This window comes from Ranitomeya imitator, chromosome 4 (genome assembly GCF_032444005.1).
Source record: "Ranitomeya imitator isolate aRanImi1 chromosome 4, aRanImi1.pri, whole genome shotgun sequence".
In the NCBI taxonomy this organism is placed as follows: Eukaryota; Metazoa; Chordata; class Amphibia; order Anura; family Dendrobatidae; genus Ranitomeya; species Ranitomeya imitator.
In genome coordinates, this window is record NC_091285.1 from 679,735,517 (window position 1) to 679,870,395 (window position 134,879).

The 134,879-nt window shown below is 46.8% G+C and overlaps 3 protein-coding genes across 6 annotated transcripts; all 3 read right to left on the minus strand.

The window, feature by feature from the left end:
* Nucleotides 1-2,697: 2,697 nt before the first annotated feature.
* LOC138677323 (transmembrane protein 272-like) lies at nucleotides 2,698-18,713 on the minus strand. 3 transcript variants are annotated; one of them, XM_069767372.1, is made up of 5 exons: nucleotides 18,628-18,713; nucleotides 7,192-7,310; nucleotides 6,873-6,923; nucleotides 5,247-5,444; nucleotides 2,698-2,979 (listed from the first exon to the last, which is right to left on the minus strand). In XM_069767372.1, the coding sequence occupies exons 2-5, from the start codon at nucleotides 7,268-7,270 to the stop codon at nucleotides 2,777-2,779; spliced, it is 531 nt and encodes a 176-aa protein (XP_069623473.1). In that variant the 5' UTR covers nucleotides 7,271-7,310; nucleotides 18,628-18,713; the 3' UTR covers nucleotides 2,698-2,776. The 3 variants fall into 3 exon arrangements, with proteins under 3 accessions (XP_069623473.1, XP_069623472.1, XP_069623474.1); XM_069767371.1 differs by lacking the exon at nucleotides 18,628-18,713 and adding an exon at nucleotides 16,719-16,820; XM_069767373.1 differs by lacking the exons at nucleotides 6,873-6,923; nucleotides 18,628-18,713 and adding an exon at nucleotides 16,719-16,820.
* Nucleotides 18,714-30,013: 11,300 nt separating this feature from the next.
* Nucleotides 30,014-35,187, minus strand: LOC138677325 (transmembrane 4 L6 family member 5-like). The gene is made up of 5 exons (XM_069767374.1): nucleotides 35,034-35,187; nucleotides 34,269-34,586; nucleotides 32,387-32,452; nucleotides 30,829-30,992; nucleotides 30,014-30,509 (listed from the first exon to the last, which is right to left on the minus strand). The coding sequence occupies exons 2-5, from the start codon at nucleotides 34,449-34,451 to the stop codon at nucleotides 30,314-30,316; spliced, it is 609 nt and encodes a 202-aa protein (XP_069623475.1). The 5' UTR covers nucleotides 34,452-34,586; nucleotides 35,034-35,187; the 3' UTR covers nucleotides 30,014-30,313.
* Nucleotides 35,188-41,690: 6,503 nt separating this feature from the next.
* LOC138677326 (transmembrane 4 L6 family member 5-like) lies at nucleotides 41,691-95,793 on the minus strand. 2 transcript variants are annotated; one of them, XM_069767375.1, is made up of 6 exons: nucleotides 95,488-95,793; nucleotides 95,103-95,168; nucleotides 93,761-93,954; nucleotides 54,941-55,209; nucleotides 44,176-44,259; nucleotides 41,691-41,890 (listed from the first exon to the last, which is right to left on the minus strand). In XM_069767375.1, the coding sequence occupies exons 1-5, from the start codon at nucleotides 95,668-95,670 to the stop codon at nucleotides 44,201-44,203; spliced, it is 771 nt and encodes a 256-aa protein (XP_069623476.1). In that variant the 5' UTR covers nucleotides 95,671-95,793; the 3' UTR covers nucleotides 41,691-41,890; nucleotides 44,176-44,200. The 2 variants fall into 2 exon arrangements, with proteins under 2 accessions (XP_069623476.1, XP_069623478.1); XM_069767377.1 differs by lacking the exon at nucleotides 44,176-44,259 and having other exon boundaries at nucleotides 95,488-95,790.
* Nucleotides 95,794-134,879: the final 39,086 nt, after the last annotated feature.

A 134,879-nucleotide genomic window follows, 5' to 3' on the forward strand; every position in this document is an offset into this window, starting at 1 on the left:
AGTATATTGCCCAGCCACGTAGTATATTGCCCAGCCACGTAGTATATATATTGCCCAGCCACGTAGTATATTGCCCAGCGACGTAGTATATTGCCCAGCCACGTAGTATATATATTGCCCAGCCACATAGTATAGTGCCCAGCCACGTAGTATAGTGCCCAGCCACGTAGTATAGTGCCCAGCCACGTAGTATAGTGCCCAGCCACGTAGTATATATATTGCCCAGCCACATAGTATAGTGCCCAGCCACGTAGTATATTGCCCAGCCACGTAGTATATTGCCCAGCCACATAGTATAGTGCCCAGCCACGTAGTATATATATTGCCCAGCCACATAGTATAGTGCCCAGCCACGTAGTATATATATTGCCCAGCCACATAGTATAGTGCCCAGCCACGTAGTATATATATTGCCCAGCCACGTAGTATATTGCCCAGCCACGTAGTATATTGCCCAGCGACGTAGTATATATATTGCCCAGCCACGTAGTATAGTGCCCAGCCACGTAGTATAGTGCCCAGCGACGTAGTATATTGCCCAGCCATGTAGTATATTGGCCAGCCACATAGTATAGTGCCCAGCCACGTAGTATATATATTGCCCAGCCACGTAGTATAGTGCCCAGCGACGTAGTATATTGCCCAGCCACGTAGTATATATATTGCCCAGCCACGTAGTATATTGCCCAGTCACGTAGTATATTGCCCAGCCACGTAGTATATTGCCCAGCCACGTAGTATATATATTGCCCAGCCACGTAGTATATTGCCCAGCCACGTAGTATAGTGCCCAGCCACGTATTATATATATTGCCCAGCCACGTAGTATATATATTGCCTAGCCACGTAGTATATTTCCCAGCCACGTAGTATATTGCCCAGCCACGTAGTATATTGCCCAGCCACGTAGTGTATTTCCCAGCCACGTAGTGTATTTCCCAGCCACGTAGTGTATTGCCCAGCCACGTAGTGTATTGCCCAGCCACGTAGTATATTGACCAGCCACGTAGTATATTGCCCAGACACGTGGTATATTGCCCAGACACGTGGTATATTGCCCAGTGACGTGGTATACAGCACAGAGCCACGTTGCATATTGCCTAGTGACGTATTATATTGCCCAGCCAGGTTTGTCACAGGTTAAAAAATAAACATATATTCACCTTTCCGAGGGCCCCTTGTAGTCCACGGCAGCTTCCGGTCCCCGGGTTGTTATGAGCGCAGGAGCTGTGATGACGTTGCGGTCACATGACCGTGACATCATGGCCGGTCCTTCTCCGATACCATCTTTGCTACCGGAACCTGCAATGGAAGATGGCGGCCGGCGCGAGCGACGACGGAGGGTAAGTAAAGCAGGTTTTTTTTTAATTATTATTTTTAACATTACATTTTTTACTATTGATGCCACATAGGCAGCGTCAATAGTAAAAAGTTGGGGACACACAGGGTTAATAGCGGTGGTAATGGAGTGCGTTACCCGCGGCATAACGCGGTCCACTACCGCCGGCATTAACCCTGTGTTAGCGGTGACCAGAGAGGACTAAGGAGCGGCCATTTTCTTCCGGACTGTGCCCGTCGCTGATTGGTTGCGGCAGCCATGACAGGCAGCTGGCGAGACCAATCAGAGAATGAATAACCGTGACAGAAAGACAGAAGGAAGTGACCCTTAGACAATTATATAGTAGATTGTAACCATGGCGGAAATGCAGAACAACTGTTATATGCGCCTCATTCCTGTCCCCAGACACTCACTGTTATTATGAGAAAATATAACAGATATATATATATCTTTCTTGTTATTATGGGGGCACTGTGGATATCACTGTTATTATGGGGCACTGTGGATATCACTGTTATTATGGGGCACTGTGGATATCACTGTTATTATGGGGGCACTGTGGATATCACTGTTATTATGGGACACTGTGGATATCACTGTTATTATGGGGGCACTGTGGATATCACTGTTATTATGGGGGCACTGTGGATATTGCTGTTATTATGGAGACACTGTGGATATCACTGTTATTATGGGGGCACTGTGGATATCACTGTTATTATGGAGACACTGTGGATATCACTGTTATTATGGGGGCACTGTGGGTATCACTGTTATTATGGGGGCACTGTGGATATCACTGTTATTATGGGGGCACTGTGGGTATCACTGTTATTATGGGGACACTGTGGATATCACTGTTATTATGGGGACACTGTGGATATCACTGTTATTATGGGGACACTGTGGATATCACTGTTATTATGGGACACTGTGGATATCACTGTTATTATGGGGGCACTGTGGATATCACTGTTATTATGGGGGCACTGTGGATATCACTGTTATTATGGGGGCACTGTGGATATCACTGTTATTATGGGGGCACTGTGGATATCGCTGTTATTATGGAGGCACTGTGGATATCACTGTTATTATGGGGCACTGTGGATATCACTGTTATTATGGGGCACTGTGGATATCACTGTTATTATGGGGGCACTGTGGATGTCGCTGTTATTATGGGGGCACTGTGGATATCTCTGCTATCCACATTGCCCCCGTAATAACAGTGATATCCACATTATGAAGTTTGGGATTCTGATCACTTGCTATGTGGCCTTTTGTCCCTATGATAACACTGATCGGCTGCCCGTTCACTGTGAGATAAATGGACACTAGAACACTTTTAAGAAAACTGCTTTGCAAAGAAAGGTTTATTAAAATAATTGTCCGAGATATTGAGGCCCTCAGATTTCAGGGAGTCATTAAGGTGTGTTAGCGGCGCCTCCCAACGATGGACCATTTCAGGATATAGAGACCCAGCAGTAAGCAGAGGTAGGAGCAGAGCAGGAGGAAGAGGCCGATGTAGGTCAGGGTGATGGTCCAGAAGGCGTACAGGTACAGCACCCGGTCACAGTACTTCGGGCTCGAGGGATTATCCCAGGATTCTCCTGCTAGAGAATATATCCAGACATTACCTGCATGGGAGAGAAAGGCGACAGTGTGACCCCGATGGCCGTGACTGTACAAAAACTGCCTGCACTACCTGCTGTAACTCCTCCTGCTATCCTCCCATGAACTGCCTGCACCACCTGCTGTAATTCCTCCTGCTATCCTCCCAGGAACCGCCCGCACCACCTGCTGTAACTCCTCCTGCTATCCTCCCAGGAACTGCCTGCACCACCTGCTGTAACTCCTCCTGCTATCTTCCCAGGAACTGCCTGCACCACCTGCTGTAACTCCTGCTATCCTCCCTGGAACTGCCCACACTACCTGCTGTAACTCCTCCTGCTATCCTCCCATGAACTGCCTGCACCACCTGCTGTAATTCCTCCTGCTATCCTCCCAGGAACCGCCCGCACCACCTGCTGTAACTCCTCCTGCTATCCTCCCATGAACTGCCCACACCACCTGCTGTAACTCCTCCTGCTATCCTCCCAGGAACTGCCTGCACCACCTGCTGTAACTCCTCCTGCTATCTTCCCAGGAACTGCCCACACTACCTGCTGTAACTCCTCCTGCTATCCTCCCAGGAACTGCCTGCACCAACTGCTGTAACTCCTGCTATCCTCCCTGGAACTGCCCACACTACCTGCTGTAACTGCCCCTGCTATCCTCCCAGGAACTGCCTGCACTACCTGCTGTAACTCCTCCTGCTATCCTTCCAGGAACTTCTGCACTACCTGCTGTAACTACTGCTATCCTCCCAGGAACTGCCTGCACTACCTGCTGTAACTCCTGCTATCCTCCCAGGAACTTCCTGCACTACCTGCTGTAACTTCTGCTATCCTCCCAGGAACTGCCTGCACTACCTGCTGTAACTACTCCTGCTATCCTCCCAGGAACTGCCTGCACTACCTGCTGTAATTCCTCCTGCTATCCTCCCAGGAACTACCTGCTGTAACTCCTCCTGCTATCCTCCCAGGAACTGCGTGCACTACCTGCTGTAACTCCTGCTATCCTCCCAGGAACTGCCTGTACTACCTGCTGTAACTACTCCTGCTATCCTTCCAGGAACTGCCTGCACTACCTGCTGTAATTCCTCCTGCTGTCCTCCCAGGAACTGCCTGCACTACCTGCTGTAACTCCTCCTGCTATCCTCCCAGGAACTGCCTGCACTACCTGCTGTAACTCCTCATGCTATCCTCTCAGGAACTGCCTGCACTGCCTGCTGTAATTCCTCCGGCTATCCTCCCAGGAACTGCCTGCACTACCTGCTGTAACTCTTGCTATCCTCCCAGGAGCTGCCTGCACTACCTGCTGTAACTCCTCCTGCTATCCTCCCAGGAACTGCCTGCACTACCTGCTGTAACTCCTCCTGCTATCCTCCCAGGAACTGCCTGTACTACCTGCTGTAACTACTCCTGCTATCCTTCCAGGAACTGCCTGCACTACCTGCTGTAATTCCTCCTGCTGTCCTCCCAGGAACTGCCTGCACTACCTGCTGTAACTTCTCCTGCTATCCTTCCAGGAACTTCCTGCACTACCTGCTGTAATTCCTCCTGCTATCCTCCCAGGAACTGCCCGCACTACCTGCTGTAACTCCTCTTGCTATCCTCCCAGGAACTGCCTGCACCACCTGCTGTAACTCCTCCTGCTATCCTCCCAGGAACTGCCCGCACTACCTGCTGTAACTCCTCTTGCTATCCTCCCAGGAACTGCCCGCACTACCTGCTGTAACTCCTCTTGCTATACTCCCAGGAACTGCCTGCACCACCTGCTGTAACTCCTCTTGCTATCCTCCCAGGAACTGCCTGCACTACCTGCTGTAACTCCTCCTGCTATCCTCCCAGGAACTGCCTGCACTACCTGCTGTAATTCCTCCTGCTATCCTCCCAGGAACTACCTGCTGTAATTCCTCCTGCTATCCTCCCAGGAACTACCTGCTGTAATTCCTCCTGCTATCCTCCCAGGAACTGCCTGCACCACCTGCTGTAATTCCCATTGCTATCCTCCCAGGAACTGCCTGCACCACCTGCTGTAATTCCCATTACTATCCTCCCAGGAACTACCTGCGCTTCTTGCTTTGTCTCCCCTTGATATCCTCCCAAGGATTTGGCAGAATATGAATCCCTTATGGATCTGCTCTTTATGGTAAACTAAATAATATCACTCAATGCCAGTCTGCTGCATCAAAAGTTAAGCATTTTCTTGTACTCCAAATGTCACCCTTCAGTTCTCCATCTAGAACCTCCCTCTCTCCTGTAACCGGGGCTTCAATGTCGCCAGGCTCAGGTATATTTACCTACTATGAAGAAGATGAAGAGGAATATCAGCATCACACCCTGAGCAAGAAAACTGGCAAAAGTGACGGATGTGACCTGATCCTCCTCAGCACATGGCAGGCAGGTGAGCGAGAGGTGCAGGAGACTCGCTGCCCCCGAAATGATGAGATAGTACGGGATGAGGTACTGCCCGGGACACTTATTAAAGTAGATCACTCCTGGGAATGAGAAAAGGCATGAGAGCGATGTTAGGGCAGAGTCCAAAATGATATCTCAATTCCAGAGTAAATTATGTTATTTCTACTCTTCTGTTCTTTGAACATGAAAACTTGATCCCTTTTGTTTTCTTTTTACCCTAATTTTTTTTTGTAGAGGGCAGGAGAGACACAATTTTCCCAGGATTCAGATGCCTGAAGTGATTAATGCTTGTGGAAACAGGCAGGGGAGGCATCTGTCCGCCTCAGGCAGGGGAGGCGTCTGTCCACCTCAGGCATGGGAGGCCATTGTCCGCCTCAGGCATGGGAGGCCATTGTCCGCCTCAGGCAGGGGAGGCGTCTGTCCGCCTCAGGCAGGGGAGGCGTCTGTCCGCCTCAGGCATGGGAGGCCATTGTCCGCCTCAGGCATGGGAGGCCATTGTCCGCCTCAGGCATGGGAGGCCATTGTCCGCCTCAGGCATGGGAGGCCATTGTCCGCCTCAGGCATGGGAGGCCATTGTCCGCCTCAGGCAGGGGAGGCGTCTGTCCGCCTCAGGCAGGGGAGGCGTCTGTCCGCCTCAGGCAGGGGAGGCCATTGTCCGCCTCAGGCAGGGGAGGCGTCTGTCCGCCTCAGGCAGGGGAGGCGTCTGTCCGCCTCAGGCATGGGAGGCCATTGTCCGCCTCAGGCAGGGGAGGCCATTGTCCGCCTCAGGCAGGGGAGGCGTCTGTCTGCCTCAGGCAGGGGAGGCCATTGTCTGCCTCAGGCATGGGGAGGTGTCTGTCCGCCTCAGGCATGGGAGGCCATTGTCCGCCTCAGGCATGGGAGGCCATTGTCCGCCTCAGGCATGGGAGGCCATTGTCCGCCTCAGGCATGGGGAGGCGTCTGTCCGCCTCAGGCATGGGGAGGCGTCTGTCCGCCTCAGGCATGGGGAGGCGTCTGTCCGCCTCAGGCATGGGGAGGCCTCTGTCCGCCTCAGGCATGGGGAGGCCTCTGTCCGCCTCAGGCATGGGGAGGCCTCTGTCCGCCTCAGGCATGGGGAGGCCTCTGTCCGCCTCAGGCATGGGGAGGCCTCTGTCCGCCTCAGGCATGGGGAGGCCTCTGTCCACACATACTCTTTACAAAACCAGACCATTCTGGTGGCACTGCAGGAAAATTAGTTACTTATGTGTAGGGTCCCTCACAGATCACAGCCAATCATTGGGGTTAACACCGTGTTGATCGGCACATTTTTTGAAGTACATAACGCAGAAAACCCCTTTAAGTTGTTAATAAACCAATCAGACCCACTGCCCATTCATAACCGTACACTAAACATTACACACGACAAATCTGTCAACATCAGCTTGCTGACTGTTTCCAAATGGTGAAAAAATTATTTTCTGCACCAAGTAAAGGCAAAACTGATCAATAATTGAAAATAGAGGGGGAGATTCTACCCAATGGAGACTCACCGATAGTGATACTAGCAATATTCAGCCCGACAACGATGCATTTCAGGGCAACTGTAGAAGAAGAAATAGGGGGTCACTCGTGAGCCTCCGCTGCGATGGTCCCTAGGGGCTACGACAAAGAGGATCAATAAAGCTACAAAACCATTTTAGGACCCTGGTATGTAGATTCTTTCATGTTGGCACCCACAGCTTCACATGGCTTCCTCTCTAATGCCCTCCTGGAAGGTCACTCTGTGTTTGACCCTAATACCAGGAGGGCTCCTTTTGCGTTCTCAGTGGCTCAACAATTTTACTATCATAAATGGTTATTGGCACTTACTTGAAATGGACTTTGGCAAGAATGACTCCTGAAGGACTGTCAGCAGCGGTCTGCGGGGGTTGTCCTCACCGTCGTCCATGTTACCGGCTGTAGAGGACCTGCTTCTGTAGACCGAGGACCTATGTAAGGATGGCACACGACTGCATGAACTGGGATCATATATGGAGCGTGTTCACACTGCTGTTTCTTGCACTTTTTGTTTTATGACATTGAGTCGTTGGTGTAGGAGATCGGTGGCTTCTGGAGAAGTTGGAGTCTGCAGCAGGTTTTTCCTGTATTTTGCTGCTTACATCTTCCAGGTTATGATGGGACCATGTCTGTGACGAATATCCAAATTTTCCAGTTTATTTCATGACTTTTTAGTAATGTTTGTAGTATATGATGTAACCGGTCTTTATGGTATTATTTCTAGAAGGACGCTGGTTTTTGCCTTCTAGATCTTTTGTAGAGCTGACTTAGTCCAGCGCTTCTCAAGACGTTCCCTTCTCTGAATAGCTGTGACCTTGGAGCCGTAGTGTCTCTTGGAGCACGGCGTATGACGAATTCGGGGAACGTTATGGGAAGCGCTTGACTACGTCGGACCTGGGGAACCTAAGTTCTAATAAATTGATGAACGAGGGACAGTGTTGTCTTGTTCATCTTTTTATGTTGTTCAGGTTTCCGTTTGTGGGCTATGTTGGATTCTCTGGACTACGTCGGACCTGTGTGGGTGGTTTTGTTTTGTTTAAGATGGCCGCCGGACAAGTTCTTGAGGGGGCAAAATGTGTAATCACGGCTGTTAGCTGCGGTGACGTGAGCTCGGAAGTATGCTCCAGCATCTATAGTGCTGAGATAATTATTTGAGCCATTCCAGGGTCGGGATGTGCGAGCGGTCATAAGAGATGGGTGGGAATGACCTTTCACATATCCCAACCCCAGGGGAGTGGTTTGGCAGATAAAATGGAGGCTGAGTCTCTCATTTAGGGTCTGGCTGGAGGTGTGGAGACCTTCAGTGTGTGTGTTGGTAAAGACACTGACCTGAGCCGGTCAGGTTAGGCTATGGGTTGAACTAGATGGACTTATAGTCTTCCTTCAACCTTAATAACTATGTAACTATATGGACTATTTGTTTTCACTTTGTGCCAGGAAAGGATCTGTTTTGTTTTGCCTCCCGACGCGGTTTATGTAGTGCCTGGACTATTTCACGAAAACTGCCTCCTGTGCCTACCTCAAGAGCAGCTGAGTGAGTTCAGATCCCTACATTTGTTTGTTTCTTACAAATGAATTGATGACCCAAGGAAAGAGGCGGGGAGTGTTTTTTTTGTTTGTTTGTTTTTTTAACTTTTGAGCACTGGGTTAGTAATTTACCCCTCTTCATTACTAACACCAAGGCTTGATGGCAGATGTGATTTTTGACAAATCACAGCTGACATCAACTCCAAGCCACCTGATTGCCACGGCAGTCGGGAAGGTCAAAGGCGAAGCACCAGAATTGGAGCATCTAATGTGATGTGCTATTTTTGGGGCAGCTGCCTGCTGGTATTTTGAGGCTAGGAGGGGTCCAATAACCAGGGACCTTCCCAGCCTGACAACACAGCTGTCTGCTTTACCTTTGCTGGTTATCAGATATCATTTTTTTCCATTTAAGGACTCGCTGACACTTTTTGAACACCTAAAGGACGCGCCTGTTTTTGTGCCGCCTCTGTATACTGTCCTGCGTGGTTCCTATAGACTTCCCTCCTGGCCTCCACTAATCCTCCTATTCCACCAGACTCGTCACTTCTTCTGGCAGTGATAACTCTACAACCACGGGCCTGTCCATTGGTGCATTTCAAAAACCTGACCTGCACATCCAAACATAGACTGAGTGTGAACAGGTGCTGAACCCAGAGTCGCCAACTCGTATATAGTTAAATAAATAGGGCAGCACACTGCAGCGCCAAAACATGCAAACTTGAAAAAACGAAATTTGAACTGCATTACTGCACTAGACATATGAAAAATGAGAGCTTTTAGCGCACAAAAATGGCCAATTTTATGTGTACCTCGTAGCCACGTTAAGGCATCTCTCTTATACATTTTTGAAATGTATTCTCTAGCCTTCTGATCGTGCACTCCCCGCCTCCTAGCTTCAGGTGTTTTAATTATAGTAGGTCCAATACCCCTCCACATAGAGAGAGAATTTGAGTCCAAGAAGAGGTTTTTACATGTACCCATTCAGATGGAGACGTTTATTCTCAGTGAGGTAGGTCAAACGTAGGACCTCGTATAAGAGAGATGCCTTAACGTGGCTACGAGGTACACATAAAATTGGCCATTTTTGTGCGCTAAAAGCTCTCATTTTTCATATTTCTAGTGCAGTAATGCAGTTCAAATTTCGTTTTTTCAAGTTTGCATGTTTTGGCGCTGCAGTGTGCTGCCCTATTTATTTAATTATTTGTCCATTGGTGCATGACATGGACCTTTCCGCAACTCGCTCTTCTCATTTGGCTCCCATTTTCAGAGGTTGTCCACCTCTGTGTTATGGAAGTGACACCCCATTATCAGTCAATGCACCCCTCTTTTGTGGCGTCCTCACACTCTTGTCCCCACTTGCATAACCTTGCACCTCACCTTGATCTCCACTCAGTGTACGGTTCCTCTTGAGTTGCCTTTCTCCTGACTTCAGTTGTCAGACATTTGCAACTCTTTCCCATTGACTATGCCTCTCTCTGTTTCCTCTCCTTACAGCTTGCATGACCTCCGCTGGCAGAGACATTTGCAGAGGCAATATTTCCTCTGCAAGTGACCCCGACTGGTAGAAAATCAGTCCCTAAATTATTTGGGATAGTATCCACACACTGTGCAGGTTCCCGTCAGTCAACTGGCCAGCTACAGTGTTGGCAAGACTCAGCATTTTCCACATACAAACAAGTGCACTGAGCATAAGTCCAAATGGTGGCCCTTTTAAAAGGGTGTCAGGAACATGAGATATTTGTGTATTATCGCGCACACTGAGCACTGCTACATCCAAGAACAGAGACCCACGCGCTGTGGGCCATTCCAACCCCCCCTCTTCTCACTATGGCTGCTGCCTGTGTGTGTGTATGCATCCAAAACCCTGCATTTTCCCTCCCACCTCAAGAATGTTTATGGCTTCTAGCTGCAAGCCCATCTCCCTAGACTACTCATTCCCCCCTCCCATCTAATACCAGCCAAAACTGGTGTCTGGACGTCTGCAGCTGATTCAGCAATAGCAAGAGAAGGCAGAGGGCGAGCGGCAAGCGGAATGGCAAGTGGAGTGGGAGCATTGGCTGGAGTTAGCCCGACCTTCGCCAGTGTTTTTTCTGCAAGCGGACTGGTCACATCAGCGCCCACCTTCCTGAGAAGCAGCGGAACCCACCAGCCAAGACCCCAGGGCCTAATGCAGCAGTTCTTTTGGTGGGTGGGAGGGTGTGTGACAACGTGCAGCACGTTACCGTGAGGGGCCATGTCGCTGCAGGCCTCAAGGACACCGGGGCTGTACGAACCCTCATCCGACCCAAACTGGTGGCCCCTGAAGAGATTATTCCGGGGAAAACCCTGACTGTCACCGGAATTGGGGGCATCCGCTGTCCCCTGCCAATGGCCCGAATGCATATAGATTGGGGTGCCGGGAGCGGGGTGAAGGAAGTCAGGCTGTCCCATAACTTGCCCACTGATGTTTTATTGGGGACTGATTTGGGGAGGATGGTTACATACTATGTCCCTGACTCCCCTCCCCGATCAAATGCTGATGATGGCAGTGGGAAATTGCATGTGTTACCTGACAATGCTTTACTGATTAATGATGTACCTGATAATCATTTTTCTGAAAATGCCGAGGGTAATACCGATAATGCTAATGATGAAAATGTGCATGTGTTACCTGCTAACCATTTGTGTCCTAAGGATGATGTGTTCACAGGTGCAGGAGTGGTCAGCCACGTCACTCCGCAGGTGGGATGGCTGAGGAACAGGAGCAAGCGATGGTGCTCAGGGAAATGTGGAGATGCATGGGAACCGTGAGCAAGGTGATAGTGTGCAACTGACCAGTGCCACAGAGGAAGGTAACTGCCTCATAAGTAGCACTGCTCCTGAAATGTTGAGGGTGGATGGGGAGGTAGTGCCCATAGCAGTCCCGGCTGATGGGTCTGTGGAAATCTCTGGGGAGACAGCCTACATAGCTGCTGTCATCCGCAGTCAGAGTGCCCGAAACGCAGATAACGTTCTGCCTTCTGGACCCTCCTCAGTCACAGGCATGACTGAACCACAGATGGACCCAGAGCAGGTCCCAGAGGGTTCCCGTGGGGAAGGGACCCTGACGTCACTTTTGGCTGCCGCTAGCCAGGAGTTCCAGGCCGCTCTGCACTCAGATGCGAGCCTGGAGAATTTAAGACACCGCCGAGACGCCCACCTCCATGACGGATAAGGAGAGGGTGTTCTAAGAATGAGGGAGGTTGTACCGGGAGACAGTACCCGGAAAATTCCAAAAGGAGTGGTTGAGGGAAAGACAGCTGGTCGTCCCACGCAAATTCAGGAGTGAGTTACAGATTGCCCATGAGATCCCGCTCGCTGGACATTTGGGGATCAGCAAAACTAAGGCCCGGCTGTCTCAACACTTCTATTGGCCCAAGATGGGGACAGATGTGATAAACTACTGTTTCTCCTGTATCACCTGTCAAAGAGTGGGGAAGGCGGGGCCTGCTCTCAAGGCTCCCCTGTTCGCTTTGCCAGTGATAGCGGAGCCTTACCAGAGGATCGCGGTTGGCATTGTGGCGCCCCGGCGGTCCCCAGCAGCTCTGGGAAGCAATACGTCCTCACTGTGGTAGACTGCGGTACCCAGAGGCAGTGGCTCTGTCGTCAACTAGGGCAGATAAGGTGGCGGATGCACTGTTGGCTATCTTTTCACAGGTAGGATTTCCCAGGGAGATGCTTACCAAGGGACCCAATTCATGTCTCGCCTAATCGAGGCTCTCTGTAAGAAAATGCAGGTGAAGCATCTGGTATCAACTGCGCATCACCCACAGACCAATGGCTTGTGTGAGCACTTCAGTGGTACCCTCAGACAGATGCTACGCATGCTGGTTGAAACCCAATGGCGTGACTGGGAGCGGTACCTCCCACACCTGCTGTTCGCTTACCGAGAGGTTCCGCAGGCCTCCCCGGGGTTCTCCCCCTTCGAGTTCCTCTATACCAAGTGAGTCCGGGGACCCCTTGGGTTGGTAAGGGAATCCTGGGAAGAGGAGCCAAACCCTTCTGAAGTGTCCATAGTGGAGTATGTCATGCGCTTCCGTGACAAAATGCAGACCTTGACGCAGTTGGTTCATGACAACATGACGCAGGCTCAGGCTGATCAGAAGCACTGGTACGACCAGAACGCCCTGGAGCGGACCTACCACGTGGGTCAAAAGGTGTGGGTGCTGATCCCCGTACCAAAGGATAAGCTTCAGGCAGCCTGGGAAGGCCCGTACGTCGTCCACCAACAGCTCAACCCGGTCACCTACGTGGTCACATTTGACCACGCTCAGGGTAGGCAAAATGCCTTTCACGTCAACATGTTGAAGGGTCTTCACGAACGTGAACCTTACGTCCTACTGGGCTGCAGCCTGCCCGAAGACGGGGAGGAAGAACCCCTCCTGGACATGCTGGCCCAAGCCAAGGCCGGTGGGTATATTGAGGACGTGGGGGTAAGCACCTTGTTAACCGAACCCCAGCGGTCGCAGTTGCGGACCACGCTGGAACCCTTCCGGGTCATGTTCTCCAACCGACCTGGAAGGACTATGTTAGCGGTCCATGAGGTGGACACTGAGAATCATGCCCCACTACAGCGAACACCCCATCAGATCTCCGACGAGGTGCAGCAGGTTATGCGCCAGGAGATCGATGAGATGTTACAGCTGGGGGTGATTCAACAGTCAAAGAGCGCGTGGGCCTCTCCTGTAGTTCTTGTGCCAAAAAAGGATCAGACCACCCGGTTCAGCGTGGACTACAGGGGGCTCAATGACATCACAGCCTTTGACGCGCACCCAATGCCGCACATAGAGGAGCTGCTTGCTGCAGTTAGCTGGCGCAAAATATCTGACCATAATGGATCTGAGTCGAGGATACTGGCAGATTCCCCTGAGACGCAGGAGAAGTCCACCTTTATCACACCCTTCGGACTGTCCGAGTCCACGGTCATGCCCTTCGGCATGAAGAATGCCCCTGTCACTTTCCAGCGGATGGTCAACCTCCTGCTTCAGGGACTGGAGAAGTACGCAGTGGCATACTTGGATGACATTACCATCTTCAGTCCCATCTTCAGGAGGTGCTCAGGCAAATTCATCAAGCCGGTCTGACCCATTCAAGTCGGGAAAGTGCCAGATGGGCACGAGAGAGGTCCACTACCTGGTGCACCGGGTAGGTAGGAAGTCCATAAAGCCAGAGCCTGGAAAAGTGGACGCAATCGTTTTCTGGCCCACCCTCAGGACCAAGAAACAGGTGACGTCCTTCCTGGGCACTGCAGGGTACTATAGGTGCTTTGTACAGAACTATAGTAGCCTGGCAAAACCCTTGACTTGCCTCACCAGGAAGAAACTACCCCACATAGTCGACTAGCCTGACGGCTGTGTGGGGGCCTTCCAGGAGTTGAAAATAGCGCTGTGCAACGCTCCTGTGTTGAAAGCAGTCGACCGTTCCTGGTGCAGACCGATGCCAGCGAATTTGGCCTCGGTGCTGTGCTCAGCCTGGTCGACTCGGGGAACCAAGAGCGCTGTTATGATCTGGTGGCCTTGGAGCAGCATGAGACGTACTCTGGAGAAGGTGGTCCCTGTACTGACTGCAAACCCTGAACCTAGCAGCGCAACTAAAAGCAGCCGTGGGGGGTACCTAACACTCCCTAGACCCCTCGGCACAGCCTAAGATCTAACTACCCCTAAAGACAGAAACAGGAAACCTATCTTGCCTCAGAGAAAATCCCCAAAGGATAGATAGCCCCCCACAAATATTGACTGTGAGAGGAGAGGGAAATAACATACGCAGATATGAAATCAGATTTTAGCATAGGAGGCCATACTAGCTAAAAAGAAAGGATAGAACAGAGTACTATGCGGTCAGTATAAAACACTAGAAAATATCCACCACAGAAAATACAAATCACCACATCTGACTAAAGACATGGGGGGTATATCTGCATCTCCAGAGAAATAGCTAGGCTGCAAAAAATCCTTCACAGACTAAGCTGGACAAGACAAAAACATGAAAATGCACAGACTATAAGGTCCACTGCAGGTGGACAGCAAAAACAAAGCCAGGACTTATCTTTGTAGAAAAACACAGCAAACTGGAAAGACCAGCAGGGAAGTGAATCCTTCAAGAACAATGGACAACTGGCACTGACTAAAGGATCCTGCAAAACTATATACCCCAGTCAGTCCTGCAATTAGTAGATACACATGTCCACTCCTGCAATCCAGGCACAACTGCATTACCCCCTACAACCACCGGAGGGAGCCCAAAAGATGAATTCACAACAGAGCGCCCCATGTTGTACCTGAGCCGGAAGCTTCTGCCGAGGGAAGTGGCCTATTCCACCATCGAGAAGGAGTACCTGGCCATAGTCTGGGCCCTGCAACGTTTGCAGTCCTACCTATACGGTCACACCTTCACTGTGGTGACAAACCACAACCCTCTGTGCTGGCTACAAGCCATGTGTGGAACCAACAGAAGGTTGCTATGCTGGAGCCCTGCCCTCCAGCAGTACGACTTTACAATCAAACACAAAATGGGCAGGGAGCATGGCATTGCAGATGGGTTGTCCTGCCGGGGCGAACCTGCTGAAGTGCACATAGAGATATACTGCCAGGTCCTACCTCCGTAGCGCAGTCAGGAACATGAGATATTTGATTGTGTATTATCACGCACACTGAGCTCTGCTACATCCAAGAACAGAGAACCACATGCTGTGGGCCATTCCGACCCCCCCCCCTCTCTTCTCACTAGCCTGCTGCCTGTGTGTGTGTGTGTGCATCCAAAACCCTGCATTTTCCCTCCCACCTCAAGAATATTTCTGGCTTCTAGCTGCAAACCAATCTCCCAACACTTATTTCCTCTCCCATCTAATACCAGCCAAAACTGGTGTAGAAGCCCGGAGTTTCTTTGTTCCATTAACGTGATATATATGTGCACCGACCTGGGCTAGCGATATTAGAATTATATATTCCGGATGTCCATCAATAGCTCTATCACTCACTGAAAGCGTTAGCAGCTAAACGCAACCAGGGCAAAGTGTGAATTTCTCAGCAAGCGGTTCAGGTAATTACTTTGGGTTTACACTTAAAAGAATCCTCATGATGTGGGGCACATTCTGAACATCGCGTATTTCGTATACAAGATTCCTACTGTGAGCTAGGCATAATAATTTTCATAGTCTAAGTAAAGGGGAGGTGTCAGCCTCTAAGTGATGTCACCACAGGGGGAGTGCCTGGGTTTTGAGCTAAGAATAACTTGATGAGACAGCATTCTTGGAGTGTCTTTTGTTCGGGGTCCTTCTGCTGTACAGAGGGGTGCTATGCATCTGGATATATGCTCCCCTTTTACCCAGCACACGGCTAGCCAAGATGATGATACAGTGACATAACGACCTGTAAGTGTTCTTTTCAATTTTAATCCTATTTTATTTGTAATTTGTATTGTACATATGATTTGTCTTCTTTATAATATCTTTTTAGAATTTGTAAACACTGCCTACCTTTCTATGGAGTAAAATATAAAATTACTAGCTTGTCTCTCGCTGCTCTATAACAAACTGTGCGTCCTCTGAGGTGAATTACGCTACTGATTTGGGTTGGCTCTGGACCCGATAATACTTGTGGAATCGGTGCTGGTGGCAGCAACTTTGTCCTGTGCGTTTGGGAGGCATTGTAGCGACGGCGGTATGGATAATTATTCTTCCTGCCTGAGCGGGAGTGGTTTCATTGCCCTCACTACAGCGCGCACCAAATAGCCACTTCATAGCAGGAAGCCTTTCTGGTGACTAATTACCCTAGGTGCAGTACGCTGACTGACCTGAGGGTAAGGGGGGTGTCAGAGAGCTGCAAGTTACAAACCGGAACTGGGAAGTGGGATATAGATGAATCCCCTTCAGAAGGAACCAAGGGCAACCAAACAACCCCAATTCGTGATAAATTGGTGTGAGTGGTGGGGAATGATAAAGGTTTCTTCCCCGTGAACCGTGACCTACGGTTGGGATTCGTGATATTGTTGGCACAACGGGTGATCTGTGACAGGGTGAATATTTCCAACCCTCTTACCAATAGAAAAGAAGCTTATGTCAAAAATCCATCTCCCCATCTTTTCCTGTTTCTCATCCCTGACTCCTTTTCATCTATGACCTCATAAGTTCTGCCTCACGTTTGACAAATTTTATATATAATCCATGGGACAAATGATGACAAATATTACTGACAACCTAAAATAACCTCACAAACTAGCCCCTTCACAGCTGTTAGATATTTGGATCCAAAACCTGCTAGAGCCCTTAAAATTTCATAAAAAGCATGAAAGCTCACCAGACCCAGAGGAAAAGTGGAGGGTGGAGGACGGACGGACAGTGTAGATCATGCTACCGAAGCAGAAAGTTACAAAAGACACAAGATCACCATCATCTGATCTCTACTTCCTCTATACAGAGAGCGTGACTAGGCAGGAAGGAGCGAGAGACATCGTTTGTGATACCGGCATACCGTACTACAACCCCCGTCATCTCATGCCACTAAGAATTATCATACCGTATCTAAGCACGTTGTGTGTTATACAGTCAGCTGAGCTGTGTATCTAATCCTATCCTGTGTGATACTGACTGCTGAGCCGTGTTTATAATCTTCCCATGTGCGGTCCTCCAGTGGATGGTCTCGGATATCTTCCTTACTTGTGACCACAGGACTCTATGAGTTGGATTATACTAATTCTGTAATTATAGAGATGGAAATATAGCGGCGCTGGTATCGGCACAGAAAAACAGCTGCAGGTAAGAACCTAAACCACATAGGTACAGGGGGCGTTCATTAAAGATTTCCACTGACCCACTTCTATTTATCACAGGAGACTGCACATGTGTAATGATATAAGTCTCTATAGGTTACGTGCCAATTTACAACTCAGAACTGATAACGGTCTTGATTTTACAGGTGCAGAATTGGTGTGCGGTTTGATAATGGACCCAGTGGATACAGAGCAGTCATCAAGTTCCTTTACTTGAAAGGCCGCACACCAAAGGAAACGTTCGATGAGCTGAAAGAGGTTTATGATGATGATTCCCCATCATATGATGTAGTCAAGAACTGGCACCATCAATTCAAATGTGGTCGGACTTCGGTGCAAATAGCTCCAATTCCAGGGCAACACCACTCTGCTATTGATGAACACACCATCCAGTAAGTGGAGGTCGCCATTTTGGAAAATCGCCGGGTAACCATTCGCCACCTAGCCCAAATGTCAAGATTAGTATGGGTTCTGTGGAAAAAAATCATCCAAGACCATCTTCACATGCATAAAGTATCCACTCGCTGGGTTCCCCGGCTGCAGACAACTTTCCAGAAGCAGGAATAAGTTGAATGATCTCAGGCTCTATTGACGATGTGCCATGGAAACCAGGAGGACTTTTTCAACAGACTGACCACACAGCATGAAAGCTGGGTTCATCACTATGATCCTGAGACTAAAGTCCAGTCGATACAATGGAGGCATCATGACTCACCGCCTCCAAAGAAGGCACGTGCCCAACACTCGGCAGTCATGGTCATTTTCACAGTATTTTGGGACCAGCACGGAGTAATATTGATGGATTTCCTAGCAAAGGGTACCATGATCATTGGGGAATACTATGCTTCACTACTGTGGAAATTGTTGGAGGCCATCAAAACCAAGAGACGTGGCATGCGCACAAAAGGTGTCCGCTTTCTGCAGGACAATGCACCAGTTCACAACTCACATGTTGCCCAAATGGAAGCATGCTCCTCAAGCTTTGAAATTCTACCGCATCCCCCTTATTCACCCGACCTCGCACCTTTTGGACTTCCACCTCTTTCCAACAATTAAGTTATTTTTGAAGCATTTTCCAGATGATGAGATTGTGATTTCTGAAGTGCCAACGTGGCTTTTGGAGCAACCTGTCGACTTCTAAAAGTGAGGTGTTTACTGTTGCTTAAAGAGATGGGAGAAGTGTGTGTCCCAAAGGACTAATGACTGTGACAAGTTTCATTGTTCTCAGTCCACAGGAAGTGGGTCAGGGGAAATCTTTAATGCACACCCCTCATATGTAGAACCTTATACATTATGATATTTTACTCGAACTGTGGTTGATGTACAGTCATATCCTAAGTTGCAGAACTATGCAATAGATAAGCGAGGGAGTTTAATTAGTCAATAATTATGCAAGCACTTGAAATCCACAGAGTTAGAAATAGAGCGGTATCTTACCTATGGTGATAGGAAGGCACCCGAGCTTGCAGAAGAACCCCTTGGTATCTCAAGAATAGTTGATTGCAGACACCGGGGTCTTGGTGAGTTGATGAAGAGTAGCTTGCCGATAGCGTCGTGGCAGCTCAAACATATTGACTGCTGCAGCGTTGCCCCAGCCTGTGAGAGACGCTTAGTAGATCAAATCCGGCGGTATGTGTGGGCACATCGAGGTACTTTTAGGACCTGCGTGACGTTTTCGTTCATGTGACTCACGTGGTCATGATACAATCAAGTACGGTGTGAGAAGAGGACCACTAATCTAACGTGTTTCGGAATTCCTATGGATTCCTTCATCGGGGATGGTCCTCAAAGCATCTGTATGGGTTATATATCCGAGGTGGGTTGGTTTTATGCAAATTATTCAAAGGCGAACAGCTCATTCTCGTTGTTTAAGCCTTTGGGTTTCAAAGTGTCCTGCTGGAAAATCCATCGGCTTTCTGCTCTTGACATCTGCTTGATAAAATCGCCATTGCACCAGTGTTTGTGTATTATTTGGATGCCCTTTACATGAACCCCCTGCAGGAATCCTCCATGCGCTGCCGCAAAGTGTTTTGACAGAGGATGGTCATCATACTTTTTCGTTATGTCCCGAAGATGTTCAATTATTCTTTTATTCATGGAGCGTTTGGTGCATCCCACGTATAGTTTGTTACACAGGCATTTTATAGCATAATTCACCCCTTGTGATGTGAAAGAGATGAAGTCTGTGATTTGAAATTCTATATTGTCCTTGAAATTCGCATTTTTTTTTTTTTTGTCACCATCAATGTTTTACACTCTTTACATGGGAAGAGGCCTTTTAGATCTTGTTTAGAATAACTTGCTTGGCTTCCATGTGTGCAGGGGTCTCGCATTGTCAGAGAAATGATATGGCGCATATTCCTAGCCTCTAAGATAAATCTAGGATGATGGGATAGTTTCTCACCAATGATCTTATCGCTTTTAGGATGTCCCAGTGTTTTTTAACAATTTTTTTTTTTTTTTTTAGAATATGAACATTTGAGTTGTACTGAGTAATAGGGACAACTATTGTATAATCTTTAGTTATATCATTCATCGTTTTATTACAGAGAAGTTCAGTCCTAGGGATCTGCCTTACACTGCTTCTTGTTTCTAAAATTTATGATTATAGCCTTCACTAAGAAATGTATTTGTGAGTGCGTTAGCTTCTTTCTCAAATTTTGTGGGACTAGAGCAGTTTCTGTGTACTCTCATATATTGAGTGCGGGGGACGTTGATCAGCCAGCTGGGTAAATGGCAGCTGTCCATAGAAATATAACTGTTCAAGTCTTTTGGTTTGCGATAAGTAACATAGTAACATAGTAACATAGTAAACTTAGTTAGTAAGGCCGAAAAAAGACATTTGTCCATCCAGTTCAGCCTATATTCCATCATAATAAATACCCAGATCTTCGTCCTTCTACAGAACCTAATAATTGTATGATACAATATTGTTCTGCTCCAGGAAGACATCCAGGCCTCTCTTGAACCCCTCGACTGAGTTCGCCATCACCACCTCCTCAGGCAAGCAATTCCAGATTCTCACTGCCCTAACAGTAAAGAATCCTCTTCTATGTTGGTGGAAAAACCTTCTCTCCTCCAGACGCAAAGAATGCCCCCTTGTGCCCGTCACCTTCCTTGGTATAAACAGATCCTCAGCGAGATATTTGTATTGTCCCCTTATATACTTATACATGGTTATTAGATCGCCCCTCAGTCGTCTTTTTTCTAGACTAAATAATCCTAATTTCGCTAATCTATCTGGGTATTGTAGTTCTCCCATCCCCTTTATTAATTTTGTTGCCCTCCTTTGTACTCTCTCTAGTTCTATTATATCCTTCCTGAGCACCGGTGCCCAAAACTGGACACAGTACTCCATGTGCGGTCTAACTAGGGATTTGTACAGAGGCAGTATAATGCTCTCATCATGTGTATCCAGACCTCTTTTAATGCACCCCATGATCCTGTTTGCCTTGGCAGCTGCTGCCTGGCACTGGCTGCTCCAGGTAAGTTTATCATTAACTAGGATCCCCAAGTCCTTCTCCCTGTCAGATTTACCCAGTGGTTTCCCGTTCAGTGTGTAATGGTGATATTGATTCCCTCTTCCCATGTGTATAACCTTACATTTATCATTGTTAAACCTCATCTGCCACCTTTCAGCCCACGTTTCCAACTTATCCAGATCCATCTGTAGCAGAATACTATCTTCTCTTGTATTAACTGCTTTACATAGTTTTGTATCATCTGCAAATATCGATATTTTACTGTGTAAACCTTCTACCAGATCATTAATGAATATGTTGAAGAGAACAGGTCCCAATACTGACCCCTGCGGTACCCCACTGGTCACAGCGACCCAGTTAGAGACTATACCATTTATAACCACCCTCTGCTTTCTATCACTAAGCCAGTTACTAACCCATTTACACACATTTTCCCCCAGACCAAGCATTCTCATTTTGTGTACCAACCTCTTGTGCGGCACGGTATCAAACGCTTTGGAAAAATCGAGATATACCACGTCCAATGACTCACCATGGTCCAGTCTATAGCTTACCTCTTCATAAAAACTGATTAGATTGGTTTGACAGGAGCGATTTCTCATAAACCCATGCTGATATGGAGTTAAACAGTTATTCTCATTGAGATAATCCAGAATAACATCCCTCAGAAACCCTTCAAATATTTTACCAACAATAGAGGTTAGACTTACTGGCCTATAATTTCCAGGTTCACTTTTAGAGCCCTTTTTGAATATTGGCACCACATTTGCTATGCGCCAGTCCTGCGGAACAGACCCTGTCGCTATAGAGTCACTAAAAATAAGAAATAATGGTTTATCTATTACATTACTTAGTTCTCTTAGTACTCGTGGGTGTATGCCATCCGGACCCGGAGATTTATCTATTTTAATCTTATTTAGCCGGTTTCGCACCTCTTCTTGGGTTAGATTGGTGACCCTTAATATAGGGTTTTCATTGTTTCTTGGGATTTCACCTAGCATTTCATTTTCCACCGTGAATACCGTGGAGAAGAAGGTGTTTAATATGTTAGCTTTTTCCTCGTCATCTACAACCATTCTTTCCTCACTATTTTTTAAGGGGCCTACATTTTCAGTTTTTATTCTTTTACTATTGATATAGTTGAAGAACAGTTTGGGATTAGTTTTACTCTCCTTAGCAATGTGCTTCTCTGTTTCCTTTTTGGCAGCTTTAATTAGTTTTTTAGATAAAGTATTTTTCTCCCTATAGTTTTTTAGAGCTTCAATGGTGCCATCCTGCTTTAGTAGTGCAAATGCTTTCTTTTTACTGTTAATTGCCTGTCTTACTTCTTTGTTTAGCCACATTGGGTTTTTCCTATTTCTAGTCCTTTTATTCCCACAAGGTATAAACCGCTTACACTGCCTATTTAGGATGTTCTTAAACATTTCCCATTTATTATCTGTATTCTCATTTCTGAGGATATTGTCCCAGTCTACCAGATTAAGGGCATCTCTAAGCTGGTCAAACTTTGCCTTCCTAAAGTTCAATGTTTTTGTGACTCCCTGACAAGTCCCCCTAGTGAAAGACAGGTGAAACTGCACAATATTGTGGTCGCTATTTCCTAAATGCCCAACCACCTGCAGATTTGTTATTCTGTCAGGTCTATTAGATAGTATTAGGTCTAAAAGTGCTGCTCCTCTGGTTGGATTCTGCACCAATTGTGAAAGATAATTTTTCTTGGTTATTAGCAGAAACCTGTTGCCTTTATGGGTTTCATATTTCAACCCATATGGACTCGACATCCTCATTCCCTTCGCTAATATCCTCCCTTAAAGTGGACTTTAGACAAGACTTTACATAGAGACAAACCCCTCCTCCTCTCCGATTTTTACGATCCTTTCTAAACAGACTGTAACCCTGTAAGTTAACTGCCCAGTCATAGCTTTCATCTAACCATGTCTCGGTTATTCCCACTATGTCAAAGTTACCTGTAGATATTTCTGCTTCTAGTTCTTCCATCTTGTTTGTCAGGCTTCTGGCGTTTGCGAGCATGCAGTTTAGAGGATTTTGTTTTGTTCCAATCTCCTCACTGTGGATTGTTTTAGAAATGTTCTTACCTCCCTTCTGAGTATGTTTTCCTGGGTCGTGTGCGTGTTTTTATTTGGCCCCTTCAATATATATTAAGGTCCAGGAAGTGTATATGTTCAAAGCTAGTAGTAAAGTGCAAGCAAAATTCATTTTTATTAATCTCCAAAAAAATTCAGACAGTGATTCCTAACCCCCTGCCCATATGAAGACAATATCGTCAATAAAACGTTGCCAGAGGATAAGATTTGCACGCAGCGAGCCATCAGGGTGTATGTGGAGACCTTCCCAGCACCCCACATAAAGGTTGGCATAACTAGGCATCAATCTGGACCCCATGGCTGTGCCCTACTGCTGGATGTAGTGATTCGTCTTATAGTTAAAAGAATTATATGTTAAAATAAAAGTATGCAGTCTTTAATGAAATCCACTTTTTCAGTCAAAAATTGGTGTGGTTCATTTAAAAAATAGCTCACTGCTTCACATCCTTTATCATGTTATATTACCGTATATAGTGATGTGATATCTAATGTTCCTAAAATGTAATGGTCCTGCCAAGGTATCTTACTCAATAGATGTAATACATTCTGGCTGTATCTGAGGTAGTCAGGGAGATTACTAATTTTTGTAAGTAGCAATTTTCATAATGGGACAGATTTGAGGTGAGGCATCATTTAATACCCGAAATTATTGGACGGCCTGGTGGGTTTGTAAGTAGAGCTGAGCTAATTTGTTCGGATTCGGTCGCCAAACCTGAATTTGCCATTTTTGTGCAATATTGGTACCCTATTCCTGCCGAATTTATGCTTGATGAGCGGTTCCGAACATATTCGGTAATTTCTACTCCCATTGACTCTAATGACATTCGTTGAATATTGCAAAAACAATATTCGCTGCTGATCGTATTCGGAACCGAATTTTGAAAAATTCGCTCAACTCTATTCGTAAGATATGTTTGACTTTTCGGAAGATGGTAAAAAATTGCTGGTATGGGATATTAATATATCTAAATTCTCATCTACTCAGTAGACTTTAAGACCCTTAGTGATTAGATCCTTCAGCTCATCTATAGAGGTCATTAATGGGTCAACATCCAGGTTTTTTTATGTTTTGATGTCATTTAGTAGACGTAAAGATTCCTTGTCATACTGAGCATAATCCATTACCACAATGCCCCCGCTTTATCAGCAGGCCAAATTATAATGTCATGTCATGCGCAACAAATCCAGTTTTTATTAACTAAATGAATATTCTGAAGCCTTTAACTCCTTCCCAAAAAAATTTTATTCACGATTGTGAAAAAAAGTGCTCTAATATTAGGTAAAACCTCTCTAATAAGGAAAGAAAGGCTATGCAAGATTTGCACAATGATAAAACAATGTTTTTATTCCCCCGTGAGGTCTCTTTACACACAGGTGAGGACTCAGCAGAGGTTTTGTTCTCCGCACTTTCTGTACATATTACATCACATGGTGCAGTGAGGATGATGGAGGTGGTGATATATAACGGCTCTTGCACGTCCGCTTGCTGCGGTAAAAGAGAAGGACAATGTTACAGGTAATTCTGATTATAGGGTGAACCCATTATTTTCTGGATAACCCGATGTCTCCAGATGTTTCCTTACAGTCGGAGCCCTTACTCTGATGATAGCAGTGGATTTTTTTTGCTTTCTCATTACGCCTTCTAGTGGTCGTTATGTAATCAGACCAGTAAATGTTGATATTCCATATCGGGACTAAGTAAAATAATAATAATTTTTATTTATATAGCGCCAACATATTCCGCAGCACTTTACAATTAAGCGGGGACTTGTACAAACAATAAATTCGGTACAAGTTAAGAAAATTTAAACAGTGACATTAGGGGTGAGGTCCCTGCTCGCAAGCTTACAATCTACAAGGAAATGGGGGGACACAATAGGTGAGAAGTGATTGTTATTTCAGGTCTGGCAATTATAATAAATAGGGATTTTCGTATAAAGCTGCATGATCCGGTCATCAGCCCGTGTGTTTAAGTGCAATAGTCAAGTGCAGTTATCGTGTGCATGGAGGGTGTGGAGACAGATGAATAGTAGGGTGCAGATTCACATGCAGATAATATTTGGAAGGAGGGAACAGGATAAAGTTAGTTTACTGAGTAGTTGATGTGGTAGGCTTGTTTGAAGAGATGGGTTTTTAAAGCGCGCTTGAATAGGTCGGGGCCAGGTATCAGTCTGATCGTCTGGGGAAGTGCATTCCAGAGAGCTGGCGCAGCACGAGAGAAGTCTTGGAGACGGAGGTGCGAGGTTCGGATTATGGGGGATGTTAGTCTTAAGGTACCTTCACACTCAGCGACGCTGCAGTGATACCGACAACGATGTCGATCGCTGTTTGGTCGCTGGAGAGCTGTCACACAGACAGCTCTCCAGCGACCAACGACGCCGGTAACCAGGGTAAACATCGGGTTACTAAGCGCAGGTCCGCGCTTAGTAACCCGATGTTTACCCTGGTTACCAGCGTAAAAGTGAAAAAAACAAACACTACATACTTACATTCCGGTGTCTGTCCCCGGCGTTGTGCTTTCCTGCACTGACTGTGAGCACAGCGACCGGAAAGCAGAGCGGTGACGTCACCGCTGTGCTTTCTGGCTGGCCGGTGCTCACAGCCAGTGCAGAGAAGCACAGCGCCGGGGGACAGACACGGAAGGTAAGTATGTAGTGTTTGTTTTTTTTACTTTTACGCTGGTAACCAGGGTAAACATCGGGTTACTAAGCGCGGCCCTGCACTTAGTAATCCGATGTTTACCCTGGTTACCAGTGAAGACATCGCTGAATCGGCGTCACACACGCCGATTCAGCGATGTCTGCACGGAGTCCAGCGACAAAATAAAGTGCTGGACTTTCTGCAGCGACCAACGACATCACAGCAGGATCCTGATCGCTGCTGCGTGTCAAACTGAACGATATCGCTAGCCAGGACGCTGCAACGTCACGGATCGCTAGCGATATCGTTCAGTGTGAAGGTACCTTTAGGTCATTTGTAGAACGGAGGGCACGTGTAGGATGATAGACAAAGATAAGAGAGGAGATATGCAGAACTGTGGAGAGCTTTGTGGGTGAGAGAGAGGAGTTTATACAGGACCCTGTAGCGAATGGGTAGCCAGTGTAATGACTGGCACAAGATGGAGGCATCAGTGAAGGGCTGGACAGAAATATGACCCTGGCTGCTGCATTCAAGATGGATTGGAGAGGAGAAGGTTTGGTCTCCCTCTTACCAATCAGAAGAGAGTTGCAGTAGTCCAGACGGGAATGAATAAGAGCGACAGTAAGAGTCTTAGCAGTTTCAAAGGTGAGAAAAGGTCGGATTCTGGAGATGTTTTAAAGATGCAGATGACAAGAGCGAGTGAGTGTTCGGATATAGGGAGTAAAGGAAAGTTTGGTGTCGAATATGACCCCAATACAGTGGGCATGCTGCTCGGGAGTTATGGTTGAACCCTCCAGGGTAATTTTGATGTTGGGTAGAGTGAGGTTAGTAGAAGGGAGAAACAGAAGTAGTTCAGTTTTGGAGAGATTTAGTTTCAGATAGAGGGAGGACATGATGTTAGAGACAGCAGACAGACAATCCTTGGTATTTTGAATTAGAGTGGGGGTGATGTCGGGGGAAGAAGTGTATAATTGGGTGTCATCAGCATAGAGATGGTACTGGAACCCAAATCTGCTGATTGTCTAATAGGGGCAGTGTATAGAGAGAAAAGGAGGGGGCCTAGGACTGAGCCCTGCAGAACCCCAATAGTAAGGGGACGAGGAGAGGAAGAGGAGCCGGCAAAAGATACAGTGAAGGAGCGGTCAGAGAGGTAGGAGGAGAACCAGGAGAGGGCTGTGTCCTTGAGGCCTATGGAGCGGAGCGTAGTGAGAAGGAGCTGGTGATCCACAGTATCAAATGCGGCAGATCCAGGAGAATCAGCAGAGAGCAATGACTTTAGTGAGGGCAGTTTCAGTGGAGGGTAAAGAGCGGAAACGAGATTGTAAGGGGTCGAGAAGAGAGTTATCCGAGAGATAGCGGATTAGACGGGAGTGGACCAAGCGTTCCAGGAGTTTAGAGATGAAGGAAAGGTTAGAGACAGGTATATAGTTGTAGTTAGCTGTGCAGTTCTGGTCCAGGGATGGCTTTTTAAGTAAAGGGGTTATGATGGCATGTTTAAATGAGGAGGAAAAGATACCTGAAGAAAGAGAGAGGTTAAATATTTTAGTCAGGTGAGTGTTGACCACTGGTGAGAGAGACTGCAGGAGAGGTGAAGGAATGGGGTCACTGTTGCAGGTTGTAGGCCGAGCAGAAGTGAGGAGCTTGGAAACTTCTTCTGAAACAGGCTCAAAGATGTCTAGTGAGCTAGAGGTGCGGTAGGGAAGGGGATCCAGGCACTGAGGAGACTGGGCTGAGATATCCTGATGGATGTGGTTGATTTTTTTCTAGGAAATAAGTGGCCAGATTCTCACCGCTGAGATTGGTGATGGGGGGCCTGTACTTTAGGTTTCAGGAGGGAGTTTAAGGTTTAAAAAAAATAAAAAAGTCAATTAAAACCTAAAACATATTAAAAATATGTTTTGCACGTAAATACTGTAGAAATAAAAGTAAAGATTAAAAAAAAAAAATACATATAATTGGTATCGCCAAGTCTGGAATGACCAGATCTATATAAATATCAGATTATATGACCAAATCAGTGAGCACAGTAAAAAAAAAGCCAAAAATATAGATTTTTTTTTTTCACCATGAATTATACCGCCAACGCAGAAAATAAGCGTAAAATGGCGTAAAGACAAATGTAAAGACCATTTCTGAATTGTTAATTATCTGATAATCCAGTAATATCCACTTTCGAAAAGCCAAATGGCTTCCACTTGTGAACCCCACAGCGTGCCCAAACCACAGCTGAGGTCAACAAGTATGGCACCGCTGCAGACGGGAGAACACATTTCAGGGGTTCTCCGGACCTAATCATCGATGAAGTATGAGATTGACTTAATTTAAAAATTGTGAGGTGCATTTGTATTCAGCCCCCTGTGATTTCATAACCCTGAATAAAATCCTGAGTGACCAATTCCCTCAAAGTCGCATAATTAATACACTGAGTCCACCTTTGTGTGATTTCTTCTCAGTATAACTACATCTGTTCTGAGAAGGCCTCAGAGGTTTGTGTGAGAACATTAAGGATCAAACTGCATCATGAAAACCAAGGAGCCCACCAGACAGGTCAGGGATAAAGTTGTAAAGAAGAGTACAGCAGGGTTAGATTAAAAAAAAAAGCCCAAGTTCTATAAATCTAATGGATCACTGATCAATTCATTATCCAAAAATGGAAGTAGTAAGGCACAACTGCAAACCTACCAAGACATGGCTGTCCACCTAAACTGACATCTCAAGCAAGGAGAGCACCAACTAGAGAAGCAGTCAAGAGGTCCATGGTCACTGGAGGATCTGCAGTAATCCACAACTCAGGTGGAAGAATCTTTCCATGGGACAACGATTAGGGCTCATAAGCCGTCAAGCTGTTCCAGACAAATCTGCACTCCAAAAGTCAAATAGGGATTCCTCCCTTCCAGGTCCCATTGTGCGCGATAAATAGTTGTCTCCAACCACATATTGGGTATTACTGTATTTGGGAGAATCTGTTTTACATATTGCAGCGTCCATTTTCTCCATACAACACCGTGTGAAAGAGAAAGTCTAGGAGCTAAAGCATCATTTTAATGGAAATAAAATAATTTTTGCTTCCCAATGTTGATAACTTTTGAGACGCACGTGAGTCAGAAAAAAGTAACTATATATACCCCTATGTGAATGTATTGAGCTTTAGATTCCAAAATGGGGTCATGTGTGGAAGTTTTCTGTTGTTTTGGCATCTCAGAGGCTTTCAGATGGCGTCCACAACCTATACCATGCTGCCAATTCAGATATCATGCTTTGCGCTAAGAAGGGGAACACCCCCGAAACATGTGTCTGCAAATTGAGCTTTTGCTTTGGCTTTTACCCTGTCCATATAGCAAGGATCGTTAAAGAGTCGATATTGACTTTTAGGATTGCTACTTCAAATAGGTGGAAGTAGAGTGCAAAAGATCTTCCTCTCTGAAGAGGAAATTTGTATAATTTAATGGTGTGGCCGATAAGTCTCCTTACACTGGCATGTCAACAAGGAGAAACGTTACCCCTTAAACTGTCATGCAGCATCTGTGGGTCCAAAAGGGTCACTGCACATCTAGACAAATTCCTTGAGGGTGTAAATGGGGTCTCTTGTGGGGGTTTCTGTTGTTTTTACACCGCCAAGACACTGCAAATGCGACACGGTGTCCACTATCTATCCAAGCCTGAGTTGCTCTCCAAATGGCGCTCCTTTCCATTCCACCCTGCCATGTGCCCAAACAATAGATTCTGAGAAATCATTGCATTCAGTAGAACTTGCTTAACCCCTTTCTCACTGAATTTTCTTTCATTACAGCTTGTGAAAATGAAAAATTTGAGGCTAAACCGTAATTTTAGCTGAAATGTAATTTTTCATTCCACTTCGCATTAATTTCACTTAAGCGCCTCAAGGGTTGATTACTATTGAGGGGTGCAGTTTTTTAAATGGTATCACTTTTGTTTGTTTGTTTTTTTACACATAGACTGAATGGGGCTGTACAAATACAGATGTAGTAAATTTCGTTGAAAAATTGCTGTCAAACATTTAACCCTTCTAATATCCTAACAAAATTAAATGGCGTTTCAAAAATGACGCTGATGTAAACTAGACATGTAGGAAATATAATTTATTCCATATTTTTGTGGTATGACTGTCTGTTGTAAGAACATACGAATTCAGAGTTTGAAAGTTGCAAATTTTACACAATTTTGGCAAAATGTCTGTTATTTTCATATATAAAAGCAAATTTTATCAACTCAAATTCACCACTAACATAAATTACAATGAGTCACAAAGCCATTTTCAGAATCACTGGAATTGGAAAAAGCATAACAAAGTTTTTGCTATAAAGTGACACGTCAGATGTGAAAAATGGGGCTCTGTCAACAAGGTGAAAACAGGTTTCGAGAGTAAGGGGTTAAACCATACGTTGAAATAATAAAAAAAGATAAAAAAAATATGACATACAGTAGGTGCACTGACTTTTTTACATAATTCAGATTTTTTTTTTATCACAAAAATATTCAAATTTGATATTCATCTAATCGTACTGAACTGGAAAAATTGTGTATCCAGGCAATTTGTACCGTACAGACAACGCCGAACAACAAATGTCGAAAAAATTTTCACAATTTCACCACATAGGGGACTTTTTTTAAAATTTTCCAGGACATTATATGGTAAAATGAATGGTGTCATTCAGAACTACGACTCGTCCTAAAAAAAAAAACAAGCCCTCATATGGCCACGTCGATGGCAGAATAAAAATGGTATGGCGCTTGGAAGAAGGGGAGGGAAAAAAACAAAATGCGAAAAATGAAAAGAAAAAAAAAATCACCTCGGACATGAAATGGTTAATGATAAATAATATTCGATGTATAATATTCGGTGGCGAGTTATAACAAATCTGCTCCTGTCACCTTCTAGTATAGCCTCCGTTGGCAGGTCCCGCAAAGGACGCCAAACAAGCCGTTAATCATCTGAATGGTGCAGAGGATGACTTGAATGGCGCTGGCCACCATGATGGTGGAGAAGAAGATGACGTTGAACTCAACCACTCTGATCGGTATGGTACATCGGGACCAGGATTGTCTGTGGAAGAGGTAGCTGCTCTCCAGGCTGTGAGGAGACAACGGAGAGTTATGAAAAGTGACTGAAACAACATCTCTATATATTGCCCATGGCAACCAATCATAGTACAGCTTTCATTTTACCAGAGCAACCAGTCCAGTCACAGCGGAGCTTTCATTTTACAAGAGGTACGGAAGTGATGAAAGCGGAGTTCTGATTGGTTGCTATGGGAAATAATGGGATTCTTACTAGTAGACTGTTTCCCACAAGGCCTAAAGTCTATTATTAATAATCCACATATTTCACCGATTTTAGAGGACATCTTAGAAAAATGAATAATTTCTTCCTTCCACCACTGGACACTTACTCTATATATTCCCTGTCTAGTTTGAAGGGGGATGTCCAGCGCTGCTGTCCATCGATGAACGTGTAATAACACTGAGGGCCGTGGATGAGACCAAGCAACGAGGTGACAAATCCATAGAGGGATCCACAAACAGCAATGGCCGCCAAGGCGATGGAGACCAGCATCTAGGGAAAGAGGAGTCAATGAGCTTCATTCGTGTTCATAGGCGTAATACAGACGGGGCGTAATACAGACAGGGCGTATAAGCATGGCGGTTTTTTTGAAAGTCCGTGGAAGACCTCTGTCATGGACAAGCCAGTTTCCATGGCGGTTTTCAGGGTCAAGTGACTGACGCTCAATTGCTGCCAAAAGACTTAGACTCTGGACAGATGTGGGTGACACTAAGCAGTCAGGGTGCAGATATCGGTCACCGACTTGCTTAAAGGGAGCCTTTCACCATAAATAAGTATTACCTGGTGTAAATGCCGCTGTTCTCCTGAATCCGGCAATGTTTTTCTTTTCTTCCTGCGCTCCTCCATTCCTGAGATTTGGCCTCCTCTTCCCTGTATATACATCCGATCTTGTTATTCAAGTGGGCGTGGTCCACATTTCTCTGTGGACGTCTTGAGGACCCCACCCAGTTGACTTAAAAAAACAGATTTATATCTAAGAAAAAGGAGGCCATATCTCAGGAACGCAGAGGAGCAGGGAGAAACAAAACACTTCGTCGGATTCAGGAGAACAGCGGCATTTACACCAGGGAAACCAATAACATATTTATGGAAAGTGACAGATCTGTCAGAAGGAAGATTTCTAGCCATCTATACAGCAGTATTCATCTATATTGATCATGTGAGTGACCCCCAGCAGCACACGGACTGCTTCATATAGGGTGGTCTTCTGCATTTTTGTGGCAAGGCCATGAATCTAGTCAGAACCTGGTTCTCTTATGGCGCTATCAAGCCCAGCTTTGATCAACTCTTGGTTAATATCATTGAGTTCTGTAGAACTCCAGTGTTCCATGGCGGGTTAATATCAGCGAGTTCTGTAGAACCCCAGGGTTCCGTGGAGGGTTAATATCAGCGAGTTCCGTAGAACTCCAGGGTTCCGTGGTGGGTTAATATCAGCGAGTTCCGTAGAACCCCAGGGTTCCGTGGCGGGTTAATATCAGCGAGTTCCGTAGAACCCCAGGGTTCCGTGGTGGGTTAATATCAGCAAGTTCCATAGAACCTCAGGGTTCAGTGGCGGGTTAATAGCGAGTTCCGTAGAACCCCAGGGTTCCGTGGCGGGTTAATATCAGCAAGTTCCATAGAACCTCAGGGTTCAGTGGCGGGTTAATAGCGAGTTCCGTAGAACCCCTGGGTTCCGTGGCGGGTTAATATCAGCGAGTTTTGTAGAACCCAAGGGTTCCGTTGCGGGTTACTTGGGGTCCTGTAAGCTGATACGTGGACTTGTTCAGACATGTCGCCTGAAAACAGCGCCCGACTGGCCGGTAGTGGTGGCATCACGACTCACTAATTATCCACAATGGGGTCTTCAGCATTTTTTTGGTGGTTCCTTGCTACTATCGGGATCTTACCCCACATCGATTGTTACATTTTCCTCGTCGACCGGTGAACTGTATGCAAATGGCAGGAATTAGAACCTTAGAGAAGAAAGAACAGTCAGTGAGGTCGGAGTACCGGGAGTTTATGTGACTCACATCTCACCCATTGATTTGGCCTCTAGGGGCATTTGTCCCCCTTAGGCAGAGAATAGAACCATTATGAATCATGTGCCCCCTCAGGCACTAGGACCCAGCTGCTAACCCTGCCCCTGACTCCACCCCTATGTACACATTTCATTGCTGTACGCCCAATCATCTATCCAGGCTTAAAATACGTCCTTCTTTATGGTTGTTTATCAACTGTCCAGGATCTCCCATGACGTCTGGGCTGAAATGGTCAGGGATTATGTAACCCTCGCCCAGATGTGGGTGTTCCAGTGCTCAGCGGGGGCGGGGCTTGTTGGTAACTATGTGTATGTTCAGGGCCAATCTAAACATTCCCAGATCCAGTAGACTCCCTGATATGCAATCACATAGAGATGCACTGTAGCCAGGTGCAGTCCACCTTGTAATGGCTGATAACAGAGAATACTGATAACAGAGAGGCGCTGATAACGTAAGATACAGCGAAGGTGTAAACAGGGTGAGAAATGGAAAGTTCTAAGGGTCAATGGAGGTGTAGCAGCGATCTGTGCATCCTGGCCATCAGCTTCTATGCTCTTACAGTAAAGAATCCACATAAAACTCCATATAATGCCCAAATGATAGACAATATCACATCCAAATAATACTCTCTTAATGTATCCCCGTAATACCGCCATATAGCTTATAATATTATCGTAAAGCACCCACATAAGAATCTCAATTATATATATATATATATATATATATATATATATATATATATATATATATATATATATAAACCTGCCATATTGTGCCCAAATGACATACAGTATAATAATTTCTAAATAAATTTATGCCCACATAATACTGCCATACACTGCCAAAATAATATTCAGCATCCAAATAATATTTTTCATGAACCTAGATAATACTGCTATATTGTGTGCACATTATATACTGGACAGCATAAAAATAATACTCTCTTAAAGAACCCACATAATACTGTCATATAGTGCCCAAATGTTATGCAGCATCCAAGAAATATTCTCTTAAAGAACCTACATAATGCTGCCATATAGTGCCCACATTATATACAGCGACTAAGTAACACTCAATAAATCTTCAAAATACTGACATATGATGCAGAAAGGATATAGAGCATCCAATTAATACCTTCTTAAAATACCTACATAATACTGCCATATAGCGCCAAATGATATCCAGCATCCAAATAAAATTACATAATGCCGCCATATTAAATGTTCTACAACATTGAAAAAATACATTTATTGGATCCCCATTACACTGCCATATAGGGCTCAATTGAAATACAACAATTAAATAATTATTAACGAGCTCATATAATACTGTCATATAGATCCCACAAGAAATTCTCATATTAAACCTACATTATGGTGCCCAAATTGTACTGTAACCAAATAACAATTTCTTAAAGGAGCCTCATAATACCGCCATATAGTGCCCAAATGATTTACAGCACCTAGATAATACTCTCTTAAAAGAACCAACATAATACTGTGCCTAAATAATATACTGCACCCTTCCCTTAAAGCACCCGCATAGTCACATAATACCGCCATATAGTGGCCACAATATACTGCAATTTCATCCAATAGTAATGCTGCCATATGCTGCTAAATAATCCAGGCCAGGTTTGTTTCGCTCCTGGGGTCTCTGGGGTGTAGTGATGATGCTGAGGATACCTACAAGCATTGACATCCCTGCAGCAAACCAACCTGTCCCCCATACTTTATCCTCCATCACTTACCAGAAATCCACTTCCAAAAAACCCTCCGAGATACAGCACCTCAGGCGTGAGCTTCTGCTGGGGGTCTCTCACAGCCTCGGTGGTCCATCCAGGGAAGAGCAGCAATATGTTACAGAGGATGCACAGGGCGCAGAACGGGTACAGGGAGACCCCGATAAACTTAGAACAGTCTCCTGTGCACATGGCTATGGAGGGAGACCCCAGAGACAGGAGAGCGGGGACCTCGGGAGGGTTGTGAGCTCCTCCGCCGACGGCCGCTCCTTTATTGCTTCTTGAGTCACAACCACATAAAACCGTGAAGTTTGGACCCGACGTTTCCTAGAAAGAGATAATACAGAGAATCTGGAGGAGGTGGAACTACAAATCACAGCATGCCATATTGTTGTGCCCCCTCCACATCCTACCCCTACAGACATTAATATGGAGTCTCCCCTCAGCAGATATAAGGGCTCACACTCTTCTGGGTAATCAGTAGTCAGAAGTAATCAGGCTCCTTGCATCTTCTCGCCCGACCACTTGCACCAGTGACCCCATTCCGTCACATCTCCTCCAGTCCCTTTCCCGGGCTGTCACCTCTCACCTAACAAAAATATTCAACCTTTCCCTCACTTCCGGTATTTTTCCCTCCTCATTTAAGCATGCCATCATACATCCATTACTTAAAAAACCATCCCTCGACCAAAACTGTGCCGCTAATTATAGACCTGTCTCTAATCGTCCCTTCATCTCTAAACTTCTCGAGCGCCTGGTCCACTCCCGTCTTACCCGCTATCTCTCAGATAACTCTCTTCTCGACCCTCTTCAATCTGGCTTCTGCTCTTTACACTCTACTGAAACTGCCCTCATTAAAGTCTCTAATGACCTACTAACAGCTAAATCTAATGGTCACTACTCCATGCTAATTCTCTTGGATCTATCTGCAGCATTCAACACTGTAGATCATCAGCTCCTCCTCACTATGCTCCGCTCCATCGGCCTCAAGGACACCGTTCTCTCCTGGTTCTCCTCCTATCTCTCTGACCGATCCTTCACTGTATGTTTTGCTGGTTCCTCCTCTCACCTTCCCCTTACTGTTGGGGTTCCTCAAGGATCAGTCCTAGGCCCCCTCCTCTTCTCGTTGTATACTGCCCCTATTGGACAAACAATCAGTAGATTTGGTTTCCAGTACCATCTCTATGCTGACGACACCCAATTATACACTTCTTCTCCTGATATCACACCGACCTTTTTAGAAAACACCAGTGATTGTCTTACCGCTGTCTCTAACATCATGTCCTCCCTCTATCTGAAACTGAACCTGTCAAAAACTGAGCTCCTCGTGTTCTCTCCCTCTACTAACCTACCTTTGCCTGACATTGCCATCTCCGTGTGCGGTTCCACCATTACTCCAGAGCAACATGCCCGCTGCCTTGGGGTCATCCTTGATTCTGACCTTTCATTCACCCCCCACATCCGATCACTGGCTCGCTCTTCTTATCTGCATCTCAAAAACATTTCTAGAATTCGCCCTTTTCTTACTTTCGACTCTGCAAAAACTCTTACTGTTTCACTTATTCATTCTCGTCTGGACTATTGTAACTCTCTACTAATCGCCCTCCCTCTTACCAAACTCTCCCCACTCCAATCTGTCCTGAATTCTGCAGCCAGGATCATATTCCTCACCAACCGTTACACCGATGCCTCTACCCTGTGCCAGTCATTACACTGGTTACCCATCCACTCCAGAATCCAGTACAAAACTACTACCCTTATCCACAAAGCACTCCATGGCTCAGCACCACCCTACATCTCCTCTCTGGTCTCAGTCTACCACCCTACCCGTGCCCTCCGCTCCGCTGATGACCTCAGGTTAGCATCCTCAATAATCAGAACCTCCCACTCGCGTCTCCAAGACTTTACACGTGCTGCGCCGATTCTTTGGAATGCACTACCTAGGTTAATACGATTAATCCCCACAGTTTTAAGTGTGCCCTAAATACGCATTTGTTCAGACTGTAATACCACCTCAATGCATTAACCTAACGATCCCTGTGTGGCCCATTCAAAAAAAAAAAACCATATTCAGGTTCCTCGCATCATGTTCTCATTCACTTTATGCAGTATTAGCCCTCTGTGTCGTTACTGCTACATACTTAGGCAGTTAACTGGTTCATGCAGCTTTACATGAACACCCGAGCCTTACACTATGGCCGGTCCGAATAACTAAAGCAATTGTTATCATCCACCTCTCGTGTCTCCCCTTTTCCTCATAGATTGTAAGCTTGCGAGCAGGGCCCTCATTCCTCTTATTATCTATTTTGAACTGTGATTTCTGTTATGCTGTAATGTCTATTGACTGTACAAGTCCCCTCTATAATTTGTAAAGCGCTGCGGAATATGTTGGCGCTATATACATAAAATTATTATTATTTCTGGGAAGGATTTCTATAAGATCTTGGAGGAGTCTGTGGGAATTTTTGCCCCTTCATCCAGAAGAGCGTTTGTGAGGTCAGACCCTGATGTTGGGGGAGGCCGGACTCACAAGGGCCCAATGCCGACCCCCGATAACAGCCCATAGCATTATCCCCCTCCACCATGTATACAGGGGGCACAATGCAGTCAGGAGGGAACGTTCTCCTGGAATCACCAAACCCAGACTCCTCCGTCTGACACAGATACAGAAGTGTGACCCATCACTGCACAGAACACGTCTCCTCCAGAGTCCAATATTGACGGCTTTACACCACTCCAGCCGACGCTCGGCATTGTGTTTGGTGATGTACGGCGGCATGCAGCTGCTCGGCCATGAAGCTCTCGGCGGGGGCGTAGTGCTTGTGCTTGAGGAAGAAATGTCATTGATGGACTTGTTACCTCAGTGGCCCCTATTACAGGACCGCGTTGGTATCAGTGATCTCTGCACCACCGGCCGATTTGTCATATAATAGTAAAGGCAGAAGGTCTAGAGGGGGCTGAAGGTTATGCACCTGGGGCCAGGGGATGAATTTTATACATCAGGGGGTAGGGGCCAGATATTGTACCTCAGGGGTGAGGGCTAGATGTTATACCCTGGGGTGAGGGATCGGATGTCAGATGTTATACCCTGGGGGTGAGGGGTCAGATGTTATACCCCGGGGTGAGGGATCGGATGTTATACCCTGGGGGTGAGGGGTCAGATGTTATACCCCGGGGTGAGGGATCGGATGTTATACCCTGGGGGTGAGGGGCCAGATGTTATACCTCAGGGGTAAGGGGCCAGATATTATACCCCGGGGTGAGGGATCAGATGTTATACCCCAGGTGTGAGGGATCAGTTGTTATACCAAAGGGGTGAAGGGCCGGATGTTATACCCTGGGGAGAGGGGCCGGGTGTTATTCACTGGGGGTCAATGGATACGAATGTGAGACAATAGGGCGGGGATGAGTGCTGAGTGTTATACATCGGGGGAAAATGGGGCTGGAAGTTACACTGGGGGCTCCAGTGTTATACATCATCTGATACTACTGTAATGATAAACTGGTGTATTATCGCACTTCAGCATCATGTAGGATACTCGTCTGCTGAACTTCTGTAGCTAAGCATTATTGTGTGGTACTGCCTGCTCAGCTGGTATCTAACCCAATGAAGCATAAACTATAATAATGTATGGTGATGTGATCAATATACCTATGTGACGGGCGATATTTTCTGTAAAATTAATATATCTAATCCTCTCCTGTGTGATACTGACTGCTGAGCTGTGTATCTAATCCTATCCTGTGTGATACTGACTGCTGAGCTGTGTATCTAATCCTATCCTGTGTAATACTGTCTGCTGAGCTGTGTATCTAATCCTATCCTGTGTAATTCTGACTGCTGATCCGTGTATCTAATCCTATCCTGTGTGATACTGACTGCTGATCCATGTATCTAATCCTATCCTGTGTGATACTGACTGCTGATCCGTGTATCTAATCCTATCCTGTGTGATACTGACTGCTGAGCTGTGTATCTATCACGTGTGATACAGTCTGCTGTGTATATAATCTTATCCTTTATGATACTATCTGCTGGGCTGTTGTATCTAAGCCTCTTATGTGTGATTCCGACTAATGAGCTGATGTATCTAATCCCACTAAGTGTAATACTCTCTGCTGAGCTGCTCTATCTAATCCTCTTTTGTGTGATACTAACTGTTGAGCCGGTGAGTCCAAGTCGTCAGTATTTAATATATCTTTTGTGCTTGGTATCTAAGCCTCTTATGTGTCATACTATCTGCTGAGCCGGTGTATCCAAGCCTTATATGTGTGACTATAAGATGCATTGTCCCACAGTTTGGTTACTCATGAGGAAGCCGACATTACCCCTGGGGAAGCTGGCTTTAGTTCTGAGGCAGCTGTCTGTACTCCTGAAGAAGCCTTGTGTTCGGCGAAACGTCCTCTCCACACAGTGTCATTTCACCACACACTTAAACCTGGGGCTTGGTAACATTCTGGGTGCACTTAGATCAACACTTTGACACATGTGATGCTGCACTTTTACACTTTGCGTAGTTATTGAATATTTTCTATCCCAGTGTGTTACTGTGGCTTTATTGCCTGGTTTTGATTTGATGTATATGTGTCATAGGTTGCCGACCACACATATGGGACACAATGTGAGGAAGGTCTTGTCTGCCGTACCAAGGGCAGAGCTCTTCAGGTTCTTGATTTGTCCTTTGTTGATTTTCTGTGTGTACTTGTTCCTGTGATTTTGTTGTTTTGTTCCCTTGGTTTTGTAATGATTAATGAAGCATAACCTGTCTTTTGAAGCGCTGCCCACGATGTGTTTGTCATCCTTTTTCTTTTTTTATGGTCTCAGGCCGCCCTTCGGTCTTCCTCCTTAGTCCGGGCCCCTTGTCTAGCTCTATAACTACAGTATGATAGATAAGTGTCTGACGTCGTCGGTTCTAGGTGTGTCTCACGTGTTATCGCACATTCCAGAACTTCTCCTCACGCTCTACTGACAGAGGTGCAGCAATAACGGTCACCCACAACAGGATCCTTAAAACCCAGTAGACGGTAGTATTATAAATGGCACGTGGTGAGTGCTGGCCCTGGTGAGGATTTCGCATTGCGGTACAAGTTATAGTCCACTTCTCAGGTACTAGTCTTCTAAAGGGGTTGTTGGCTTCTCCAAGACATGATCCCTTTTACTGATAGGTCTCTACCTATGCATGCACACAGGGAGTGACCTCTTAGTAAGCGGGGCGCAGAAAAGCAACCGAGGACTAGCCCCTTGGACTGGTGTACCGAGTGTGTCACATCCTCCTGGTAGATCTAGGGCTAGAAGACCACTACGTAATGTAAATCCTAGATTTTCCATTTAACCTGTGTATTTGTGTCCCATATTAAATTAATTTTGTTTCCTTTGGCGCTGAAGAGGTTAACAACCCTTTCTATGCTGGTCAGAATCTTTCAGCTCCATTTCAGCTGCTTCTGATCTGGTCATTACCTCTTCCTATAAAACCTGGCCAGACCTTCTCTGCCTTGCCAGTGAAAGCTTTACTTCCTAGCTCCTTAGAGGAGACGCTATGCTGAATAAGAATTCATTGTAGGTTCTGGAGATTCCTCTTCCTGTCCTGAGAGCTAAAGCTGAGTGGTTGGAGTAGGGTTGTTGTAGTAGTGTTCTGTGGTTTGCTGTAGTACTTGTGAGTTTATCTCCTGGTCCCTGGTCCCATTTAGTTTATTCCTCCCAGTCCCTATTGCTGGCTAGTGCTTTTGTATGATAGAGGTTTTCTTTCATCTTTGTTTTGTCTTTGTGTCTGGTTTATCTAACATTTCAGTCCCAGGCCTCAACTGGGCCAGAGAGGTAGATCTGAGTGTCATCACCTTACAGAACATAGTGGAAGCCTTAGAACTTATTGAGGTGTCCCAGGGAGAGGGTATAGATAGAGAAGAGTAGGGGTCCTAGGACAGAGCCTTGGGGGCCTCCAACAGAGAGAGAGTGGGATGAGGAGATATGAAATCAGGGCTTGAACATCTTTTAGGGGCACTTCCCCTTTATGTATTTGACACCATTATTGTTGTCTTGACTTGGCGTTAGCCTCCAGTTGGCCCTTTACAGACGATAGCTCGGCAATGGCGCCGTTGACCCATGTGGACACTTCCTACGTGAGTCTACACAAGTGATCCTACTAGGTCTTGTCTAACCTATGACTTTTTGTGCCAGCACATATTGGTTCATTATATTTAGCCAGATATTCTGTTTTATTTTTGCTCTGTTTGTTTTGTAGTACAAAGTCTTGTTATTTGCTTACTTTTCCTTATTATGGGGAGTGCGCTCCTTATCTCCTTCACCTTTATTTCCCAGTGCAATCCCGTTTCCCTTAATCCTTCTCAATATGGGGTTTTCTTTCCTCGTTGTCTCATTGAGGAAGTTCATGGTGTTCCTTGAGGTAATGAGTAACCCATATCCATAATCTTCTTCATCATTACGTAAGAATCTGAATAGCTGTCACAGACAAGGAAGGGCCTCAATAAAAAATGGTAAAGCCTGAGGTTCTCCCAACTGTCACAGCAAAAATCTGATGACAGATTCTCCATCTTGCCTCCAATGTTTTACCATGTAATCCAACAGCAGCCTGATGTAGGGGCAGAAACCCTGATTCCAGTGATGTATCACTCAGTTTACTGGGTGCAGCAGTTATGAGACAATCCCTGTTTTCTCTGCTGCAGATCTATCAGAGCTCGGAATGCTGAGCTATGTATAACCCCGCCCACACCACTGATTGGCTACTTTCTGCCAAAGTAGACAAAAGGCAGCCAATCAGTGATGGGGGCGTGTTTGGACCAAAAGGCACCAGACACCTGGGGATAATCTCCTGCTGATAAAACACTGATTTTATTTAAACAGAAAAGCACAATCTAATAATTGTCACATCTCTGGAAATGGGGTATATATCCCTACATCATGCTTTTCTAAATATTTTCTTACATTTTTATTTTAAAACTTTTTTTTTTCTTTTTGTCCCACTGGAAATCAAGAAGCTGGGAGACAGAGGAGCAGTGTGCTCCTGAAGACCCACCATGAAAAAAAGCCTTGAAATAATATTGCCATATAGTGTCGACATAGTGCTGCCATATAGAGAAATTCTGAGCGAAAGACAAAGACGACTGCGAAGCTCTCGCTCTAAATGAGCAGTCTTCTCTAAGAGGGTCCTGATCTTCTGACCATGAATGGAGACAGACCATATTGGTTTTTACCTGTCTTTCTCATATGTAGTTATACTGCAAAAATCACCACTCACAGAATGAAGAAGCCAGAAGGTAAAGAAATATAATATTTAAAAAAAAGTTTAAAAACAGCTGATTTATATAACAGTTGGAAAAAAAAACATTTCTTTTAATTATAAATTAATACAAAAAAATAATATACATAATACATGCAATATAGACATTAATAAAAACTCCCAGAATGCATTCTGCTAAAGTCAGCAAATATTTATTGGTCTGTCAGGATGGACTGGGATGGAAGAGACAACACCGTCCTACCGCGTAGCATGCCCACCTATCCGTCCTGATGGCACAGAATAGCTGGTGGGCTGCTGAGACAAGCTGCCTTTCTCATGGGGAATTATCGATGTGAGACTCTGTCTTTTCACCGCAGAAAATGTTGATGCATCAACCTGAACAAAGGGCAGTAAAAGGTCAAATTATTATGGTGAAAAAGGTCCAAATCCAAAACTATAGTATTATCAAATGGGGTAAACACTAACACGAACCATATGTCAGTATGTGTCCTCTTCTATGTTCTGTGTATGCCTGCTTATCTAGTCTCCAGCATAATACAGTCCAACTGTCCTTACCTCATTAATCATATGTCAGTATATGCCCTCTTCTATGTTCTGTGTATGCCTGCTTATCTAGTCTCCAGCATAATACAGTACAACTGTCCTTACCACATTAATCATATGTCAGTATATGTCGTCTTCTGTTGTGTTGTGTGTGCCTGCTTATCTAGTCTCCAGCATAATACAGTACAACTGTCCTTACCACATTAATCATATGTCAGTATATGCCCTCTTCTATGTTCTGTGTATGCCTGCTTATCTAGTCTCCAGCATAATACAGTACAACTGTCCTTACCACATTAATCATATGTCAGTATATGTCGTCTTCTGTTGTGTTGTGTATGCCTGCTTATCTAGTCTCCAGCATAATACAGTACAACTGTCCTTACCACATTAATCATATGTCAGTATATGTCGTCTTCTGTTGTGTTGTGTGTGCCTGCTTATCTAGTCTCCAGCATAATACAGTACAACTGTCCTTACCACATGAACCATATGGCTGCCGTCACACTAGCTGTATTTGGTCAGTATTTTACATCAGTATTTGTAAGCCAAAACCAGGAGTGGAACAATTAGAGGAAAATCATAATAGAAACATATGCACCACTTCTGCATTTATCACCCACTCCTGGTTTTGGCTTACAAATACTGATGTAAAGTACTGACCAAATACTGCTAGTGTGACGGCAGCCTATGTCAGTATATGTCGTCTTCTGTTGTGTTGTGTGTGCCTGCTTATCTAGTCTGCAGCATAATACAGTACAACTGTCCTTACCACATGAACCATATGTCAGTATCTGCCCTCTTCTATGTTCTGTGTATACCTGCTTATCTAGTCTGCAGCATAATACAATACAACTGTCCTTACCACATTAATCATATGTCAGTATATGTCGTCTTCTATTGTATTGTATGTGCCTGCTTATCTAGTCTGCAACATAATACAGTACAACTGTCCTTACCACATGAACCATATGTCAGTAATGTCGTCTTCTATTGTATTGTATGTGCCTGCTTATCTAGTCTGCAACATAATACAGTACAACTGTCCTTACCACATGAACCATATGTCAGTAAATACCCTCCTCTATTGTATATGCCTGCTAAGGCTACTTTCACACTTGCGTTGGTACGGGTCCGTCGCAATGCGTCGGGCCGACGTACCTACACACGTGAAATTTTTGCACGATGTGAGCAGCGGATGCAGTTTTTTGACGCATCTGCTGCCCATTTTGCAGTCCGGGGAGGAGGGAACGGAGTTTCGGCCGCGCATGCGCAGGCGAAAATGGTGGACACGACGGACAAAAAAACGTTACATTGAACTTTTTTTGTGACAACGGTCCACCAAAACACGACGGATCCGTCGCATGACGGACGCAACGTGTGGCAATCCGTCGCGATCCGTCGCTAATACAAGTTTATGGGCAAAAAACGCATCCTGCGAGCACATTTGCAGGATCTGTTTTTTGCCCAAAATGACAGATTGCGACGGATGCCAAATGACGGAAGTGTGAAAGAGGCCTTATCTAGTCTGCAGCATAATACAGTACAACTATCCTTACCACATGAATCATATGTCAGTATATGCCCTCTTCTATGTTCTGTGTTTGCTTGCTTATCTAGTCTGCAGCATAATACAGTACAACTATCCTTACCACATGAATCATATGTCAGTATATGCCCTCTTCTATGTTCTGTGTTTGCTTGCTTATCTAGTCTGCAGCATAATACAGTACAACTATCCTTACCACATGAATCATATGTCAGTATATGCCCTCTTCTATGTTCTGTGTTTGCTTGCTTATCAAGTCTGCAGCATAATACAGTACAACTATCCTTACCACATGAATCATATGTCAGTATATGTCATCTTCTATGTTCTGTGTTTGCTTGCTTATCTAGTCTGCAGCATAATACAGTACAACTGTCCTTACCACATGAATCATATGTCAGTATATGCCCTCTTCTATGTTCTGTGTTTGCTTGCTTATCTAGTCTGCAGCATAATACAGTACAACTGTCCTTACCACATGAACCATGTCAGTATATTTAAATCTTCTGTTGTGTTGTGTGTGCCTGCTTATCTAGTCTGCAGCATAGTACAGTACAACTGTCCTTACCACATGAATCATATGTCAGTATATATCATCTTCTGTTGTGTTGTCCGTTTTTACCACATGAATCATGTATCACAAAACACCCCACTGAATGTAAAAATACAGTAGAGGTGAAAGAGTATATTTAGTCAAACATATAAAGTTTATCACTATAATCACATATAAAAAAAAACCTATCAATTCAGAGTGGCACTACCAAAGCAGGGAGAGTAGGGAATAATAAACCTGAGTATAGCCAGCGTATCACAATGCAATCTAATGGCAAATGAGCAGAGAGAAAACTAGTGATGAAAAGTAATCATAGTATAAACAATGATACATGTGGCACCATAGGGAATTATATATATAATCCATAAGAAGATCCCATTTGCATACACATTCCAATTGTCATATGTTTAGTATCATACTCAAATGAGATGGAATTTAACTGCAATGAACTAACTCACCAAAAAGTATAACGAAGACACGGCGAAACTCGCGTAGGGGCGTCAGGCTGCGATCTACTCCTCCATTACCATGTGAGTTAATGCCAGGCACAGGCACTTTATTACTCTTTTACTGCTGATTGCATATTTGCACAAATCACACCGTTATACTTTTGGAGATACTTTTTTATATGTGATTATACAGTCATGGCCAAAATTTTTGAGAATGACACCAAAATTATATTTTCACATGATCTGCTGCCCTCTGGTTTTTATTAGTGTTTGTCTGATGTTTATATCACATACAGAAATAAAATTGCAATCATATTATGAGTACCAATAGGTTATATTGACAGTTAGAATGAGTTAATGCAGCAAGTCAATATTTGCAGTGTTGACCCTTCTTCTTCAGGACCTCTGCAATTCTCCCTGGCATGCTCTCAATCAATTTCTGGACCAAATCCTGACTGATAGCAGTCCATTCTTGCATAATCAATGCTTGCATTTTGCCAGAATTTGTTGGTTTTTGTTTGTCCACCCGTCTCTTGATGATTGACCACAAGTTCTCAATGGGATTAAGATCTGGGGAGTTTCCAGGCCATGGACCCAAAATCTCTATGTTTTGTTCCATAATAATAATAATAATAATAATCTTTATTTTTATATAGCGCTAACATATTCCGCAGCGCTTTACAGTTTGCACACATTATCATCGCTGTCCCAGATGGGGCTCACAATCTAAATTCCCTATCAGTATGTCTTTGGAATGTGGGAGGAAACCGGAGTGCCCGGAGGAAACCCACGCAAACACGGAGAGAACATACAAACTCTTTGCAGATGTTGTCCAAGGTGGGATTAGAACCCAGGACTCCAGCGCTGCAAGGCTGCTGTGCTAACCACTGCGCCACCGTGCTGCCCAGCTTCCATGAGCCATTTAGGTATCACCTTTGCTTTATGGCAAGGTGCTCCATCATGCTGGAAAAGGCATTGTTGGGCACCAAACTGCTCTTAGACGGTTGGGAGAAGTTGCTCTTGGAGGACATTCTGGTACCATTCTTTATTCATGGCTGTGTTTTTAGGCAAGACTGTGAGTGAGCCGATTCCCTTGGCTGAGAAGCAACCCCACACATGAATGGTTTCAGGATGCTTTACAGTTGGCATGAGACAAGACTGGTGGTAGCGCTCACCTCTTCTTCTCCGAATAAGCTGTTTTCCAGATGTCCCAAACAATCGAAAAGGGGATTCATCAGAGAAAATGACTTTGCCCCAGTCCTCAGCAGTCCACTCCCTGTACCTTCTGCAGAATATCAGTCGGTCCCTGATGTTTTTTCTGGAGAGAAGTGGCTTCTTTGCTGCCCTCCTTGAAACCAGGCCTTGCTCCAAGAGTCTCCACCTGACAGTGCGTGCAGAAGCACTCACACCAGCCTGCTGCCATTCCTGAGCAAGCTCGGCACTGCTGGTAGTCCGATCCCGCAGCTGAAACAGTTTTAAGATACGGTCCTGGCGCTTGCTGGTCTTTGTTGGGCGCCCTGGAGCCTTTTTGACAACAATGGAAGCTCTCTCCTTGAAGTTCTTGATGATGCGATAGATTGTTGACTGAGGTGCAATCTTTGTAGCTGCGATACTCTTCCCTGTTAGGCCATTTTTGTGCAGTGCAATGATGGCTGCACGTGTTTCTTTAGAGATAACCATGGTTAACTGAAGAGAAACAATGATGCCTCCTTTTAAAATGTCCAGTGATGTCATTCTTACTTAATCATGACTGATTGATCGCCAGCCCTGTCCTCATCAACACCCACACCTGTGTTAATGGATCAATCACTAAAACGATGTTAGCTGCTCCTTTTAAGGCAGGACTGCAATGATGTTGAAATGTGTTTTGGGGGTTAAAGTTCATTTTCTGGGCAAATATTGACTTTGCAAGTACAGTAATTGCTGTTAAGCTGATCACTCTGACATTCAGGAGTATATGCAAATTGCCATTAGAAAAAATGAAGCAGTAGACTTTGGAAAAATTAATATTTGTCTCATTCTCAAAATTTTTGTCCATGACTGTACTAATAAAGTTATTAAATATACTCTTTGACCTCTTCTGTATTTTTACATTCAGTGAGGTGTTTTGTGATATTCGATTTTTTTTTGAGTTTTTTTTATTTTTGATGTGATTGACTCCTATTTTGGGGAACGTTTGTGCTCACATGAATCATATGTCAGAAAGTGAACTCTTCTATTGTGTTGTGACACAGACATGCTCATTCATAAACACGTGAAAGTCACACGACGCTTCGGTCCTTGCCACCATGTCTTTCTTGTACTGATCATAGATTTTAGTTCAGTTTTTCCTAGACACCTGCCCGGCAGAAGAGCAGCGAGCCGCCATGGGTCACTGGCATCACTGGGAAGGAAGGAAACCGAGGCTGGCACTGTTATGGCGTCTGTCTAGCACTAATTGGGGACATATAGTGGCTGACACTACGGGAGCATTGAGTGGCCTGCTTTTCTATTGGTGGCACTGTGTGACTGGCAGGGCGGCGTTAGTTGCAGGCATACTAGGCAGCTGCCTAGGGCCCCTGCTCCCCCAGCCAGTGGCATTTCGCTAATAGCGACACACCACACAGCCGCTATGGGGCCCGTGAGTCAGGAGAGTCAGGGGAGCCCGCCCGGCGCAGCGATGATTCCCCCCGTGCGCCGCATACAATGATGGAGGAGAGAGCGTCAGATGATTCTCCCTCTCCCATCATTCCCCTCTGCCTCTGACACTGTGGGTGCGCGATGACGTAACTTCATCGCGCACCCACTGTGTGCCGTGCAGCTACTGAGACCAGAGCCAAGCCAGGAGTAGCTCGGGGAATGTGGAGGAGAGGTGAGGATTGTGTTTTTTTTTTTTTTTATATTAATATATCAGTGAGTGAGTACTGGACTGTGGGGCTGAACCATATTCTCTAGGGGGTAAATCTACATTATATTCTATGGGGGGGGCTTTATTCTGAGGGGGGTTGCATCATACTCTATGAGAGGGCTACATTATATTTTATGGGGAGTTAGGCATAGTTACATTATATTCTATGGTGGAGCTGTATTATATTCTATGAGGGGGGTTGCATGATACTCTATGAGGGGGCTACATTGTCTTCTATAGAGGGCTGCATTATATTCTAGTGGGGGGGCTACATTATAATTTAAGAGGTGGCTTCATTACACTCTATGAGGGGGCTACATTGTATTCTATGGGGGGCTGCATTATACTATATGAGGGGGGCTACATTATATTCTATGAGGGGCTGCATTATACTATATGAGGGGGCTGCATTATACTATATAAGGGGGCTGCATTATTTTCTATGGGGGAACTGCATTATAATTTAAGAGGCGGCCTCATTATACTCTATGAGGGGGCTACATTATATCCTATGGAGGGGCGGCAGTATACTATATGATTGGGTCTGCATCATGTTATATGGGGGGACTACATTATATTGTATGGCGCGGCTGCATTATACTCTGGGGTGTCTGCATTATTCTCTGTGGGGTGGCTGCATTATACTACATGGGGACCTCATTATATTGTATCGAGGACTATGGGGAATACATTATACACTGTGTGCAGAATTATTAGACAAGTTTTTTGGATCACATGATACTTTTTATACATGTTGTCCTACTCCAAGCTGTTCAGGCTTGAGAGCCAACTACCAATTAAGTAAATCAGGTGATGTGCATCTCTGTAATGAGGAGGGGTGTTGTCTAATGACATCAAAACCCTATATAAGGCGTGCTTAATTATTAGGCAACTTCCTTTCCTTTGGCAAAATGGGTCAGAAGAGAGATTTAACGGGCTCTGAAAAGTCCACAATTGTGAGATGTCTTGCAGAGGGATGCCGCAGTCTTGAAATTGCCGAACTTTTGAAGTGTGATCACCGAACAATCAAGCTTTTCATGGCAAATAGCCAACAGGGTCGCAAGAAGCGTGTTGGTCAAAAAAGGCGCAAAATAACTGCCCATGAATTGAGGAATATCAAGCGTGAAGCTGCCAAGATGCCATTTGCCACCAGTTTTGCCATATGAAGCTGCAACGTTACTGGAGTAACAAAAAGCACAAGGTGTGCGATACTCATGGACATGGCCAAGGTAAGGAAGGCTGAAAAACGACCACCTTTGAATAAGAAACATAAGATAAGATATTTCTTGGATCAGTCTTGACATTTTAAGACTGACTTTTCAAAGGTTTTATGGACTGATGAAATGAGGGTGACTCTTGATGGACCAGATGGATGGGCCAGAGGCTGGATCAGTAAAGGGCAGAGAGCTCCACTCCGACTCAGACCCCAGCAAGGTGGAGGTGGGGTACTGGTATGGGCTGGTATCATCAAAGATGAACTTGTGGGACCTTTTTGGGTTGAGGATGGAGTGAAGCTCAACTCCCAGACCTACTGCCTGGTTCTGGAAGACAACTTCTTCAAGCAGTGGTACAGGAAGAAGTCGGTATCGTTCAAGAAAAACATGATTTTCATGCAGGACAATGATCCATCACATGCCTCCAACTACTCCACAGTGTGGCTGGCCAGTAAAGGTCTCAAAGAAGAAAAAATAATGACATGGCCCCCTTGTTCACCTGATCTGAACCCCATAGAGAACCTGTGGTCCCTCATAAAATGTGAGATCTACAGGGAGGGAAAATAGTCCACCTCTCGGAACAGTGTCTGGAGGCTGTGGTGGCTGGATGCAATGTTGGTTGTAAACAGATCAAGCAACTGACAGAATCTATGGATGGAGGCTGCTGAGTGTCATCATAAAGAAAGGGGGCTATATTGGTCACTAATTGTTTTGGGGTTTTGTTTTTGCATGTCAGAAATGTTTATTTCTAAATTTTGTGCAGTTATATTGATTTAACTGGTGAAAATTAGATGGGAATATATTTGGTTTTTATTAAGTTGCCTAATAATTCTGCACAGTAATAGTTACCTGCACAAACAGAGATCCTCCTAAGAAAGCCAAATCTAAAAATATCCCACTCCAACTTCCAAAAATATTAAGCTTTGATATTTGAGTCTTTTGGGTTGATGGAGAACATAGTTGTTGATCAATAATAAAAATAATCCTCTGAAATACAACTTGCCTAATAATTCTGCACACAGTGTACTATATGAAGAAATATGGGGTACATTATTACTATAAGGAGGACTATAGGTAGTGTATTATACTATATGGAGGACTGAGGAGTGTATTATACTATATGGAGGACTGAGGAGTGTATTATACTATATGGAGGACTGAGGAGTGTATTATACTATGTGGAGGACTTTAGGGAGTGTATTATACTGTGTGGATGACTATGGGGAGTGTATTATACTATGTGGAGGACTATGGGGAGTGTATTATACTATGTGGAGGACTATGGGGAGTGTATAATACTATATTGAGGACTAAGACGAGTGTATTATACTATATGGAGGATTATGGTGCACATTATACTATATGGAGGACTATGGGGTGTATTATAGTAAACAAGCTAAATGCCTCATATTCATCGAGTGATTGGATTGTTTATGCCGGAACAGAAATCCTTGTTCTCAGCAGCACATCGCCGGTGTAAACTGTAGATGTGCTGCTGTTAGCATGATACTGTATGGCAGGGGTGGGGGATCTTTTTTTCTGCCAAGGGCCAATTGGATATTTATACCATCCTTCGGGGGCCGTACAAACTCTGCCCACAAAGTGCATCCTGACTCTGGCACGGATCTTTCATTGCATGCCCTTCAGTGTTCAGTCGTGAGCACTGCATGTGTGTGGTAACCGAGCAAGAAGAAATTAATGATCTTGCGGCAATCAAAATACAGCTCCCTGCCCAAGAATGCGGTCCCTGAGAATCTGCTCGGGGTTCTGATAAAAGGTCATCGAGGGCCGTAAATGGCCCTGGGGCCTGACGTTCCCCACCCCTGCTGTATGGGGCCAGATTGATCTAATAGTGATTGTTCGGTCCCCATCATTCTTCCTCAGTTGGTGTAAAGAAGCCGGGAAACAAGCGTCGAACAACTTCAGTATTGTCGATCACACTCGTTTAGCGGCCTGAACTCAGCGCATGTAAACACAACAGAAATGCATTTGTGTGATGTGCAATATGTTAGCATTTGGGGCCCCATTTTAAACTTTTGCCTAAGGCCCCACTTTGCTGGTACTGGCACTATTATGGGAGGGCTATGGGGGCTTTATCAGTTCTGTTGTGGGAGTGCATAGTGTGAGTGCATGGCTGATTTTCTCTCTTCTGTGCCTATGAAACCCAGTGCCATACACAGCCCCATCAGACTTAGTAGCGTTAGGCAGGGAAGGGTTACTCGGAGGGCTTCTTCAACCCCCTAAAGACGCAGCCAATTGTCACTTTTGTGCCTTAATTTTTCCTCCCTTCTTCCAAGAGCCAGAACTTTTTACTTTATCAGTATGTATTGGGAAAGAAGGCTTGTTTTGTTTTGCTATAGTTTTGATTGACACCATTTATTTTACCATATGATGCGCTGAAAATGGGAAAAATGGTGAGAACTCCACAAATGGTTCTTGGGTTTCATTCTTTTGACTCTCATTGTGCGGTAAAAATGACCCGGTGATACAATTCTATAGTTCGGTACAATTATGGCAATTTTTTTTATTTTAGCAGCTTAAGAAAAATTTCTGAACCTTGTCGAAAACATTTTTTTTTGCTTTCTTTTCCTAACCATTTCCTGAGATCCCGATATCGTTTATTTTTCCTTCATCGGAGCTGTGTCAGGGCTTGTTTTTTGAATGCCAAACTAATTTTTACTAATGACATTTTTACGCACATTTTGACTATTTTTTATTGCATTTTTATTAAGGTTTGTTGACCAAAAAACAGCAATTCGGAAGTTTAGATTTTTTTTATTACCTATGTTAAATAACGTTATACTTTGATAGCTTGGACTTCTATGGATGCGGCAATTTTAATTATCTTTTATTTATTTTTTATTTTTTCATTTGGAATATATGCAAGGGATGATTTAAAACTTTTTTGATTCTTGTACATTTTTTTTTATATTTTTGAAAACTTTTTTTTTTTACTTTCCATTTTTCAGTCAATCATGTGATCACATGTACTATATACATGTTTGGTATCTGCAAACTCGTAATGACCTGGACAATCCTCATGGCAGGTCAGTTTTAGCATTTAGTGAACATGGTAAAAAACAAAAACAAAAAGCAATTGTGGAATTGTACTTTTTTTTGCAATTTCACCGCACTTGAATTTTCACCCTGTTTTCCAGTACACTACGTGGTAAAATCAATGGTGTCGTTCAAAAGTACAACTTGTCCCTCAAAAAAACAAGCTCTCACATGCCCATACTGATGGAAAGATGAAAAAGTTATGGCACTGGGAAGAATTGGAGCGAAAAACAAAAATGGAAAATTCCAAGGTTGTGAAGGGGTTAATATTGCCCATAATTTGTATAAATCCTTTGAGAAGCAAACTGAAGTCATTTCGATGTGCAAATAAAAATAACAAAACTAAAATAATGTGGTTGCATAAGTGTGAACACCCTCTTATTATTGTGGAAGTGGTTGCTTTCAGAATTAGCCAATCACATTTACCCTCATGTTACATAGTCAGTGCAGAGCTGCCATTAATTACAGTGATTCTCATTAACCCCATAGAAAGTCTCGCTGTTATAAGATTTTCCTGACATTTCTTGGTTGCATTTTACAGTAAAAGTCTTAAACAGCTGGCAACACACCAAAGGGATCTCACTGTGGAAAGTTATTAGTCAGGAGAAGGGTACAAGAAAAATTTACATGGAATTAGATCTGTTGTGAATTCCGCTCTTGGGCTCCCTCCGGTGGTTTTAAGTGGAATGGCTGCTCCTTGGATTTAGCAGTCAGCAGCTGCTTCCACTGATTGTCTATTCTGCTCGGCTATTTAGCCTGGCTCTTTCCTTCAGCTTGTGCCACTTGTCAATGGTTCCTGGTTGGATTCACATCTCTTTGGATTTCCCTGTTATCCTGACCAGTTCAGCAAAGCTAAGTCCTTGCTTGCTCTTTTCTGTCCACAGGTTGTGGACTAATCCGTTCTGTGCATTCTATGTTTGTCCAGCTTGTCAGTATGAATTAATTCTGTGTAGCTGGAAGCTCTGGGAAGCAGATTTACCCTCCACACCTTTAGTCAGGTGTGGAGATTTTTTTAAACTCTGTGTGGATTTTTGTAGTGTTTTATACTGACCGCACAGTATTCCATCCTGTCCTATCTATCTAGCTAGACTGGCCTCCTGTGCTCATCCTGGTTTCATTCTGTGTATGTCTTTTCCCTCTCCACTCACAGTCATTACTTGTGGGGGGCTATCTATCCTTTGGGGATTTTCTCTGAGGCAAGATAGTTTTCCTGTTTCTATCTTTAGGGGTAGTTAGTTCTCAGGCTGTGACGAGGTGCCTAGGGAGTGTCAGGAGCATCCCACGGCTACTTCTAGTGTTGTGTTGAGCTTAGGGACTGCGGTCAGTACAGGTACCACTTCCTTCAGAGCTCGTCCCATGTTGCTCCTAAACCACCAGATCATAACATAGATCTACCACAGAGCACTGCAAAGATGTCATCAAGAAGTGGCCGAAACTTCGTATAACCGTTACATTACCTAGAACTGGATGCCCTCAAAAATGTATGAGAAGACAGAAAGATAATTGGTCTAGGAGGCTTTCAAGAAGTCGACAGCAACATTAAAGGAGCTGCAGGATTTTTTGGCTAGTAGTGGTTGTGCACTGTATGTGAATAGAAATCTGTTGTATTCTTCCTATATCTGGCCTGTGGGTTAGGGTGGCAAGATGGAAGCCTTTATTTACAATTAAAAAACATCCAAGCCTGGCTATGTTTTGTCAAAACATTTATCATGTCTGCCTATAGCATGTGGGCAAACATGTTATGACTGATGAGACCAAAAGGGAACTTTTTGCCCATAATTCCAAAGCCAACACTGTGCATTACCAAAAGAACATCATACTCACAGTGAAGCATGGTGGAGGCAGCATTGTACTTTAGGGCTGTTTTTTTGCAGCTGGATCTGGGGCTTTATTTGAGGTGGAGGGAATTATTAACAGTTCCAAATGTTGGTCAATATTACATCAAAACCTTCAAGTCTCTGCTAAAAAGCTGAAGATGAATTTCACCTTGTAGCACAATAACGACCCTAAGTGACCTTCAAATCAACATAACCAAAATGGATTTGCCACAAGATCAATGTTCTGGAATAGCCCAAATCAATCCCAGACCTGAACCCAAGACCTGGTATGTTTTGCCAAAACCTACATCAAATCTGCCAAAAGCATGTAAGTAAATGTGTTATGGTATGTTGAGAACAAGGAGGAACTTTTAATCATAATTTCAAAAGGTGCAAAGCAAACACTGCACATCACCAAAAAACACCATACACACAGTCAGGCATGGTAAAGGCAGCATTATGTTTTGAGGTTTTTTTTTGCAGATGTAACTAGAATTGTAGTCGAGGTGCAGGGAATTATGAATAATTCCAAATATCAGTCAATTGTTTTCCAACAAAAACTGTAGCAATTAAAAACTGAAGATGAATTTTGCTTTCAGCATGACAAGGACCCTAATCAACGAGAATGGTTTCACCTGAAGAAGATCAGAGATTTGGAAAGGCCCAGCCACAACCCATACCTGAATCTAATGGAAAATCTGTGGGTGATCTGCAGAGGGCGCTGTACCCAGGAGATGCCCTGTAGTCTCACAGATGTGGAGTTAATGCAAGGAAGAGTGGACAAAGATCGTCAATTATGGATGTGCCATGATGATAGAGTTGGACCCAAATAGACTGAATTCTGTCAGAAACTCCCAGGGGAGAATTAGTATTAGTGTAAGGCTGTGCACATTTATGCAACCACATTATTTCAGTTCTTTGTTTTTCTTTTTCCAATTAAATTCAATTAAATTGTGCAGATTATTGGCGACAATAAAGGAAGAAAAAGTTTAAATTTTTTTTGTTTCATGACAGGAACCTAGCATTTTAAAAGAGGTGTGTAGACTTTTTATTTCCACTCTAAATATGTCTTAGATGAGATTTCCTTTTTGAGTCAATCCTATTGCAGGCCTTGGCAATGTGGCTGTGCACCGCTCCCTTAAATGCACTTAACCCTCCGTTTGTTATTTTTTTTATGACGAAAACAAAATAATAAACGGCCTTTACAGCAGCTGTAAATTGTGACGCTCCTGGTTTTGCTGTTGTACTGACATCTAGTGGCCAGTAAGGAAACTGCATTGTCTCACAATTAATAGAACTACAAATACAATATTTGACAGTATATTAACAATATTGAGAGTATCTGTGCCCACTCACATTTGATTTCTTTCTTCTCAGGAATAGAGTCGGCGTCCTTCTCGCTGTGTCTAGGTTCCTTCTTCATGTCCCTATACTCATTGTCGTCCTTATTACAAGTGCCGCAGATGACTCCAAACAAACCATTGAAAAACTGAATGGCGCACAGGATGACCTCAAAGGAGCTGGCGGCCATCAAGATGGAGAACAGGATTATGTTGAACTCCACCACATTTGGGGGTCTCACACATTTACCCCATACATCTCTATGGTAGAGATAGCTTTCATTGCTGTAGGATAACAAAAGATACAAATGTGAATGCAACGTCCATAAGTATCACAGTGAGGATCTCACATTCTATTCACATTGATTATGTAATCAATTATTTTTAATGCAAAATGAAATGCACGGGTTTAATTATTTATTTTTTATTAAAGGGGTTGTCCGCTACTAGGACAGCTCCTTCCTGATCTAAATATTTGGCCCCCGATAAAATTAAGAAGCCTACACTCCCCTCCCGTGCCGGCGCCGTTCCAGCATTGTCAGCACTCTCGGTCCTTGAGCTCATGCGGTTGTACTGACATGTGACAACCAATCAGCGTTGGCATAACTGGCCCCGCCTTCAAACGAATTGAACATGAAGAGGAAGTCAGAGATCGGCGGCAGCCCGGACTTCCTCTTCATATTTGATTCACATAAAGGCGGGGACAGTGACCCCAGCTCCGATTGAGCGCTCGTGTCACAACAACCGCACGAGAGCCACCGGGGAGAACAAGTGGCGACACAGCAGGCACAGCACCGGTACGGGAGGTGAGTATAGGCTTTATTATTTTATCGGGGCCGAACATGAGGTATCAGATGGCGTTGTCCTAGTAATGGACAACTTTTTTTTAATGTTTTCAGCAACCCCTAGGCAAAGGAGTGCATCTCCTACATTTCCTCCATCTCATATATCTCCATCTACTATATCTCCGGCATCTCCAACACCTCATACATCGACTGCATCTCCAACATTTCCTGCACCTCATACATCTCCATCTACTATATCTCCTCTATGTCCGGCATCTCCAACACCTCCTACATCTATTACATCTCCTCCATATACAACATTTTCTACATCTCCTGCATCTCCAACATCTCCTGCATCTCCTACATTTCCTCCATCTCATACATCTCTATCTACTATATCTCCGGCATCTCCAACACCTCATACATCGACTGCATCTCCAACATTTCCTACATCTCCATCTACGATATCTCCTCTATGTCCAGCATCTCCAACACCTCCTACATCTATTACATCTCCATTTACAACATTTTCTACATCTCCTGCATCTCCTCTATCTCCTGCATCTCCAACATCTCATACATCTCCTGCATTTCCAACATCTATTTCATCTATTACACAGCCTACATCTCCAACATTTCCTACATCGACTGCATCTCCAACATCTCCTGCATCTCATACATCTCCTCCATCTACTATATCTCCTCTATGTCCGGCATCTCCAATATACAACATTTTCTACATCTACTACATCTCCTGCATCTCATACATCTCCTGCATTTCCAACATCTATTTCATCTCTTACATAGCCTACATCTACAACATTTCCTACATCTTCTGCATCTCCTACATATCTGTGGCACCCCAGGTTCCTGGTCGTCACAGTGGAATTGCTTTCCGCTTGGGGACAGGGATGTCACCCTTGGAAGCGATGAAGGATATCTTTCACCATGTAAATCTCACATACAACACATTCACACTCCAGGCCAGAAGGGAGAGCTCTGAACCTGGTTTAGGGTGAACTCCCCTATAACTACATTCTGGTTGGAGGGAAAGTAGTCAGTTCCAGTCAGTTCCTATCAGAGAGACAGAGGAGAGGGCAGACGGCAGTGAGTGCCAGAAAGTCTGAAGGGGCCCTGTAGTCTGAGGTACTACAGCCCCTGGAGAGAGAGATTGCCAGAAGGGAGCTTGTCATGGAATGTCAGCCAAGGCGGAGCTGGTACAATAGGAGAGTAGCTGAGCAGACATGGGGGTCTGCAGCTCCTGGAGGACAGAGGAAACTGAGAAGGAAAGAACAGCTTGTGGAACGAGAGCAGGAGGGAGAAAGCACAGGAGAGAAACACCAGTGGAGCAGAGCTGAGAAGAGGCTACCTCCCTGGCTAGTGCAGATTCTTGTAGCCAGAAAACCGTGGCCGTGCTGAACTCTATAGTGGCATAGCAGAAACCGGCAGGACAGCTGGATTGTACATCACCTGTCCGCATTTAGACCCAGGAGACACATTGATAATTATAGGGCCCGGGTCATCCAAGAGACCCTGTAAAAAGGCCCAGTTCACCTGTCATACAGGTTGTGTCCTAATCTTCATGGGGGACAGAGAGGAACTGTGAGGACCTTATGTGAAGCCTTAAGCAGTGAGGGACCACATCACCACCACACTTGGAGGAAGGCTTTGATCTCCACCTAGTGAAGGGAACTCTGGATTCGCTTCCAGGCTGGCAGGACCCTGTCTGTCCTGTGATCTGGTGCCCTGGACTGCAGTTGCCTGAAGCTACAGTAAATCAGGTAAAGACTGCAAACCTGTGTCCTCGTTATTCGCCATACCATCCACCACAGCATCGTTGCCCTACACCTGGGAAGCCCTGGGGACCCTGCTTCACCTGTGGGAAGCATTACCATCTTGCTGCATACCATCGCCCCAGAGGACCCCTTTAAGCAGCGTCGGTCCCTACTCACCGAACACCACAGGTGGTGTCACGAACAATAGACTTTATCCACAATTTCCCTTAAAAGACCTTTCCCCTTTTATTGGGCGCCCAGGGCCACGGACCGGGTCGCAGCCACGTGACATCCACTTTAAGATTCGACCCTGTACCGAGTACCCCACGGCCCTGGTGGGCGACTCAACTTTGGCGTCATGAACAGGATGGACCGACCCTGAGAATAGGATCATGTGCGCCTAAGAGACTGTGCCTGAACTGTGCTTTACTGAGAGACTGTATAGTGAAATACCGCCAAAACTGCCGCCATAACAACAACATGTGGCGTGCAGGAGGAGTCGGGCGTGTTATCGCAGGCAGAGCTTGTAAAAATGGCGCGGAAATAATGGCCACCCCTCACAGATACTATTATGTACGAGAAATTTGACCATCAACGAAAGAGGTCCGCCTCCTAGTCTGGGATGGCAGGAGGAAGAGGAGAAGAACCCGCCCAAAGAGGGAGGTGGAACAGAAAGAGCAGGAAGACGCCAACGAGAACCTGGTTGGCAAGATGGCGAGTGGAGGTCACCCGGGGGACGGGGAAAAAGCCCGCAGCTGTCCCAGCCAATGGGAGGAAGAAGGGGGCAGGCTGTCACCAATTAACCCAGAGGTTCTCCATGCGGAAGCGGAGGAGCTGTGCTGCCAGCTTTGGCAGTCCTAGTTCCGCGCAGCCGCAAGCATCTGGGAGCAGCAGCACAGCCAGCCTACAGGACCTTAGCCTGCAGCAGAGGAATCCGGCACCGGAGACAACGCGGCAGAAGGGGAGAAAACTGACCCTGCCCCGGAAGCTGATGACACCCTGATAGGGCCCGTAGACGCTCCACCACCCCTACTACCTGGCCGGGTGTGCAGACTGATCGAGTGGGAGCGGCCCTGGGAGATAGTACATACCACCGAAACCCCGCTGCAGCCGACGAGGGGAGCCCAGGATACGTACGGGGAATGGGTGACCTTCCGGTGGAGGCACTCCGGCACGACCTGATTGGGTTCCCCGGGGAGAACCAGGCTGAGGGAGAACACCTAGAAATCGTCAGCCAGAGGGAGTATTGCCAGGAGCAGGCACGCAATCAGGAGCAGGAGGACAGAGAGCGGGATCTCCAGCGCAGAGCTGCAAAAGAGAAAGACCTCCAGGCTAAAGCGCAGAATAGGAGAGCTAGCCATGAAGACAGGGGCCCATGGAGGATTTGGACTGTGGTAGCCTTCCGCATTAACCACTGCTGGGTGTTCATCAAAGAACAAGGTGTGCAGCAGGAGATCTTTGTCACCAGGTGTGATGTGGAACCCCACCTACAAGAGAGACACCCGGACAGGGACCTCTACAACTGTGACCGCGTGACTACACCAGGCACTGGGGAGACAAAGGGTGGTATACCCTGCATGTGCTTAAATGTGATCTCAAAGTAACCAGGTCACCTGCATGTCACCCTTACCCACTGTGCGCAGCCCCACTTCGCTCACCAGTATCCTTGCCTGGCAAGGTGACATCTACTCCTGTCCCCAGCAGAGCACCAGTCACGATGTGCTCAAAGGTCACACAAACTGAAATTGCACAAAATTCAAGGAGTACCCAGACTCCTATCCAGAGTATTGACAAACTCTATGTGGTACTTGGCATACGTTCAGCGCAGGTACTACCTTGTAAGAAAAAGCCTTAAACTCTGCATAATGTGACTGTGGACTGTTATGGAAGTTCAAAAGTTTTTGTTTAACCTGGAAAAGTTTCCGTTTGCAAGTTAAAATGACTGTTCCTTAAAGTTAAAAAAATTTAAAGAGACAGTGAGCTCATGGACAGTGAATGATCCAAAAACTTTCTTGTAAATAGTTGGCACTCCTTAAGGTGCTTTCTACTGGTTTTACATAAAATTCTTAAAGGGACTGTGTATTCACGTTTGCCTTAAAGTTCATATTTCGTTACAGAGACCTGAAGAAAAACCCGTTGGCACGGCACATCATCGGGTCTGGATACACGCCTTGTAGCCCACCCAAACCTACATTGGGGGTTGATAACGGGTCCCTCGCATCGTTGCTGCTGTTGAAAAGTTATTGACTTGAATATTAATTAGAATGATACAATTGCACTACCTGAGTACTGAGTAAAGTTAGAGAGAATTGAATTTGATGAGCCAGAGAATTTTGTAAATGTAACTTTGCACTTTTGAATTAAGTAAATTTGATGTAGCATACCTGTAAAGGTAGTCGGCGTTAATGAGAAATGTTATGCACTTTTATCGTGAAGGTAGTATACCCTTAGAGGGTAATGGTATTTCAAAATGCTGTGATATTGCGAGAAGAGTTAGAATAATAGCTTAATGTCAAATAGTTAACATAAGACTGCAGAAAATATGCACTTTGAAGTCTTAAAGATAGTATACCCGTAAGGGTAGTCACTGTTTTGAGAAGTTATTTACAGTAGTATAAATATGTTTGGTAACGTTAAAATAAATTAATTCCTCCCATAAATGGAAGCCAATGTTAAAATTAATATGTTATACTTGTTATTATGCATACCAAAAATTTGCATGTCTTATTACTACCTGTCAATTGTTGTTTTTCTTTTTTCCGAGTCCAGGAGTACTGGATTTAACGGGGGGTGGCACCCCAGGGTCCTGGTCGTCACAGTGGCATTGCTTTCCCCTTGGGTCGAGGGATGTCACGCTTGGAAGTGATGAAGGATATCTTTCACCAGGTAAATCTCACATACAACACATTCACACTCCAGGCCAGAAGGGGGAGCTCTGAACCTGGTTTAGGGTTAACTCCCCTATAAATACATTCTGGTTGGAGGGAAAGTAGTTAGTTCCTGTCAGAGAGACAGAGGAGAGGGCAGACGGCAGTGAGAGCCAGAAAGTCTGAAGGGGCCTGTAGTCTGAGGTACTACAGCCCCTGGAGAGAGAGATTGCCAGAAAGGAGCTTGTCATGGAACATCAGCCAAGGCGGAGCTGGTACAATAGGAGAATAGCTGAGCAGACGTGGGGGTCTGCAGCTCCTAGCGGAAAGAGGAAGCTGAGAAGGAAAGAACAGCTTGTAGAACGAGAGCAAGAGGGATAAAGCACAGGAGAGAAACACCAGTGGAGCAGAGCTGAGAAGAGGCTACCTCCCTGGCTAGTGCAGATTTCGGTAGCCAGAAAACCTTGGCCGTGCTGAACTCTATAGTCGCATAGAAGAAAACGGCAGGACAGCTGGATTGTACATCACCTGTCCGCATTTAGACCCAGGAGACACTGATAATTATAGGGCTCTGGTCATCCAAGAGATCCTGTAAAAAGGCCCAGTTCACCTGTTATACGGGTTGTGTCCTAACCTTCATGAGGGATAGAGAGGAACTGTGAGGACCTTATGTGAAGCCTTAGGCAGTACGGGACTACATCACAACCGCACTTGGATGAAGGCTTTGATCACCTGGTGAAGGAAACTCTGGATTCGCTTCCAAGCCGGCTGGACCCTGCCTGTCCTGTGCTCTGGTGCCCTGGACTGTGGTTGCCTGAAGCTACAGTAAATCATGTAGACTGCAAACCTGTGACCTCGTTATTCACCATACCATACACCACACCATCGGTGCCCTACATCTCGGAAGCGTTACCATCTTGCTGCATACCATCGCCCCAGAGGACCCCTTTAAGCCCCTACTGACAGAACACCACAGGTGGCGTCACGAACAATAAACTATATCCACAATTTCCCCTAAAAGACCTTTCATCTTTTATTGGGCGCCCAGGGCCATGGATCGGGTCGCAGCCACATTGACATTCCCTTTAAGACCGGACCCGGCACCGAGTACCCCACAGCCCTGGTGGGTGACTCATATCCTCCATCTACAACATTTCCTACATCTCCTGCATCTCTTACTTATCCTGAATGTCCTACATCTCTCTCATCTCCTTCATCTCATACATCTCCTATATCTCCTTTATCTCATTGCACCTCCAACATCTCATATATCTCCTGCATCTCCTCCATCTCCTGCATATCCTAAATCTACATTTCCTACATCTCCTGCATCTCTTACATCTCCTGCATTGCTTACATCTCCTGCATCTCTTACATCTCATACATCTCCTCCACTGCATACATCTACTACATCTCCTACATTTCCTGTATCTCCTGAATTTCCAACATGTCCTACATATCCTACATCTACACTGTACAAAAAAACCCTATTTGGGAGAGAAGAACAGACAAATCGCGGCGCCCTAAGTGCGTAAACACAATATTATAGTCTTTAAAGGGTGCACAATTTTATGCACTCATCTGATAAAAGACTAAAATGGCTTTAGATCGTGTATCCTCCAAATTCCCTCTGAGATACTTTTCAATATACAGGGCTTGCAGCTTGCCTCGCGTGGATCCAAGTGAGAGAGCCAGAGTAAGGCTCACACAGGATGAGTAGTTCAAGAAAAGCACATCCAGCCCATGAATGGCAGCGCTTCCCAGGGCTCACATTCAAAGATGATATTTCATATTTTTTTATTTCATAACTTAAAATAGAAGAGATACAACAGTCTAAAATTTAAAAAAGAAAATTTAAAGAAAAAAGATACCCGAAAAATTTGATAAATGGTGCATATAGGGACAACAAAATAAAAACACAGGAAGAATGTTTAAAAGGAAAAACCAGGAAGGGGGACACTTTGACTACTGGTAAGGAAAAAAGTGATGATCGCTGGAAATTGAATTTTGTGACAACATTCAATAGGGGCAATAAAATCATAAGAACTGTGCTTTCTAAATATTGGTACATCTTGAAGCGTGACCCTGTCTTGGGAAAACATCTCCCTGATAAACCAGGGATTACATATAGAAGGGGGAAAACTTTGAAAAATTTGGTGGCCCCCAGTAAATTAAAAAAACAGTTGGATCCAAAAAGAAAAAACATTTATAAAAATAAGAATCAAACTTTATGTGGAGTTCTTCAAGGCACCGGAGTTTTTAAATGTAACTCCAAAAAATGTTGCACCTGTGGGATCCTAGATCATGGGGCTAAAACTATTAACCCCTTCCCGACCCATGACGCCACGTAGGCGTCATGAAAGTCGGTGCCATTCCGACCCATGACGCCTATGCGGCGTCATGGAAAGATCGCGTCCCTGCAGATCGGGTGAAAGGGTTAACTCCCATTTCACCCGATCTGCAGGGACAGGGGGAGTGGTAGTTTAGCCCAGGGGGGGTGGCTTCACCCCCTCGTGGCTACGATCGCTCTGATTGGCTGTTGAAAGTGAAACTGCCAATCAGAGCGATTTGTAATATTTCACCCATTATAACGGGTGAAATATTACAATCCAGCCATGGCCGATGCTGAAATATCATCGGCCATGGCTGGAAATACTAGTGTGCCCCCACCCCACCCCTCCGATCGCCCCCCCAGCCCTCCGATCTGGCCGGTACACTGCTCCGGCTCCCCTCCGTCCAGTGCTCCGCTCCCCCCCGTGCTCGTGTCCGCTCCCCCCGTGCTCCAATCACCCCCCCGTGCTCCAATCACCCCCCCTGCACTCCGATCCACCCCCCCGTGCTCCGTTCCACCCCCCCGTGCTCCATTCCAGCCCCCCCGTGCTCCGTTCCACGCCCCCCGCGCTCCGTTCCACCCCTCCCGCGCTCCGATTCCCCCCCCCGTGCTCCGATCCCCTCCCCCGTGGTCCCCCCCCACCCTATCATACTTACCGATCCAGCCGTGGTCCCGTCCGTCTTCTCCCGGGCGCCGCCATCTTCCAAAATGGCGGGCGCATGCGCAGTGCGCCCGCCGAATCTGCCGGCCGGCAGATTCGTTCCAAAGTGCATTTTGATCACTGAGATATAATCTATCTCAGTGATCAAAATAAAAAAAATAATAAATGACCCCCCCCCCCTTTGTCACCCCCATAGGTAGGGACAATAAAAAAATAAAGAAATTTTTTTTTTTCCACTAATGTTAGAATAGGGTTAGGGTTAGGGGTAGGGCTAGGGTTAGGGGTAGGGTTAGGGTTAGGGGTAGGGTTAGGGTTAGGGGTAGGGTTAGGGCTAGGGTTAGGGGTAGGGTTAGGGTTAGGGGTAGGGGTAGGGTTAGGGTTAGGGGTAGGGTTAGGGTTAGGGTTTCGGTATGTGCACACGTATTCTGGTCCTCTGCGGATTTTTCCGCTGCGGATTTGATAAATCCGCAGTGCTAAACCGCTGCGGATTTATGGCGGATTTACCGCGTTTTTTTCTGCGCATTTCACTGCGGTTTTACAATTGCGATTTTCTATTGGAGCAGTTGTAAAACCGCTGCGGAATCCGCACAAAGAAGTGACATGCTGCGGAATGTAAACCGCTGCGTTTCCGTGCAGTTTTTCTGCAGCATGTGTACAGCGATTTTTGTTTCCCATAGGTTTACATTGAACTGTACACTCATGGGAAACTGCTGCGGATCCGCAGCGTTTTCCGCAGCGTGTGCACATACCTTTAGAATTAGGCTATGTGCACACGGTGCGGATTTGGCTGCGGATTCGCAGCAGTGTTCCATCAGGTTTACAGTACCATGTAAACATATGGAAAGCCAAATCCGCTGTGCCCATGGTGCGGAAAATACCGCGCGGGAACGCTGCGTTGTATTTTCCGCAGCATGTCAATTCTTTGTGCGGATTCCGCAGCGTTTTACACCTGTTCCTCAATAGGAATCCGCAGGTGAAATCCGCACAAAAAACACTGGAAATCCGCGGAAAATCCGCAGGTAAAACGCAGTGCCTTTTACCCGCAGATTTTTCAAAAATGGTGTGGAAATATCTCACACGAATCCGCAACGTGGGCACATAGCCTTAGGGTTAGGGTTGGAATTAGGGTTGTGGTTAGGGGTGTGTTGGGGTTAGTGTTGGGGTTAGGGGTGTGTTGGGGTTAGGGTTGTGATTAGGATTATGGCTACAGTTGGGATTAGGGTTAGGGGTGTGTTGGGGTTAGTGTTGGAGGTAGAATTGAGGGGTTACCACTGTTTAGGCACATCAGGGGTCTCCAAACGCAACATGGCGCCACCATTGATTCCAGCCAATCTCGTATTCAAAAAGTCAAATGGTGCTCCCTCACTTCCGAGCCCTGACGTGTGCCCAAACAGTGGTTTACCCCCACATATGGGGTACCAGCATACTCAGGACAAACTGCGCAACAATTACTGGGGTCCAATTTCTCCTGTTACCCTTGTGAATCTAAAAAAATGCTTGCTAAAACATAATTTTTGAGGATAGAAAAATGATTTTTTATTTTCACGGCTCTGCGTTGTAAACGTCTGTGAAGCACTTGGGGGTTCAAAGTGCTCACCACATATCTAGATAAGTTCCTTGGGGGGTCTAGTTTCTAAAATGGGGTCACTTGTGGGGGGTTTCTACTGTTTAGGCACACCAGGGGCTCTGCAAACGCAACGTGACACCCGCAGACCATTCCATCAAAGTCTGCATTTCAAAAGTCACTACTTCCCTTCTGAGCCCCGACGTGTGCCCAAACAGTGGTTTACCCCCACATATGGGGTATCAGCGTACTCAGGAGAAACTGGACAACAACTTTTGGGGTCCAATTTCTCCTGTAACCCTTGGGAAAATAAAAAATTCTGGGCTAAATAATTATTTTTGAGGAAAGAAAACGTATTTATTATTTTCACGGCTCTGCATTATAAACTTCTATGAAGCACTTGGGGGTTCAAAGTGCTCACCACACATCTAGATAAGTTCCTTTCAGGGTCTAGTTTCCAAAATGGGGTCACTTGTGGGGGGTTTCTACTGTTTAGGCACATCAGGGGCTCTGCAAACGCAACGTGACGCCCGCAGAGCATTCCATCAAAGTCTGCATTTCAAAACGTCACTACTTCAATTCCAAGCCCCGGCATGTGCCCAAACAGTAGTTTACCCCCACATATGGGGTATCACCGTACTCAGGAGAAACTGGACAACAAATATTGGGGTCAAATTTCTCCTGTTACCCTTGGGAAAATTAAAAAATTCTGGGCTAAATAATTATTTTTGAGGAAAGAAAACGTATTTATTATTTTCACGGCTCTGCATTATAAACTTCTATGAAGCACTTGGGGGTTCAAAGTGCTCACCACACATCTAGATAAGTTCCTTTGGGGGTCTAGTTTCCAAAATGGGGTCACTTGTGGGGGGTTTCTACTGTTAAGCCACATCAGGGGCTCTGCAAACGCAACGTGACGCCCACAGAGCATTCCATCAAAGTCTGCATTTCAAAACGTCACTACTTCACTTCCGAGCCCCGGCATGTGCCCAAACAGTGATTTACCCCCACATATGGGGTATCAGCGTACTCAGGAGAAACTGGACAACAACTTTTGGGGTCAAATTTCTCCTGTTACCCTTGGGAAAATAAAAAATTGCAGGCTAAAAGATCATTTTTGAGAAAATAATTTTTTTTTTTATTTTCATGGCTCTGCGTTATAAACTTCTGTGAAGCACTTGGGGGTTCAAAGTCCTCACCACACATCTAGATTAGTTCCTTTGGGGGTCTAGTTTCTAAAATGGTGTCATTTCTGGGGGATCTCCAATGTTTAGGCACACAGGGGCTCTCCAAACGTGACATGGTGTCCGCTAATGATTGGAGCTAATTTTCCATTTAAAAAGCCAAATGGCGTGCCATCCCTTCCGAGCCCTGCCGTGCGCCCAAACAGTGGTTTACCCCCACATATGGGGTATCAGCGTACTCAGGACAAACTGGACAACAATATTTGGGGTCCAATTTCTCCTATTATCCTTGGCAAAATAGGAAATTCCAGGCTAAAAAATCATTTTTGAGGAAAGAAAAATTATTTTTTATTTTCATGGCTCTGCGTTATAAACTTCTGTGAAGCACCTGGGGGTTTAAAGTGCTCAATATGCATCTAGATAAGTTCCTTGGGGGGTCTAGTTTCCAAAATGGGGTCACTTGTGCGGGAGCTCCAATGTTTAGGCACACAGGGGCTCTCCAAACGCGACATGGTGTCCGCTAACAATTGGAGCTAATTTTCCATTCAAAAAGTCAAATGGCGCGCCTTCTCTTCCGAGCCCTGCCGAGTGCCCAAACAGTGGTTTACCCCCACATATGAGGTATCGGCGTACTCGGGAGAAATTGCCCAACAAATTTTATGATCCATTTTATCCTACTGCCCATGTGAAAATGAAAAAACTGAGGCGAAAAGAATTTTTTTGTGAAAAAAAATTACTTTTTCATTTTTACAGATCAATTTGTGAAGCACCTGAGGGTTTAAAGTGCTCACTAGGCATCTAAATTAGTTCCTTGGGGGGTCTAGTTTCCAAAATGGGGTCACTTGTGGGGAGCGCCAATGTTTAGGCACACAGGAGCTATCCAAACGCGACATGGTGTCCGCTAACGATGGAAATAATTTTTCATTCAAAAAGTCAAATGGCGCTCCTTCCCTTCCGAGCCTTACCATGTGCCCAAACAGTGGTTTACCTCCACATGTGAGGTATTGGTGTACTCAGGAGAAATTGCCCAACACATTTTAGGATCCATTTTATCCTGTTGCCCATGTGAAAATGAAAAAATTGAGGCTAAAAGAATTTTTTTGTGAAAAAAAAGTACTTTTTCTTTTTTACGGATCAATTTGTGAAGCACCTGGGGGTTCAAAGTGCTCACTATGCATCTAGATAAGTTCCTTGGGGCGTCTAGTTTCCAAAATGGGGTCACTTGTGGGGGAGCTCCAATTTTTAGGCACACGGGGGCTCTCCAAACGTGACATGGTGTCCGCTAAAGAGTGGAGCCAATTTTTGATTCAAAAAGTCAAATGGCGCTCCTTCCCTTCCAAGCCCTGCCGTGCGCCAAAACAGTGGTTTACCCCCACATATGAGGTATCAGCGTACTCAGGAAAAATTGGACAACAACTTTCGTGGTTCAGTTTCTCCTTTTACCATTGGGAAAATAAAAAAATTGTTGCTAAAAGATAATTTTTGTGACTAAAAAGTTAAATGTTCATTTTTTCCTTCCATGTTGCTTCTGCTGCTGTGAAGCACCTGAAGGGTTAATAAACTTCTTGAATGTGGTTTTGAGTACCTTGAGGGGTGCAGTTTTTAGAATGGTGTCACTTTTGGGTATTTTCAGCCATATAGACCCCTCAAACTGACTTCAAATGTGAGGTGGTCCCTAAAAAAAATGGTTTTGTAAATTTCGTTGTAAAAATGACAAATCGCTGGTCGAATTTTAACCCTTATAACTTCCTAACAAAAAAAAATTTTGTTTCCAAAATTGTGCTGATGTAAAGTAAACATGTGGGAAATGTTATTTATTAACTATTTTGTGTCACATATCTCTCTGGTTTAACAGAATAAAAATTCAAAATGTGAAAATTGCGAAATTTTCAAAATTTTCGCCAAATTTCCGTGTTTATCACAAATAAATGCAGAATTTATTGACCTAAATTTACCACTAACATGAAGCCCAATATGTCACGAAAAAACAATCTCAGAACCGCTAGGATCCGTTGAAGCGTTCCTGAGTTATTACCTCATAAAGGGACACTGGTCAGAATTGCAAAAAACGGCAAGGTCTTTAAGGTCAAAATAGGCTGGGTCTTGAAGGGGTTAAATGCAATAATACTGGTGATGTCTTTGAAATCTCACAAAGACTCACCTGTAGTAGTGATCATGTTGTATATGTCATCACATGCAGTTGTGGTTTGCAGTATGTGGGACGCACTGTACAGACACTGCGGTCCCGCATTAATGGCCACAGAAATAGAGCAAAAAATGGCTTCTTAAAACATAGTCTCTCAAGGCATCTACTACTTAAACATAATAAAATTTTTAACATAAAAGTAACTCCAGTGGAGCAGATACCCTCTGGAGTTGCAAACAGGAATGCTCTTTTAAACAGGAAAGAAACGTTTTGGATATATCGTTTGGGAACATTATTTCCAAATGGATTGAATGATATCATAGAGAGAGTTCAAAGGATTTTTTTTTTAATTTCTTTATTTTTTTTATTTCTTTATTTTTTCTTGTGATTTTTTTTTTTTTTTCCCTTTGATATATTTTTTTATTTATTTTTTTTTTATTTTTTTTTTCCTCTCTTTCTTGCATCAATGTTAACAAGGCTGTATCAATCAGTGGGTGTTTTCCTGAACTTGGTCCACACCCCAAATCAAGTTTCTGAGACTGGGATAAAAGGTGTGATACTATATATAAGTGTAATTGAATTTTATACTAGTAGGATTTGTACTGTGTTTTTATGATACCTGGAGAAGGATATATACTGTATCCGAAACACGTTGTATCTCTTCTATTTTAAGTTATAAAATAAAAAAATATGAAATATCATCTTTGAATGTGAGTCCTGGGAAGCGCTGCCATTCATGGGCTGGATGTGCTTTTCTTGAACTACATCTACACTGTGGCTGCCTCCGGATGTGAACTGGGCACTTCTCTGTCAAGGTCACATATGTGGGGAGAGCCATGCGCCATTTTCTTATAGGCCAGAGTGGTGCTGTGAGAATAATGTATAATATAAGTGTGAGGATAATGTATGTCACGATAATGTAAAAACCATAGCTGAGGGATTTTTGCACTTCTGACCATGGTTCTGAAAGCACATGGCAGCTGAAAACCCCCTCTCTTCACACCCCCCCCCCATTCAGTCACTATGTGGTGGTAATATGTGGTCTGGAAATGGTGTTGTGGTATTTGTCCCTTGTATGTGCTATTTGGTCACCAAGTGGTGGTAATATGTGATCTCTTCATGGTGTGGCGATATTTGTCCCTTGTATGTAGTATTATTCGGTCACTATGTGGTCTGGTCATGGTGTGGTGGTGTTTCTTCCTGTATGTGATATTATTGGTCTTGGTATAGTGGACTGTGTTGTGTATGGCGGTCATTTGTTCTCTCTGATATTAATTAGGAGAAGATTCTTTATTTCCAATAGTTTTAATGCTTTGTACACAGGGGCGGAGATGCACTTACAGGGGGTTTCCTGTGGAAAAAAGTAATCACCTCTCCACAGGATAAGTGATAACGTATTGATTGGTGGGGGTCTGACTGCTTGGACCCATTCAGCAAAATGTGGAACTTTTCATCCCCATTAGACTGGAGTGCCATGTCCGACTAGATCACTGATCCATTCATTCCCTCAATGGCTGCACTTGTTTTTTTCTGGAAGCCCCAAAGAGAATGAATGGAGTTGCGGTCAGAAATCCCACCTGCCGCTGCATTTTAAAATAGTGATAAAAGTGTCCTGTCAGGGATAAAACTTCCCCATTCTTCCGATCGGTGCAATTTCTAATGGTCGGATCTAAGCGATCACCTATCCTGTGGAGCTCATGGATCGGTGATAACTTGTTTTAACCAAGAACCCCATTAATGTAAACTACCGTAATTATACATCCCAGTTATTGGGGCACATGATAGATGTGCAGCAGCCGCCGGTGTTTTACAGCCGATGCTCCACTATAATGACAGATATTTGCATATAGCTGTAGGGTGGGCCCCTAGAGTCCATTCCTCTGGTGGGCCCCAGACACCCCAGTCCGACCCTGGCTGCAGCTGTTTAATGCTATTGACGTGCGGGGGGGGGGCAAACTCGGGAACAGCCCCGGCGGCAAAAGTTCTAGCTACGCCTCTGCTCTGACCTCAGTGAAAATAATTAACCAGCCCTTTAGTGATGTCATGAGGCTGGAGTTTATAAGTCTCTACACTTAACCCAGCCTTCAGAGTTTTTTGCCTGAGGAGCTGTACTATGCACTTAGACATCTGGGCTCTGCCTGCCAGCATGGTTTTGCCTGACATGATCTGAGAACATGTGAGTTTTACCTTTCTTCTTTAATCCATGTTATTTTTATAATTGCTTTGTACATATTTTCAATTGTCTCTTTTGTAACATCCTTGTAATATTTTTGTATAAACACTGCCTTATCTTTCAGAGTAAAATATCTAAATTACTAGTTTTGTTCTTCCTGCTCTAAAACGTACCCTAAGTCTCTGGAAGGGAATTAAGCTACTGTATTGGGTTAGCTTCGGACCCGTTAATCGAAAAACTATAAATGACATCGCCTGCAGGAAGCAGTAGCAATAAATAGCCATCCTGAACCCAGACAGAGGCTGAGAAAGGTTAACTCTTCACATGACCAGACCAGGAAAAAGGGAAAACAGGACTCAAAACCCGGTCTGGATCGTGACAACTAATATCATCATAAGTGCCATTATACATAGGAGATCAGTACTTAGCATACAGTATCTGTGTACAGGTAATACAGTGAACACCAGTGACATTATACACAGGAGCTCTGTATATAGTGTCAGGGTACAGATAATACAGTGATCATGGTGACATTATACACAGGACCTCTGTATATAGTGTCAGTGTACAGATTATAATACAGTGATCACCAGTGACATTATACACAGGACCGCTGTATATAGTGTCAGTATACAGGTAATACAGTAATCACTGGTGACATTACACGCAGGGTGTTATGATGCGGTGGTCTAGGAGCAACATGGAACGAGCTCTGAAGGAAGTGGTAACTGTACTAACCTCAGTCCCTAAGCTCAACACAACACTAGAAGTAGCCGTGGAATGCTCCTAACTCTCCCTAGGCATCTCGTCACAGCCTAAGAGCTAACTACCCCTAAAGACAGAAGCAGGAAATCTATCTTGCCTCAGAGAAAATCCCCAAAGGATAGATTAGCCCCCCACAAATAATGACTGTGAGTGGAGAGGAAAAAGACATACACAGAATGAAACCAGGATGAGCACAGGAGGCCAGTCTAGCTTGATAGATAGGACAGGATGGAATACTGTGCGGTCAGTATAAAACACTACAAAAATCCACGCAGAGTTTACAAAAAAATCTCCACACCTGACTAAAGGTGTGGAGGGTAAATCTGCTTCCCAGAGCTTCCAGCAAGACAGAATTAATTCATACTGATAACGCTGGACAAACATAGAAAGCACTAAATGGATAAGTCCACAATCTGTGAACAGAAAAGCGCAAGCAAAAACTTAGCTTTGCAGAACTGGTCAGGATAACAGGGAACTCCAAAGAGATGTGAATCCAACCAGGAACCATTTACAAGTGGCACTGGCTGAAGGAACAGCCAGGCCTAAATAGCCGAGCAGAAGAGACGATAAGTGGAGGCAGCTGATGACAGCTAACTCCAAGGAGCAGCCATACCACTTGAAACCACAAGAGGGAGCCCAAGAGCAGAACTCACAAAAGTGCCACTTACAACCACCGGAGGGAGCCCAAGAGCGGAATTCACAACAGTACCCCCCCCTTTGAGGAGGGGTCACCAAACCCTCACTAGAGCCCCCAGTCCGATCAGGACGAGCCAAATGAAAAGCACGAACCAAATCGGTGGCATGGACATCGGAGGCAACAACCCAAGAATTATCCTCCTGGCCATAACCCTTCCACTTGACAAGATACTGAAGCCTCCTCCTCGAAAAACGAGAATCCAAAATCTTCTCAACCTCATATTCCAACTCTCCCTCAACCAACACCGGGGCAGGAGGGTCAACCGAGGGAACAACGGGCACCACATATCTCCGCAACAAAGATCTATGGAAAACATTATGAATGGCAAAAGAGGCTGGAAGAGCCAAACGAAAAGACACCGGATTAATAATTTCAGAAATTTTATAAGGACCAATAAACCGAGGCTTAAACTTAGGGGAAGAAACCTTCATAGGCACATGATGAGAAGACAACCAAACCAAATCCCCCACACGAAGCCGGGGACCAACACACCGACGGCGGTTAGCAAAACATTGAGCCCTCTCCTGAGACAACGTCAAATTGTCCACCACATGAGTCCAAATCTGCTGCAGCCTGTCCACCACAGAATCAACACCAGGACAATCAGAAGGCTCAACCTGCCCAGAAGAAAAACGAGGATGAAAACCAAAATTACAAAAGAAAGGTGAAACCAAAGTAGCCGAACTAGCCCGATTATTAAGGGCAAACTCGGCCAACGGCAAGAAAGACACCCAATCATCCTGATCAGCAGACACAAAGCATCTCAAATAGGTCTTCAAGGTCTGATTAGTTCGCTCAGTTTGGCCATTAGTCTGAGGATGAAACGCCGAAGAAAAAGACAAATCAATGCCCATCCTAGCACAAAAGGCCCGTCAAAATCTAGAGACAAACTGAGAACCTCTGTCAGAGACAATATTCTCCGGAATACCATGCAAACGAACCACATGCTGAAAAAATAATGGAACCAGATCTGAGGAGGAACGCAACTTAGGCAAAGGTACCAGATGGACCATTTTAGAGAACCGGACACAAACAACCCAGATAACAGACATCTTCTGGGAAACAGGAAGATCCGAAATAAAATCCATGGAAATATGCATCCAGGGCCTCTCAGGGACCGGCAAAGGCAAAAGCAACCCACTAGCGCGGGAAAAGCAAGGCTGGGCCCGGGCGCAAGTCCCACAGGACTGCACAAAAGTATGCAGATCGCGCGACAAGGAAGGCCACCAAAAGGACCTAGCAACCAAATCTCTGGTACCAAAAATCCCAGGATGACCAGCCAACACTGAACAATGAACCTCAGAAATAACCTTACTTGTCCAACTATCAGGAACAAACAGCTTCCCCACTGGACAGCGGTAAGGCCTATCAGCCTGAAATTCCTGAAGCACCCGCCACAAATCAGGGGAGTTAGCAGAAAGAATCACCCCCTCCTTAAGAATGCCAACCGGCTCAAAGACTCCAGGAGAATCAGGCGAAAAACTCCCAGAGAGGGCATCAGCCTTAACATTCTTAGATCCCGGAAGATACGAGACCACAAAATCAAAACGGGAGAAAAACAGGGACCATCGAGCCTGTCTAGGATTCAGCCGCTTGGCCGACTCGAGGTAAATCAGATTCTTATGATCGGTCAGGACCACAACGCGGTGTTTAGCTCCTTCAAGCCAATGTCGCCACTCCTCAAACGCCCACTTCATAGCCAACAACTCCCGATTGCCGACATCATAATTGCGTTCCGCAGGCGAAAACTTTCTGGAAAAAAAAGCACACGGTTTCATCAAAGAACCATCAGACTCCCTCTGAGACAAAACGGCCCCTGCCCCAATCTCAGAAGCGTCGACCTCAACCTGAAAAGGAAGAGAAACATCCGGCTGACGCAACACAGGGGCAGAAGTAAATCGGCGTTTAAGCTCCTGAAAGGCCTCAACAGCCTCAGAGGACCAATTCGTCACATCAGCGCCTTTCTTCGTCAAATCAGTAAGGGGCTTAACCACACTGGAAAAGTTGGCAATGAAACGGCGATAGAAATTAGCAAAGCCCAAAAATTTTTGAAGGCCCTTCAGATGTGGGTTGGATCCAGTCATGAATAGCTTGGACCGTAACAGGATCCATTTCTATAGACGAGGGAGAAAAAATAAAACCCAAAAAAGAGACCTTCTGAACTCCGAATAGGCACTTAGACCCCTTCACAAACAAAGCATTATCACGAAGGATCTGGAACACCATCCTGACCTGCTTCACATGAGACTCCCAATCATTGGAAAAAATCAAAATATCATCCAAATATACGACCATGAATTTATCAAGATAATTGCGGAAAATATCATGCATGAAAGACTGGAACACAGATGGAGCATTAGAGAGCCCAAATGGCATCACAAGATATTCAAAATGGCCTTCGGGCGTATTAAATGCAGTTTTCCATTCGTCACCCTGTTTAATACGAACAAGATTATATGCCCCTCGGAGGTCAATCTTAGTAAACCAACTAGCCCTTTTAATCTGAGCAAACAAATCAGTAAGCAAAGGCAAGGGGTATTGGAATTTGACCGTGATCTTATTAAGAAGATGATAATCAATACAGGGTCTCAAGGAGCCATCCTTCTTAGCAACAAAAAAGAAACCCGCTCCCAATGGTGACGAAGAGGGCCGAATATGCCCCTTCTCCAAAGACTCCTTAACATAACTCCGCATGGCGGCATGCTCTGGCACAGACAGATTGAAAAGTCGGCCCTTTGGGAACTTGCAACCAGGAATCAAGTTAATAGCACAATCACAGTCCCTGTGTGGAGGAAGGGAACTGGACTTGGGCTCATCAAATACATCCTGGAAATCCGACAAAAACTCAGGGACCTCAGAAGAGGGGGAAGAGGAAATTGACATCAAAGGAACGTCACTATGTACCCCTTAACAACCCCAACTAGTCACCAACATAGTTTTCCAATCCAGCACCGGATAATGTTCCTGTAACCATGGAAAACCCAGTACAACAACATCATGCAGGTTATGCAACACCAGAAAACGGCAATCTTCCTGATGTGCTGGAGCCATGTACATAGTCATCTGTGTCCAGTACTGAGATTTATCCTTGGCCAAGGGTGTAGCATCAATACCCCTCAAAGGAATAGGGCTCTGCAAAGGCTGCAAGGAAAAACCACAGCGCCTGGCGAATTCTAAGTCCATTAAATTCAGGGCAGCGCCTGAATCCACAAATGCCATGACAGAAAAGGACGACAATGAGCAAATCAGGGTCACAGATAAGAGAAATTTAGGCTGTATAGTACTAATGGTAACAGACCTAGCGACTCTCTTAGTACGCTTAGGGCAATCAGAGATAACATGAGCAGAATCACCACAGTAAAAACACAGCCTATTCTGACGTCTGAATTCCTGCCGTTCTGTTCTAGTCAAAATCCTATCACATTGCATAGGTTCTGGACTCTGCTCAGAGGATACTGCCATATGGTGCACAGCTTTGCGCTCGCGCAGACGCCGATCGATTTGAATGGCTAGAGACATAGATTCGCTCAAACCAGCAGGTGTAGGAAAGCCCACCATAACATCTTTAAGGGCTTCAGAAAGACCTTTTCTGAAAATAGCAGCCAGAGCCTCTTCATTCCATTTAGTGAGCACAGAACATTTTCTAAATTTCTGGCAGTATAACTCTGCCGCTTCCTGACCTTGACACAGGGCCAACAGTGTTTTCTCAGCATGCTCTACAGAGTTAGGTTTGTCATACAATAATCCGAGCGCTTGAAAAAATGCGTCTACATTCAATAATGCCGGATTTCCTGTTTCAAAAGAAAAAGCCCTGTCTTGCGGATCACCACGCAGCAAGGATATGATGATTTTCACCTGCTGAATGGGATCACCTGAAGAACGGGGTTTCAAAGCAAAAAACAATTTGCAGTTATTTTTACAGTTCAAAAACTTGGATCTGTCCCCAAAGAACAAATCCGGAGTAGGAATTCTGGGCTCTAAAGCCGGAGTCTGGACAACAAAGTCCTGGATACTCTGTACTCTGCCGCTTCCTGACCTTGACACAAGGCCAACAGGGTTTTTTCTGCATGATCCACAGAATTAGGTTCGTCATACAATAATCCGAGCGCTTGAAAAAATGCATCAACATTCAATAATGCCGGATCCCCTGTTTCAAGAGAAAAAGCCCAGTCTTGAGGGTCACCACGCAGCAAGGATATGATGATTTTTACTTGCTGAATGGGATCACCAGAAGAATGGGGCTTCAATGCAAAAAACAATCTGCAGTTATTTTTAAAGTTCAAAAACTTGGATCTGTCCCCAAAAAACAAATCAGGAGTAGGAATTCTAGGCTCTAAAGCCGGAGTCTGGACAACATAGTCCTGGATACTCTGTACTCTTGCAGCAAGTTGATCCACACGAGAAAACAAACCCTGAACATCCATGCCAAAGCATATATCCTGAACCACCCAGATATCAAGAGGAAAAAAAAGACAAACCAGAGCACAGAAAAAAAAAATGGTTCAGAACTTTCTTTTCCTTCTTTTGAGATGCATTTAATTCATTTTTGGCCACTTGTACTGTTATGATGCGGTGGTCTAGGAGCAACATGGAACGAGATCTGAAGGAGGTGGTAACTGTACTGACCGCAGTCCCTAAGCTCAACACAACACTAGAAGTAGCCGTGGAATGCTCCTAACTCTCCCTAGGCATCTCGTCACAGCCTAAGAGCTAACTACCCCTAAAGACAGAAGCAGGAAAACTATCTTGCCTCAGAGAAAATCCCCAAAGGATAGATTAGCCCCCCACAAATAATGACTGTGAGTGGAGAGGAAAAAGACATACACAGAATGAAACCAGGATGAGCACAGGAGGCCAGTCGAGCTTGATAGATAGGACAGGATGGAATACTGTGCGGTCAGTATAAAACACTACAAAAATCCACGCAGAGTTTACAAAAAAATCTCCACACCTGACTAAAGGTGTGGAGGGTAAATCTGCTTCCCAGAGCTTCCAGCAAGACAGAATTAATTCATACTGATAACTCTGGACAAACATAGAAAGCACTAAACGGATAAGTCCACAATCTGTGAACAGAAAAGCGCAAGCAAAAACTTAGCTTTGCAGAACTGGTCAGGATAACAGGGAACTCCAAAGAGATGTGAATCCAACCAGGAACCATTTACAAGTGGCACTGGCTGAAGGAACAGCCAGGCCTAAATAGCCGAGCAGAAGAGACGATAAGTGGAGGCAGCTGATGACAGTTAACTCCAAGGAGCAGCCATACCACTTGAAACCACAAGAGGGAGCCCAAGAGCAGAACTCACAAAAGTGCCACTTACAACCACCGGAGGGAGCCCAAGAGCAGAATTCACAACAGCAGGAGCTCTGTATACAGTGTCAGTGTACAGGTAATACAGTGATCACCAGTGACATTATACACAGGAGCTCTCTATATAGTGTCAATGTACAGGTAATACAGTGATCACCAGTGACATTATACACAGGACCCCTGTATATAGTGTCAGTGTACAGGTAATACAGCGATCACCAGTGACATTATACACAGGAGCTCTGTATATAGTGTATAGTGTACAGGTAATACAGTGATTACCATTGACATTATACACAAAAGCTCTGTATATAGTGTATAGTGTACAGGTAATACAGTGATCACCAGTGACATTATACAAAGGAGCTCTGTAGTTTGTGTCAACATACAGGTAACACACTGACTCACCAGCGATGTCTCTAGTTGAAGTCCTTCACTTTTCATCTTCATCCAGTGCACACTGCCATGACTTCTTCCAGCCAGGACACATCTCTGCAGGAAATAATATAAATATTGTGATGGTGTGATATGCTATGCTATGTGAGTATCATTTTTGTGTATATTTCTATTTTACTTATTTACATGGTGTTCTCTTGTAGAAGGAGTTATTTGCTAATTGATGAATGGCTGTTGCTGCCATATGATATCAGCCCCCACAGTACTGTACTGTTTGCTAATATGCTAATGACATGTTGATCTAGCTTGTTGAAACAATGAGCCCCTGAGATCCTCCCCATCCTGACAGGTGAATGAGGAGGGGGACTTTTAAAATATCAGGGAGGTGAGACACAGATCAGTCCTGTATGGAATGATGATGTGTTCACAGCATCTCAGAGAGAAAGAAGAGTATATGGACTATGCTATCCTCTGCTGGATTGTTGGACTTTTATCCTCTTACTGAACTGTATTCGTGTTCTGGACTATTTTATCCTTTGTGTGGTGGATTGTATATGGACCTTTCGTATTTTTGCCTAAATAAAGGTCATGGGATTGTTCACTCTTCGCTGGCTCTGTTGATTGTGTGCTACCGGAGAAGGACCCTGTGATAGTTATCTAGAGCTCCGCTTGCAGAGCATAATTTTTTTCCAACTTCTACACTACACCGGATGAAGAGAAAAAGGCGACATAGTGTCGCTCAGCAAAGTAACAGGACCTCCCCCTATTAATAACAGTATCCTCAAAAAATAAAATACATCACTGCAGTAATAATATTCCTTAATTAGCCCCTACAGCAATAAAGTCCCCCATCCTGGCCCCCATGTGTTTTATTCCTGGCTCCAGCCATATGTTTCCATCCTGCCATCATGAGTATCCATTCTGGCCCCATGTGATGTCCCCTCCTGCCCCATATGATCTCCCCATTCTGCCCTATCTGTCCCATGATCCTGCCCCATCTGTCTATCCTGCCCCATGTTCCTGCTCCATCTGTCTCCATCCCTCCCCATTTGTCTCCATTCTGCCCCATGATCCTGCACCATGTGTCTCCATCCTGCCCCATCTGTCTCCATCCTGACCCATCTGTCTCCATCCTGCCCTATCTGTCTCAATCCTGCCCCATCTGTCTCCATCCTATCCCATCTGTCTCCAGCCTGCACCCTGATCCTGCCCCCTCTGTCTCCATCCTGCACCATGATCTTGCACCATGTGTCTCCATCCTGCCCCACGTGTATGCGTCCTGCCCCATCTGTCTCCATCCTGCCCCATGTTCCTGCCTCATCTGTCTCCATCCTGCCCCATGTTCCTGCCTCATCTGTCTCCATCCTGCCCTATGTTCCTGCCTCATCTGTCTCCATCCTGCCCCATGTTCCTGCCTCATCTGTCTCCATCCTGCCCCATGTTCCTGCCTCATCTGTCTCCATCCTGCCTCATGTTCTTGCCCCATCTGTCCCCATCCCTCCCCATTTGTCTCCATTCTGCCCCATGACCCTGCACCATGTGTCTCCATCCTGTCCCATCTGTCTCCATCCTGCCCCATCTGTCTCCATCCTGCCCCATCTGTCTTCATCCTATCCCATCTGTTTCCAGCCTGCAGCATGATCCTGCCCATCTGTCTCCATCCTGCCCCATGTGTATGCATCCTGCCCCATCTGTCTCCATCCTACTCCATGATCCTGCCCCATCTGTCTCCATCCTATCCCATCTGTCTCCAGCCTGCACCCTGATCCTGCCTCATCTGTCTCCATCCTATCCCATTTGTCTCCATCCTGCCCCATGTTCCTGCCTCATCTGTCTCCATCCTGCCCCATGTTCCTGCCTCATCTGTCTCCATCCTGCCCCATGTTCCTGCCTCATCTGTCTCCATCCCTCCCCATTTGTCTCCATTCTGCCCCATTATCCTGCACCATGTGTCTCCATCCTGCCCCATCTGTCTCCATCCTGCCCCATCTGTCTCCATCCTGACCCATCTGTCTCCATCCTGCCCCATCTGTTTCCAGCCTGCAGCATGATCCTGCCCATCTGTCTCCATCCTGCCCAACGTGTATGCATCCTGCCCCATTTGTCTTCATCCTGCTCCATGATCCTGCCCCAAGTGTTTCCATCCTGCTCCATGATCCTGCCCCCTCTGTCTCCATCCTATCCCATCTGTCTCCAGCCTGCAGCCTGATCCTGCCCCCTCTGTCTCCATCCTGCTCCATGATCCTGCCCCATCTGTCTCCATCCTATCCCATCTGTCTCCAGCCTGCACCCTAATCCTGCCCCCTGTCTCCATCCTATCCCATCTGTCTCCAGCCTGTACCCTGATCCTGCCCCATCTGTCTCCATCCTATCCCATGTTCCTGCCTCATCTGTCTCCATCTCTCCCCATTTGTCTCCATTCTGCCCCATGACCCTGCACCATGTGTCTCCATCCTGTCCCATCTGTCTCCATCCTGCCCCATCTGTCTCCATCCTGCCCCATCTATCTTCATCCTATCCCATCTGTTTCCAGCCTGCAGCATGATCCTGCCCATCTGTCTCCATCCTGCCCCATGTGTATGCATCCTGCCCCATCTGTCTCCATCCTACTCCATGATCCTGCCCCATCTGTCTCCATCCTATCCCATCTGTCTCCAGCCTGCACCCTGATCCTGCCTCATCTGTCTCCATCCTATCCCATTTGTCTCCATCCTGCCCCATGTTCCAGCCTCATCTGTCTCCATCCTGCCCCATGTTCCTGCCTCATCTGTCTCCATCCTGCCCCATGTTCCTGCCTCATCTGTCTCCATCCCTCCCCATTTGTCTCCATTCTGCCCCATTATCCTGCACCATGTGTCTCCATCCTGCCCCATCTGTCTCCATCCTGCCCCATCTGTCTCCATCCCGACCCATCTGTCTCCATCCTGCCCCATCTGTTTCCAGCCTGCAGCATGATCCTGCCCATCTGTCTCCATCCTGCCCAACGTGTATGCATCCTGCCCCATTTGTCTTCATCCTGCTCCATGATCCTGCCCCAAGTGTTTCCATCCTGCTCCATGATCCTGCCCCCTCTGTCTCCATCCTATCCCATCTGTCTCCAGCCTGCAGCCTGATCCTGCCCCCTCTGTCTCCATCCTGCTCCATGATCCTGCCCCATCTGTCTCCATCCTATCCCATCTGTCTCCAGCCTGCACCCTAATCCTGCCCCCTGTCTCCATCCTATCCCATCTGTCTCCAGCCTGTACCCTGATCCTGCCCCATCTGTCTCCATCCTATCCCATGTTCCTGCCTCATCTGTCTCCATCTCTCCCCATTTGTCTCCATTCTGCCCCATGATCCTGCACCATGTGTCTTCATCCTGCCCCATCTGTCTCCATCCTATCCCATCTGTCTCCATCCTATCCCATCTGTCTCCAGCCTGTACCCTGATCCTGCCCCATCTGTCTCCATCCTATCCCATGTTCCTGCCTCATCTGTCTCCATCCTGCCCCATGTTCCTGCCTCATCTGTCTCCATCTCTCCCCATTTGTCTCCATTCTGCCCCATGATCCTGCACCATGTGTCTCCATCCTGCCTCATCTGTCTCCATCCTATCCCATCTGTCTCCATCCTATCCCATCTGTCTCCATCCTGCCCCATGTTCCTGCCTCATCTGTCTCCATCCTGCCCCATCTGTTTCCAGCCTGCAGCATGATCCTGCCCATCTGTCTCCATCCTGCCCAACGTGTATGCATCCTGCCCCATCTGTTAACATCCTGCTCCATGATCCTGCCCCAAGTGTTTCCATCCTGCTCCATGATCCTGCCCCCTCTGTCTCCATCCTATCCCATCTGTCTCCAGCCTGCAGCCTGATCCTGCCCCCTCTGTCTCCATCCTGCTCCATGATCCTGCCCCATCTGTCTCCATCCTATCCCATCGGTCTCCAGCCTGCACCCTAATCCTGCCCCCTGTCTCCATCCTATCCCATCTGTCTCCAGCCTGTACCCTGATCCTGCCCCATCTGTCTCCATCCTATCCCATGTTCCTGCCTCATCTGTCTCCATCCTGCCCCATGTTCCTGCCTCATCTGTCTCCATCTCTCCCCATTTGTCTCCATTCTGCCCCATGATCCTGCACCATGTGTCTCCATCCTGCCCCATCTGTCTCCATCCTATCCCATCTGTCTCCATCCTATCCCATCTGTCTCCAGCCTGTACCCTGATCCTGCCCCATCTGTCTCCATCCTATCCCATGTTCCTGCCTCATCTGTCTCCATCCTGCCCCATGTTCCTGCCTCATCTGTCTCCATCTCTCCCCATTTGTCTCCATTCTGCCCCATGATCCTGCACCATGTGTCTCCATCCTATCCCATCTGTCTCCATCCTGCCCCATGTTCCTGCCTCATATGTCTCCATCCTGCCCCATGTTCCTGCCTCATCTGTCTCCATCCCTCCCCATTTGTCTCCATTCTGCCCCATTATCCTGCACCATGTGTCTCCATCCTGGCCCATCTGTCTCCATCATGCCCCATCTGTCTCCATCCTGCCCCATCTGTCTCCATCCTGCCCCATCTGTTTCCAGCCTGCCCCACGTGTATGCATCCTGCCTCATCTGTCTTCATCCTGCTCCATGATTCTGCCCCAAGTGTCTCCATCCTGCCCCATGTGTCTCCATCCTGCCCCATCTGTCTTCATCCTATCCCATCTGTCTCCATCCTGCCCCATGTTCCTGCCTCATCTGTCTCCATCCTGCCCCATGTTCCTGCCTCATCTGTCTCCATCCCTCCCCATTTGTCTCCATTCTGCCCCATTATCCTGCCCCATCTGTCTCCATCCTGCCCCATCTGTCTCCATCCTATCCCATCTGTCTCCATCCTATCCCATCTGTCTCCAGCCTGTACCCTGATCCTGCCCCATCTGTCTCCATCCTATCCCATGTTCCTGCCTCATCTGTCTCCATCCTGCCCCATGTTCCTGCCTCATCTGTCTCCATCTCTCCCCATTTGTCTCCATTCTGCCCCATGATCCTGCACCATGTGTCTCCATCCTGCCCCATCTGTCTCCATCCTATCCCATCTGTCTCCATCCTATCCCATCTGTCTCCATCCTGCCCCATGTTCCTGCCTCATCTGTCTCCATCCTGCCCCATGTTCCTGCCTCATCTGTCTCCATCCCTCCCCATTTGTCTCCATTCTGCCCCATTATCCTGCACCATGTGTCTCCATCCTGCCCCATCTGTCTCCATCCTGCCCCATCTGTCTCCATCCTGCCCCATCTGTCTCCATCCTGCCCCATCTGTTTCCAGCCTGCCCCACGTGTATGCATCCTGCCTCATCTGTCTTCATCCTGCTCCATGATTCTGCCCCAAGTGTCTCCATCCTGCCCCATGTGTCTCCATCCTGCCCCATCTGTCTTCATCCTATCCCATCTGTCTCCATCCTGCCCCATGTTCCTGCCTCATCTGTCTCCATCCTGCCCCATGTTCCTGCCTCATCTGTCTCCATCCCTCCCCATTTGTCTCCATTCTGCCCCATTATCCTGCACCATGTGTCTCCATCCTGCCCCATCTGTCTCCATCCTGCCCCATCTGTCTCCATCCTGCCCCATCTGTCTCCATCCTGCCCCATCTGTTTCCAGCCTGCCCCACGTGTATGCATCCTGCCTCATCTGTCTTCATCCTGCTCCATGATTCTGCCCCAAGTGTCTCCATCCTGCCCCATGTGTCTCCATCCTGCCCCATCTGTCTTCATCCTATCCCATCTGTCTCCATCCTGCCCCATGTTCCTGCCTCATCTGTCTCCATCCTGCCCCATGTTCCTGCCTCATCTGTCTCCATCCCTCCCCATTTGTCTCCATTCTGCCCCATTATCCTGCCCCATCTGTCTCCATCCTGCCCCATGTTCCTGCCTCATCTGTCTCCATCCTGCCCCATCTGTTTCCAGCCTGCAGCATGATCCTGCCCATCTGTCTCCATCCTGCCCAACGTGTATGCATCCTGCCCCATCTGTTAACATCCTGCTCCATGATCCTGCCCCAAGTGTTTCCATCCTGCTCCATGATCCTGCCCCCTCTGTCTCCATCCTATCCCATCTGTCTCCAGCCTGCAGCCTGATCCTGCCCCCTCTGTCTCCATCCTGCTCCATGATCCTGCCCCATCTGTCTCCATCCTATCCCATCTGTCTCCAGCCTGCACCCTAATCCTGCCCCCTGTCTCCATCCTATCCCATCTGTCTCCAGCCTGTACCCTGATCCTGCCCCATCTGTCTCCATCCTATCCCATGTTCCTGCCTCATCTGTCTCCATCCTGCCCCATGTTCCTGCCTCATCTGTCTCCATCTCTCCCCATTTGTCTCCATTCTGCCCCATGATCCTGCACCATGTGTCTCCATCCTGCCCCATCTGTCTCCATCCTATCCCATCTGTCTCCATCCTATCCCATCTGTCTCCAGCCTGTACCCTGATCCTGCCCCATCTGTCTCCATCCTATCCCATGTTCCTGCCTCATCTGTCTCCATCCTGCCCCATGTTCCTGCCTCATCTGTCTCCATCTCTCCCCATTTGTCTCCATTCTGCCCCATGATCCTGCACCATGTGTCTCCATCCTGCCCCATCTGTTTCCATCCTATCCCATCTGTCTCCATCCTATCCCATCTGTCTCCATCCTGCCCCATGTTCCTGCCTCATATGTCTCCATCCTGCCCCATGTTCCTGCCTCATCTGTCTCCATCCTGCCCCATGTTCCTGCCTCATCTGTCTCCATTCCTCCCCATTTGTCTCCATTCTGCCCCATTATCCTGCACCATGTGTCTCCATCCTGCCCCATCTGTCTCCATCCTGCCCCATCTGTCTCCATCCTGCCCCATCTGTCTCCATCCTGCACCATGTGTCTCCATCCTGCCCCATCTGTCTCCATCCTGACCCATCTGTCTCCATCCTGCCCTATCTGTCTCAATCCTGCCCCATCTGTCTCCATCCTATCCCATCTGTCTCCAGCCTGCACCCTGATCCTGCCCCCTCTGTCTCCATCCTGCACCATGATCTTGCACCATGTGTCTCCATCCTGCCCCACGTGTATGCGTCCTGCCCCATCTGTCTCCATCCTGCCCCATGTTCCTGCCTCATCTGTCTCCATCCTGCCCCATGTTCCTGCCTCATCTGTCTCCATCCTGCCCTATGTTCCTGCCTCATCTGTCTCCATCCTGCCCCATGTTCCTGCCTCATCTGTCTCCATCCTGCCCCATGTTCCTGCCTCATCTGTCTCCATCCTGCCCCATGTTCTTGCCCCATCTGTCCCCATCCCTCCCCATTTGTCTCCATTCTGCCCCATGACCCTGCACCATGTGTCTCCATCCTGCCCCATCTGTCTCCATCCTGCCCCATCTGTCTCCATCCTGCCCCATCTGTCTTCATCCTATCCCATCTGTTTCCAGCCTGCAGCATGATCCTGCCCATCTGTCTCCATCCTGCCCCATGTGTATGCATCCTGCCCCATCTGTCTCCATCCTACTCCATGATCCTGCCCCATCTGTCTCCATCCTATCCCATCTGTCTCCAGCCTGCACCCTGATCCTGCCTCATCTGTCTCCATCCTATCCCATTTGTCTCCATCCTGCCCCATGTTCCTGCCTCATCTGTCTCCATCCTGCCCCATGTTCCTGCCTCATCTGTCTCCATCCTGCCCCATGTTCCTGCCTCATCTGTCTCCATCCCTCCCCATTTGTCTCCATTCTGCCCCATTATCCTGCACCATGTGTCTCCATCCTGCCCCGTCTGTCTCCATCCTGCCCCATCTGTCTCCATCCTGACCCATCTGTCTCCATCCTGCCCCATCTGTTTCCAGCCTGCAGCATGATCCTGCCCATCTGTCTCCATCCTGCCCAACGTGTATGCATCCTGCCCCATTTGTCTTCATCCTGCTCCATGATCCTGCCCCAAGTGTTTCCATCCTGCTCCATGATCCTGCCCCCTCTGTCTCCATCCTATCCCATCTGTCTCCAGCCTGCAGCCTGATCCTGCCCCCTCTGTCTCCATCCTGCTCCATGATCCTGCCCCATCTGTCTCCATCCTATCTCATCTGTCTCCAGCCTGCACCCTAATCCTGCCCCCTGTCTCCATCCTATCCCATCTGTCTCCAGCCTGTACCCTGATCCTGCCCCATCTGTCTCCATCCTATCCCATGTTCCTGCCTCATCTGTCTCCATCTCTCCCCATTTGTCTCCATTCTGCCCCATGATCCTGCACCATGTGTCTTCATCCTGCCCCATCTGTCTCCATCCTATCCCATCTGTCTCCATCCTATCCCATCTGTCTCCAGCCTGTACCCTGATCCTGCCCCATCTGTCTCCATCCTATCCCATGTTCCTGCCTCATCTGTCTCCATCCCGCCCCATGTTCCTGCCTCATCTGTCTCCATCTCTCCCCATTTGTCTCCATTCTGCCCCATGATCCTGCACCATGTGTCTCCATCCTGCCCCATCTGTCTCCATCCTATCCCATCTGTCTCCATCCTATCCCATCTGTCTCCATCCTGCCCCATGTTCCTGCCTCATATGTCTCCATCCTGCCCCATGTTCCTGCCTCATCTGTCTCCATCCTGCCCCATGTTCCTGCCCCATCTGTCTCCATCCTGACCCATCTGTCTCCATCCTGCCCCATCTGTTTCCAGCCTGCAGCATGATCCTGCCCATCTGTCTCCATCCTGCCCAACGTGTATGCATCCTGCCCCATTTGTCTTCATCCTGCTCCATGATCCTGCCCCAAGTGTTTCCATCCTGCTCCATGATCCTGCCCCCTCTGTCTCCATCCTATCCCATCTGTCTCCAGCCTGCAGCCTGATCCTGCCCCCTCTGTCTCCATCCTGCTCCATGATCCTGCCCCATCTGTCTCCATCCTATCTCATCTGTCTCCAGCCTGCACCCTAATCCTGCCCCCTGTCTCCATCCTATCCCATCTGTCTCCAGCCTGTACCCTGATCCTGCCCCATCTGTCTCCATCCTATCCCATGTTCCTGCCTCATCTGTCTCCATCTCTCCCCATTTGTCTCCATTCTGCCCCATGATCCTGCACCATGTGTCTTCATCCTGCCCCATCTGTCTCCATCCTATCCCATCTGTCTCCATCCTATCCCATCTGTCTCCAGCCTGTACCCTGATCCTGCCCCATCTGTCTCCATCCTATCCCATGTTCCTGCCTCATCTGTCTCCATCCCGCCCCATGTTCCTGCCTCATCTGTCTCCATCTCTCCCCATTTGTCTCCATTCTGCCCCATGATCCTGCACCATGTGTCTCCATCCTGCCCCATCTGTCTCCATCCTATCCCATCTGTCTCCATCCTATCCCATCTGTCTCCATCCTGCCCCATGTTCCTGCCTCATATGTCTCCATCCTGCCCCATGTTCCTGCCTCATCTGTCTCCATCCTGCCCCATGTTCCTGCCTCATCTGTCTCCATCCCTCCCCATTTGTCTCCATTCTGCCCCATTATCCTGCACCATGTGTCTCCATCCTGCCCCATCTGTCTCCATCATGCCCCATCTGTCTCCATCCTGCCCCATCTGTCTCCATCCTGCCCCATCTGTTTCCAGCCTGCCCCACGTGTATGCATCCTGCCTCATCTGTCTTCATCCTGCTCCATGATTCTGCCCCAAGTGTCTCCATCCTGCCCCATCTGTCTTCATCCTATCCCATCTGTCTCCATCCTGCCCCATGTTCCTGCCTCATCTGTCTCCATCCTGCCCCATGTTCCTGCCTCATCTGTCTCCATCCCTCCCCATTTGTCTCCATTCTGCCCCATTATCCTGCCCCATCTGTCTCCATCCTGCCCCATCTGTCTCCATCCTATCCCATCTGTCTCCATCCTATCCCATCTGTCTCCAGCCTGTACCCTGATCCTGCCCCATCTGTCTCCATCCTATCCCATGTTCCTGCCTCATCTGTCTCCATCCTGCCCCATGTTCCTGCCTCATCTGTCTCCATCTCTCCCCATTTGTCTCCATTCTGCCCCATGATCCTGCACCATGTGTCTCCATCCTGCCCCATCTGTCTCCATCCTATCCCATCTGTCTCCATCCTATCCCATCTGTCTCCATCCTGCCCCATGTTCCTGCCTCATCTGTCTCCATCCTGCCCCATGTTCCTGCCTCATCTGTCTCCATCCCTCCCCATTTGTCTCCATTCTGCCCCATTATCCTGCACCATGTGTCTCCATCCTGCCCCATCTGTCTCCATCCTGCCCCATCTGTCTCCATCCTGCCCCATCTGTCTCCATCCTGCCCCATCTGTTTCCAGCCTGCCCCACGTGTATGCATCCTGCCTCATCTGTCTTCATCCTGCTCCATGTTCCTGCCTCATCTGTCTCCATCCTGCCCCATGTTCCTGCCTCATCTGTCTCCATCCCTCCCCATTTGTCTCCATTCTGCCCCATTATCCTGCCCCATCTGTCTCCATCCTGCCCCAACTGTCTCCATCCTATCCCATCTGTCTCCATCCTATCCCATCTGTCTCCATCCTGCCCCATGTTCCTGCCTCATCTGTCTCCATCCTGCCCCATCTGTTTCCAGCCTGCAGCATGATCCTGCCCATCTGTCTCCATCCTGCCCAACGTGTATGCATCCTGCCCCATCTGTTAACATCCTGCTCCATGATCCTGCCCCAAGTGTTTCCATCCTGCTCCATGATCCTGCCCCCTCTGTCTCCATCCTATCCCATCTGTCTCCAGCCTGCAGCCTGATCCTGCCCCCTCTGTCTCCATCCTGCTCCATGATCCTGCCCCATCTGTCTCCATCCTATCCCATCTGTCTCCAGCCTGCACCCTAATCCTGCCCCCTGTCTCCATCCTATCCCATCTGTCTCCAGCCTGTACCCTGATCCTGCCCCATCTGTCTCCATCCTATCCCATGTTCCTGCCTCATCTGTCTCCATCCTGCCCCATGTTCCTGCCTCGTCTGTCTCCATCTCTCCCCATTTGTCTCCATTCTGCCCCATGATCCTGCACCATGTGTCTCCATCCTGCCCCATCTGTCTCCATCCTATCCCATCTGTCTCCATCCTATCCCATCTGTCTCCAGCCTGTACCCTGATCCTGCCCCATCTGTCTCCATCCTATCCCATGTTCCTGCCTCATCTGTCTCCATCCTGCCCCATGTTCCTGCCTCATCTGTCTCCATCTCTCCCCATTTGTCTCCATTCTGCCCCATGATCCTGCACCATGTGTCTCCATCCTGCCCCATCTGTCTCCATCCTATCCCATCTGTCTCCATCCTATCCCATCTGTCTCCATCCTGCCCCATGTTCCTGCCTCATATGTCTCCATCCTGCCCCATGTTCCTGCCTCATCTGTCTCCATCCTGCCCCATGTTCCTGCCTCATCTGTCTCCATCCCTCCCCATTTGTCTCCATTCTGCCCCATTATCCTGCACCATGTGTCTCCATCCTGCCCCATCTGTCTCCATCCTGCCCCATCTGTCTCCATCCTGCCCCATCTGTCTCCATCCCATCCTGCCCCATCTGTTTGCAGCCTGCCCCACGTGTATGCATCCTGCCTCATCTGTCTTCATCCTGCTCCATGATTCTGCCCCAAGTGTCTCCATCCTGCCCCATGTGTCTCCATCCTGCCCCATCTGTCTTCATCCTATCCCATCTGTCTCCATCCTGCCCCATGTTCCTGCCTCATCTGTCTCCATCCTGCCCCATGTTCCTGCCTCATCTGTCTCCATCCCTCCCCATTTGTCTCCATTCTGCCCCATTATCCTGCCCCATCTGTCTCCATACTGCCCCATCTGTGTCCATCCTGACCCATCTGTCTCCATCCTGCCCCATCTGTCTCCATCCTATCCCATCTATCTCCAGCCTGCACCCTGATCCTGCCCCATCTGTCTCCATCCTATCCCATCTATCTCCAGCCTGCACCCTGATCCTGCCCCATCTGTATCCATCCTATCCCATCTATCTCCAGCCTGCACCATGATCCTGCCCCCCCTGTGTCCATCCTATCCATCTATCTCCAGCCTGCACCCTGATCCTGCCCCCTCTGTCTCCATCCTGCACCATGATCCTGCCCCCTCTGTCTCCATCCTGCACCATGATCCTGCCCCATCTGTCTCCATCCTGCACCATGATCCTGCCCCCTCTGTCTCCATCCTGCACCATGATCCTGCTCCATCTGTCTCCATCCTATCCCATCTGTCTCCAGCCTGCACCCTGATCCTGCCCCCTCTGTCTCCACCCTATCCCATCTGTCTCCAGCCTGCACCCTGATCCTGCCCCCTCTGTCTCCATCCTGCACCATGATCTTGTACCATGTGTCTCCATCCTGCCCCACGTGTATGCATCCTGTCCCATCAGTCTCCATCCTGCCCCATGATCCTGCCCCCTCTGTCTCCATCCTATCCCATCTGTCTCCAGCCTGCACCCTGATCCTGCCCCATCTGTCTCCATCCTATCCCATCTGTCTCCAGCCTGCACCCTGATCCTGCCCCCTCTGTCTCCATCCTGCACCATGATCTTGTACCATGTGTCTCCATCCTGCCCCACGTGTATGCATCCTGTCCCATCAGTCTCCATCCTTCCCCATCAGTCTCCATTTTGCCCCATGATCCTGCACCATGTGACATGGTGCAGGATCTGGAGGCAGGATGGAGACAGATGGGGCAGGATGGAGACTCAGGTTCCATGTGTCTCCATCCTGCTGTCCAAACATATTGCCGCTTACCACTTTCAATAAAAATAAAAAAACAAACTTTCTCCTAACCTGGCTGCAGTCGATCGGCGACGTCCATCCCATTCAATTCTAGTGCGTACTCGCTGGTGAATGACAAAGACATCATACGCTGGCGATGTGCCCGCTGACGTTAGCTGCCAGCCTCTGATTGGCTGGCAGCTTTTAACTATTGCCGTGCGGGCCCCTATGGCAATAGATAACTGAACCTGCGTCTTTGACCCCTGCCACTGGGACCCGGTTGATTCACATAATATATATGACCCTTTTTGGGGCCTCCCCTCTCTCCCTTTTTGATAAATGATATGCCTGTTTTGTTGCCCGTCTCTTTTTATAAAATGTGATTTGCTATATGGATCTGCTCACACTGTTATCTGTCTTGTTTATGTGACATTTTGAACAATTAATATCTGTACTTTTTGTTAAGCAAGACCTGGGTTTTTACTCAAGGATATCTATAATATAACGCTGGGAGCGTCACTCTGTCCGAAGCCTCTATAGACTGCGCAAGCGCCGGCGCAGTCTGGGCCTCACAGAGCGACGCTCCCGGGAGATCGCGGTATGCGTAAGCACTGAACGCATACCGCGATCTCCACCGGAGAGTCAGGGACCGCCAGGAGGGAGGGTAAGTATACTCACCTTTCCCGGTTCCAGCGCTGCTTGCGGCTCCGTCTCCCGGCTCCTCTGCTCCCGGCTCCGGAGGGCGCGGACTGCGCAGGCGCCGATTCCTGCTGCCGGAATCAGCGCCTGCGCAGTCCGCGCTTTCCGGCGCCATTTTCTTGAAGACACACTCCGGCTCCACTGCAGGTGTGTCTTCAAGAAAATGGCGCCGGAAAGCGCGGACTGCGCAGGCGCCGATTCCTGCTGCCGGAATCGGCGCCTGCGCAGTCCCCGCTTTTTGGCGCCATTTTCTTGAAGACATACCTGCAGTGGAGCCGGACGATAGGTGAGTATGGTATTTTTTTTTTTTTTATATGGCAGCAGCATTCGGGGGCATACACACTGGAGCGGGGGGCATATAATACAATGGTGGCGCAGGATGGGAGCAGCACATGACAGAACGGGCGCAGGATGGCCGCAGCACATGACAGAACGGGCGCAGGATGGCCGCAGCACATGACAGAACGGGCGCAGGATGGCAGCAGCACATGACAGAACGGGCGCAGGATGGCAGCAGCACATGACAGAACGGGCGCAGGATGGCCGCAGCACATGACAGAACGGGCGCAAGATGGCAGCAGCACATGACAGAACGGGCGCAGGATGGCAGCAGCACATGACAGAACGGGCTCAGGATGGCCGCAGCACATGACAGAACGGCCGCAGGATGGCCGCAGCACATGACAGAACGGGCGCAGGATGGCCGCAGCACATGACAGAACGGGCGCAGGATGGCCGCAGCACAAGACAGAACGGGCGCAGGATGGCCGCAGCACATGACAGAACGGGCGCAGGATGGCAGCAGCACATGACAGAACGGGCGCAGGATGGCAGCAGCACATGACAGAACGGGCGCAGGATGGCAGCAGCACATGACAGAACGGGCTCAGGATGGCCGCAGCACATGACAGAATGGCCGCAGGATGGCCGCAGCACATGACAGAACGGGCGCAGGATGGCCGCAGCACATGACAGAACGGGCGCAGGATGGCCGCAGCAGCAGCACATGACAGAACGGGCGCAGGATGGCCGCAGCAGCAGCACATGACAGAACGGGCGCAGGATGGCAGCAGCACATGACAGAACGGGCGCAGGATGGCAGCAGCACATGACAGAACGGGCGCAGGATGGCCGCAGCACATGACAGAACGGGCGCAGGATGGCCGCAGCACATGACAGAACGGGCGCAGGATGGCCGCAGCAGCAGCACATGACAGAACGGGCGCAGGATGGCAGCAGCACATGACAGAACGGGCGCAGGATGGCAGCAGCACATGATAGAACGGGCGCAGGATGGCCGCAGCACATGACAGAACGGGCGCAGGATGGCCGCAGCACATGACAGAACGGGCGCAGGATGGCAGCAGCACATGTCAGAACGGGCGCAGGATGGCCGCAGCACATGACAGAACGGGCGCAGGATGGCCGCAGCACATGACAGAACGGGCGCAGGATGGCAGCAGCACATGACAGAACGGGCGCAGGATGGCAGCAGCACATGTCAGAACGGGCGCAGAATGGCCGCAGCACATGACAGAACGGGCGCAGGATGGCCGCAACACATGACAGAACGGGCGCAGGATGGCAGCAGCACATGTCAGAACGGGCGCAGGATGGCCGCAGCACATGACAGAACGGGCGCAGGATGGCAGCAGCACATGACAGAACGGGCGCAGGATGGCCGCAGCACATGACAGAACGGGCGCAGGATGGCAGCAGCACATGACAGAACGGGCGAAGGATGGCAGCAGCACATGACAGAACGGGCGAAGGATGGCAGCAGCACATGACAGAACGGGCGCAGGATGGCAGCAGCACATGACAGAACGGGCGCAGGATGGCAGCAGCACATGACAGAACGGGCGCAGGATGGGAGCAGCACATGACAGAACGGGCGCAGGATGGCAGCAGCACATGACAGAACGGGCGCAGGATGGCAGCAGCACATGACAGAACGGGCGCAGGATGGCAGCAGCACATGACAGAACGGGCGCAGGATGGCAGCAGCACATGACAGAACGGGCGCAGGATGGCAGCAGCACATGACAGAACGGGCGCAGGATGGCAGCAGCACATGACAGAACGGGCGCAGGATGGCAGCAGCACATGACAGAACGGGCGCAGGATGGCAGCAGCAAATGACAGAACGGGGACGCAGGATGGGAGCAGCAAATGACAGAACGGGCGCAGGATGGGAGCAGCAAATGACAGGATGGGAGCAGCAAATGACAGAATGGAGGCGCAGGATGGGAGCAGCACATGACAGAACGGGGGCGCAGGATGGGAGCAGCACATGACAGAACGGGGGCGCAGGATGGGAGCAGCACATGACAGGATGGGGGCGCAGGATGGAGCAGCACATGACAGAACGGGGGCGCAGGATGGGAGCGGCACATGACAGGATAGGGGCGCAGGATGGAGCAGCACATGACAGAACGGGGGCGCAGGATGGGAGCAGCACATGACAGAACGGGGGCGCAGGATGGGAGCAGCACATGACAGGATGGGGGCGCAGGATGGAGCAGCACATACCAGGATGGAGACCATATACCAATATAAATGCTCGCCACCCGGGCGTAGAACGGGTTCAATAGCTAGTATCCGTATATCTCGCTAAGGATATTTAAGCTCCCAATGTTCTTCATTTATTCCCCACTTTTTTTTTTAGAAGGATTTGGAGAGTTTCTGCTCAGTTTTTGCTCCAAAAATCTCTCCCTGAATCCTCCCTGAAAAAGCGTGGCGAAACCGTCTAAAAAAAATGGACACGGTGCACATGGAGAGTAAATCGCTGTAACTTGGCACAGAGGGATAGAACGATGACTTCTTACTTGTATTTCTCTAATGGCTTTTCGAATGGACGCCCCCAGATCAGGGATTCGTTCCCGGTGGTAGAAGGGGTGGTGGCATTAATCTGGTCGTAATAAGCGCAGACGGGTCCTCGGGTTATTCCGACCACCGACATAACAAGGCAGAACAGCGATCCCGTGAGTCCGATAGCAGCGCACAGGACGGAGAGGAGCATCTGGGGGTAGAGATACAGGGGTGATGAGAAAACCTCCCAGGTGGGTGATCGGGGGTCTTATTCCCAGCTTGGAGACCCCATTCCTTACTCAGTTCTTTGCAAATGACAAAATGACAAAATGAGACAATTTTGTACAAATTTCTACGTGCACTACGTTGCATGCTTTTACGTACGGTTGGTTAGGGACCACCGATATTAGTCCTTACAATATCTACAGGGGGGGTCTAAAGTTGTCAGTGGTAGTCTATGGTGGAAAAGGGGGGTAACAAGCATATTCACAGCACTCTAGCACGGGTTATGCTCATGTAGTGTGCTCTTTGCTGGTCAGGGCAGTAAAGGGTTAAAGTATACATATAATTATATATATATTTATATATACTGTCTATCTGTATTTCTAGAGATGGTATTATAAGTTCTGGCAGCCACCACTAGAGGGAGCTCAATGCAGACAGAATCTCACTCCGAGCTATTGTTATACATCCATTGTGAGGAGCTCCCCCTGGTGGTGACTACAGGATACATTACATTATTTATTTCTAGAGATGCTATTATAAGTTCTGGCAGCCACCACTAGAGGGAGCTCATTGCAGACAGAATCTCACTCCGTGCTATTGTTATACATCCATTGTTAGGAGCTCCCTCTGGTGGTGACTACAGGATACATTACATTATTTATCTCTAGAGATGCTATTATAAGTTCTGGCAGCCACCACTAGAGGGAGCTCAATGCAGACAGAATCTCACTCTGAGCTATTGTTATACATCCATTGTGAGGAGCTCCCCCTGGTGGTGGCTGCAGGATATATTACATTATTTATTTCTAGAGATGGTATTATAATTTCTGGCAGCCACCACTAGAGGGAGCTCATTGCAGACAGAATCTCACTCCGAGCTATTGTTATACATCCATTGTGAGGAGCTCCCCCTGGTGGTGACTACAGAATATATTACATTATTGATCTCTAGAGATGGTATTATAAGTTCTGGCAGCCACCACTAGAGGGAGCTCAATGCAGACAGAATCTCACTCTGAGCTATTGTTATACATCCATTGTGAGGAGCTCCCCCTGGTGGTGGCTGCAGGATTTATTACATTATTAATCTCTAGAGATGGCGGCAGGGACATCCTATACAGTAAATGTTCTCACCCCACATCTGTTACCGCAGCAGCCCTTCCTTCCGGTCGCCTGGATCTGAACAGCAGGAATGAGGATCTTTTATTAGAGAAAATGAAAAAAAAAAACTATAACATTTTGAAGTGATCGGTTTGCGGTAAATACATTTTGACAAAATATCAGGCACTTGTGGTTTTTCCGAAAAAAAATTCAATGGGGCCCATCTATTGCTTAAAAGGTCATCAATAGACCATCACCACCACCACCACCACCCTTGACCATCATGTCCTTGGAGGTGATGCCAGTAGAACATCTAAAAAATGAAACATTCTGATCATTTCCCACAAGGGACAGTGGACGTCTTCCAATCTGTTCCCAGATGATACAAAACATTTCCGAAAGTCCTATAAGTTCTCACCATTATGCCACCTCCCACGATGCCCAACAGAGTGGACACCTCAGAGGTCAGTTTGAGTCCTGCGTCCTCCGCGGCCTCCAAGCTCCATCCCGGGAAGTAGAGGAGAGTATTGGACACGATGCAGATGATGGCGAAGGGGTACAGGGCGCCCCCGATAAATTTGGCGCACTTGCCGGTGCACATGGTGGGATCTCAGCCGTGGCAGTGCGAGTGATAACAGGCGTAAGGTGGAGAAGGTTTTATGTCTCGGACCGGCCTCTGGAATTGCAGTCACGAGTTGAGCCCCGGCCTCGGAGATTGCAGTCAGCAGGGTGAGAGCATGGAGTTTGGACCACATATAGCTAATAAATAGAGAATGGGAGGCGGACAGATCCGGGCACTGATAGCGAGTCACGAGAGGAGGTTATGTCACAGACACAATGCAGAAAGAAATATATATAACAGGTGCAAATAGGCAGGAAATAACATGGGCGGAGAAGGGAAAATCAGAGAAATGCAAAAAAAATGCTCAAAACATGTTAATATTGTTTCTATCACTAGCCCTACTAGCCAAAATAATGCACAGACACTGAGCAGACACCTTAGGGTTAGAGCTTTCCTGTATGAAAATCAGACCTGAGACTACAAAGGGCAGCAGAAAATATGCAAAAAACACATTTAACATAACAATTTAAACAATAAGTAACTTTCTGATGGCACATCCCCTTTAAACGGCTGCTTATTGAAGGCTCTGGCTTGATGTCTGGCTTTTACTGCAGGTTGCCATTGTCACCATCTAACTGTTAAAGAGGACCTGTAACCAGGTCAGAAGTGGACAGTTTTTGTTCTTTTTTTATTTCTTCATATTGGGCTGTCATACAGTGTTGGGCTATTGTGAAGCCATTGTATAGTGTGGGGGCCATCATACAGTATGGGTGCAACTAAGTGGTCATTGGACAGTGTGGGGGCTACTAAGGGGTATTATACTGTGTATTGAGGAGCTGTGGAGGCATCATACTGTGTAGAGGGAAGCTGCAGGCCCATCATACTGGGTAAAGGGAAGCTATGAGAACATCAAACTGTGTATAGGGGGGCTGTGGGGACATCATACTATATAGAAGGGAGCTGTGGGGATATCATACTGTGTATTGGGGCGGTTGGACACATCATACTGTGTAGAGTGGAGCTGTGGGGCCATCATATTGTGTAGAGGAAGGCTGTGAAGACATCATACTTTATATAGGGGAGCTATGGAGTAATAATACTGTGCAAAGGGGAGCTGTGGGGACATCATTCTGTGTAGAGGAGAAATGAGTAGGTATATCATACTGTGTATAAGGGAGCTGTGGGGCCATCATACTGTGTAGAGGAAAGCTGTGGATACATCATACTTTATATAGGGGAGCTATGGGGTAATAACACTGTCTAGAGGGGAGCTGTGGGGTAATCATTCTGTGTAGAGGAGAACTGTGTAGGCATATCATACTGTGTATAGGAGAGCTGTGGGGCATCATTCTGTGTAGAGGGGAGCTATGGGTCCATCATACTGTGTATATGGGAGCTGTGGAGCCATCATACTGTGTAGAGGGGAGCTGTGGGGCATCATTCTGTGTAGAGGGGAGCTGTGGGTCCATCATACTGTGTATAGGGGAGCTGTGGAGCCATCATACTGTGTATAGGGGAGCTGTGGAGCCATCATACTGTGTAGAGGGGAGCTGTGGAGCCATCATTCTGTGTATAGGGGAGCTGTGGGGCCATCATACTGTGTAGAGGGGAGCTGTGGAGCCATCATACTGTGTAGAGGGGAGCTGTGGAGCCATCATACTGTGTAGAGGGGAGCTGTGGAGCCATCATACTGTGTAGAGGGGAGCTGTGGGGCCATCATACTGTGTAGAGGGGAGCTCTGCCATCATTCTGTGTAGAGGAGAACTGTGTAGGCATATCATACTGTGTATAGGGGAGTTGTGAGGCATCATTCTGTGTAGAGGAAAGCTGTGGAGACATCATACTTTATATAGGGGTGCTATGGGGTAATCATACTGTATAGAGGGGAGGTGTGGGGCCATTATACTGTGTAGAGGGGAGCAGTGGGGTCATCATTCTGTGTAGCAGAGAGCTGTGGGTCCATCATACTGTGTATAGGGAGCTGTGGCGTCATCATTGTGTGTAGCAGAGAGCTGTGGAGGCATCATACTTTATATATGCAGCGCCGCAGAGACCTGGTAGTTGCAGTAACGTCGCTCTGCCACTAAGGGGAGTGATGGTACGTCTGATGGCACTAAAGGAGTTCTTCTGACCAGGTATCACCAGCACACATTACACTTCACACTCCAGCCACTAGGGGGAGCAAAAGGTTTTATTTATTAGGTTACTCCTCACACTGGTAAAACTAGGGGTTGGATAGGAAGTTAGTCAGAGCTGACTGGGTTGGATTCAGGCAGCATCCCGTGGCAGGGGGTGTTGCAGGGGGAAGATTCAGGGGGGTCCCTGTCAGGCGTGGGAACCTGGCAGGTACCTAGCGACAAGAACAGAAAGTTACGGAACCGCGCCTGCACTACCCGCGGCGGTATCCCAAGAAAGAGACACAAAGCGAAGGATATTGTGGACAGTGAGAAACGAGATCAAGCACAAAGGAGAGCCAGTAGGAGTCGTGCCCGGAGAACGGCAACATCCTACTGAGGCGCGTAGCCGGTGCCCGGAACACCGAGGAAGTAACTGACTTCATGCCTTACTTCAAATACCGCAGGACAGTTAATTATAGGTTGGCTGTCTACCTTACATCACCAACGCAGACATAGGGGGCAACCGTGGAGAGGGGCATCTCTAGGGTCCAGGAAGAGCTCCGAGCCTTCCCGTCAAACGGGTGCGTCCTAGCCATAACAAACCTGGGGGACGGAGAATAGAAAGATCTGGAACGAATTAAAACGAACGAGAACAGAAGTTGTGAGGACTATCCCGAATGCTCAGCAGGGAAGCACTACAACACACAGGCGCTAGTGGTAGGCAACGATTTCCACCTGGAAAGGGAACTCTGGATGTGCCTTCGGACCGGCCGGTCTCCGACAGCCCTGTTAACCGTGCTCTGGATTGTGGATCCTGAAGTCTTCAGTAAAGAGGTAAAGAGACTGCAACCCTGTGTCCTCGTTATTGTCTGCACCCCACACCATCACCATCCATCATACTGGAAAGCCCTGGGGACACACTTCACCTGTGGGAAGGTATACCATCCAGCTGCCATCACATCACCCCAGTGGACCCCACGCAGCGTCGATCACCCTGACAGAATACCACAGGTGGCGTCACGAAACCTTGACAGACTCGTATCACTTTACATTGGACGCCCCTTAGCAGGGTCACGGACCGGGTCCAGCCACCGTGACATCCCCAGAAATGAGCCAGCAGAGGACCGTTACCGAGTAACCCGCGGCCCTGTGTCTGGGGCGCTCCATATACATGAACAACGAGGAAATTATACTGTATAGGGAGCAGATATGGAACCAACATAATGTGTATAAGGGATCTGTGGCAACATCATATTGTGTATAATGAAGCTAAACACAGAGTTGTGTGGGCATTATACTGTGTATAGGTGAGCTAATTGGACATCATAATGTGTAGTGTGGAGCTGTGGGAACATCATGCTGTGTATAGAGGAGCTGTAGGCCCATTATAATGTGTAGAGGAGCTATGTGCCCATCATACTGTATTGGAGGAGCTGGGGGCCCACTATGCTGTGTAAAGTGGAGCTGTACATTAGGGGCCTCAGGGAACATTATTAAATGTAAAGTGGGAACTCATTGTTATAGGGGCACTCAGGGGAGCTGTGGGGCCATCATACTGTGTAGAGGAGAACTGTGTAGGCATATCATACTGTGCCTCTCACCTAGCCAAATTAGTTCTCATGCTTTGCACTGATGAGGGCCAACAGCCCGAAACACCATGTCTGCAAATTGAGATACTAATTTGGCTTTTATCCGAAAACATATTACACGACTTGTTAAAGTGTTGATTGTGACTTGTAGGATCGCTACTTCCAACAGGTGGCACTGTAGAGTTTAAGTCTTCTTTTTCTTAGAAGAGGCAATTTGCATATTTAATTTCCCAGAGGAGCATTGCACGGCGAATAAGCCTCTTTACCTTGACAAGCCAGCTGGTATGTCACTCACCACAAGGAGAAACCTTACCCCTTAGGCCGGCTTCACACTCAGCGTATGAAAATACGGTCCGTATATTACGGCCGTAATACGCTGAAAAGTCCCGAAAATAGTGGTCCGTAGCTCCTCCGTAGGCAGGGTGTGTCACCGTTTTTTGCGCATGGCATCCTCCGTATGTAATCCATATGTCATCCGTACTGCATGTTTTTATCGCAGGCTTGCAAAACCGACATACGGCTATACAAGGGATCCATGTGTAAAAAAAAAAACAAACATATATACTGTCTATATACGGTATATATATATATATATATATATATATATATATATATATATATGTCAATAGACACATATATGTATATATATTAATATTTCATCCAGCGCGAGATAGCTTTAAAGCCAGTAATTCAATTACCGGCTTTTGCTTTCTCCTTCCTAAACCCGACATGATATGAGACCTGGTTTACATACAATAAACCATCTCATATCACCTTTTTTTTTGCATATTCCACACTACTAATGTTAGTAGTGTGTATATGCAATATTTGGCCGTTCTAGCTAGTAAATTAAGGGGTTAAATGGCGGAAAAAATTGGCGTGGGCTCCCGCACAATTTTCTCCGCCAGAGTAGTAAAGCCAGTGACTGAGGGCAGATATTAATAGCCTGGAGAGGGTCCACGGTTATTGGCCCCCCCCCCTGGCTAAAAACACCTGCCCCCAGCCACCCCAGAAAAGGCACATCTGGAAGATGCGCCTATTCTGGCACTTGGCCACTTTCTTCCCATTCCCGTGTAGCGGTGGGATATGGGGTAATTAAGGGTTAATGTCACCTTCTGCGCTCTTACGTCCGTAAAACTCGCAAGTGTGAAGCCGGCCTTAGACCCCGGTCTTTCTTTAGTGATTTCTTGTCAGTTACAGTCCGGCCGTCTGCTGAGGTTCTCCTGTACCCACTTAGAGGTTTTATCCCCCCTGAGCTGAATGCCCAACTATACCTCTAGGGAGACCCATACGTGTGCATTGGAGCTGCAGACATAAAATTTGATATATTTTTCATATGGAATCACTGGAGCAGTAGAACACATTTTGCAACTGACTACACCCTTTAATAAATGCACAAATACTATTAATGGGATTGTCGATAATGGGGCTGGCTTTTTATTTATTTACCAAAACCAACACTCTTCTCCATAGCATAGGTCTAGGTCTGGTAGTTACATGAACCGACCTCGGCTGCAATGCCAGTCAGAACCTATTGGTAAGAGTGGCAATGTTGTCTGGAAAAAAAAGCAGACCCTTTTTATAAGACCACACAATCACTATATAGTGCTATACAGTATATAATGTCTTGAAACAGTATTCACACCCCATGAACGTTTCCATATTTTTTTCACATTACATCTACAAATTGAAATGTATTTTATTAGGATTTGTGATACCAACACAAAGTCGCAAGTATATGTGAAGGAAATGATGCATTGTTTGCATTGATATTCATCCCCCTGTAGTCTGATACCCCTTATTTTAAATTCTGAGTGACCAATCGCCTCAAGAAGTCACATAATTAGTACACTGAGTCCACCCTTGTGTGATTTCTTCTCAGTGTAACTACAGCTGTTGTGTGAAGGCCTCAGAGGTTTGTGTGAGAACATTAAGGATCAAACAGCATCATGAAAAGCAAGGAGCCCACCAGACAGGTCAGGGATAAAGTTATGGAGAAGAGTAAAGCAGGGTTAGGTTATAAAAAGCAGCCCAAGTTCTGAGCATCTCATGGAGCACTGTTCAATCCATCATCCAAAAATGAAATAAGAATGGCACAACTGCAAACCTTCTAAGATGTGGCTGTCCGCCTAGATTGACATCCCAATCAAGGAGATCACTAACTAGAGAAGCAGCCAAGAGGTCCTATGGAGAAGCTGCAGAGATCCACAGCTCAGGTGGGAGAATCTACCTACAGGATGAATATTAGTCATAAAACTCCATAAATCTTGTCTTTATGGAAGAGTGTCAAGAAGAAAGATATTTTTGAAAGTCATAAGAAGTCCTGTTTGCAGCTTGCAAAAAGCCATTTGGGGGACACAGCGAGCATGTGGAAAAAGTGGCTCAGATCAGATGAGGCCTAAAGAGAACTTTTTGGACTAAATTAAAAATGCTACGTGTGACTGAAAGCTAACATTGAACATGACCTTAAAACCACCATCCCCACCATCACACATGGTGGTGGCAGCATCCTGCTGTGGGGAGGCTTTTCTTCAGCAGGGGCAGGAATGCTGGTCAGAGTTGATGGGAAGATGGATGGAGCTAAATTCAGGGCAATTCTGTAGTAAAAACCTGTTAGAGGCTGCAAAAGACTTGAGACTGGGGCGTAGCTTCACCTTCCAGCAGGACAATAACCCTAAAATATTTCCAGAGCTACAATGGAGGGTTTATATCAAAACATATTCATGTGTGTGAATGGCGCCGTCATAGTCCAGACAGAAATCCCATTGAGAATCTGTGACAAGGCGTGAAAATTGCTGCTCACAGACATCTCCATCCGATCTCACTGAGTGCAAGCAAGTGTGCAAAAGAAGAAGGGGCAGAAATGTCGCCTGTAGATGTGCAAAGATGGAGAGACAGACCCCAAAAGACTGCAGCAAGAATTGCAGCGAAAGGTAGTGCAACAAAGTACTGACTCAGGGGGCTGAATACTAATGCACGTCACAATTTTCAGATTTATATTTTCAAAATATTTAGAAAGCCCTGTATGATTTCCTTTACACTTCACAAATAATTGTTACCTTGTGTTGGTATCACCAGAAATCCCAATCAACTACATTTAAGATTATGGGTGTTACGCGAAAATATGTGAAAACGTTCACGGGGTATGAATACTTTTTAGAGGCACTGTACTTGAATTAATTGTATTAATATAACGTCAGCAGTATAAATCATCGCTGATATGTCGTCCTTCGGGTCGGACTTTGCCACATATAAGACATGTGACGCTCTGATATTGGGAACGTGACTCGTGACGGCTTCTTATCATCGCATTTCAGAGCTTTTCTTTACGCATGACCGAGGACATCAAGCGTCACTCCACCCAAACATCAGATCCCAACTTCATGATCTCATGTAGTAGGTGGCTCAGATTACCGGCACTGTGACAATTGCTAAATTAGACCCCTACCCCAAATATACTGCTCTCCTGAATGAACACCTAGAAGGATGCAGCTGTGAAGGTCATCAGATTACTGTCCTACAAGATGGGATCATGGAAGGAGGGTCTCCAACCTTTGAGTCGGAGCAGCTCAGCTTCTCTTCATGGCGGCAAAGTAGTTCATTTATTGTCTTAGCCCAGTATATGAATTCTCTGACCAGGCCATTGTGACATATTGCACCCAATGGGGTCCCTCTGTGCCCCTGATTTGGCGGCATCGGGAGGTACGCTGCCTGCAGCGCTGACTAGACTTTGGGCAACCCATGCTGTGACATCGTGGTAGTGTAAGGAGATGGCGGGGAACCTCACGTGCCTCCTTTCTTCTGGACACTGTTCGCTCGTTCACATACGGCACCTCACTTTTTAGTAATGTTTTTATGCTGTAATGTCCTGAATTGTAATGCAAAATGTACTATGTGTTGCTGTATTGTGTATGTAATGTGCACTGCATACAATTAGGGTTAAGATAGGATCCTAGTTAGCATAGAGCCATAGGGGTTAGAGTAGAGGGGGGCATCAAAGAGTTAAGGGAATAGAATAGTATAGAGTTCAGGCAGCACAGGGGTTAACTAAATGGAAGGGACAGCACAGAGCAGGGATACTTCCTGACTTGAGCATGAGCCCAGAAAGCAGATCACATGCAGTGTACGAGACAGCTACAGGCCGTGGGGATAGAGCTGCCATGGCAGAAAGAGGCCCCAGGCTGGAAAACAATACAGACGGACATCAGCTCAGCGGAACCATCCCCAAGACAGATCCGGGGTCTATGACTGGGGCGGGAGCAAATGTGATAGTGTTCCCAGCACCTCTTCTCACAGGAGCCGGATGAGAGGACAACAGGGAGCTGGTGACGCAGGAAGTACATATGAGACAAGGATTGTCCACAGAGACGGCAGGAATTGCCGGAGGAACAGAAGAAGAGAATAGAGTGGAAATGGAATCTGCCCGGAAGGCAGGGAAAGTGCGGGACATTTGGCTCTGTGTGAATTGTGCTGGCAAAGTGATGAGTCCCCATGTTATCAGTAAAGTTGAACTGTTAGAAAAGGACTGTGACTCTGCAGCGTTTTATGTAACCTGGAAACCTGAAGCTGGAGTGAAAGAGACTGAGGGGACTCCAGCAATCGAAGTGAGAACTCTGCTGCACGCATCACACACACCAAAGACTTTGTATTTCATCTGTGGAGCGCCAGGGTGTGCGAACAGAACGGTCCGTTGCCACGACTACCACCCTGGCCGCCTTACAGAGTCACAATGTGTGCTGTGACCTTAGGCATCTACTCAGTCCCAGAGGTCTCAGGGCAGCCTGAAGATGCCTGAAGAGAAAGTGGTGCTAGAGGGAGGAGAAAACAAGAGGCTGGATTAACAAATGCTAGGCTGCGTTGGCCAGGTGATCATTATTGGGAGTTTTTGCACCCTACTTTTTCTTTGCTTTTCTTACACCCAATCTGCACCAAAAAACTTCAGTGCCAATCATTTCCCTCCTAAACACGAGAAATCTGCCAAATTCGATCCTCTCATCTCAAATTATAAGGAGGAGTGTTACGAACGCTGCGCATACTTACCCGGCTTCTCCCATCCCTCGGCGCACTCGCGATCCTGTCCAGCGCCGCTCTGCTTCCTCCTTTGCCGGCTCACGGCGTCCGGTCCCTCTGCGCATGCGCGGTCGCGTCTCTTCCATCGCAGAGCCTTCTGGGAGGTCACGACCCGGTGGCTCCGCCCCAACATGGCGGCGCCCATCGGGTATTTCTTCCCGGCGTCTCCCTAGGTAAGACGCCTTTGCTTTGTAGGTGCACTGTCTGCCGTCAGTGTCCCTATGCCCTAGGCTCCCCTGTACCAGTGTCTTCTCTCAGCCCAGTCTTTACTTTGTCTCAGTGTCCTGCCAGCCCGTGTTCCTGCTGTGTCTTGCCTGTCCGTGTTCCTGCTGTGTCCTGCCTGTCCGTGTTCCTGCTGTATCCTGCCAGTCCGTGTTCCTGCTGTATCCTGCCAGTCCGTGTTCCTGTTGTATCCTGCCAGTCCGTGTTCCTGCTGTATCCTGCCAGTCCGTGTTCCTGCTGTATCCTGCCAGTCCGTGTTCCTGCTGTATCCTGCCAGTCCGTGTTCCTGTTGTATCCTGCCAGTCCATGTTCCTGCTGTGTTCTGCCAGCCCGTCTTCCTGCTGTGTCCTGCCTGTCCGTGTTCCTGCTGAGTCCTTCCGGTCCGTGTACCTGCTGAGTCCTGCCAGTCCGTGTTCCTGCTGTGTTCTGCCGTTCCGTGTTCCAGTCATTTTCAGTTAAGTCTTGTTTTCCTATTATTCCCTGCCATCCTTATAGCCTGTGGTTCCCTTCTTTATCTTGGGTCGCCCCTTTGGCTCTAGCTGTTGTGTCTCCATTCCCCCGAGGTCCTGCTCCTAACACTCCCTGTATAGGGGGTGATTCCATCTGGTCCGCTCGACCCCGGGGGCTCTAGAGTCACGACCCAGAGGGTCCACTCTCAGATTTCTGCCCGAGTTCTTACAGTAAGCAAAGGCCATGGACCCCGCTGGGGCCTCTGCTGCGCAGAAAGAGCTACTCTTTTTGCGAGAGAATCAGTCCCGCATGATGTCTTTTATGAAAGCTATGGATTCTCGCTTGTCCACGCTCCAGTCCTCCGATCCTGGCAACGCCGCTCTACTCGTTGGCTTACAGCAAGAGTTAGCTCAGCAGCGTGACACCCAGGCCCATATACTTAGTTATATGTCTTCTATTGACGATCGGCTGCTTTCCATCCAGACAGCCGCTTCTACGTCTGCTCCTGCGTCCCACCCTCCACCCCGCTTGGCTAAACCGCCTCGGTACAATGGGGATCCTAAGTCCTGCCGAGGATTTCTAAACCAATGCCGTCTTCACTTTGAGCTTCTGCCCCAGCATTACCCGACGGATCGGTCCAAAGTTGCGTTTTTGATTTCCCATCTGGAGGGTGACGCCTTGGCGTGGGTTAATCCACTCTGGGAGCGAGACGATCCCCTAGTCTCCCGGTTGTCTGAATTTTTGGAGACTTTCCGTCTTGTCTTTGACGAACCTGGACGTCTGGCCTCTAAAACTGAAGCTCTATTTTCTCTCCATCAGGGATCGTTATCCGTAGGCCAGTACGCTATTCAGTTCCGCACACTCTCCTCTGACTTGGGCTGGAACAATGAGGCGTTGGTGGGTGCTTTCTGGCGGGGTCTCTCTGGGCGCATAAAAGATGAGTTAGCCGGTCGGGACACCCCTACTGTTTTGGAGGAATTAATTTCCTTAGCTACCCGTATTGACCTTCGGTTCCAAGAACGCGCCTGCAAGCGGAGGTCTCTTCGTCCTTCTTCTGCCACCCGTAAGCCACTCAGTCCTCAGCCTAGAACCTCCTCTCAGGCGTCCGCACCGGAACCGATGCAAGTGGACCGTCTTAAGATGTCCGAACAACGTCGTAAAGAGAGGCGCACTCAGGGGTTATGTTTTTACTGCGGGAGTGCTGCTCATTTATTGCGCTCTTGCCCTGAACGTCCGGAAAACTCCTCCGCCTAGGTCAGGTAAGAGAGGCCTCCCTAGGTGTATGTGATCCCTCTCAACCCCTTACTTTGTCCGTTCTTTTGCATATTGCGGGCAAAGGCATTTCTCTGGATGCGTATGTGGATTCGGGCGCAGCAGGGAATTTTATTAGGTTGGAGGAGGTTTTGAAATTCTCCGTTCCAGTCAAAACCTTAGAGGCTCCTGTGATTCTTGCATCTGTGGATGGTAAACCGTTACAGAAGACCATTACTCAAGTAACACTTGAGGTGGAACTTCAGGTTGGGGCTCTGCACAAGGAGAGAATTGCATTTTATGTTTTAGCGGGTCTGTCTCATCCTATGCTCTTAGGTCTTCCTTGGTTACGGAACCACGAGCCCATTTTAGATTGGCGCAATGGTAATATCTTGCGCTGGGGTGAGCTTTGTCGGGAACGTTGTCTGCTGCCGGTGCGTCCTGTGGCATCTTCCTCTAATTCTTCTTCTTCCTCTTCTTTTCCCGCCTTACCCTGTGTCTACAGCGCCTATTCTGATGTCTTCGACAAGAAGGAGGCTGAGGGTCTTCCGCCTCACCGGCTCTATGATTGTCCCATAGACCTCGTGCCTGGAACTAACCCGCCCAGGGGCAGGATCTATCCTCTCTCTCCTGCTGAGACTCAAGCTATGTCTGAGTACATTCAAGAAAATCTTGCTAAAGGATTCATTCGCAAGTCTTCTTCTCCGGCCGGAGCAGGGTTTTTTTTCGTGAAGAAGAAAGACGGTTCTCTCCGTCCCTGCATTGATTATCGAGGCCTGAACAACATCACGGTGAAGAACAAATATCCTCTGCCACTCATTCCGGAACTCTTCGACCGTCTTCGGGGTGCGCAAATTTTTACCAAATTAGATCTACGTGGCGCATATAATTTGGTTCGTATTCGTGCAGGCGATGAGTGGAAGACTGCCTTCAATACTCGTGACGGTCACTACGAGTACTTAGTTATGCCGTTTGGTCTCTGTAACGCCCCCGCGGTTTTCCAGGAATTTGTGAACGATGTATTTCGGGATCTTCTCTACTCCTCGGTCGTGGTTTACCTTGACGACATTCTCGTCTTTTCTCCGGATCTCTCCACTCACAGGCGAGATGTCCGTCGTGTTCTGCAAAGGCTAAGAGAGAATCATCTGTTCGCTAGGATTGAGAAGTGCGTCTTTGAACAATCTTCTCTTCCCTTCCTTGGATATATTGTCTCAAGATCTGGCTTAGAGATGGATCCAGAGAAGGTTTCTGCTGTCCTGAATTGGCCTCGTCCTCTTGGAACAAAAGCAATCCAACGTTTTCTTGGCTTTGCCAACTACTATAGACAATTTATTCCTCATTTTTCTTCCATGACCAAGCCTATCTCTGCTCTCGTTCGCAAGGGAGTCAACTCCAGTCTTTGGACCCCTGAGGCTGAAGAGTCCTTTCTGTCTCTTAAACAAAGCTTCGCTACGGCCCCTGTGCTTCATCGTCCTGATGCTAATAGACCGTTTGTCCTTGAGGTCGACGCATCCTCTATTGGAGCTGGTGCTGTACTTTTGCAAAGATCCTCGTCCGGACGTTTGGTGACCTGTGGTTTTTTTTCTAAAACCTTTTCCGCTCCTGAGCGTAACTACTCTATTGGAGATAAAGAACTTTTGGCTATCAAGCTAGCCTTGGAGGAATGGCGTTATCTCCTTGAGGGGGCTCTTCATCCATTCACCATTTACACAGACCACAAGAATCTTGCCTATATTCAGACTGCCCAAAGACTAAATCCACGACAAGCCAGATGGTCTTTATTCTTCGGACGATTTGAATTTGAACTTCATTTCCGACCCGGAAATAAGAATGTCAAAGCAGATGCTCTTTCAAGATCCTTTCAGCCTCTGGACATTGAGGATTCTCCGGCTCACATCATTGATCCTGCGAAGATCGTCACTCTTGCTCCTCTTAGAGTGATTTCAACTCCTCCTGGCAAGACTCTTGTGGCTAACCAAGACAAGGAGAGAGTTTTACGTTGGGGTCATTCCTCCAAAATTGCAGGACATGTAGGAGTCAAGAAGACACTTTCTCTTATCTCTCGGCATTACTGGTGGCCATCTCTCCGACAAGACGTCACCAAATTCATCGCTTCTTGTCCTTCTTGTGCAAAAAATAAAGTCCCTAGGCAGCTTCCTTCCGGTCTCCTGCATCCTCTGCCTGTGCCTTCTGTTCCTTGGAGTCATATAGCTATGGACTTCATCACTGATCTACCTTGTTCCTCGAATTGCTCTGTCATCTTGGTTGTTGTAGATCGGTTCTCTAAGATGGCTCACTTCATCGCATTGCCTGGTCTGCCTTCCGCTCCTGAGTTGGCAAAGATCTGTTTACACCAAGTCTTCCGTCTTAATGGTTTTCCTCATCATATCGTCTCAGACCGTGGAGTACAATTTACCTCACGTTTTTGGAGAGCTCTCTGCAGTCTATTAAAGGTTAACTTGGACTTCTCTTCCGCCTATCACCCTCAGTCCAACGGACAAGTGGAGCGAGTTAATCAAGTCCTGACTACATATCTGCGACATTTCTCCAATGCACACCAAGATGACTGGGTCTCTCTTCTCCCCTGGGCCGAATTCTCATATAACAATCTTCCCAGCGAGTCTTCCTCCAAAACTCCCTTTTTTGTAGTCTATGGTCAACATCCGAACATTCCTCTTCCTGTTTCTCTTTCCTCGGGGGTACCGGCAGCGGATTTCTTGTCCCGGGAATTCTCTACGATCTGGAGTGAGACCAAAGTGGCTCTTGAGAGAGCTAGCCTTAATATGAAAAAGTTTGCTGACAAAAGGCGTTTGGATGCTCCGCCATATTCTCCGGGTGATAAAGTTTGGCTTTCCTCTCGCTATATCAAGCTTAAAATTCCCTCTTGCAAACTGGGTCCCCGCTATATTGGTCCTTTTCCTATCTTGAGTCGCATTAATGATGTTTCTTATAAGTTGAAGTTGCCTGCCTCTTTGCGCATTCCCAATGCCTTCCATGTGTCTCTTCTCAAGCCTGCAGTCTTTAATCGTTTTCACTCCGCTACCTCTTCCTCTCCTCAGCTCTGTACTTCTGATGGAATCTTTAATGTTAAAGACATTCTTGCCAAAAAGGTAGTTAGGGGTAAAACTTATTTTTTGATTGATTGGGAGGGATTTGGCCCTGAGGAGAGGTCCTGGGAGCCCCGAGAGAACATCAATGCTCCTCTTATCATGAAAAGATTCCTTTCTAGCCTTAAAAAGAGGGGGACTAAGGAGGGGGGTACTGTTACGAACGCTGCGCATACTTACCCGGCTTCTCCCATCCCTCAGCGCACTCGCGATCCTGTCCAGCGCCGCTCTGCTTCCTCCTTCGCCGGCTCACGGCGTCCGGTCCCTCTGCGCATGCGCGGTCGCGTCTCTTCCATCGCAGAGCCTTCTGGGAGGTCGCGACCCGGTGGCTCCGCCCCAACATGGCGGCGCCCATCGGGTATTTCTTCCCGGCGTCTCCCTAGGTAAGACGCCTTTGCTTTGTAGGTGCACTGTCTGCCGTCAGTGTCCCTATGCCCTAGGCTCCCCTGTACCAGTGTCTTCTCTCAGCCCAGTCTTTACTTTGTCTCAGTGTCCTGCCAGCCCGTGTTCCTGCTGTGTCTTGCCTGTCCGTGTTCCTGCTGTATCCTGCCAGTCCGTGTTCCTGCTGTATCCTGCCAGTCCGTATTCCTGCTGTATCCTGCCAGTCCGTGTTCCTGCTGTATCCTGCCAGTCCATGTTCCTGTTGTATCCTGCCAGTCCGTGTTCCTGCTGTGTTCTGCCAGCCCGTCTTCCTGCTGTGTCCTGCCTGTCCGTGTTCCTGCTGAGTCCTTCCGGTCCGTGTTCCAGTCATTTTCAGTTAAGTCTTGTTTTCCTATTATTCCCTGCCATCCTTATAGCCTGTGGTTCCCTTCTTTATCTTGGGTCGCCCCTTTGGCTCTAGCTGTTGTGTCTCCATTCCCCCGAGGTCCTGCTCCTAACACTCCCTGTATAGGGGGTGATTCCATCTGGTCCGCTCCACCCCGGGGGCTCTAGAGTCACGACCCAGAGGGTCCACTCTCAGATTTCTGCCCGAGTTCTTACAAGGAGGAACACACAAAGGATTGAAAAGTGGCAAAAATCTTGTCTTTGGTTTCAATGAAAGGTGGCAGAAGGGCTGTGTACACTCAGAGTCTTTTTGCGGAATTTTTGGAGAGGACACCGAGAACAAAGTCAAAGCTTTTGAGGGGTTTTGCACTTTTGAGGAGGATTTGAAGAGTTTCCACTCAGTTTTGACTCCAAAAACTCCTAAAAAGCGCTGTTTGCAGAATGTGAGGAGAGCTTTCCATGTTCCCGGGGTTTTGTGCTTTCATAGCTTTGTGCGTACGACTAGAGTTTACATTCGCATTATCACTGAAAGGATTAGTGGTGAGAGATTTCCATTTTTGAGCTATGGTGATAACGGTTGCAGTAAATACGTGACCAGAACATTTACATTTTTCAGCACGTGTGAGAGATAATATTTATTCCCCGACGTAGCGGAGCTAACTCATGCGATACAGGGAGGGGATTCTGAAAAAAAATTAGAAAAAGGGTCTGTACAAAGTCCCCGACCCTCACTGCTGCTTCTCCTTGGAGCGGTGCAGCGGAGCAGTGAGTGCTCGCCCGGCAGTCAGCAAGCTGCTGCTTTCACCCGTTTTTTTCCGTTTTCGCTTTTTTCCTCCTGTTTTTACCAAAAGTCATGACTTTTTATTTTTCCATCCACATAATCATATAAGGGCTTGATTTTTGTGGGGCGAGTTGTACTTTTGAATGATATTATACATTTCATCATGTTATGCACTGGAAAGTGGTAAAAAATTCCAAGTGCGTTGAAAATGCAAAAATGTGCAATTTAACAATGGTTTTTGGAATTTTTTGTTTACCGTGTTCAATATATAGTAAAACTGGCCTGGTAATATCATTCCCCAGGTCAGTATGAGTGCACAGATACCAAATCTGAGCTGGTGCTCAACAATTGGCCAAGGGTGGAGAAAGCCCTGCCACTGCAATGATATCTCTGCAAGGTGTGTGCAATGGAGCAGGAATAATGGACATTTATCATGGGAGCGGGAAGACGTCAGTCTGATCATATATAATTTTTGTAACTTTCATAAGCATCAGAGAGGGGGACATTCTACTATATGGGGGCTATAGAGGGGGACATTATACTACATGGGGGCCATAGAGGGGTCACATTATACTACATGTGAGCCATGGAGGAGGACATTGTACTACATAGGGTTCAGAGAGGGGGATATTATACTACATGTGGGCCATAGAGGGGAGACATTATACTACATGGGGCCATAGCAGAGGGACATTATGCTATATATGAGCAATAGAAGGGGACATTATACTAAATGGGGTTCATAGAGGGGGACATTATACTACATGAGGACCATAGAGGGGTCACATTATACTACATATGAGCCATAGAGGAGGACATTGTACTACATAGGGTTCAGAGAGGGGGACATTATACTATATGGGGGCTATAGAGGGGGACATTATACTACATACGAGCCATAGAGGAGGACATTATACTACATAGGGTTCAGAGAGGGGGATATTATACTACACGGGGGCCATAGAGGGGAAACATTATACATTATTTTACATGGGGACAAGGGAGGGGACTTTATACAACATGGGGGCCATAGAGGGGGACATTATATTACATAGAATAAATGGGGACGTTATATTACATGGAGGCCATAGGGGGAGACATTTCGTATTCTTCCATCTGTCATGGCCAGGTACAAACTGGGGCTGAAATCCAGTCCTGGCATTTGAAGTCACACAGGCCCACGTTGTCCCCTTCTCCGTGAACCAGATGGGATATATTACCAATATTACCCTGCATGTAGGAAAGGAAGACTTTCTACAAGACCAATATGTCTAATGATACCCGTGGGCTACTGGGGTAAGTGACGGAGTCAGCGAGTTTGTGCTCCATCACAACTCTTAACAGTATGAGTATCTTGAGAACACCGATTCTGTTAACAACGTAGCAGACAAGGCAGCCCACAACCAGACAGGCCCTTCTGGCATTTGCCAGAATTGCCAGGTGGCCAGTCTGGCCCTGGTCATGGTGCTCACATGATGCAGTTTGGCAATTTTCTTGATTTCTTTTGAAATCTTCTTCATGGCTGCTCCTCGATTCGAACCAGTGACCTTTCACTTGGGAATCAACCTAATGGCACACTGAGCTAATAGGGAATATTAGAACTGGTTGTATTTTGTAGTAATCAGGAAGAAAAATATTTTTCCACCAACATGAGCAAAACAGTAACAATGTAGCAACGAAACAAGAATCTGCATAACTAATCATATGCTAATTAGCTGCAAATCAAATTTATGGATGAGATGACAAAGATGATTGTCTATAAACTGATGGTAGTCTCACATTAGAAGCAGTAGAGGATGGTGAGATATGGAGCCTGAAAGTCAAAAGTTCAAAACATCGTTACCCTTTTGCTCTTCACTGAATGAGCCCATTATATTACATGGAATTCAGAGATGAGGACATCAAACTGTATGGGAGCCATTATACTACAAAGGGTTCAGAGAGGGGGACTTTATACTACATGGTGACCATAGACAGGGACATTATACTACATGGTGGCCATAGAGGGGGACATTATACTACATGGTGGCCATAGAGGGGGACATTATACTACACTAGATTGTGGCCCGATTCTAACGCATCGGGTATTCTAGAATATGCATGTCCCCGTAGTATATGGACAATGATGATTCCAGAATTCGCGGCAGACTGTGCCCGTCGCTGATTGGTCGAGGCAACCTTTATGACATCATCGTCGCCATGGCAACCATTATAACATCTACGTCGATACTGTGCCCATTGCTGATTGGTTGAGGCCTAGCGGCCTCGACCAATCAGAGACGCAGGATTTACGTCCTTTATGACATCATCGTCGCTGTGCCCGTCGCTGAATCAGAGACGCGGGATTTCCAGGACAGACAGACAGACAGACGGAAAAACCCTTAGGCAATTATATGGTTGCCATGTCGATAAAGTTATAATGGTTGCCATGGCGATGATGTTATAATGGTTGCCATGGTGATGATGTCATAAATGTTGCCATGGTGATGATGATGGCATAATGGTTGCCATGGTGATAATGATGTCATAATGGTTGCCATAGTGATGATGATGTCATAATGGTTGCGATGGCGATGATGTCATGATGGTTGCCATGGCGATTATGTCATTATGGTTGCAATTGTGATGATGTCATAATGGTTGCCATGGCGATGATGATGTCATAATGGTTGCCATGGTGATGATGTCATAATGGTTGCCATGGTGATGATGATGTCATAATGGTTGCCATGGTGATGATGATGCCATAATGGTTGCCATGGTGATGATGATGTCATAATGGTTGCCATGGTGATGATGATGTCATATTGGTTGCCTCAGTGATGAAGTCATAATGGTTGCCATGGCGATGGTGTCATAATAGGTTGCCATGGCGACGATGTCATAATGGTTGCATTTGATGATTGTGTCATAATGGTTGCCATGGCGATGATGATGTCATAATGGTTGTCATGGCGATGATGATCTCACAATGGTTGCCATGGTGCTGATGATGTAATAATGGTTGCCATGGCGATGATGATGTCATAACGGTTGCCATGGTGATGATGATGTCATAATGGTTGCCATGGTGACGATGGCCTCGACCAATCAGAGACGCGGGATTTCCAGGACAGACAGACAGACAGACAGACAGACAGACGGAAAAACCCTTAGGCAATTATATGGTGGCCATAGAGGGGGACATTATACTACATGGTGGCCATAGAGGGGGACATTATACTACATGAGATTCAGAGAGGGGGGACATTATGCGACATGGAGACGATAGAAGGATCATTATATTACATAGCGGTCATAGAGGGGGACATTATGCTATATATGAGCCAGAGAGGGGGACATTATACTACATGGGGACTATAGAAGGGGACATCATACTATATATGAGCTGGAGAGAGGGGACATTATACTACATGGGGACTATAGAAGGGGACATCATACTACACATATGGGCTGGAGAGGGGGACATTACATTACATAATTCAGAGTTCAGAGAGGGGGGACATTATACCACATGGAGATCACAGAGGGGGACATTATAGTACATGGGGTTCAGAGAGGGGGACATTATAGTACATAGAGACCATAGATGGGTACATTATATTACTTGGGGGTCATAGAAGGGGAAATTATACTACATACTAGAATGTGGCCCGATTCTAACGCATCGGGTATTCTAGAATATGCATATCCCCGTAATATATGGACAATGATGATTGCAGAATTCGTGGCAAACTGTGCCCGTCACTGATTGGTCGAGGCAACCTTTATGACATATTCTAGAATACCCGATGCGTTAGAATCGGGCCACAATCTGTGCCCGTCGCTGAAACAGAAACGTGAGATGTCTACGTCCTTTATGACATCATCGTCGCTGTGCCCGTTGCTGATTGGTCGAGGCCTGGCGGCCTCGACCAATCAGACGCGGGATGTCTACGTCCTTTATGACATCATCGTTGCTGTGCCCGTTGCTGATTGGTCGAGGCCTGGCGGCCTCGACCAATCAGAGAGGCGGGATTTCTACGTCGATGCTGTGCCGCTCCATATGAGCTAGAGGGGGGAACATTATACTACATGGGGACTACAGGGGGGACAATATACTATATATGAGCCAGAGAGGAGGACATTATACTACATGTGGACCATAGAAGGGGACATTATATTATGTGGGGGCCATAGAGGGGGACATTATACTGCATCGTGTCCAGAGAGGAGGACATTATGCTATATGAGAGCCATAAAGATGAACATTATGCTACATGGGGTTCAGAGAGGGACATTATAGTACATGCGGCCATAGGGGGGCATTACATTACAAGAGGGCCATAGAAGGAGATATTATACTACATTGTGGCCAAAGAGGGGGAAATTACATTACATGGGGCCATAGAGGGGGACATTATACTACATGTTGGCCAGAGAAAGGGATATTATACCATACGGGGGAAATATAAAGAGACATTATACTGCATGAGAGCCAGAGAGTGGGACATTATGCTGTATGGGAGCCAGAGAGGGAGATATTTATGGCATGGAAGCTAGAGAGGGGGATATTATACTACATGTTGCCCAAGAAGGAGATATTGTACTACATATGGGCCAGAGAGGGGAATTTTATACTATATGGGGGCTGAGAAGGGGACATTATTTTACATGGGGACAAGGGAGGGGACTTTATACAACATGGGGGCCATAGAGGGGGACATTGTATTACATAGAATATAGGGGGACGTTATATTACATGGAGGCCATAGGGGGAGACATTATATTACATAGAATATAGGGGGACATTATATTACATGAAGGTCATAGAGACAATGAAAACCAGATGGGGCCCAAAAAGGAGACTTTATTTTACATGGGGGCCAGAGTAGAGGACATTATGATTCATGAGGGCAAGATGGAAGGTCATTATACTACATATGAGCCAGAGATGGGGAAGGGGATGTGATAACATAATTAGTGGGAAGAACACTCTCACTTAAATAGTCTGATTTGCATACCCTTGGGCAAATGAAATAAACAATTTTATGGAAATGTATTAAACAGAAAACAAGAGAAAGGGGCTTGTTGGAAGCAGTAGAAAGAGTGGGATAACGACATGGGGCTGGCCTGTGGAATGTGAGGAAGCTGTCAGGTTACCTTTAAATACTTGGAAGTTTACCCCTCCCCCTCCCCTGTCCTGTGACATATTATTACACAGTGGCAGAGATGCACTTAAAGGGATTCTCCGGTGAAAAAAAGTTAAAATGGAGCATCATGTTCAACCCCTGCACCATGTAATCCTTATGTGGGAGCCGAGGACTGCACTTGGCTTTTTCTGGTAGGAATAGATGGAGAGGACCCCAAGAGCAATAATATAGATATGGTGATAACTGTGGCTAGGTGATCATTTCTATTCACCAATATCTGAATTATCAGTATTATAAATATTGTAATTACTGTGAGAAGTAGTAGAACATGGCTGTAGTGCACTGGATTCTGCCCATTGATGTAGCTACAGTTGTAGTCCTGCAGTTTGGCCTCTAGATGTTGCAGGATAAATGCAGATCTCTCCCTGCGGCCGATAGATGGAGCAAATGCAGTTTGTGCACCCAGTACATTCCTATTCGGTACATATTATATACGAGTCCTGGGACGTAATCCATTGGTCGAATACATATGGGATCCGCTGTACCGGGATGAGTCAGGTGTTTTGTTTTTTTTTCATATTTGACTTGTGTTTATTCAATCTACATTTGCATTCAGTGAGATAAATGACATATTTCGCTTTCCATGTCATCTTATGCGTTATTATAAATTCTTCCTTGTTGTGGTAGGATAAATATCTGAACTATACGGAATTGTTCCTTCTCGGCTTCTGTGTCTACAGGGACACTATTTACCGTTCGATGACTTCATAATTTGAGAGCAAACCTCAACCAAAATCGATCTAAGAATCTATCAGCTGCACAGGATGCATATAAGAGACAGTGGTCATAAATATAAATCATTCTCTAGGAAATTATTGCATTACTGCTATTTATTACACTAATTATTATAATATTCACATGCTCAAAATGCATAAAATAAAAATTATATATATGTATATGTAAATAAAAACAAACTTCCTTCTCACTCCCCATGGTAGTGGTCTTTGTTGTCCTTCCTCATTCTCGGGTCCTCTACCAGAGACCTGGGAGTTTGAGGGTTCTGTGCAGGATCTTAGCTGTTCCCAGCATTGCGCTTTTCTGGATGGAGAGGTCAGATGTTGCTTCTGGGATCTGTTGTAGCCATTTTCCCAAGTTAGGGGTCACTGCTCCTCTCACCACTGGAACCACTGTTGCCTTCACATCTTCTCCAGTTCTCCTTCGAGGCCCTGGTATTTCTCCAGCTTCTCATATTCCTTCTTTCTGAGGTTGCTGTCACTTGGCACTGCCGCATCTATTATCATTGCTGTCTTCTGATCCTTGTCCACTATCACAATGTCTGGTTGGTTAGCCAAAACCTGCTTATCAGACTGGATCTTGATGTCCCACAGGATTTTAGCCCTTTCATTCTCCACCACTTTTTCTGGGGTCTCCCACCTGGACTTAGGGGGACTTATCCCATATGCTGTGCAGATGTTCCCATATACAATCCCCGCTACTTGGTTGTGGCATTCGGTATACGCTGTTCTTGCCTTTTGCATCCTGTTGGACGGTTTCTGAGGTTTCTTTGCATAGTCTGCACCTTGGATCTTGTCTTGTGTGGTAGATTCCTGCTTCTATGGATCTGGTACTTAGTGCTTGCTCTTGTGCGGCTATGATTAGGGCCTCTGTGCTGTCTCAGAGTCCTGCTTTCTCCAGCCGTTGGTAGGATTTCTCCATGTTAGCCACCTCCATTATCTGTAGATGGTACGTCCCATGTAGCAGCTTGTCTTGACATGGCGCTTCATGTTCCTGTCCTTCCTTCCAGATCTGTTGTTGATGCCTTAGGCTTTCTCTCAGCATCTCATCTTTTGGTGCTATTTTTCTGATGTATTCCTGGATACTCCTTGTTTCATGCGTGATGGTGGCTTGGATGCCTCGACCACCCTCCTTTCTGGTGGTATACAATCTTTGTGTGTTAGACTTAGGGTGGAGACCTCCATGCATTGTGAGGAGCTTTCGTGTCTTCACATCTGCAGCTTCCATCTCTTCTTTGGGCCAGCACACTATGCCAGCAGGGTATGTGACAACTGGCAGGGCATATGTATTGATGGCGTGGATTTTGGTTCTGTAGCTTGGTGGCTATGATGCCTGACAGGAGTTTCCATGTTGTTGTAAGGCAGGTTATTGGGCGGTAGTTGGATGGAACTGTTCCTTTGTGAAGATCCTTCATGATCAGCACTGTTCTTCTTTGTGTTAGCCAAGCTGGTTGATGGCCTGCTTCTAGCAGTTGGTTCATCTGCTTTGCCATGCATTCATGTACCGCTGATAATTTCTTTAGCCATTAGTTGTGGATCATGTCTGGGCCAGGTGCTGTCCAGCTCTTCATGTTCTTGACGCACTGCTGGATGTCTGCTTCTGTAATGGTGACTGGTTCTTGCTCTAGGTGGTTGCTGTGTTTCATTCTCAGATCTTGCAGCCACATTGCACTGGTGTTGTGTGTTTTTTCCTTCTCCCATATGGTCCTCCAGTATTGTTCAGTCTCTGCTATTGGAGGAGTTGCTGCCTTTGTGCTGTTACTCTGTAGTTGGGAATACACCTTGGATGGTTCTTTGGAGAACAGGGCATTTATCCTCTTGGCCTCAGCTTCTCTAGTGTATCTCCCTAGTCTTGCAGCGAGTGCTGTGAGCCTTTGTTTAGCAGTCTCCAGGGCTTCAGTTGGGGTCAGGCCTTTGTACTTGTGCAGCTTGGATTTATTCTTGATCTTTACACCCTTCTGTATTCCTGTTAGCTGACTTCCCTTCTTGACACCTTGACCTTGGTCTCCAGTCTTCTTTTCCAAGGGGGTACGCACTTCTGTTGTTCTTGCTGGTTGTATAGCCAAGCATTTCCATGATTGCTGAGGCGGTAGCATAGATCAGGTTATTAGTTTGAGTTATGGTGGTGGTAGGTATTGATGCAAGAGCTCTAGTGGCATCTTCTAGCATTCTGTCTGGTGGTGTTCCTTTGATGAACCTTGGCTGTCAATCTATGGTATTGATGGTACTTAGTTTATCTAAGATCTTCTGTTTCAGCTCAGCTGCAGTGCTCTCTATTTGCAGGATTGGATCAGGATCTTCAGGGACCATACATGGACAAGGCAAGAGAATCTGGATCTGATGAAATGCTACTATAACAGCAAACCAAATGAGAGAGGATACATGAAGCGTATGAGGAAACTCTGGATGGATAGATACAAGACCAGCAGGTCCACTGACTGAGAAACAACCAGTCACCCAACATTTCAATATCATAAAGAGAGAGGTATTATTACAACTTGAGATGGATCAACTGAATTGCAGATCCACCAAACATGAAGACCTGGAAGAACAACACATATATACATATATATATATATATATATATATATATATATATATAGTGGGGCAAAAAAGTATTTAGTCAGTCAGCAATAGTGCAAGTTCCACCACTTAAAAAGATGAGAGGCGTCTGTAATTTACATTATAGGTAGACCTCAACTATGAGAGTCAAACTGAGAAAAAAAATCCAGAAAATCACATTGTCTGTTTTTTTAACAATTTATTTGCATAAAATGGTGGAAAATAAGTATTTGGTCAGAAACAAACAATCAAGATTTCTGGCTCTCACAGACCTGTAACTTCTTCTTTAAGAGTCTCCTCTTTCCTCCACTCATTACCTGTAGTAATGGCACCTGTTTAAACTTGTTATCAGTATAAAAAGACACCTGTGCACACCCTCAAACAGTCTGACTCCAAACTCCACTATGGTGAAGACCAAAGAGCTGTCAAAGGACACCAGAAACAAAATTGTAGCCCTGCACCAGGCTGGGAAGACTGAATCTACAATAGCCAACCAGCTTGGAGTGAAGAAATCAACAGTGGGAGCAATAATTAGAAAATGGAAGACATACAAGACCACTGATAATCTCCCTCGATCTGGGGCTCCACGCAAAATCCCACCCCGTGGGGTCAGAATGATCACAAGAACGGTGAGCAAAAATCCCAGAACCACACGGGGGGACCTAGTGAATGAACTGCAGAGAGCTGGGACCAATGTAACAAGGCCTACCATAAGTAACACACTACGCCACCATGGACTCAGATCCTGCAGTGCCAGTCGTGTCCCACTGCTTAAGCCAGTACATGTCCGGGCCCGTCTGAAGTTTGCGAGAGAGCATTTGGATGATCCAGAGGAGTTTTGGGAGAATGTCCTATGGTCTGATGAAACCAAACTGGAACTGTTTGGTAGAAACACAACTTGTCGTGTTTGGAGGAAAAAGAATACTGAGTTGCATCCATCAAACACCATACCTACTGTAAAGCATGGTGGTGGAAACATCATGCTTTGGGGCTGTTTCTCTGCAAAGGGGCCAGGACGACTGATCCGGGTACATGAAAGAATGAATGGGGCCATGTATCGTGAGATTTTGAGTGCAAACCTCCTTCCATCAGCAAGAGCATTGAAGATGAAACGTGGCTGGGTCTTTCAACATGACAATGATCCAAAGCACACCGCCAGGGCAACGAAGGAGTGGCTTCGTAAGAAGCATTTCAAGGTCCTGGAGTGGCCTAGCCAGTCTCCAGATCTCAACCCTATAGAAAACCTTTGGAGGGAGTTGAAAGTCCGTGTTGCCAAGCGAAAAGCCAAAAACATCACTGCTCTAGAGGAGATCTGCATGGAGGAATGGGCCAACATACCAACAACAGTGTGTGGCAACCTTGTGAAGACTTACAGAAAACGTTGGACCTCTGTCATTGCCAACAAAGGATATATTACAAAGTATTGAGATGAAATTTTTTTTCTGACCAAATTTACAGTATATAACAAAATCACATCAGGAAGAACCATGTCATAATCTGTACAAATCCATTGAGCAACAAACTAAAGTCAATTTGAGGGTCAAAAAATAAAAATAGGAAAGCCAAAATAATGTGGTTGCATAAGTGTGAACACCCTCTTATAATTGGGGATGTGGTTGTGTTTAGAGTTAGGCAGTCACATTTACATTAGTTACATAGTCGCCTTTATTACAGTTATTTTTTTTATTAACCCCATTAAAGGTTTTGCTGTTTTATGAGGATTTTCCTGACATTTTCTTAGTTGCATTCTACCGTAAAAGCCGTAAACAGCTGACAACACAGCAAAGGGATCTTATTTTGAAAAGTTAACAGAAGAGTACAAAAACTTTTCCAAGGCACTGGATCTACCACAGAACACTGTGAAGACATCATCAATGAGGGGCTGAAATTTATCACAACAGTTACATTACCTAGAACTGGACGTCCCTCAAAAATTGATGGAAAGATAAGATGAAAATTGGCCTGGGAGGTTGTCAAGAGGCTTACATGAACATTAAAGGAGCTGCTGGATTTTCTAGCCAGTACTGGCGGTGCTGTTATGAGAGGCAATTCAGTACCACAATGGACATAGCGGTCAGAGCACATACAGTGATCTGACAATGACCCAAAATCATAGAACGAGCTCTGAGACGTGGGAACTCTGCAGACCGCAATCCCTAATCCTCTCCAAACAACACTAGAGGCAGCCGTGGATTGCGCCTAACTCTGCCTATGCAACTCAGCACAGCCTGAGAAACTAACTAGCCTGAAGATAGAAAATAAGCCTACCTTGCCTCAGAGAAATACCCCAAAGGAAAAGGCAGCCCCCCACATATAATGACTGTGAGTTAAGATGAAAAGACAAACGTAGAGATGAAATAGATTCAGCAAAGTGAGGCCCGACTTTCTTAACAGAACGAGGATAGAAAAGGCAACTTTGCGGTCTACACAAAACCCTAAAGAAAACCACGCAAAGGGGGCAAAAAGACCCTCCGTACCGAACTAACGGCACGGAGGTACACCCTTTGCGTCCCAGAGCTTCCAGCAACAAATTAGACAAGCTGGACAGAAAAAAATAGCAAACAAATAGCAAAGAAGAACTTAGCTATGCAGAGCAGCAGGCCACAGGAATGATCCAGGGTAAAGCAAGTCCAACACTGGAACATTGACAGGAAGCCAGGATCAAAGCATTAGGTGGAGTTAAGTAGAGAAGCACCTAACGACCTCACCAGATCACCTGAAGGAGGAAACTCAGAAGCCGCAGTACCACTTCCCTCTACCAACAGAAGCTCACAGAGAGAATCAGCTGAAGTACCACTTGTGACCACAGGAGGGAGCTCTGCCACAGAATTCCCAACAGTACCCCCCCTTGAGGAGGGGTCACCGAACCCTCACCAGAGCCCCCAGGCCGACCAGGATGAGCCACATGAAAGGCACGAACAAGATCGGGAGCATGGACATCAGAGGCAAAAACCCAGGAATTATCTTCCTGAGCATAACCCTTCCATTTAACCAGATACTGGAGTTTCCGTCTAGAAACACGAGAATCCAAAATCTTCTCCACAATATACTCCAATTCCCCCTCCACCAAAACCAGGGCAGGAGGATCAACAGATGGAACCATAGGTGCCACGTATCTCCGCAACAATGACCTATGTAATACGTTATGTATGGAAAAAGAATCTGGAAGGGTCAGACGAAAAGACACAGGATTAAGAACCTCAGAAATCCTATACGGACCAATGAAACGAGGTTTAAACTTAGGAGAGGAAACCTTCATAGGAATATGACGAGAAGATAACCAAACCAGATCCCCAACACAAAGTCGGGGACCCACACGGCATCTGCGATTAGCGAAACGTTGAGCCTTCTCCTGGGACAAGGTCAAATTGTCCACTACATGAGTCCAAATCTGCTGCAACCTGTCCACCACAGTATCCACACCAGGACAGTCCGAAGACTCAACCTGTCCTGAAGAGAAACGAGGATGGAACCCAGAATTGCAAAAAAATGGCGAAACCAAGGTAGCCGAGCTGGCCCGATTATTAAGGGTGAACTCAGCCAAAGGCAAAAAGGACACCCAGTCATCCTGATCGGCAGAAACAAAGCATCTCAGATATGTTTCCAAGGTCTGATTGGTTCGTTCGGTCTGGCCATTAGTCTGAGGATGGAAAGCCGAGGAAAAAGACAAGTCAATGCCCATCCTACCACAAAAGGCTCGCCAAAACCTTGAAACAAACTGGGAACCTCTGTCAGAAACGATATTCTCTGGAATGCCATGTAAACGAACCACATGCTGGAAGAACAATGGCACCAAATCAGAGGAGGAAGGCAATTTAGACAAGGGTACCAGATGGACCATCTTAGAAAAGCGATCACAGACCACCCAAATGACTGACATCTTTTGAGAAACGGGAAGATCAGAAATAAAATCCATAGAGATATGTGTCCAAGGCCTCTTCGGGACCAGCAAGGGCAAAAGCAACCCACTGGCACGAGAACAGCAGGGCTTAGCCCGAGCACAAATCCCACAGGACTGCACAAAAGCACGCACATCCCGCGACAGAGACGGCCACCAAAAGGATCTAGCCACTAACTCTCTGGTACCAAAGATTCCAGGATGACCAGCCAACACCGAACAATGAACCTCAGAGATAACTTTATTGGTCCACCTATGAGGGACAAACAGTCTCTCCGCTGGACAACGATCAGGTTTATTAGCCTGAAATTTTTGCAGCACCTGCCGCAAATCAGGGGAGATGGCAGACACAATTACTCCTTCCTTGAGGATACCCGCCGGCTCAGACAAACCCGGAGAGTCGGGCACAAAACTCCTAGACAGAGCATCTGCCTTCACATTTTTAGAGCCCGGAAGGTACGAAATCACAAAGTCAAAACGGGCAAAAAACAGCGACCAACGAGCCTGTCTAGGATTCAACCGCTTAGCAGACTCAAGATAAGTCAAGTTCTTATGATCAGTCAATACCACCACGCGATGCTTAGCTCCTTCAAGCCAATGACGCCACTCCTCGAATGCCCACTTCATGGCCAGCAACTCTCGGTTGCCCACATCATAATTTCGCTCAGCAGGCGAAAACTTCCTGGAAAAAAAAGCGCATGGTTTCATCACTGAGCAATCAGAACCTCTCTGCGACAAAACAGCCCCTGCTCCAATCTCAGAAGCATCAACCTCGACCTGGAACGGAAGAGAAACATCTGGTTGACACAACACAGGGGCAGAAGAAAAACGACGCTTCAACTCTTGAAAAGCTTCCACAGCAGCAGACGACCAATTGACCAAATCAGCACCCTTCTTGGTCAAATCGGTCAATGGTTTGGCAATACTAGAAAAATTGCAGATGAAGCGACGATAAAAATTAGCAAAGCCCAGGAACTTTTGCAGACTTTTCAGAGATGTCGGCTGAGTCCAATCATGGATGGCTTGGACCTTAACAGGATCCATCTCGATAGTAGAAGGGGAAAAGATGAACCCCAAAAATGAAACCTTCTGCACACCAAAGAGACACTTTGATCCCTTCACAAACAAAGAATTAGCACGCAGGACCTGAAAAACTGTTCTGACCTGCTTCACATGAGACTCCCAATCATCCGAGAAGATCAAAATGTCATCCAAGTACACAATCAGGAATTTATCCAGGTACTCTCAGAAGATGTCATGCATAAAGGACTGAAACACTGATGGAGCATTGGCAAGTCCGAATGGCATCACTAGATACTCAAAATGACCCTCGGGCGTATTAAATGCAGTTTTCCATTCATCTCCTCGCCTGATTCGCACCAGATTATACGCACCACGAAGATCTATCTTGGTGAACCAACTAGCCCCCTTAATCCGAGCAAACAAATCAGATAACAATGGCAAGGGGTACTGAAATTTAACCGTGATCTTATTTAGAAGGCGGTAATCTATACAAGGTCTCAGCGAACCATCATTCTTGGCTACAAAAAAGAACCCTGCTCCTAATGGTGACGATGACGGGCGAATATGCCCCTTCTCCAGGGATTCCTTCACATAACTGCGCATAGCGGCGTGCTCAGGCACGGATAAATTAAACAGTCGACCTTTTGGGAATTTACTACCAGGAATCAAATTGATAGCACAATCACAATCCCTATGCGGAGGTAGGGCATCGGACTTGGGCTCATCAAATACATCCCGGTAATCAGACAAGAACTCTGGAACCTCAAAAGGGGTGGATGACGAAATTGACAGAAATGGAACATCACCATGTACCCCCTGACAACCCCAGCTGGACACCGACATGGATTTCCAATCTAATACTGGATTATGGACTTGTAGCCATGGCAACCCCAACACGACCACATCATGCAGATTATGCAACACCAGAAAGCGAATAACCTCCTGATGTGCAGGAGCCATGCACATGGTCAGCTGGGTCCAGTATTGAGGCTTATTCTTGGCCAAAGGCGTGGCATCAATTCCTCTCAATGGAATAAGACACTGCAAGGGCTCTAAGAGAAACCCACAACGCTTAGCATACTCCAAGTCCATCAAATTCAGGGCAGCGCCTGAATCCACAAATGCCATGACAGAAAACGATGACAAAGAACAGATCAAGGTAACGGACAGAAGAAATTTTGACTGTACCGTACCAATGGTGGCAGACCTAGCGAACCGCTTAGTGCGCTTAGGACAATCAGAGATAGCATGAGTGGAATCACCACAGTAGAAACACAGCCCATTCAGACGTCTGTGTTCTTGCCGTTCAACTCTGGTCAAAGTCCTATCGCACTGTATAGGCTCAGGTTTAAGCTCAGGTAATACCGCCAAATGGTGCACAGATTTACGCTCACGCAAGCGTCGACCGATCTGAATGGCCAAAGACATAGACTCATTCAAACCAGCAGGCATAGGAAATCCCACCATGACATCCTTAAGGGCTTCAGAGAGACCCTTTCTGAACATAGCTGCCAGCGCAGATTCATTCCATTGAGTGAGCACGGACCACTTTCTAAATTTCTGACAATATACCTCTATCTCATCCTGACCCTGACAGAGAGCCAGCAAATTTTTCTCTGCCTGATCCACTGAAATAGGTTCATCGTACAGCAATCCGAGCGCCAGGAAAAACGCATCGATATTACTCAATGCAGGATCTCCTGGCGCAAGAGAAAATACCCAGTCCTGAGGGTCGCCGCGCAAAAAAGAAATAACAATCAAAACCTGTTGAACAGGATCACCAGAGGAGCGAGGTTTCAATGCCAGAAATAATTTACAATTATTTTTGAAACTCAGAAACTTAGTTCTATCTCCAAAAAACAAATCAGGAATAGGAATTCTTGGTTCCAACATAGCTTTCTGATCAATAGTGTCTTGAATCTTTTGTACTCTTGCCGAGAGCTGATCCACAGATGAAGACAGACTTCTAATGGCCATCGCTACACCTGTGTACTGAACCACCCAAATGTCTAGGGGAAAAAAAAGGCAAAACACAGTGCAAAGAAAAAAAAATGGTCTCAGAACTTCTTTTTTCCCTCTATTGAGAATCATTAGTACTTTTGGCTTCCTGTACTGTTATGAAAGGCAATTCAGTACCACAATGGACATAGCGGTCAGAGCACATACAGTGATCTGACAATAACCCAAAATCATAGAACGAGCTCTGAGACGTGGGAACTCTGCAGACCGCAATCCCTAATCCTCTCCAAACAACACTAGAGGCAGCCGTGGATTGCGCCTAACTCTGCCTATGCAACTCGGCACAGCCTGAGAAACTAACTAGCCTGAAGATAGAAAATAAGCCTACCTTGCCTCAGAGAAATACCGCAAAGGAAAAGGCAGCCCCCCACATATAATGACTGTGAGTTAAGATGAAAAGACAAACGTAGAGATGAAATAGATTCAGCAAAGTGAGGCCCGACTTTCTTAACAGAACGAGGATAGAAAAGGCAACTTTGCGGTCTACACAAAACCCTAAAGAAAACCACGCAAAGGGGGCAAAAAGACCCTCCGTACCGAACTAACGGCACGGAGGTACACCCTTTGCGTCCCAGAGCTTCCAGCAACAAATTAGACATGCTGGACAGAAAAAATAGCAAACAAATAGCAAAGAAGAACTTAGCTATGCAGAGCAGCAGGCCACAGGAATGATCCAGGGAAAAGCAAGTCCAACACTGGAACATTGACAGGAAGCCAGGATCAAAGCATTAGGTGGAGTTAAGTAGAGAAGCACCTAACGACCTCACCAGATCACCTGAAGGAGGAAACTCAGAAGCCGCAGTACCACTTCCCTCCACCAACAGAAGCTCACAGAGAGAATCAGCCGAAGTACCACTTGTGACCACAGGAGGGAGCTCTGCCACAGAATTCACAACACTGTGCACGGCTTTTGACGTCTATCTCCTAGATTCTCCATACTGTATGTCTTACCTGTGGGGTACAGTGGCTAAATGGAAGCCTTTTCTTACACAGAAAAACATCCAAGCCCGGCCATGTTTTGCCAAAACCTCCATTAAGTTGCCAAAAAGCATGTGGAAAAACCTGTTATGTCTGATGAGACCAATGTGTAACTTTTTGGTGATAATTCCAAATGGTACAATGCTAACACTGAGCATCACCAAAAGAATACCATCCCCACAGTGAGGCATGATGGAGGCAGCACTGTGCTTTGGGATTGCTTTTTGGAAACTGGAACTGGGGTATTAATCAAGGCGGAAGAGAATTATTAACAGTTCTGAATATCAATCAATTTTGCAACAAAACCTTCAGGCCTTGGTAGAAAGCTGAAGATGAAGAGGAACTTCACCTTTCTGCACGACAAGCACCCTAAGCGACCTCCAAATCAGCAGAAGACTGGTTTCACCAGAAGATGATGAAAGTTTTGGACCAGCTCAGCTGAAGCCCAGATCTGAATACAAGTTTGTGGGTGACCTGTAGAGGGCGCCGTACACAAGAGATATCCCAGCAATCTGACAAATGTAGAGCTACTGCAATAAGTAGGAAAAGATCGCCAATTCTAGATCTACCATGTGATAGACTATGACCCCAAAAAGAATTAATGCTGTCATAAATTCAAAGGGGACTTCAACAAAGTATTGGTATAGGGTGTGAAGATTTATGCAACCGTATTATTTTAGTTCTTTATTTTTCTTTTTCCACCCAAAAAGATTTCAGTTTCTTTCTCCATGAATTTATGCAGAATTATTCTTCTTTGTAGAATTTTCCTTATTTGATAAAAACCTGGCATTTTAACAGGGGTGTGAACTTTGCAGTGACTCAGGCCTCATGCAGACGTCCATTTTTGTCATACATGTTCTAGCCATGGGCAGTGCTCATTAAGGAGATTTTTACAAGTAGGTGTGGTCCTCAATTTTTCTTTTTGGGCGTTTCTGTTGATTACCACGCCCAGTTGGCTAAAATGACTACATTTATATAGAGGGGAAAAAAAGAGCTATATCTCAGGAATGGAGAGGAGCAGGATCAAAAGAAAAACATTGCCGGATTCAGGAGAACAGCGACATTTACAGAAGGTTAAATTTATGCATTTATGCTAAGTGACAGGTCCTCATTAAACACCATATAAGGCAGGAACTACAAAAATAGGCAGGACGCACATAAACAAACTGGTATAAAACAAGAAAGGCAGTGGGTACGGGAAGAGGACTCTCACCAAAGCCTATAAGTATGAGAAAATGTCAACATTTTATTTAATTTTTCACAATAAAACACTTAAGGTACCTAATTATGGATAATATAGAAAAACGACATAAAAAAAGATAACAGACACCAGTAATATAGAATGATTAACCAGAGCAATAATCACTCTCTGCACCAATATATAATGCAGACCGGCCATAAAAGACAATGCAAACACGTGTGACAACAATAAAGGCGATAAATGAAAGATCGAGATTATATATTGTGGTGGATCGGCTCACTCGGCTGCACACAGAGGTAGTTACAGGAACACTGCGTCTTTAAGGATGAACTTGATTTATTAGATACAGCATAAACCAAGTTTTATGCACAAAATAAACGCGGCTCACTGGCCAAAACAGCAAAACTAAACGGTAGCACTAGGTGCAGTCCTTGCTTTAGTAGGGGTCAGCCCACTCAGGGTTTGCAATGTCCTTTAACAGGCACCACGTGCACAAACACTGTCCTGAAGTCTTCCTCTCCAGACACTCAACAACCCCGACTGCCCCTGTAGTTCAGCTATTTAAGCCCAGACCATCTGACTCCTCACCCAGGTGACTGATCACATGACTATGACATAACACAGGTCCTGTCAGCACATGGCGGTTCTTGATATACAGGTGGAGATAAGGTGGACAACCTCCCACCCGTTCTGTGGTTGTCCACATAAAAACCAGACCATTATGCAACTTATCTTAAGCCTCACTACACTTAATGTGCTGGAGGAAAGACTTTGGAGTTTATATCACTGATACCATTAGGCGTAGAGAAACATATCTCCCCTCCAATGACTTTGTCACATATCCCCTCCCTCTGCCCAAAGCCGGGGGTTTGGCACTTTCACTCGCTTAACAGGGGAGTCTGGACAGGGCATCTGCGTTCCCATGCAGCTTCCAAGTCTGGTTTGACCAAAACTGTCTGTCTGCACAGGACGAGCTTCAACTCCTGGAACACCATCTCAACTTCGAAGGACCATTTGACCATCGATAGCTTAGTGCCCTTCAGAAGATTCATCAGGGGGTGGCTATCATGGCGAAATTCAGGATTAATCACCAATAATATCCCACAATTCCCAGAAATGCCCAAACCTGCTTTTTGGAGACCGGCTGTGGCCACTTTTGGATGGCCTCCACCTTGTCTATCTGTGGCTTTATTTCACCCCTTCCGTAAATGTAGCCAAAGTATTTTGCCTCTTCTTTCCTGAGAGTGTTCTTCTATGGGTTTATGGTAAACCCTGCCTTCCTTAGTGCATCCAGGACCGTCTGGACCGTCTGCAGATGACTTCCCCACTCCGGGCGGAAGACCATGATGTCGTCCAAATAAGCAGCGGCGTACTTCTAGTGAGGAGCTAGGATTTGGTCCATAGCCCTCTGAAAGGTAGCTGGAGCTCAATGTGAAGCGAGAACTACATAATGACATGGCGGTGGTGGTGGTGGTAGCAGGCGAAGCCCAAAATTCAAATGAGCATGTTTTGGCTGGCATTGTAAAGGGATGGGGAATATGTATTGCATGATCTTGCTAACTACCGTATTTTTCGGACTGTAAGACAGTGCCGACCATAAGACGCACCCCAAATTTTCAGAAGGAAAATAGGGGGAAAAAAAAATATGTGTCAAATGGGGGTCCGTCTTACAGTTCGAATTCAGGGGTCGTTCGGTGGTCCAGGCTGGTGCCATGGCTTATGGGAAATCCCATCCCAAGCTGTTGCTGTGGCGATGGGTCTGTGCTGGGGCAAGGGCTCTGTGCTGTGGCTTTGTGCTGGGGCAGGGGCTCTGTACTGGGGCAGGGGGGCTGTGCTCCGGGGCAGAGGCTGTGCTCCGGGGCAGAGGCTGTGCTCCAGGGCAGGGGCTGTGCTCCAGGGCAGGGGCTGTGCTCTGGTGCAATGGCAATGGCTCTCTGTTCTCCATGGGGGGCTCTGCCAGCATTTTGTCAAAGCCCAGAGGCCCCTGCTGCCATGTTGCGGTGGCCTCCGGGAACATGGTCTCCGGGAACATGGCCTCCTGGCTGGGGGCGGCGCATGCTCAGATTCAAATCTCGGCAAAGAGATCTCGTCCCGAGATCTTGTATCCCGAGATCTCTGGACGAGATCTGAATCTGAGCATGCGCCACCCCCGGCCTGGTGGCCATCTTCCCAGAGGCCATGTTCCCGAAGGCCACTGCAACATGGCAGCAACAGATGTGCGGGTGTGACGCCCCAGGGTCCTGGTTGTCACAGTGGCATTGCTTTCCTCACAGGGAGAGTGATGTCACGCTTGGAAGCGATGGAGGATTCCTTTTGACAGGTAACTAGCACATACAACACTGCTCTGATTCCAGGCCAGAAGGGTGAGCTCTACAACTGACTTCAGGGGAGCTGCTCTCTCTGGTCAGGAGGAGGAGTTAGTTGATAGGCAGTGTCTAAGCAGTTATGAAGATTTAGACAGTTGTTGCCGGACAGCAGACTGGAGCAGTCTGAGGCAGAAGGACCGGTGAAGGGCCGTACAGCCTGAAGTGCTGTAGCTCCTAGATAGCGAGATACAGAAGGAAGAACAGCTTTTAGTGAACGTGCCGTAGAGCAAAGCACAGTAGACCGACAACAAGGGAGAGTAGCTGAGAAAGGGCTACCGCCCTGACAGAGCCCTGATAGAGCGCAGATACCGGTAAGCAGAAGACCGAGGTTGTGTCATACTCTAGGAGGCACAGCAGAAACCGGTAGGACAGCTAGACTATATGTAACCTGTCCGCCCTAATACCCAGGAGACACAGTGACACATAGAGCCCAGGTCATGATAGAGACCCGGTAAAAAGGCTCGAGTCACCTGTCATACGGGTTTGTGTTCCACTTCAATAAAGGACAGATATAACTGAGAGGACTTTGCTAAGAAGCCATAGGCAGTAAGGAACTACACCACAGCGCTAGAAGGAAGGCTTGTAACTCCACCTGATTAAGCTGAACTCTGAACTCGTTTACAAGCCGGCCGGACGCTGCCTGTACCTGTGATCTGGTGCCCTGGACTGTGGCTGCCTGCCACCATCAGTAAACCAGGTAAAAAAAAGACTGTACAACTGCGTCCTTCGTTCTTTACTGCACCACTCACCATCTTCCATGTATTCACCGGGAACCCTGGGGACCTACTTCACCTGTGGGAAGTTAAACCATCTGGCTGCCATAACATCACCCCAGAGGTCCCCTTTAAGCAGTGTCGGTCACATCTGACCGAATACCACAGATGGCGTCATGAACTTTCATTATTCCAAAAAACCCTTTAAAAAGACTTTCCCTTTAACATGGGCGCCCAGGGCCACGGATCGGGTCGCTGCAGCCGTGACACGTCCCTTTAAAGACTGGACCCGGTATCGAGTACCCCACTGCCCTGACGGGTGACTCATTTTGGCATCACGAACAGGATTGACTGACCCTTTGAAGTGGGTCTTGTGCGCCTAAGAGACTGTGCTTAAAAGAGAGACTTTGTTGAGTTGTATGCCAGAGACTTTAATCGGTTTCTAAAACATCGCCATCAAAACATCGCCATAACTACGTCACACCATAACTGCCGCCATAACTGCGTCACACGGTGCGCGCATTGTGTTTTCAAAATAACCGCCAACAGCCACCAGAAAGAGCGCCGCGAGGAGCGCAGGAAAGAGAGGTGTGCCATTGTGGACGGAGCCTGAAGTGAGAGCCGCAAGTGAGGACGCCATGCAGGAGAACCGCAAGTGAAGATGCTGCAAAGTCCAGGACGGAGAACCGGAAAGAGTGACTAACCGCGCACAGGAGGAACCGCTGCAGACTCCGGAGGAGAGACGTCAGTCAAACTGAAGGTTAGCACGGGGGAATGGAAATGTCGGACCTGGGAAGAGAACTAGCGGCGGTCGTAGCTGCAGGTCCCATAATGCCACCAGTCCCCGCAGTCCCTGCAGATAGGCCGGACCCAGCCACAGTAACAGCTCCTATAACATCGCTATCCATGCCCTATATATGAGGAGCGGCCAGGCTACCATAGTATTCGGGAGAGTCCCACACCCTCAGTGACTTTAAAGAAAGACTCTGCAGCTTATTTCAGGTGTACCCCCTGTCGCAACAACAAAAAGTCAGCATCCTAACTGGCCAATTAATTGGTGCAGCAGAAAGAGAAGTAAACTCCTGGCCGGATATTGGAAAAGGAACTGTTGAGTAAATATTAGCCAAACTGAAAGACACCTTTGACACTCGCACTGCAGCAATAATAAAAATGAGATTCTTTGGATGTAAACAGAGGGTGCAGGACAGTATACGAGACTATGCCCTTAACCAAAATTGTGCAGTCCATGCAAGTGCCCCTAAAGGAGAAGATCCAGCTGGCTTCCAGTCCAGGAGGATGCAGGCCTAAGGACCTGCCCGAGAACAAGAAGAAAAAATTATTAATGTAAATATGTTCCTGCAACGTTCAAGCCTAATTACCTCCCATAAAGGGAAGCCAAAGTTTAACCTGTCACATGCATTTAATATGTTTTTGTATGTCTTTTATCTAACCTGTAACTGTTGTTTTCTTTCCCCAGTCCGGGAGTACTGGATTTAATGGTGGGGGGGGGGAGCATGCCGCCCCAGGGTCCTGGTTGTCACAGTGGCATTGCTTTCCTCACGGGGAGAGTGATGTCACGCTTGGAAGCGATGGAGGATTCCTTTTGACCGGTAATTAGCACATATAACACCATTCTGACTCCACGCCAGAAGGGGAAGCTCTACAACTGACTTCAGGAAAACTGCTCTCTCTGGTCAGGAGGAGGAGTTAGTTGCTAGGCAGTTGCTCGGCAGTTAGGAAGATTTAGACAGTTGGTGCCGAATAGCAGACGGAGAAGACTGAGGCAGAAGGACGGGTGAGGGGCCATACAGCCTGAGGTGCTGTAGCTCCTAGATAGCGAGATACAGAAGAAAGAACAGCTTTTAGTGAATGTGCCGGAGAGCAAAGCACAGGAGAGTGACAACAAGGGAGAATAGCTGCGAGAGGGCTACCTCCCTGATAGAGCGCAGATACCGGTAACCGGAAGACCGAGGTTATGTCATACTCTAGGAGGCACAGCAAAAACTGGTAGGACAGCTAGACTACACGTAACCTGTCCGTCCTAATACCCAGGAGACACAGTGACACATAGAGCCCGGGTCATGATAGAGACCCTGTAAAAAGGCTTGAGTCACCTGTCATACGGGATTGTGTCCCACTTTAATAAAGGACAGATATAACTGAGAGGACTTTGCTAAGAAGCCATAGGCAGTAAGGAACTACACCACAGCGCTAGAAGGAAGGCTTATAACTCCACCTGGTAAAGCTGAACTCTGAACTCGCTTCCAAGCCGGCCGGTTGCTTCCTCTACCTGTGATCTGGTGCCCTGGACTGCGGCTGCCTGCTACCATCAATAAACCAGGTAAAAAGACTGCACAACTGTGTCCTTCGTTCTTTAGAACTGCACCACTCACCATCCTCCATCTTTACACCGGGAGCCCTGGGGACCTACTTCACCTGTGGGAGTTATACCATCTTAGCTGCCATAACATCACCCCAGAGGACCTCTTTAAGCAGCGTCAGTCCCCACTGACCGAATACCACAGGTGGCGTCATGAGGTTTCTTTATTTCAGAAACCTCTTTAAAAAGACTTTCCCTTTAACATGGCAGCCCAGGGCCATGGACGGGGTCGCTGCCGCCGTGACACATCCCTTTAAGTATCGGACCCGGTACTGAGTACCCCACGGCCCTGGTGGGCGACTCACGGGGGCCTCTGGGCTTTGATGAAATGCCGGCAGAGCCCCCCACGGAGCACAGAGAGCCACTGCCACTGCCGCGGATCACAGCCCGCCACCGCCACCCCACAAAGCCCCACCGCACCGCCGCAGGATTTGTAAGTGCGTATATTGTGACCATAAGACACACCTCCATTTTCCCCAAAATATTTTTGGGAAAAAAGTGCGTCTTATGGTTTGAAAAATACGGTATTTGGCATGAGGGAGGGATCTCCCAAATGAAGGCGTGAGAGCCCTCACAAGTGTTAAAGGAAAAGCTACAGCCAAAACGCTCCGTGTGAACATATGCTAAAGGGGAGGTATAATTTTTTTATTATTTAGCGTCATATACTGTACATGGAATTATGAAGGAAAAGTTTTCCCTTTAAAAATAAATTAGGTTTGCTTTGGTAGGTCTTCTTATAAATCCGTAAAATGGCGCAATAGTCTGATAACATTATTCCCAGAGCCCATATGTGAGTCAGAAAGGCACGCCGCCATCTTCTCCATGCTGTG

What these genes read in the sequence shown, in the direction of transcription:
- LOC138677323 (XM_069767372.1), bottom strand. Translation starts at nt 7,270, where the DNA reads ATGGACGACGGTGAGGACAACCCCCGCAGACCGCTGCTGACAGTCCTT. An exon ending in TATTGCTAGTATCACTATCG is followed by an intron (nt 5,445 to 6,872) that starts GTGAGTCTCCAT and finishes TCTCATTCCCAG; the next exon opens with GAGTGATCTACTTTAATAAG. An exon ending in CTTCATCTTCTTCATAGTAG is followed by an intron (nt 2,980 to 5,246) that starts GTAAATATACCT and finishes TCTCCCATGCAG; the next exon opens with GTAATGTCTGGATATATTCT.
- LOC138677325 (XM_069767374.1), bottom strand. Translation starts at nt 34,451, where the DNA reads ATGTGCACAGGAGACTGTTCTAAGTTTATCGGGGTCTCCCTGTACCCG. An exon ending in TTTTTGGAAGTGGATTTCTG is followed by an intron (nt 32,453 to 34,268) that starts GTAAGTGATGGA and finishes TTCTTCTCTAAG; the next exon opens with GTTCTAATTCCTGCCATTTG. An exon ending in CTAGACAGGGAATATATAGA is followed by an intron (nt 30,510 to 30,828) that starts GTAAGTGTCCAG and finishes GTCTCCTCACAG; the next exon opens with CCTGGAGAGCAGCTACCTCT.
- LOC138677326 (XM_069767375.1), bottom strand. Translation starts at nt 95,670, where the DNA reads ATGTGCACCGGCAAGTGCGCCAAATTTATCGGGGGCGCCCTGTACCCC. An exon ending in TCGTGGGAGGTGGCATAATG is followed by an intron (nt 95,169 to 95,487) that starts GTGAGAACTTAT and finishes CTCTAATAAAAG; the next exon opens with ATCCTCATTCCTGCTGTTCA. An exon ending in AAGCCATTAGAGAAATACAA is followed by an intron (nt 55,210 to 93,760) that starts GTAAGAAGTCAT and finishes GTTATCCTACAG; the next exon opens with CAATGAAAGCTATCTCTACC.